This window comes from Dryobates pubescens, chromosome 2, assembly GCF_014839835.1.
Source record: "Dryobates pubescens isolate bDryPub1 chromosome 2, bDryPub1.pri, whole genome shotgun sequence".
Classification (NCBI taxonomy): Eukaryota; Metazoa; Chordata; class Aves; order Piciformes; family Picidae; genus Dryobates; species Dryobates pubescens.
In genome coordinates this window covers 3,206,743-3,348,170 of record NC_071613.1, presented here as the reverse complement: position 1 = coordinate 3,348,170, position 141,428 = coordinate 3,206,743, and the positions used below count along the sequence as shown (strand labels likewise).

Sequence of the window (141,428 nt, the reverse complement as noted above, 5' to 3'; positions counted from 1 at the left end):
GTTGGGGCTGTTCAGTCTGGAAATGAGAAGGCTCTGAGGTGACCTAATTGTGGCCTTCCAGTATCTGAAGGGGGCTACAAGAAGGCTGGGGAGGGACTTGTCAGGCTCTCAGGTAGTGATAGGACTAGGGGGAATGGAATGAAGCTGGAGGTGGGGAGATTCAGGCTGGAGGTGAGGAGGAAGTTCTTCCCCATGAGAGTGGTGAAGCCCTGGACTGGGTTGTCCAGGGAGGTGGTTGAGGCCCCATCCCTGGAGGTGTTTAAGCCCAGGCTGGATGAGGCTGTGGCCAGCCTGATCTAATGTGGGGTGTCCCTGCCCATGGCAGGGGGGTTGGAACTAGATGATCCTTGTGGTCCCTTCCAACCCTGACTGATACTATGTTACTATGAAATCGAGGTGAGCTCTTGCCATACAGACATCACCATTTAGAAGTTCTTCATTTTACACTGAACTCTTCCCTAGTATCTGAGACTCCAAAGCAAATGGAGTCTAAAGAAAAACAAACAAACCAACCCAGATTTCAAATGCCTACTGTTCTTTACTTTTCATAGAGGCTTATTAGGACAGGATTTTAAATGTAGTTAGGCCTGAATGATTGAATCATTCATTAATTAGTAATAATCAGTCATTAAATATTTAAGTTAAAAAAATATTAATTCTTTTGAGATAATTGGTAAGGCAAGAAGGTTTTCAATTTATTCTCTGGTATTTGTCTAACTAATGATACAGTTATGTGGATATTGATAATGTACCATGATCTATAATATGAGACGACATGTGATAATAAGTAATTGTATCATTGCAGCAATGAAACTGAACAGCTCTTCTAATAGAAGAAGATTCATAGGCATTTTTCTGCACTCTTCCCTAGGAATAAGGCTGGTCTCTTCCCCCAGGCAACCAGCACCAGAACAAGAGGACACAGTCTCAAGCTGTGCCAGGGGAGGTTTAGGCTGGAGGTTAGGAAGCAATTCTACACAGAGAGAGTGATTGCCCATTGGAATGTGCTGCCCAGGGAGGTGGTGGAGTTGCCATCATTGAAGGTGTTTAGGAGGGGACTTGATAGGGTGCTTGGTTGCATGGTTTAGTTGATTAGATGATGTTGGATGATAGGTTGGACTTGATGATCTCAAAGGTCTCTTCCAACCTGGTTTATTCCATTCTATTCCATTCCATTCCATTCTATTCTATTCTATTCTATTCTATTCTATTCTATTCTATTCTATTCTATTCTATTCTATTCTATTCTATTCTATTCCATTCCATTCCATTCCATTCCATTCCATTCTATTCTATTCCATTCCATTCCATTCCATTCCATTCCATTCCATTCCATTCTATTCCATTCCATTCCATTCCATTCCATTCCATTCTATTCTATTCTATTCTATTCTATTCTATTCTATTCTATTCTATTCCATTCCATTCCATTCCATTCCATTCCATTCTATTCCATTCCATTCCATTCCATTCCATTCCATTCCATTCCATTCTATTCTATTCCATTCCATTCCATTCCATTCCATTCCATTCTATTCTATTCCATTCCATTCCATTCCATTCCATTCCATTCCATTCCATTCCATTCTATTCTATTCCATTCCATTCCATTCCATTCCATTCCATTCTATTCTATTCCATTCCATTCCATTCCATTCCATTCCATTCCATTCCATTCCATTCTATTCTATTCTATTCTATGCTATGCTATGCTATGCTATGCTATGCTATAGAAAAAAAATAGAAGTTCCTAAGCAATGAAGTGTCACCTCCAGCCAGTGTCACTTTTTGTCCCCTAAATGGAGCAGTAATCTGAGGGACTGTAGACCTCAACAGTACAGCAGTTAGGTAAGGCTTAATTATTTTCCTCAGCCCAGCCCAGACTGATGAAAAGGTGTCTCCCTCTGGTTCTACCTCTGTTTTCAGAGGTCACTGTTCAGGACTTGGCAGGTGGACAAAGCCTTAGCTTAGGTTATTTGAGAGAGGCAACTGGACAGTTAATTTAGCATTGATAAAAGCTAATTTGAGGGGTGGCAGATGTGTGCTAGATGGGCTGGGGCTCAATGTGCTATGAAGTATTGCTATAAAGGCCTCAGGGTAGGATTTGCTGTGGAAGAAACAGCTGTAATCTAAGGTCTACTCTCTGTCAGACAAGCCACATTCTTCTGTGCCTGTGTCCTGTTCATTTGTGTGGATAGTTTTGTGTGTAGTAGCTTTCTGACATACAGGTTTTTAAGACACTGAAGTGCTGGCTAGACTTCAATACATGTATGGTTCACCACTCGTGTGCTTCACCACAACACGAGGACCTGGACTTCGCTAACAACATTCGTTCAACTCAGTATTGCTCCCTAAACTGGTCAAGGAGTGTGGCTTACTGACAACTGACTTAGCTACTGCTAACAATGCATGAGATGAAGCTGTCTGTCACAGGTCCATGCTATGGACATCCACCTGCATAAATCATAGAATCATGGAATCAATAAGATTGGAAAAGACTTCAGAGATCAAGACCAGCCTGTCACCCAGCACCTCATGACTAACTAAACCATGGTGCCAAGTGCCACATCCATCCCCTCTTGAACACCTCCAGGGATGGTGACTTCACCACCTCGCTGGGCAGCACATTCCAATAGCTAACAACTCTCTCTGTGAAGAACTTTCTCCTCACCTCCAGCCTAAACCTCCCCTGGTGCAGCTTGAGACTGTGTCCTCTTGTTCTGGTGCTGGTTGCCTGGGAGAACAGACCAACCCCCACCTGGCTACAACCTCCCTCAGGCAGTTTTAGACAGCAATAGGTTCTCCCCTGAGAACTTACTAGCCTTCCTGGCCACCTGGGCACACTGCTAGCTCATGTTCAGCCAACTGTCAACCAGTACCCTCAGGTCCCTTTCTGCCTGGCTGCTCTCTAGCCACTCTGACCCCATGAATGAATTATGGATGATGTTCTCCAATAGCTGTTACTGTGTAGTCACTTACAAAGACAGGACATGATATTGAAACCAAATAGCCCTCATGTACGTAGTCAGCAGGGAGAATACAAGCTCCTCAGTGAGATATTCTCAGTTGCCTGGGAGAGGGGGATATTGCTGATTAGGAGTATATCACATGAATACCAAGATACATCCCTAATGTGAGACAACATGAACAACTCAGCTTAACAAGTTTGAGATACCTTTAAAAAGAGATTTCAAACTAAAAATTAGGTCTACTTTGTGCCTAATAATTCTCCAGATATCATCTACTGTGCCTTGCCAAGATACCTCCTTTAAAAACACAAGAGCAGCAATGTTTAGCTAGTGGAGTCCACCAGGGACCGGTGTTGGGCCCAATCCTAATCAATGTCTTTATTGATGATCTGCATGAGGGGATTGAGTGTATCATTAGTAAGTTTGCAGATGACACCAAGTTGGGAGCAGCAGACATTGAGACTCTTGAACATGTCCAGAGAGTGGCAATGAGGCTGGGGGCAGGCCTCAAGCACAGCCCTGTGAGGAGAGACTGAGGGAGCTGGGGTTGTTTAGCCTGGAGAAGAGGAGGCTCAGGGGTGACCTTCTTGCTGTCTACAACTACCTGAAGGGAGGTTGTAGCCAGGTGGGGATTGGTCTCTTCTCCCAGGCAACCAACACCAGAACAAGAAGACACAGTCTCCAGCTGTACCAAAGGAAGTTTAGGCTGGAGGTGAGGAGAAAGTTCTTCCCAGAAAGAGTAATTTGCCATTGGAACATGCTGCCCAGGGAGGTGGTGGAGTCACCATCCCTGGAGGTGTTTAGGAAGAGCCTGAATGAGGCACTTGGTGCCGTGGTTTAATTGATTAGATGGTGTTGGGTGATAGGTTGGACTTGATGACCTCAAAGTTCTTTTCCAACCCGGTTAATTCTATTCTATTCTATTCTATTCTATTCTATTCTATTCTATTCTATTCTATTCTATTCTATTCCATTCTATTCTACTCTATTCTATTCTACTCTATTCTATTCTTGAATTTGCTCACAGAAATTAGTATTTTCTCCTCCTCCCTGCTCTTACTCAAAGATCAAGCCACTTAATACCAGGATTTACCACTGTTTCTCTGGTATTTTCTATCAGTAATGGCCAGGAAGTCTATTTACTGTACAGATAAATGTAAGTAGTGCCAACAGAGTTAAGATTAGAGAAAATATTTACATAGAATACATAGAATAAACCAGGTTGGAAGAGACCTTCAAGATCATCGCGTCCAACCCATCAACCAATCCAACACCACCCAAACAACTAACCCATGGCACCAAGCACCCCATCAAGTCTTCTCCTGAAAACCTCCAATAATGGTGACTCCACCACCTCCCCAGGCAGCCCATTCCAATGGGCAATCACTCTCTCTGTATAGAACTTTTTCCTAACCTCCAGCCTGAACCTCCCCTGACGCAGCCTGAGACTGTGTCCTCTTGTTCTGGTACTGCTTGCCTGGGAGAAGAGACCAACATCCATCTGTCTACAACCTCCCTTGAACAGAACCTCCCTTGAATAGAAGATAGTAGATGTGAAGAGTGCATGTCTGAATAGCAAATAATTAGAATGAGATGTTGGGTTAGCACAAACCATTATAGCTCCATGGAAGTTAATACACCTACACCAATTTGCATGAGCTGAGAATCACAATAAGTTAAGCAAAATCAAGTTAAGCTTAAATGAGGAAAAGGGAGAACTACAGATGGCACTTGAAGAATGGAGAGAGGGGGTCCATAGATTTCAGGGCAAATACACGGCAGAGATGACAGTAGTGCTTCAGCCACTGCAATTCTTTTTTTCCTGGTTCTGTATGTCTGGTAGCAGGCTCGTCAATGGTTTCTTGTGTCCTCCCTACTCTAGTCATGAGATCTGTGGTGACAGGTTGGACTCGATGATCTTTGAGGTCTCTTTCAACCTCAGTGATACTGAATATTGACTACTGAATATTTTACATGCACAGGAGTAAGGACTGGGTAAGAACAGTGAGGTTAAAAAAAATACACTTAAATGGTCTGGCCACTGGATGGCTCTCTTGTCCTGCTTATATGAATGAGGGCTGGGGAGTGGAACGCATGCCTCTCAGGAAGAGAAATGGGTCAGCGTGAAAAAAAACCAGCTGTCCAGTGCTGCCCAGATGATTGAAATCACATGACACCAGCCCAGCTCTCAACATGGCAAACTGAAAGTGCAAGATATAAGCAATATTAGCAGTTAACAAATGCATTTTTCTTCCCAAACCACTTATTCCAAGGCCCTTTCTTCTCAGGTCTGTTCTGCCAATAACTGAATAGTATTATAGAATAGAATAGAATAGAATAGAATAGAATAGAATAGAATAGAATAGAATAGAATAGAGTAGAGTAGAGTAGAGTAGAGTAGAGTAGAGTAGAATAGAATAGAATAGAATAGAATAGAATAGAATAGAATAGAATTAACCAGGTTGGAAAAGACCTTCGAGATCATCAAGTTCAACCTATCACCCAACACCATCTAATCAACTAATCCATGGCACCAAGTGCCTCATCCAGTCTCTTCCTAAACACTTCCAGTAATGATGACTCCACCACCTCCCTGGGCAGCACATTCCAATGGCCAATCTCTCTTTCTGGGAAGAACTTCTTCCTAACCTCCAGCCTAAACCTCCCCTGGTGCAGCTTGAGACTGTGTCCTCTTGTTCTGGTGCTGGCCACTCGGGAGAAGAGACCAACCCCTATCTGGCTACAACCTCCCTTCAGGGAGTTGCAGACAGCAAGAAGGTCTCCCCTGAGCTTCCTCTTCTCCAGGCTAAGCAACCCCAGCTCCCTCAGCCTCTCCTCACAGGGCTGTGCTCCAGACCCCTCCCCAGCTTTGTTGCCCTTCTCTGGACACCTTCCAGCAACTCAACATCTTTCCTAAACTGAGGGGCCCAGAACTGGACACAGGACTCAAGGTGTGGACTAACCAGTGCTGAGTACAGGGCACAATGACTTCCCTGCTCCTGCTGGCCACACTATTCCTGATACAGACCAGGATGCCATTGGCCTTCTTGGCTGCCTGGGCACACTGCTGGCTCATGTTCAGCCTACCATCAACCAGTACCCCCAGGTCCCTTTCTGCCTGGCCTGGTGTTCTACATGATGGCTCCTTTTGTTCTAACTCTAACAAGAATAGCTTGTGACCTACTGTGTCAGGGGAAGTTTAGGCTCAATGTGATGAGAAAGTTCTTCCCAGAGAGAGTTGTTAGCCATTGGAATGTGCTGCCCAGGGAGGTGGTGGAGTCCCCATCCCTGGAGGTGTTCAAAAAGGGATTGGACGTGGCACTTGAAGCCATGGTTTAGTTAGTCATGAGGTGTTGGGTGATAGGTTGGACTTGATGATCTCTGAGGTCTTTTCCAGCCTCAGTGATTCTATGATTCTGTGATTCTAATTCCAGTGTATTTTTAGTCAAAAGCAAACATCTAGCTCAAGAATTCTGGAAGAAACATGAATCTGCTATTGTGCTCCTCATTAGAGATGTTCTCTTTTTTGGTGTTTAATCAAAAGAATGTAAAATATGCAAGTTTCTGAGAACCACAGAAAACATCAACACTCTGACAAACTAGGAGTTTATTGTGGTTCAGAGTGAGGAGGGAGGACTGGCTTCTATAATAATGAACACCAGCATAGCCTAATTGGTGCACTTTATTGATGTACACTGGTTGAAAATTGGTTTATGACTTTGAGCTGCATAGGAACAAAGTAAACCAAAGAAGCTATTATGAAAGCACCCATCTGAAAGGAAACACTGGGGGGGGGGGGATGTAGAAAAATACAATGAGAACAGAACTCTTTCTAAATTAAATTTACTATTACATTTAATAAAGATTTGTAGTGGGGAGTTCCTGGAAAATGTGGGCTGAAATGTGAAGCCAATGTTGGTGATAGAATAGAATAAAATAGAATAGAATAGAACAGGATAGAATAGAATAGAATAGAATAGAATAGAATAGAATAGAATAGAATAGAATAGAATAGAATAGAATAGAATTAACCAGGTTGGAAGAGACCTTCAAGATCATCATGTCCAACCCCTCAACCAATCCAACACCACCTAATCAACTAAACCATGGCACCAAGAACCCCATCAAGTCTCCTCCTGAACACTTCCAGTGATGGTGACTCTACCACCTCTCTGGGCAGCACATTCCAATGGGCAATCACTTTCTCTGTGTAGAACTTCTTCCTAACATCCAGCCTAAACCTCCCCTGGCACAGCCTGAAACTGTGTCCTCTTGTTCTGGTGCTGGTTGCCTAGGAGAAGAGACCAACATCCATCTGTCTACAACCTCCCTTCAGGTAGTTGTAGACAGCAATAAGGACACCCCTGAGCCTCTTCTTCTCCAGGCTAAGCAACCTCAGCTCCCTCAGTCTCTCCTCACAGGGCTGTGTTCCAAACCCCTCACCAACTTCGTTGCCCTTCTCTGGACTCGTTCCAGCAAGTCAACATCCTTCCTAAACTGAGGAGCCCAGAACTGGACACAGTACTCAAGGTGTGGACTAACCAGTGCTGGGCACGGGGGCAGAATGACCTCCTTGCCCCTGCTGGCCACGCTGTTCCTGATGCAGGCCAGGATGCCATTTGCCCTCTTGGCTGCCTGGGCACACTGCAGGCTCATGTTCAGCCTACCATCAACCAGCACCCCCAGGTCCCACTCTGCCTGGCTGCTCTCCAGCCACTCTGACCCCAGCCTGTAGCTCTGCATGGGGTTGCTGTGGCCAATGTGCAGAACCTGGCACTTAGATGTGTTCAATCTCCTGCCCTTGGACTCTGCCCATCTGTCCAGCCTGTCGAGGTCCCTCTGCAGAGCCTCTCTCCCCTCCAGCAGATATTTACCAGAATGGGGTTGGGGGGGGGGGTTCTTTGTTTGTGTTGGGGGGTTGATTTTTTTGGGGGGGGGGGAGATGTGGGGGTGTTGTTTTGAGGCTTTTTGATGCATGTGTTCATTACTTCTAAAGAAGCTTTCCAGAGACAAACAAGCCATGCTTCATAACCGCCATGAGCAGCATTTGCCATGGCTGCTTCCAAAAGAACAGCTTCATGTTTTCATAAATATCCAAGTTAATAAGATCCTAAAACCAAGGAAAATTGCCTGTAGCTGATTTCTGCTTATATAGAAATAGCTAGTCTCTGAAGTGAAACTTTCTCCAAACTTTCTCTCTAAGGGCTGTTTCTTATTACTGCATACTTTGCTGTCCTGTTCCTGCTTCTTTAGCTGGTTTGAATCAGCTAGTGGGCAGAGTAACACTTAAGTGAAATGTACTTGAGGGTAAACATGATCTGAAAAATTAGAGAAAAGAAACAATATTAAGCACAGTTTGTGACTATAAAGAGATCAGAATCAGTCCAATGGGGACACGGGGTGGGGGGTTAAATACCATTAGCAATGCCACATCATTATAAAGCTGTACTTATAGCTGGCTTTTGGAGAGAATATCAAATCTTTCCATAAGTGTCTTCTGGAGAGGAGTCTGAGAAACCTTTTTTTGTTTCCCTTTTCTTATATTGAGTTGCTACTTGAGTTGCAGTAGGAGCTTCCCCTTTGTTGTTGCTGCCTTCTTCTTTTTTCTCTTTGATTTTATGTTACAGAATACAGAATTAACCAGGTAGGAAAAGACCTTTGAGATCGTCAAGTCCAACCTATCACCCAACACCATCTAATCAACTAACCCATGGCACCAAGTGCCTCAGCCAGTGTCTTTTTAAATACTTCCAGTGATGGTGACCCCACCACCTCCCTGGGCAGCACATTCCAATGGCCAATCTCTCTTTCTATTAAGAATTTCTTCCTAACATCCAGCCTAAACCTCCCCTGGCACAGCTTGAGACTGTGTCCCCTTGTTCTGGTGCTGGTTGCCTGGGAGAAGAGACCAACCCCCACCTGGCTACAACCTCCCTTCAGGTAGTTGTAGAGAGCAATGAGGTCTCCCCTGAGCCTCCTCTTCTCCAGGCTAAGCAACCCCAGCTCCCTCAGCCTCTCCTCACAGGGCTGTGCTCAAGGCCTCTCCCCAGCCTCATTGCCCTTTTCTGGACACATTCAAGTGTCTCAATGTCCTTCATAAATTGAGGGGCCCAGAATTCATGGTGTGGCCTAACCAGTCCTAATAAGTAGCTAACCAGTCTTGATAAGTAGCTTTTACTAAAAATATAGTATATATTATAGTATATATATCCCAGGCAGCCAGTACCAGAACAAGAGGACACAGTCTCAGGCTGCACCAGGGGAGGTTCAGGCTGGAGGTTAGGAAAAAGTTCTACACAGAGAGAGTAATTGCACATTGGAATGGGCTGCCTGGGGAGGTGGTGGGGTCACCATCATTGGAGGTTTTCAGGAGAAGACTTGATGGGGTGCTTGGTGCCATGGGTTAGTTGTTTGGGTGGTGTTGGATTGGTTGATGGGTTGGACGCGATGATCTTGAAGGTCTCTTCCAACCTGGTTTATTCTATGTATGTATTCTATGTATTCTATAAAATCATTACATTCTCTACAGACTCAGTCATGTGCATAAGCCTTGTAATGGTCATACTTAGAGAAAACAAGTCCTCTCTCCTCCCCCTGGAGATGCAGGAAAGCCCAGGTGCTGGCAAATTTGCTTATCTTGTGCTTTGCTCTTCTTCCATTGAGGTTTTCAGCTGTAATAGGGGTGGCTTGCCATAATTAGCACACAGAAAGGGCATGCAAAATATGACAAAAGATGGTAGAAAATTGGGTCTTCCTGTTAGGATTTCATAACAGGCTTTCAGTTTGGGTGGACTCTGCTGCTAGAGCCAGTCTGAGTCAGCAAGAGACTGAAAATGCTTTGAACAGTGTTGCCTTATGGCATTTGAACAATCCGGTGAAAGCTGCTGGTGGTGGAGTCCCCATCCCTGGAGGTGTTCAAGAGGGGATTGGATGTGGCACTTGGTGCCATGGTTTAGCAGTCATGAGGTCTTGGGTGGACTTGATGATCTTTGAGGTCTTTTCCAACCTTATTGATTCTATGATACCCTCTCCATCACAATGGAGCTGGTTCCACCCCAAGGTGCAGGTGAGCTGTGATCAAGTTCAGGGCCTCTGCATCCCCATCTGTGCTGCCCATTAGAATAGAAATCATGAGGTTCCTTCCTTGCTCTTCTTAGCTGTTCCTGGGTTTGGTAATTTTGTTTTATGTGCAGACAGCTGTTCATTGTAGTAGGTATTTATATTTTACATTCCTCAAGTCTCCTAAATTCTGTCACTGGGGATGAAACCTTCATAAAGTTGTTTATTCACTGGCAAGTTTTAGAAATGTGATCTCTAAGGACTGGTTCCCTCTAGAAACTGTATCCCTCCTCAGAAAGGGTGATGAGATGCTTTAGTCTTAAAACTGAGCTCTTAATTCCCTCAAACTGCTGTTTTCTGACAAATCTACCCCAGATGTTCCATTGCAGGTTGCAGTGTGCTATAAGGAAAACCATTTTCCCTCCCTTAGGCAGCAAGCATGCCTCTCCTCCAGCCTCCATCCAACTGCTGTTGATTAAAAAAAACATCATAGAAACTGAGAGGGAGAAATAGAATTCAGCAAATATTTATTCTAATCAGAAGGTATTATATGAATAGAACTTAATTCTCAGCACTTCTCCCTTTAAAATGTCTGTATCAGAAGGTATTACATGAATAGAACTTAATTCTCAGCACTTCTCCCTTTAAAATGTCTGTATCATCTTTCCCTACTGCACTTAGTCTGAAATAATGAGGCAGGAGCCAACCATGCATTTAGGCTGGCTGTGGTCTTACCCTGCTGTGGCTGTCAGCATCAACATTTCTATTACCTCTCTCTTAATTTTGAGGACCCTTCTCTACTCTTATCCTCCTTCATCCACTGATCACTCTCTCCTTAGGTTGCTCTTTCCTTGATTCTCAGAGAGCTTTTCAGTTGGCAGAACTGGGCCTACTGTCTGTTCTGTTCAGTTTGCTAGAGGAGGCTGAAACTCGTGTGTGCTGTGGATTTATGTGGGTGTTCTGTCATTGAATTGTCTAGATTGTTGGTCACAATTTGATTATTTTTACCTTCTTCATGAAAAAAAAAATATGTAGGCTAAAATAATAATGTAATCACAGAATTTGCTTTTAGCATGAATCTGTTTTCAGTGACATTGACATTTTGTAGTACTGCCAATATTTATGTATTAATTGGACAGGCATGCAGTGGGCTAGGAGCAATTTTAAGCTGGCACAGTTTACTCCATGCAGCTTAAAAGCAAGGATTCCTCCCTCCCCTTTTCATAGTATCATAGTATCAGTCAGGGTTGGAAGGGACCACAAGGATCATCTAGTTCCAACCCCCCTGCCATGGGCAGGGACACCCCACGCTACATCAGCCTGGCCAGAGCCTCATCCAGCCTGGGCTTAAACACCTCCAGGGATGGGGCCTCAACCACCTCCCTGGACAACCCAGTCCAGGGCTTCACCACTCTCATGGGGAAGAACTTCCTCCTCACCTCCAGCCTCAATCTCCCCACCTCCAGCTTCATTCCATTCCCCTTAGTCCTATCACTACCTGACATCCTGACAAGTCCCTCCCCAGCCTTCTTGTAGCCCCCTTCAGATACTGGAAGGCCACAATGAGGTCACCTCAGAGCCTTCTCTTCTCCAGACTGAACAGCCCCAACTCCTTCAGTCTGTCCTCATAGCAGAGCAGCTCCAGCCCTCTGCTCATCCTTATGGCCCTTCTCTGGACACCTTCCAGCACCTCCAGATCCCTCTTGTAATAGGGGCTCCAGACCTGGAGTCAGTACTCCAGGTGGGGTCTCAGCAGAGCTGAGCAGAGGGGGAGAATCACCTCCCTTGCCCTGCTGGCCACACTTCTCTTGCTGCAGCCCAGGATCTGATTGGCTTTCTGGGCTGCAAGTGCACACTGAGAGCTCCTGTTGAGCTTCTCCTCCCTCAGCACCCCCAAGTCTCTCTCCTCAGGGCTGCTTTCCAGCCAGTCCCTGCCCAGCCTGGATTTGTGCCTGGGATTGCCTCGACCCAGCAGCAGGACCCTGCCCTTGGTCTTGTTGAACCTCATGAGGTTGGCTTGTGCCCACCTCTCCAGCCTGCCACCCTTTTGCCCCATCATATTTTATGGTTAATGGACACATCTGAATTGTCAGCTTCCCCAAAGCCTTGGTGTAGGAGCTGGAAGGAATAGAATAGAATAGAATAGAATAGAATAGAATAGAATAGAATAGAATAGAATAGAATAGAATAGACCAGACCAGGTTGGAAGAGACCTTCAAGATCATCACATCCAACCTATCATCCAACACCACCTAATCAACTAAACCATGCAACCAAGCATCCTATCAAGTCTCCTTCTGAACAGTTCCAATGATGGTGACTCTACCACCTCCCCGGGCAGCCCATTCCATTCTGCCTGTACCCACAGGCAGAAGCAGCACTGCTCCCTGGGTTAGGTTCATTTAGTTGCTTAACTATGTGGCTGCTGACTAGAAGAACTGAACACCATCTTGTTCTTGCTTCATCTTCTCCCTAGCATTGCTTTGGTTGGGTTTTCTTTGGGGTGGTTTGGTTTTTTTTGCTTCATCCTGTTAGTTTAAACACCAAAATTCCAAACTAAAATAGCCTGGAATGTGGAAGTGTAGGCTTGCAGGAGTTGTGTAGGCTAGAAATAAACCTTTGACTTCATCTGGAGGCAGGATGCTAAGATGGCTCAGCTGGCAGGCTAATGAAGATTGTCATGAATATTAAATGATAGAACCCAAACAAAGCTCCCAGAGAGACACTTATGCACAAATCTTACACAGCAACATGACCAGCTCAGACAGCTGGCTCTCTGTGGACTTGATTGAAAGAAAACAGTGCTGAGGCTGATTGGGATGGTTTCTGCAAGCCGGATGACCGACCTGTGAAGCACTGTTTGGAAGTCAGAGGTCTTAAGGATTTATAGCTTGAAGGGGAAGGCTGTTTTCTGAAGCAGATAAGTAACAGGTAAATTGTGTCTGTGCTGTTCTCATTTGTATTGTGTGCTTGAGAGTATCTTTGAGCTTTGGGCTTGCTAAGAAGCTGTAACCTTACTGTTCAAGTTCATGCTGGCTCTCTGGTGTGCAGCTATGGTATCACAGTATCACAGTATAACTAAGGTTGGCAGAGACCCCAAGGATCATCAAGTCCAACCTGTCCCAACAGACCTCACGACTATACCATGGCACCAAGTGCCACGTCCAATCTCCTCTTGAACACCTCCAGGGATGGTGACTCCACCACCTCCCTGGGCAGCACAATGACGAACGACTCGCTCAGTGAAGAACTTTCTCCTCACCTCGAGTCTAAACCTCCCCTGGCACAGCTTGAGACTGTGTCCCCTTGTTCTGGTGCTGGTTGCCTGGGAGAAGAGACCAACCCCTTCCTGGCTACAACCACCTTTCAGGTAGTTGTAGAGGGCAATGAGGTCACCCCTGATCCTTCTCTTCTCCAGGCTACAACCCCAGCTCCCTCAGCCTCTTCTCATAGGGCTAGCCTCTCCTCATAGGGTCCCACTTTGAAATGGCTCAAATCCCTGGTTTGTTTTGTTGTTGTTTTTTATTTATGTGTGTGTGTGTGTGTGTTGGGTTTGTGTTTGTGGGGGGTGTTTTTGTTTGTGTTGGTTTTATTGTGATTTTGTTGGGGTTCCTTTCCTCTCTTAAAAGCCTACATTGCAGGGCAGAGAATAATAAATACAGTCGGGTTTGTTTCTTTCATAGAATCATAGAATCAATCAGGTTGGAAAAGACCTCAAAGCTCATCAAGTCCAACCTGTCACCCAACACCTCATGACTAACTAAACCACTGAGAGAGTAATTTGCCATTGAAATGTGCTGCCCAGGGAGGTGGTGGAGTCACCATTCCTGGAGGTGTTCGAGAGGGGACTGGATGTGGCACTTGGTGCCATGGTTTAGTCATGAGGTCTGTGGTGACAGGTTGGACTTGATGATCTTTGAGGTCTCTTCCAACCTTGGTGATACTGTGATACTGTGGTAATTCCTTTCCTCTTCTCTCTCTCTTCCTCTTTATTTTCTCCCTCTCTTCCTCTCTATTTTCTCTCTCTCTCCTTCTGATCCACCCACTTCATTTGTGTAATAAATAGCCTCACTGTTGATATTTTGGCCTCATTTGTGCCTCCAATTTCATAACACAGGAATATCCAAAAGAACTGAGGCTCTTTCCCTCTCTGGGCCGAGACAAGGTGAGACATTCTCTGTAACCTAGGCAATAATCTTTGTTGCACTTGCTAAACTGGGGTCAGATTCTTGCAAATGGCTTCCTTGACTTTGATGGCTTTGTAAATTTATGCCACTTCAGGATGTGGTTCAGTAATTTTCAGACACCAAAAGGAATGAGCTGAAATAACAGGAGTAGGTTTTCTGGGATAACTGCATGTAGACACGATCCATTCTGTGGTGTTATGCTGAGCATAAGAAGAGAAAATAAATCTAAGCTATTTTAAAGTGCAATGAGTCAGTCTGAATGAGTTGATGGAAAAAGATATAAATGAAAGGAAAATCCAGGGAGAGGAAGTTGTGGAGACTAATGCTTTTCTATAAACATTCTGCAGAATTCATTTGGCTTTCCAAACCTTGTTTGTAAACCAAGAAGTGCTCACAGAGACCTCCCTGGTCATATGGTGCTGGCTGGTTTTGACTTCAGTTCAACTGCATCAACAACAGCATAGGTATTTTTTAAGCCATTTTTTTTACAAATTATCATAGAATCAATCAGGTTGGAAAAGACCTCAAAGATCATCAAGTCCAACCTGTCACCCAACATCTCATGACTAACTAAACCACACCTTCAAGTGCCACTTCCAATCCCCTCTTGAACACCTCCAGGGATGGTGACTCTACCACCTCCCTGGGCAGCACGTTCCAATGGCTAACAACTCTCTCAGTGAAGAACTTTCTCCTCACCTCCAGCCTAAACTTCCCCTGGCACAGCCTGAGACTGTGTCCTCTTGTTCTGGTGCTGGTTGCCTGGGAGAAGAGACCAAGCCCCACCTGGCTACAACCTCCCTTCAGGGAGTTGTAGACAGCAAGAAGGTCTCCCCTGAGCCTCCTCTTCTCCATGCTAAGCAACCCCAGCTCCCTCAGCCTCTCCTCACAGAGCTGTGCTTGAGACCTCTCCCCATCCTCATTGCCCTTCTCTGGACACATTCGGGTTTCTCAATGTCCTTCTTAAATTGAGGGGCCCAAAACTGGACACTGGACACAGTGTCATAGTCTGCAAAGGCCACATGGTTTAGTTGATTAGGTGGTGTTGGATGATAGGTTGGACATGATGATGTTGAAGGTCTCTTCCAACCTGGTTTATTCTATCCTATCCTATCCTATCCTATCCTATCCTATCCTATCCTATCCTATTCAAACAGTTGCTTTGGGATTAAAGGCTCATTGCTTACTTGAAATGGCTATTTTAGCATGAAGTGGCTAAGCTCATTGGATGAAGTTTAACTCTGGCTTTCAGCTGCACTTTCATTTTGTGCATTTTGAATGTGCCACTAAAACTCTTGACCACCATTTTCACAACATCTGAGCCAGAAATACTGTTGGAGTCATGGTTTCTCCCTGTATTTCACCAAACAAAAGACCAATGGGCAGAAGCAAATTCCAAGTGATGACAGACACAGATGAACATGGGTAAAATACACTCACTTCAGATGAAAGGAGAAGCAGCACAAGCTGATAGTGCTTGGGATTGAGAAAATTAAAGCCAGACCTGCAGAAAGCAGCATTCTTGATATCACAGCCATCTTAGGATCCCACCAGCCCAAATGTCCAACCATATTACCTTCAGATACTTGAAAGTCCCAATAGGGATAAAAAATAAAGGGAATTCAAGAGGAGCATCAGCTGATTTTAGCAGCCAGGAGAACTGGCATTAAGGATTGCAAAGTTGTAAGGAAGCTGAGCATTGCACCTTCATCTCTGTGTCCCTGGGCACCTCTTCAGCATCATTACCTGAAGGATGGCCAAGGGCTCAGGCCCAGCCAACATGGATTTAGGAAGGGCAGGTTCTGCCTCTCCAACCTGATCTCCTTCTATGATCAGGTGACTGCCTGGTGGATGTGGGGAGGCCTGTGGATGTGGTCTACCTGGACTTCAGCAAGGCCTTTGACACCGTCCCCCACAGTAAACTGCTGGCCAAGCTGTCAGCTCGTGGCTTGGACAGCAGCACTCTGTGCTGGGTTAGGAACTGGCTGGAGGCTGAGCCCAGAGAGTGGTGGTGAATGGTGCCACACCCAGCTGGCAGCCAGGCACCAGTGGTGTGCCCCAGGGATCAGTGCTGGGCCCCATCCTCTTTAACATCTTCATTGATGATCTGGATGAGGGGGTTGAGTCAGTCATCAGCAAGTTTGCAGATGACACCAAGTTGGGAACAGATGTTAGTCAGTTGGAGGGTTGAAAGCCTCTGCAGAGGGACCTTGACCGACTGGACAGATGAGCAGAGTCTAATGGCATGGCATTTAACAAGTCCAAGTGCTGGGTGCTGCACTTTGGCCACAGCAACTCCATGCAGAGCTACAGGCTGGGGTCAGAGTGGCTGGAGAGCTGCCAAACAGAGAGGGGCCTGGGGGTGCTGATTGACAGCCACCTAAACATGAGCCAGCAGTGTGCCCAGGTAGCCAAGAAGGCCAATGGCATCCTGGCCTGTATTAGGAATAGTGTGGCCAGCAGGAGCAGGGAGGTCATTGTGCCCCTGGACTCTGCATTGGTTTAGGCCACACCTTGAGTACTGTGGCCTCTCAGTTTAGTTCTGGGCCTCTCAGTTTAGGAAGGACATCGAGACACTTGAAGGTGTCCAGAGAAGGGCAACAAGGCTGGGGAGAGGCCTTGAGCACAGCCCTATGAGGAGAGGCTGAGGGAGCTGGGGTTGTTTAGCCTGGAGAAGAGAAGGATCAGGGGAGACCTGATTGCCCTCTACAACTACCTGAAAGGTGGTTGTAGACAGGAAGGGGTTGGTCTCTTCTCCCAGGCAACCAGCACCAGAACAAGAGGACACAGTCTCAAGCTGTGCCAGGGGAGGTTTAGACTCGAGGTGAGGAGAAAGTTCTTCACTGAGCGAGTCGTTCGTCATTGGAATGTGCTGCCCAGGGAGGTGGTGGAGTCGCCGTCCCTGGAGGTGTTCAAGGGGAGATTGGACGTGGCACTTGGTGCCATGGTCTAGTTGTGAGGTCTGTTGGGACAGGTTGGACTTGATGATCCTTGGGGTCTCTTCCAACCCTAGTTATACTGTGATACTGTGATTCTGTGAAAACTCCAGCTTTCTATTTTAAACTAGAATGGCCATTATTTACAGGCAAAAGGAGACAAATGTGTACGTTATGGATGTAACGGCAGCAGCATATTTTCTGTGAACCCAGGCACCTGCAAGGTATCAAAGACACAGGCATCAGCATTTCTGGAAAATGAGGCTGTCAAGCCAGGAGCCAACAGTCACAAACTGTTTAATTCATGCTGATTTTCCCAGAACAGTATCCAAGGAGGATGTCACACTTTTCCGCTCTCAAGTTCAACCTTATCTCTGAGTGCATCACCAAGTTTCACCTCCCCTGAAACTGTACTCTCCTGTGAGTTATTTATAATCTCCTGCTGCAGCTTCTAAGTAGAATTTCACTTCTCTTCCTACTCTCTGCTTTAGGTTGTTATATTCCACTGATATGCTGCTGCTTTGCATATAAACCTTCCAGCAGCCCATCTTCTTCCATGAGGTACTAAACTCAAAGGAGACTGTTCAGAGAAAAGGGAAGTTTCTCTACCCTTGGCAACATAAATTTAGGGATATAAACAATGTTTAATGTGTGCAATTATAGAGGCTCAGCACAGGGAGATGGACCTCGACTGACTGGACAGATGGGCAGAGTCCAACAGGATGGCATTCAACAAATCCAAGTGCTGGGTGCTCCACTTTGGCCACAACAACCCCATGCAGAGCTACAGGCTGGGGGCAGAGTGGCTGGAGAGCTGCCAAACAGAGAGGGACCTGGGGGTGCTGATTGACAGCTGCCTAAACATGAGCCAGCAGTGTGCCCAGGTGGCCAAGAAGGCCAATGGCATCCTGGCCTGTATTAGGAATAGTGTGGCCAGCAGGAGCAGGGAAGTCATTGTGCCCCTGGACTCTGCACTGGTTAGGCCACACCTTGAGTCCTGTGTCCAGTTCTGGGGCCCTCAGTTTAGGAAAGATGTTGAGTTGCTGGAAGGTGTCCAGAGAAGGACAACAAAGCTGGGGAGGGGTCTGGAGCACAGCCCTGTGAGGAGAGGCTGAGGGAGCTGGGGTTGCTTAGCCTGGAGAGAGAAGGCTCAGGGGAGACCTTATTGCTGTCTGCAACTCCCTGAAGGGAGGTTGTAGCCAGGTGGGGGTTGGTCTCTTCTCCCAGGCAACCAGCACCAGAACAAGAGGACACAGTCTCAAGCTGTGCCAGGGGAAGTTTAGGCTGGATGTTAGGAAGAAATTCTTCCCAGAAAGAGAGATTGGCCATCGGAATGTGCTGCCCAGGGAGGTGGTGAAGTCACCATCCCTGGAGGTGTTCAAGAGGGGATTGGAAGTGGCACTTGGTGCCATGGTTTAGTCATGAGGTCTGTGGTGACAGGTTGGACTTGATGATCTTTGAGGTCTCTTCCAACCTTGGTGATTCTGTGATACTGTGATACTGTGATACATACTCAAATATCACTACTAAGTCTGTGTCCATAAAATCCTTCCAACTTCACTAAAATGGACAGCTTGGCCTCTTGCATGCTAATACTGAGAGCTTTTCAGATCTCCCCATCTAGCTGCCATCATTCCATTTCCATCTACCATTTTTATCATGTCAGAGATCAAAACTGCAGGGCATTATTTCAGACCTGATAAGTGTAAGAATTACATAGAATAAATCAATCTTTAGAGACTGTCAGGCAGTTGCCTTTGTCTGAATTGCTAAGTCTGCTTGTTGTGTATCTCAGTGTTACCATTTGAAAGGGGAACTTTAGCCTAGGCCCTGACTGCAAAGACTAGAAGTAAAATACAATCACCATTGGACACAAAAGAAAAAGAATCATAGAATCATAGAATCAATAAGGTTGGAAGAGACCTCAAAGATCATCAAGTCCAACCTGTCACCCAACACCTCAGGACTAACTAAACCATGGCAAGTGCCACATCCAATCCCCTCTTGAACACCTCCAGGGATGGTGACTCCACCACCTCCCTGGGCAGCACATTCCAATGGCTAACAACTCTCTCTGGGAAGAACTTTCTCCTCACCTCCAGCCTAAACTTCCCCTGGTGCAGCTTGAGACTGTGTATGATAAGGTCTACATAATTCTTTGGCTTGCAAATGGGGATATAGAGTAGTGGCATAAAGAGTTCTCTCTTTTCTTCTTCCGTGGCTTCTGCTTGCAATTTCTCTCTCTCTTCTGTGACCTTGCCACAGTATCTCTGTTTTGGCTACTGTGAAGTAACAGGAAGGAGGGGAGGGAGTAGGGGAGGAGGTGAGCAGTCCCCCTGGATCCACCCAGGGGGGTCTGAGGAATTTCTATGTTGTTTATAAATTGTAAATAGCATAGCATAGCATAGCATAGCATAGCATAGCATAGCATAGCATAGCATAGAATTAACCAGGTTGGAAGAGACCTTTGAGATCATCAAGTCCAACCTATCACCCAACACCATCTAATCAACTAAACCATGGCATCCAGTGTGTTCTTAAACACCTCCAGTGATGGTGACTCCACCACCTCCCTGGGCAGCACATTCCAATGGCCAATCACTCTTTCTATGAAGAACTTGCTCCTAACCTCCAGCCTAAACCTCCCCTGGTAGAGCTTGAGACTGTGTCCTCTTGTTTTGTTGGTGGTTGCCTGGGAGAAGAGACCAACCCCCACCTGGCTACAACCTCCCTTCAGGGAGTTGTAGACAGCAAGAAGGTCTCCCCTGAGCCTCCTCTTCTCCAGGCTAAGCAACCCCAGCTCCCTCAGCCTCTCCTCACAGGGTCTGTGCTCCAAACCCCTCACAAGCTTTGTTGTCCTTCTCTGGACACGTTATATGCATATATATATATATGTGTGTGTGTGTATATATAGTACAAATGTTGTATATTTTGTACACATCCATTGAATTTGTTTGCTTGTCAGTACAGCTTCATTTGCTTCCATCCCCAAGTGAGCTAGTCTGGCAATTTTATTTTGGGGGTAGCTTTCTCCAGATTAGTTGGGGGTTAATTTCAACCCACCACCCTCAGACATCTATGTCTATGGGGGTTTGTCTTTTTAACAGGAAAATACATCACAAATGCCTTGAAGGTCCTGCTGTCCTATTCTTAGAAAGCTTTGCATAACTGTTTTAAATACAGACCGGGGTTAAACAATAAGTCATGAAAAAGCTGTGATATTCTTGAGACATTTCCAAGCATAATATCAGACACAGACATGTTACCTAGAATATAATCCCAATTTAAACATGTAATCCCTTCCATTAACACTTTTGCTGTGAGCATACTTAGATGTGAAGCGTGGCTGCACAGTTCTGCCATCCAGAAAGAACACTTTGCTTCTTGTGGAGCAATATTTATTCTTTTAAATGAGACTGGGTTTAGGAGCTTTGCTCAAGCACAGAAATTCATAGTGTTGAATGTAATGCATATTTGAGTTATGTGGACTTTGTGACCTTTACCAAAACAGTGCTTTGATGTAAAAGAAAAAAGTATGTAGCCATACCCTCCAATGAGGCAAGTAGCCTCCTAAGATACTCTTGATAGAACAGAACAGAGCAGAACAGAACAGAACAGAACAGAACAGAACAGAACAGAACAGAATAGAATAGAATAGAATAGAATAGATTTAACCAGGTTGGAAAAGACCTGTGAGATCAAGTCCAACCTATCACCCAACACCATCTCTAAACCATGGCACAAAGCACCCCATCCACTCTCCTCCTAAACACCTTCCAGGGATGGTGACTCTACCACATCGCTGGGCAGCACATTCCAATGGCTAACAACTCTCTCTGGGAAGAACTTTCTCCTCACTGCCAGCCTAAAGCTCCCCTGGTGCAGCTTGAGACTGTGTCCTCTTGTTCTGGCGCTGGTTGCCTGGGAGAAGAGACCAACCCCCACCTTGCTACAACCTCCCTTTAAGTGGATGTAGACAGCAATAAGGTCTCCTCTGATCCTCCTCTTCTCCAGGCTAAGCAACCCCAGTTCCCTCAGCCTCTCCTCACAGGGCTGTGCTCCAAACCTTGCCACAGTTTTTTTGAACCACTTATCAGTTTAATCTATAAAGTTCTCCTCCAGGCAATTAATTGCTTGGCAACTAAGCTCTGCTTATCAAACACAACTGCTAAGGAACAGAGAATTCAGCACAGGGAAGTTTTCACATCAGTTGTCATCTATCTGCCCAGACTGACTGAAACAAATGCTACCTGTAAGGGTGGGGGGTTTTTCATTCAAAGATTCTGTTGTCTAAAACAGAAGGGTGCAAGGCTTTCAATTCAGCTCTGCTTTCAAGCCTTCCCACAAGTTTAAGCCTGTTTGGATTTAGTTCAGGTGTTTGACTCTTTGTAACCAGCCTACTATATATATCATCTCTAAAGCCCAAGGTATGCCAAGAAGGGGACTCAAATTTTCACAGTGCAAGGGTTAGATCCAGGTCCCTGTTTTACCTGCTGCCTTTGCACAACGTGAGAAAAACTTCCAACAAAATCTGAAAGACAAAATCTAGACTTTGGGACAGGAATTTCTTTTCCTTTTTCAGAGAGGTTTCTTAAGGTTCAGGGAAAATACCATCACATTTTGATGTTCTTTCTTGAATGGCTTATCCCCCAGGTGGCTAGCACCCAGGTTTTGCTAAACTCTTCAGCTCTCAGAAGGCTCATGTCTCACATCAGAAGGGTGAAGGCTCATGTCAAGAAGTACTGCAGAGCACAGCAATCTGAGCATTAATTGACAGTGCAGAATTTCTGATGGCAACAGTTACAAATAACCTAGGGGAAACAGTAAAGGGAAGTGTTTATTCCAGAGCGCTTCCTGTGGCTCTGCAGTTCATCCAGGTGCACAAGCTTTGTTTTCCACAGAAGGTTAATCTCCATTTGTTATTTGGGATTCCTTGTCAACCGGTAACCCAAGCCCAGAGGATCTAAATCTAAGTTTGGTAAACAAGCAAATCAAGACTCTCAGCTTCCATGGAACAGGAAGAAAAAAGACCAAAGAGAAGGTGTTATGGAAAGACCACCAGATGGGCAAGGATACAAGTTTACATTCTTATCATTGACCAGATTTGACAGAAGCAAAAATAGGAACCACTGTCTGTTATCAGTTGCTGCACATTACTGCTGCATGCTGAGTGTTACAGCTCTGCCAAACCTACCTTACGCTGTGGACAACTGTCATACAATCATAGAATCATAGAATCAGTGAGGTTGGAAAAGACCTCAGAGATCATCAAGTCCAACCTGTCACCCAACACCTCATGACTAACTAAACCATGGCACCAAGTGCCTCATCCAGTCTCCTCCTAAACACCTCCAGTGACGGCGACTCCACCACCTCCCTGGGCAGCACATTCCAATGGCCAATCTCTCTTTCTGGGAAGAACTTTCTCCTCACCTCCAGCCTAAACCTCCCCTGGCACAGCTTGAGACTGTGACCTCTTGTTCTGGTGCTGGTTGCCTGGGAGAAGAGACCAACCCCCACCTGGCTACTACCTCCCTTCAAGTAGTTGTAGAGAGCAATAAGGTCACCCCTGAGCCTCCTCTTCTCCAGGCTAAGCAACCCCAGCTCCCTCAGCCTTTCCTCACAGGGCTGTGCTCCAAACCCCTCCCCAGCTTTGTTGCCCTTCTCTGGACACTTTCCAGCAACTCAACATCTTTCCTAAACTGACGGGCCCAGAACTGGACACAGGACTCAAGGTGTGGCCTAACCAATGCAGAGTACAGGGCAGAATGACCTCCCTGCTCCTGCTGGCCACACTGTTCCTGATGCAGGCCAGGATGCCATTGGCCTTATTAATATAGAATTGGGAGCAGCTGCTTAGTTTTTTTCCCCCATGTTATTCAGCCTGTCACAGTAGCAGATAAATTCACATGCATGCCAATTTACATTCTGCTTAAGTGGCTGAAAGTCAGTGGTTAGCAGCAAATTATGTAACACATGATTTTACAGCCCTCTTGTTGCTGAATGACTGCAAATCAAGGACCTGCAGTTTCATATGAGGTTAAAAGGAAAAGGAATGTGTGTATGCACACTTCACTGCACCAGTAATGATGAAGGCAGAATGAGGGGTAACAAACAGAGCCTCACAAACTAAAAATGAGAGCTGAAATTGCCAATATAACGATGCTAACTTTAGGATCCGCGGGATACTGAGCTACTATAATGAACTTGTGCTGAGTGGGTGGTGAGAGTATGTGGTAAACAGCAGGCTAGCCTTTCCTTTTATTGAGAAAGAGTGGAGGAAGCTGGAAGGACATCTTCATGATCTGATACACTATTTAAAAAACTTCAAAGTGTCATTTATTTAGAGCTAATATAATAGCAGTCTTACTTACATGTCACAGTAGTTCTTACAGGGAAAAATGATTTCTTTCTCTTGGCTTACAGCTGCAGGCTTTGCATAGAAATTCCACAGTGACTGCATTTAAACAGACTGAGTGGTTTTGTAGCCAGTGTTCTCAAACCTGTCAAATACTAACCCCCCACAATGCTTTTGATAAGCCTTCATTACACCTGTCTGTACCTGCGCTACCTCAATGTGACAGTTTAGGCTGTGCCTTTAAGGAAAGGACAGCTGCAGAATTCTCTGGCTGAATGTTTGGGTGTGAAAAGGAAAACAAAGATTAATTCTAAATGAATGAGATAGCACATATCTCTCACCTTATTTTCTCTCACTCCAGCTTCATTCTGTCTTTTGTTTCTTGGCCAGAGTGCATGCTGCTGACCCTGGACTGGAACTGGTAAGATAAGCATACCAGTTTTTCTCTAACAAAGCTTTCAGCTAACAAATTTCCCTTAATATCCTTTTCTCTCTCTTTCTCCTTTTTCATCTAATTAACTGGAGGGGAAAGGGAAGAACCCAAGGTGGAATCCTCCTGCAAGGGGGATTTTTTCCTGTGTTGTGTTATTTCCTGTGAATTCTTGTATAATATAGCAAATACTGTATCTTCTGTACATATCCATTATGCATTTCACTATTGCTTGTAAAATGCAGCCTTTCATTCGCTTCTCCAGCTGAGTTTAGCTGTGTGTGATGGTTTGAGCCTTAACTGGGAGTTAAGAGCTCAGATGGGGGCAAGGCTGAAAATGTGCTGCCCAGGGAGGTGGTGGAGTCGCCGTCCCTGGAGGTGTTCAAGGGGAGATTGGATGTGGTGCTTGGTGCCATGGTCTAGTTGTGAGGTCTGTTGGGACAGGTTGGACTTGTTGATCCTTGGGGTCTCTTCCAACCTTGGTTATACTGTGATACTGTGATATCTCCCCTGCTCCCCCCTCCTCCCTCCCAACAGAGAGGGAAAAAGAAGGAGCAAATCCACCAAACAATAATTTGGAGTCGGCTTGGAAGTAGAGAGGTAAAGGTTTACAAGGGCAAGGAACAAGGATGGATGGGAGACAAAAGAAGAAGAATACAAAACCAGTCTCTCGCTGAAGAGGCGCAGAGGCAGCAGGGAGGAGGATCAGCCCCAACAATGTGGCAGAGGAGCAGGAAAGCAGCTGCAGTAGCTCTCATCCAGGGGAGGCAGGAGCCAAAAGGACAGCTAATAGCTGCAATGCCCTGCTTTTTATACCCTAGCTGGGCAGGGAGGGGGGAGTGGAACAGTCTCAGCTTGCCAGGGGGAAAACGCCCTGCAGGGAGGGCAAAGTACCTGCAAGCCCTCCCCCCACCACACTGCGCTTTATGTGGGTGCAGGTGGGTTAAACCATCTAAACCACTACACTCAACTCACTTGGAGCAGAGAATTGGTGTTTGCTCATGGAGATAACGTAGGCACCCTTTTCCAAGGAGTGGGAAACAATTTGGGACTCACAAAAAGACCAGTCATGTTTCAACTATTAAAAACTTCCTTATCTCTTCTAAGGAATGTAATTTTACATTACACACTTGTACAACAAATCCAAGTGCCAGGTGCTGCACTTTGGCCACAGCAACCCCATGCAGAGCTACAGGCTGGGGTCAGAGTGGCTGGAGAGCTGCCAAACAGAGAGGGACCTGGGGGTGCTGATTGACAGACGCCTAAACATGAGCCAGCAGTGTGCCCAGGTAGCCAAGAAGGCCAATGGCATCCTGGCCTGCATTAGGAATAGTGTGGCCAGCAGGAGCAGGGAAGTCAGTGTGCCCCTGAACTCTGCACTGGTTAGGCCACACCTTGAGTCCTGTGTCCAGTTCTGGGCCCCTCAGTTTAGGAAGGACATTGAGACACTTGAATGTGTCCAGAGAAGGGCAACGAGGCTGGGGAGAGGCCTTGAGCACAGCCCTGTGAGGAGAGGCTGAGGGAGCTGGGGTTGTTTAGCCTGGAGAAAAGGAGGCTCGGGGGAGACCTCATTGCCCTCTACAACTACCTGAAGTTTGGTTGTAGCCAGGAAGGGGTTGGTGTCTTCTCTCTAGCAACCTGCACCAGAACAAGAGGACACAGTCTCAAGCTGCACCAGGGGAAATTTAGGCTCAAGGTGAGGAGAAAGTTCTTCACTGAGCGAGTCGTTCGTCATTGGAATGTGCTGCCCAGGGAGGTGGTGGAGTCGCCGTCCCTGGAGGTGTTCAAAAAGGGATTGGATGTGGCACTTGGTGCCATGGTCTTGTCATGAGGTCTGTGGTGACAGGTTGGGCTTGGTGATACTGTGATACTGTAAACAGAGAAATCCAGGCAGAAAGAACTTTCTTATTAAGTAATTCCCACAATTCAGAGCAGACAACCCAGGTGTGTGACACTAATACACATCAGTTGGTTTCCTCTAAACCACCTGTGTACACACACATGTATGTTTTCTAAACAGAAAACTGATTCATGACAGCTAATTGCTGTAATGAACTCCAGAAAAGGTCATGCTTCTTCCCCAGGCACTCTCTAGGTACAAAAATGGTCCTCAGAATTCATCTTTGATGTTGAAATGTGGCTGATCTTCAGGTTTAAAGTCTAGATTGGGGCTGCCATCCTCGTTCAGAATTCGTCGTGAGGTATAGCCAACAATTGGATATTTGGCCTTATAAACATTATTGAAGGTATCATCCAGGGACTTCAGCTCCTCTTCTGTGAGTCCTGTCTAAATGAAACACGGAAATTAAAGTTCTGTGTCAAAGAAATAAAAATACAGACCTGCCTTTCTATTTTTTCTTAAATCACCACAGACCCCAGAGTTAGCTTTCGAGTTCACACTGCAGAACATGAGCAACAAAATTGATAGTATACCCTTTCCATTCAAACTCAGCCCTGACAAAGTCATAGATTAAAACAAACCATTAATCTTCCTTCCTTCCTTCTCCCTGCATAAATAAATCACACCTCAAGCAAGCAACAACCCACTGCCAGAGTCAGCATTCACTGCCAGAAACAGCATTCACTGCCAGCACACAGGATACACACACACAAAAGGTTATTTACTGTCTTTGGAAGCAGCTTTTCAGACAGCAAGTAATTTTGCCTTTATACATAGAATACATATATAGAATAAACCAGGTTGGAAGAGACCTTCAAGATCATCACGTCCAAACCATCAACCAATCCAACACCGCCCAAGCAACTAACCCACGGCACCAAGCACCCCGTCAAGTCTTCCAGGCTCGAGGTGAGGAGAAAGTTCTTCACCAAGAGAGTTGTTCACCATTGGAATGTGCTGCCCAGGGAGGTGGTGGAGTCACCATCCCTGGAGGTGTTCGAGAGGGGATTGGACGTGGCACTTGGTGCCATGGTTTAGTCATGAGGTCTGTGGTGACAGGTTGGACTTGATGATCTTTGAGGTCTCTTCCAACCTTAGTGATTCTGTGATACTGTGAACTGTACTGATTCCACAGAGGAAACCTTTCCTCTTCAAGGCTGTGAGCACTGCACCTTTTATGGGCAGTAAATATGTATCCATTTTATGTATTTAAAGACTATTCATGCATTTTGGCTTAAAATATGTGAACCAAATCAGGACAAGCAATTGAATATTATCATTCATCATCTTGCAGAAGAATGAAACTTTGCAAAACAGAATTAAACAAACAGTCCATCTTCTTACTATGTCATGGGTGAGATCTGCTGGATCCAGGGACATCTTTGCAACTCCCCTTGTTGAGTCCTTTCCAACCAAAGCATTGTATGGGGCTCCTTTTCCATAAAATTCTGTCACATTAAGAAAAAAAATAAATCCAGTGATGATATAGGATAGGATAGGATAGGATAGGATAGGGTAGGGTAGGGTAGGGTAGGGTAGGGTAGGGTAGGGTAGGGTAGAATAGAATAGACCAGGTTGGAAGAGACCTTCAAGATCATCGTGTCCAACCTATCATCCAACACCACCTAATCAACTAAACCATGGCACCAAGCACCCTATCAAGTCTCCTCCTGAACACCTCCAGGGATGGTGACTCCACCACCTCCCTGGGCAGCCCATTCCAATGGGCAATCACTCTCTCTGTGTAAAACTTCCTCCTAACCTCCAGCCTAAACCTCCCCTGGTGCAGCCTGAGACTGTGTCCTCTTGTTCTGGTGCTGGTTACCTGGGAGAAGAGACCAACCTCTGCCTGTCTACAACCTCTTGACAATGTACAGGGTATGTCCAGCCTTTACTCTTCACCAGCCTGCTACACTTGCCAGTGACCTAAAAGCAACAACTCAAGTCTAAGACTAACCAAAACTGACTTTTGATTCACTGCTTTTTTAGAATATATCCCAGTCCTTAAAAACAAACTCAAAACAAAACCAGTAAGCAGAGGGTGGGGTTATACAACACAACTGTTGAACACCTAAACTGCAGTCTCAAATTTTACCTATCATGTAGGGAGATGTGCTTTTACACTCTTATGAGAAGATTGGGATTGTTTAGCCTGGAGAAGAGGAGGCTCAGGGGAGACCTCATTGCTGTCGACAACTCCCTGAAGGGAGGTTGTAGCCAGGTGGGGGTTGGTCTCTTCTCCCAGGCAACCAGCACCAGAACAAGAGGACACAGTCTCAAGCTGTGCCAGGGGAAGTTTAGGCTGGAGGTGAGGAGAAAGTTCTTCACAGAGAGAGTAGTTAACCATTGGAATGTGCTGCCCAGGGAGGTAGTGGAGTCACCATCCCTGGAGGTGTTCAAGAGGGGATTGGACGTGGCACTTGGTGCCATGGTCTAGTAGTCATGAGGTGTTGGGTGACAGGTTGGACTTGATGATCTTTGAGGTCTTTTCCAACCTTGTTGATTCTATGATTCTATAATCATAGACTCCAGAATTTGCAGTGGCAAGGATCTGAAGATCAGCCACTCTGCAAATACAGCAATAAATGGTTTGGCTGTAAATGATGAAACAAGCTTCATGAAATAAGAAAAATTCCAAAGGAGAAAACCAAAATTTACTTAGTTCCCTGCCCTCCTTTCAAAATCACAGCCCAAGAGTTTTGACCATGCCACTGACAGCACGGCTAGGCAAACACCAGCACACAAGGACAAGATGAAACTGCAGCAATGCTGATGTACAGTACAGGTACATCCAAGTTAAGCTTTAATCTAGGCAGCTCAGTACCCAGTGCAATTAACTGCTGTAGCACTGACTTCTGCATGGCCTGGCCTTACATCAGGGTGGACTTGGGTCTCACCTGGTATCTTCAGCATTTCAATCAGCTCCCCAGCTAACTGGACTACATTGTCTTCTTTGTCTGTGTGTACTGTAATATCAAACCAGCAGAAGTCCCAGACAAAACCTTAGTGGGTGAGATACCACAGGAGGAAAATGGAGGTTTTCAAAAAGGGGAAAAAAATATATTCTCTTCATTGCAATTTTCTGCAGGTTTGTAATACATGGGAAGTATTTAGAAACAAGTGACTGAACACCACCACGAAAACAAAGCAGGTAACAAAGGAAGAAGCAAACTCACCTTTTCCAGAAGTGACATCAAATACTACTCCCTTCACTGCCAGGTAAATGGGCTGTCCTTCCTGGAAAGGAAGCCATCAGTGTATCCTCAACATTTCAGTGCAGGTAAAAGGCAATTAGCTCTCACTATGGAGCCCAGGGCACAAAGAAGAGAATCAAATTCTCTGTTGTGTTTGCTCTTGCTTGTGTATATCATAGTATCATAGTATCAGTCAGGGTTGGAAGGGACCACAAGGATCATCTAATTCCAACCCCCCTGCCATGGGCAGGGACACCCCACACTAGATCAGGCTGGCCAGAGCCTCGTCCAGCCTGGGCTTAAACACCTCCAGGGATGGGGCCTCAACCACCTCCCTGGACAACCCAGTCCAGGGCTTCACCACTCTCATGGGGAAGAACTTCCTCCTCACCTCCAGCCTGAATCTCCCCACCTCCAGCTTCATTCCATTCCCCCTAGTCCTATCACTACCTGATATATCTAAGCATATATCTTACCTCTTGTGGAATTTCTTGTCTGTGCTTTAAACTGAGATTTTTGTGGGTTTTTTTTAAATAGGATTTCAGCTTTTACAATCTAAACATCACAATCTTTGCAGACATGGCCCTCTTGCAAGTCACTGTGTCTGCACACTTGTAGGCTTGAAGGTGATCAGCTGCATCTGTTTCTAATGCAGATGGATATTGCTGAAGATCAAAAGCTTTATGGCCATCAGCATTCTTTATTTGCTTAAGAGAACACAAAAAATACATAAACCCACACAAATCTGATTTGCTGGCATCTGTTTTACTTAGTAAGACAGGGCCTTTGCCTTTTTTTATGTGTAAGATATATTTTCTAGTCAGATGCTGGTTAGCTTCTTGAAAGTATCTAGAGAGGACCCTGAGAAGGGCAGCCAAGCTTTTCAAAGGAGAAGGAAGGCATCTATCAACACAGGGCTATAAAAATTTGAATGTGACTCTCTGATGGTATTTCTCCCTTACAGAAAGCTAAAAACTCTTTTAAGTTGAAATTGCTAAGCTATTTCCATAATCTTGTTCAAGTAAATAACTAATTAAATAAATCTAAATCGGTTTGGTGTTTTTTTTCATCAATTATTGGGAGAAAACTCCTTTGGCTGTGGTTTATGGTAATGTGAAATTCACTGGCATGAGTACGTTGTCAAGCAGGGAACAACTAAACTAGGAAGGTGCCAGCGAGTTGTAAGCAACCTCAGCGGCCACGATCAGCAGCTGCAAGCAGGACAAGCGACGGCAGGCAACGCACAAAGGCCAACAAACCTCTCAGGGGTGCCTACAGAGCAGGTTACCCCACAACAGAAACAGATGAGCAGCAGGAACATTAGTTCTGAAAGCGGTTGCCGGGAAAGCGGCTAGGCTAGGGGGGCGCTCCCCACCCCGGCCCTGGTCTCGACTCCACGCCAGTATCAGGCTCGGCCCGGCCTGAGAGGCTGGGGGGCCTGAGGCCCCGCCGCGGGGCTGCTTCGCCCTCCTTGGCCCTCCTTCCGTCCGCTCCTACCTTCTGCCCATCGTATCTGGCGAGCTCGGGCTCGGTGAAGAGCCGCACGGGGGCCTCGGCCGGCGGCCTGAGGCGGGGCTCCCGCTCGGTCGCGGCCAGCGGGACGGCCAGGAGGGCGGCTAGCAGCAGCAGCAGCAGCAGCAGCAGCCGGGCCCGGCCGCCCGCCATGCCGCGGCTGACGGGACCGGACGGGACGGGACGGGGCCCGGCCCCGCCTCCAGCCCCCGCCCGAGCCGGCCTCGGGCTGCGCTGCTGCCTCGGGCTGGCGGAGGGGGGATGTGGGTTCCGGCCCTGACGCCCCGGGGGTTTGGTTACGTGAAAGTACATGGGAAGAGCTAAAGCTAGTGCCCACACGCACTAAACTCAGCTGGAACAATTACCGGCGCTGCTCCCAGGAGTGTCCGAGCGGCTCAGGGAAGCAGCTGGAGAGCGCTCTCCCAGGCGGGCTGCGCGGACGGCACCCGGACTAGCGAGAGAGTCCTTCCTTCCCAGCCCTTTCCACGCCCGGCGGTTTCTCTGCTTGGTGTTTTAAATGTCTGTGCGCAAAATCGGCACATATAGGACGGGCTTCGTCTTTATGACTAGGAAAAAACCATACACCCCAAACCAACCACAAATAAACCCCAACAGCAACCAACCAACCAAACGTTGACATTTTTAGTCTCAGGAAGGGTAAACAGGAAATTTTCAAGTGATGTATTTCCCCCTGCTACAAATATAGCACAGGGAAGCAGTCTACTGTCTCAAGAACAAGCTGTTTGATGGTGTAGTTACACACTGAATTAAGAGAAGCTTTTTACAACTTAGATACATGTGTCACGTCCCCCTCATTGTGGTGCTGGCAGGTGAAGACTAGAAGGATTTACAGCCTGGGTACTGCAGCATCCAGTCTTCCTGACTGCTGTGATTCAAATGTGTTTGGTATCACTGCTCCTTGTACTGTGTGTTGTGAGAGATTAATGATTTGGAGAAGAATCCAGGCAGTAAATGGGAGCTAGAATAGAATTGGAACGGAACGGAACGGAACGGAACAGAACAGAACAGAACAGAACAGAACAGAACAGAATAGAATAGAATAGAATAGAATAAACCAGGTTGGAAAAGACCTTTGAGATCACCAAGTCCAACCTATCATCCAACACCATCTAATCAACTAAACCATGGGTCCAAGCGCCCCATCCAGTCTCTTCCTAAACACCTCCAGTGATGGTGACTAAAGGAGCTGAATTAGCTAGTCCAAAGCAACATCTCCATAGTTTTCTTATGGAGGAAAGCAGCAAAATGCCATCACAAGGCCAGAAACAGAGGAATGAGGGCATGCCACCACAGTATGAGGGTGACAACCAAAGGACCACATCCCCATGTGATGGATTGGGCTAAGCCTGCCTGAGGCAGATTGTGCAGAAGCTGTGTTTCTGTGACCATTTGGGAGCTGAGAGGTGACCTCATTGCCCTCTACAACTACCTGAAAGGTGGTTGTAGACAGGAGGGGGTTGGTCTCTTCTCCCAGGCAACCAGCACCAGAACAAGGGGACACAGTCTCAAGTTGTGCCAGGGGAGGTTTGGACTCGAGGTGAGGAAAAAGTTCTTCACTGAGCGAGTCGTTCGTCATTGGAATGGGCTGCCCAGGGAGGTGGTGGAGTCGCCGTCCCTGGAGGTGTTCAAGGGGAGATTGGATGTGGCACTTGGTGCCATGATCTAGTTGTGAGGTCTGTTGGAACAGGTTGGACTTGATGATCCTTGGGGTCTCTTCCAACCTTAGTTACTGTGATACTGTGATACTGTGATACTGACTGCTTGCTACAGGTTGCTATCTGGCACAGCAAGCTCAAGTATTTGTCCTGTTAGGGACTAACACAGTTGTTGCTGGGCCAGAACAGTCCTCGCTGTCAATACAGACTGGGGGATGAGGTGTAAGAAAGCAGCCCTGTGGAAAAGATTGTGGTGCTGATGGATGAGAAGCTGGACATGAGCAGGCAGTGTGTGCTTGCAGCCCAGAAGGCAAATCACATCCTGGGCTGCATCAAAAAATGCCTTGCCAGCAGATCCAGAGAGGTGGTTCTGCCACTTTGCTCTGGTGAGACCTCACCAGAAGTACTGTGTACAGGTCTGGAGCCCTCAATATAGGAAGGACATGGACCTGATGGAGAGGGTCCAGAGGAGTGCCATGAAAATGATCAGAGGGTTAGAGTATCTCTGTTATGTGGATAGGCAGAGGGAGTTGGAGTTGTTCGGCCTGGAGAAGAGGAGGCTCTGGGGAGACCTAATAGCAGCCTTTCAGTACCTGAAGGGGGCCTACAGGAAGGATGGAGAGTGACTGTTTACAAAGGCCTGCAGTGACAGGGCAATGGCTTCAAACTAGAGAAGGGCAGATTTAGATTGGATATTAGGAACAAGTTCTTTACTATGAGGGTGGTAGAACAGGTTGCCCAGGGAGGTGGTTGAGGCTCCTTCCCTGGAGATATTCAAAGTAAGGCTCAACAAGGCCCTGGGCAACCTGGTCTAATTGAGGATGTCCCTGCTGACAGAGGGGAGGTCAGGCTAGATGACCTTTGGAGGTCTATTCTATGCTTCTCCTTAAGCAGTGAAGTTTGCCTACACTGCCTAAACAATAGCTAGGCTTCCTATCCTAACCATCCATCACATCCATTTGCTGACTACAGAAGCCACAAGTGAAATGTCAAGCAGAAAAAGAGACCTTTACTAAGCCTCTGGACAAAATAGCTTCTGAATGCTCCCACTGCATGCGAGTAAAGGCTCTGGCATTTGCCTGGTCTCTCTGCCTGCAAATGCCTCACGTGGCAGAGACCCATGTCACTTGGAAACATGCAGAAGTCTAATTTGTCAGTTTGGTTCAATCACCTTATAGATTTACCTATTGTCTCCCCAAGGGAGGGCTGCAAGTGCTGAATACTAGCCAACATCTGTCTGAAGCCTCACCAATTTGAGGGTTAGAGCTCACCTTTGAAACCCTGACATCTGGAAAATTGCATAACAAGAATAAAATGCTTTCTTTATGTAAGGAGAAGCTGTATATTAGGAATGTTGTCAAAGGACTTAAAACCTTGGTTATAAACCTATTAGCAACTGGTCTTAGGCAGGGACCTCGCTAGAGCACTGTGTCTCAATGCAAGAAATGTTGTGCATGCTTTTTCTTGATGATGAAACATTAACGATTACTTCCAGGCTGGGGAAGAGAAATAGGTGTGGATGGATGACTCATAAGCCAGCTCTTACGTGGTTTTCGCTTATATCTTCTCGGAGTGCCCCAGTACCGCGGCTGCCGGCACAGCGTGGGAGGGTCTATCATAGGAGCCCTGCAGAAATGCTGTCTGCTTGCCAAGGCCGCCTGTTTTGGTGTCCTGCTGGCAGCCTTGGGCAACAAACAATACAACTCTTTGTCAACAGTAGCATTGTACTAGTGGGAGAGCTGGCAAAATTGTTTTAAAGTGCTTTTCGAATCTAGTTCAGCCTTGCTTAAGGGAGTTTGTGTTGTGGAGTGCGCGGTGTAGAAAAGACTCAAGTCCCCGTCGCTACACGATGCATTCACAGCAGAGAAGAACGTTCCGTACCAAAAAAAAAAAACCCTTATGCGCGCAACGACCAACCGTGCGGCACTGGCCGAGAGCAGGAGAGCTCGGGAGAATTACTGAGCGGGCTCTGGATGCTGAAATAAGAGCCTCCATGGCGTTGTGAGCCTTCTAGTACATCGTGCGTGTCACAGCTTCGTGCCCTGCAGCCTGGACGTGGAAAACGACGGTGGTTACTGCCGGGGCGGCTGCCAGTGACACCCAGCTCGCCATAAGCTTCCTCGTTGTCTGGCGGTGAGGTGAGCTCGGAGCTCAGCCGCTCTTCGTTACTAGCTGCCTTCCGCCCCACGCAAACGGCCGCCGCCTACCGCCGGACTACGTCTCCCAGCCGCCCCCGCGCTGCATGGCGAGAACGCGGCGCGGGGGCGGGGAGCTCCCGCGGGCGGGTGGGGGGTCCCGGCGCCTGCGTGGCCCTGCGCGGGCAGGGAGGCTGGGCTGGGGTTCTGTGTCACTGTGCTGTGCGGTGCGGCTGGGCTGTTTCCCGGCCCCCGCGGTGACCGCTCCCCGCTGCAGATGCTATGCTAAGACCAGAGGTGTCCGCATCCTACCAAGAGGTACAGGCAGGGAGGGATGGGGGAGGCTGGGGCAGGGCTGGTGAGTGGCGGGCCCCAGCTCGCCGGGAGGGGCCGGAACAGTCCCCCGAGCGGCAATGCCGGACGCGGGGCGTGCTAAGCGTTCATACCTAACGCTGTCGCCTTGAGCTCGGTTGAGCTCCGGACCCTGGCTCTGAGGCTCGGCAGGGGTGGGCGAGTCGCTGCCGGGGGCGGGGAGCCCTGGCGAAGCAGGTCGGCTGCGGCGCGAAGCCCTCCGTACCGCGACTTGCCCCCGTGGCCCCTCTGCAGCTGTTGAAACGCAGCCAAACCGAGTGGGTCTGACCATGTGGCCGTGTGCCTTCACCTGTCTGGTGCTGCCCCAGGCCCTCCTTACTGGCATGTCAGATTGCATCCTCTCACCAGAAAGAAATGGGTGTTTTGGGTGCACTTAGTTTCAGGATTTACCTCTCAGCGTGGGTGAAATAATCTGCAGCGGATGAAGTGTATGAGCTAGGTACAGCTGGCGGGTGAGCTCTGTAACTGTGGCTTTCCTAACAAGGAGATGGTCTGTCGGGCGTGAGAAGGGACTCTGGTACCAGAGCTCTCGGGTATGGAACTGAAGGCCGCGTTATCATTCTGCCAAGAACGCCTAGTTTGCATATCAATGTACAGGCTGGAGCAACCGGAATTCTTCGCCCGTTCCTATCTCTCCACAAGCTATTTGTGCCAAGTTCAGCAACAGTATAGCCTTGCAGTCGGGCACTTTTGTATCTTGCAGGGGAAAGGAATGCAGATATTTGCCTTCCTTTGCATGTGATGGGTAGTTCGGGGCTTTGTTTTAATACTTTCTAATTTAGTGCAGTGCTGTCTGTTTAGTTTCAACTTCTGTTTTTGGGTTTCGTGTGTATGTGCTGGGCTAGAAGGTGTTGGAAGGTGATAAATCAGTGGACCAGCAAAAGGCCTTTGTGGACAACTTCTCCTTGTATTTAAGAGTGTTTTATCCCGTAGGAAGATTTTATCCTGTGATTACCAAGATGAAATTAATTCATGTGAAAGCTTGTATGTAGGGGAAGTATTTGAGAGAGTTAATGAGGTTTCATTGATGCCTGAAGTATGGACTGGGCTATGCATGCCATGTTTCCACCTTGTATATCACACACTGCTGGCACTACTCTGTATGTTTGGGATTGTCCCAAACTCTGTGTTGTAAGTCTAGATGGTGTGAAGCGCAGCAGCTGTGTTTCCTTCCCTTCTCTGGCACCTGGGGCAGTCTGTGATGCTCTTGCCCCTAGCAGGGATGCTTAGATATCTGGAGTTTCCTTTTCTGAGTTTCTTTTTGTCCAGTGCTTTTCTGTGTGCAGCTGGGTCGCAGGCACGCTCCTACAGCTGTTTCTCACTGTGCTGAGAAACATGTGCTGAGCCCAGAGGATACTGAAAAAAGGTCTGTTTTGTGCCCTTCCTGCTCTTGATATCCTATCCTATCTCTGCATTGTATTGCAAGCTTAACTGCCCAGCAAGTTCATGTTCCTTCCCTGCTAGCACCATTGTTCACTCTTCATAAGAAATATGTTGTAGGAAGAGCTGGCCTACGAGGGTGAACACTGCTGGCATATGTCAGATTCACTGTTGCCATTTGCCTTGATTTGGGGATCCTGTCAAGCTCAAGAAAACTATAACTGTCTGCTGTGCAGTAATGCTGTGCTGATTTCCCAGTCCTTAGGAGACTGTAGCTCAGTATAGCTGTGTGTTGTTAGGTTTGTAGGTCTGTGCTGCTGCGCTTTGTAGAGGCAGTGTGCTGTACACTCAGGATGTGGAGGCTGAGCCGTGAACAGCTCTTGGTAGCTTTAGTGGGTTTCTTCAGCTTCACCTCTTACGTCAGGAGTTCAGGATTTGCAGTAAAATTAGTTGGGTTTAGGGGGTCTTAACCCATCAGCTCAACCTGCTTACTGCACCTGAGGCAATATTGGCTCTCCTGCTTTTGACTACCATGTCCTTCACTGGTTTTATGTGTGGAAAGCTAATGAAACTCTTGTTAGCAGGGATAAGGAAGAGTAGCTGCATATTAGGGTTTGGTTTTGTTTTGTTTCTGAGGAATGGTGAAAGGTTACATTTTCTCAGGTTTTTCTTGTATGTGTTGAAGAGTCACTGTAGGTCCTCTTGAGAGGGTAAAAGATGTTGCATGCTGTGTTTTTGTTTAAAATTGTGTTGGGATCTCCTTGCTGTCAGGAGCAGAACTTGGTTATTCTCTGCATAACCTCAGTCAGTGTGGTGCCTGTACTTGGGGAACCGTGGTTGAACCAGAGGGAGGGTGAGGGTCAGCTGAGAAACTTCAGTGATTTTGTAACTTCCATTACATTTTTTGGATCAGCTCTAGAATAAGGAATTTGTATGGGTATGATTTAAACTGTCTTCTTAGATGATTTAGCTTAACATCTGTAAGACTTTCAGTGAATGGCTAGAATAGAATAGAATTAACCAGGTTGGAAAAGACCTTTGAGATCATCGAGTCCAACCTATCATCCAACACCATCTGATCAACTAAACCATGGCACCAAGTACCTCATCCAGTCTCTTCTGAAACACCTGCAGTGATGGTGACTCCACCACCTCCCTGGGCAGCCCATTCCAAGGGCCAGTCTCTCTTTCCATGAAGAACTTCTCTTCCTGTGTTAGTATAGCTTATTTTGGGTCAGGTAAACTAATAGAACTGGTGTGTTTCTATTATCTTCATAAAATAAAACTATCTTCAGTTGTGCCCTGGTAAGCCTCCTGCATGTGAGCTGAGTTTTTCCTCTTAGTTACCTGTTTGTTCCATGTTTCACACCATGGAAAATCATGCTTTATTTATGTGGAAAGCATTGAAAAACAACTGGGTAACTGCCTTTAACTTGCTTTGCATGGTGGAATGAAATACAGAAGTACAGGAGGAAGTGATGGAGACTTTAGGTCAGACTTTGAAGATGTAAAATGAGTGGACTCTTTCCTAATAAGTGCAAATGATGATCTATTAGTGGTATAATCATTATTTCAATACTGAATTAAAGTTGAGTGAAATAGAAGCACTTCCTTATGGATACATGCACATTATTGTTGAGTAAGCTGGAGGTGTAAAGTTCAATAGCATTCAGTATGGCTGCTGCATGAACTGTGCTCCTGTTCTGCTTGAAATAGGAACAAAGTTAATCTCCCTTACCTGGTTAGGTAGGTGGTGCTGTGTTCAGCTTGGAGAGTTACTGTGCAACCTGTGATGTGCTACAAACTTATGTTCCAGTTTGCCTTGCTGTGATTTGTATGCCAGTCATATACCTACCACACAAGACGTTTGGAAAACATACAGGAGATGCTTGTGTGTGTGTATATATATATGTGTGTAAGGCTAATGCTTTACAGTCTTCATGAGGCTTACCTGATGAGACAAGCCTCTGACTTTGACCAAAGTGTTTTTGGCAGCTTAGGCCCCAGAGCTCTGTCCAGAAAAAGAAGAAAACATCTGGTCTCTGTTGCTTCTTTTAGAAACAGTGGAAGACTAACGTGTACAGTGAGCTCAAATAAGTACCAGAAATGTACAGGTGTTTGATTGTTGTCTTCTAATGACCCACCTACCTACGTGTCTGAGGCTGCATTTGGGTTACTTGCCCTAGTGCCTCTCAAAATGCAACACCCTCTTTGTGCACCTCTTTATTAAGAAGGGCTCATGCTCAGTTTGATGGTGTGTGCTATGGTTTGTTTGTGCCAAAGCATACATTCTTGAGCGAAGGAACTAAGTTCCTGCTTATTTCTGAGGGCATTGTCCTAATTGGGGGTTTAAAGTGAGCTGGAGCTGCCAGGGAAACAATTACTTTGATCTTGAAATAAAAGGTGATGTTACTGTTGCAGCAGTAGGATAGAAGTGGGTTAAATTTAATGTGCCCTCTTTCTCATTTTGCAGCGTGCAAGTCAGTCTTTTAGATGTGGGTCTGCATAAGTGTGGCTCTTGTCCTGGGAACAAGTGGAAGAGGTGTTGGTTGCTCTTGGACTGGGGGCATGTTTTCGTATGTTTGGTTAGTTGGAGCCTCTTTTATTTGTACCATTCCAGCAATTGCAAGTTGAAAGCATATTTGGACATTGAACCACTGTTTTAACTACACAGCTGAGTGAAGATGTGGAGCGAGTATCTGAAAACCCAACAGACCAGAGAGGAGGAGAGATGGAAGTTCATGAAGATGCCAGCTCTGTTATTTTACCAGGTGAGAACTATTGACCCAGAAATTCCCAATGTTAAGTACCTGATAAGATGCTTCTGTGGGGGGGTTAGGTTGTTTCTAGTCTTTTTAACTGCAATCCTGAGAACAAACAAAACACTGAATTACTTATCTTGGGGAATAAGTGCTGTTGGAAAGCCAAGGAGCTGTTTCCATGAATTGAGATAGGAACACTTCTTTGTCATGAACCCTGATCAATCAATGACAATTAAACAGATCTGGTTCTGAGATCTGTCATCTTCCATTATGTTGTGTCTTCCCTGAGTTCCAGTGTGTGTAATGGCAGTGGGTTGCAAGCAAAGTTTGTATCAGAGGTACACAAGCAAGGTGCAGTATTGAACAGATGTGCTTTTAAACAGGTTGTAGTTAGTTCAGGCCTGTTTTTGGAGGGTGCAGGGCAGTGTTAGCTGGCCTTATTGAAGCTCAGGTGTAGGTATCAAGGTGATCCAACCCAAAATGAGTACTAAATGCTCTACAGCTGTTCAAACCATATTAATTTAGAATAGAATTAATCAGGTTGGAAAAGACCTTTGAGATTGAGTCCAACCTATCACCCAACACCATCTAATCAACTCAACCATGGCACCAAGTGCCTCATCCAGTCTCTTCTTAAACACCTCCAGTGATGGTGACTCCACCACCTCCCTGGGCAGCACATTCCAAAGGCCAATCTCTCTTTCTGTGAAGAACTTCTTCCTAACATCCAGCCTAAACCTCCCCTGGTGTAGCTTGAGGCTGTGTCCTCTTGTGCTGGTGCTGGTTGCCTGGGAGAAGAGACCGACCCCCACCTGGCTACAACCTCCCTTGTAGAGAGCTATAAGGTTTCCCCTGAGCCTTCTCTTTTCCAGGCTAAGCAACCCCAGCTCCCTCAGCCTCTCTTCACAGGGCTGTGCTCCAGACCCCTCCCCAGCTTTTTTGCCCTTCTCTGGACACCTTCCAGCAACTCAGTTTCAGTAGTGTCCTAATTTCCTTGGCTGCCACCTCCTGGTGCATAACCTGGGAACAGGTGTGTGACCATGGACTTTTGTAAGAGGTTGTATTCAGTGGGATTTACTAATAGGCTAGTGTTTGCTGTGGCAGGGAACAAACACCACACCACACTATTAGGGTTGAAGGGCAGAGTGTGGCACGGCCTGGGAAGGTCTGACTCATTAAGTTACACTACCTAGCGAAGTCATTGTGAAAGTGCCCACTTATCTCCTTTCCTATGCTGGATTTTAATGCCCCTTTTGTGTGTTCAGCTCTGTGTTGCTTACAATCAAAACATGACCTGTAACTCACCTGCCTCAGTACATGAACTTTTTCCTTAAAGTGTTGCCCAAAAAGCTTGGCAAATGCAAGGAGTGTGGCTGTGCACAAGCTAGCGTAAAAAACTTCAGAGAATAAGCTTTGAAGACAAGAGGGCTATGAGAGAATGGTGTTGGTCTTTTTCTAGCTGTAGTTGGAAGCAGATTTGTTTTGTGTGTGTGAAACCTTGCATATTATGCACAATGACTTGCAAACTGGAGTCCAAAAATGAGAGGGAAGCCCTGTGGCTGCTCCCAGGGTGGAGGTGCAATGCAAATAGCTGGTTTAGAGCATTAGAATATTGAATCTCTCTGCTGCTGAATATGCTGAGTGGGAGTAGGCCAGGGGGGGAAAGCAGTTGTTTTTTTTCCTGGAGGAAAGAATGACTGTCAGCCAACTTTTTTTTTCCCTGTGAACTTTGAACTTAGTTTCTGAGTTGTCCTCCTTGAAAATAAACCTTGTTTCCTGCCTGCTGTGCCCTTAAGCAGAGTGCCAAGTTCAGCAAGTGAACAAGGGGCACAACCTTTGGATGCTTAGACCTCACGCTTGACAACAACGTATCAAAACCAGCAATGGTTGGGGGGTTTTAAGTCTCAGACTGAGCTTGGTTTGGCTTTCCTCTCGAGTGATTGATCATTAAATGAATACCTAAATTCAGCCCAAATACCTGTATTTTAAAGTCCTAATCCGTATTCTGTTTGGTTCCAGAGGGTGAACTGGGGACCACTGCCCCTTCTTTGCGTTTCAGCAAGACTTGCCTAAAGAATGTTTTTTCAGTAATTCTCCTGTTTATTTATCTGCTGCTCATGGCTGTAGCTGTGTTCCTTGTCTACCAAACCATCAGTGACTTCAGGGAGAAGCTTAACCACCCAGTGATGTCTGTCTCTTACAAGGAAGTGTCCTTGTATGATGCACCCGGTAAGAGTGGTAACAAACAAAGTGGGTTAAGTTGTTGTTCACATTTGTCTTCAGGTTTAAAGTTTTAGTGTTGATTCTTGGGGGCTCAGGTGAATAAAATGCTTTGACTCAGATTTTTCACTTCCTCTTTCTTTTAATCTATGTTGTGTTGACTTTGCACAGAAGTGTTCATATTGTGTGAGGGATTTGGGAGCTTTCATGCCACTAACATGAATGACAGTAGCTGTGGAAGGTTATGCCACAGTTGATAAACAAGAAGTGTTTTCAGACTCTAGAATGAGTTCCCTTTTAGGACAAGAAGATAGTTCCATATGGAAATGTTCCCCAAACAGTATCATTTGAACAGGGTACCACACAGAATGTACAGCATTACCTCAGCCCCACACTGGGCAGTAAGATGGTGTTCACAGAATCACCAAGGTTGGAAGAGACCTCAAAGATCATCGAGTCCAACCTGTCACCACAGACCTCATGACTAAACCATGGCACCAAGTGCCACATCCAATCCCCTCTTGAACACCTCCAGGGATGGTGACTCCACCACCTCCCTGGGCAGCACATTCCAATGGCGAATGAAGAATTCGCCATTGTGAAGAACTTTCTCTTCACCTCGAGCCTAAACTTCCCCTGGCACAGCTTGAGACTGTGTCCTCTTGTTCTGGTGCTGGGTGCCTTGGAAAAGAAACCAACCCTCTCCTGGCCACAACCACCCTTCAGGTAGTTGTAGACAACAATTAGGTCTCCCCTGAGCCTCTTCTTCTTCAAGCTAAAGAACCCCAGCTCCCTCAGCCTCTCCTCATAGGGCTTGTGGTTGAGACCTCTCCCCAGCCTCGCTGCCCTTCTCTGGACATGTTCAAGTGTCTCAATGTCCTTCTTAAACTGAGGGGCCCAGAACTGGACACAGGACTCAAGGTGTGGCCTAACCAGTGCTGAGTACAGGGGCACAATGACTTCCCTGCTCCTGCTGGTGACACTATTCTTGGTGCAGGCCAGGATGCCATTGGCCTTCTTGGCTACCTGGGCACACTGCTGGCTCATGTTCAGCTGGCTGTCAATCAGCACCCTCAGGTCCTTTTCTGTTTGGCAGCTCTCCAGCCACTCTGACCCCAGCCCGTAGCTCTGCATGGGGTTGACAGTAGAGAAGGTGAATTTCTCAAACTAACCACAAACTAAGCATGCCCCTTTCTGCTCCTGTGCTGCATTGTTTACAGCTTGGTGTTACATCAGTAGGTGACAAAACTGTGGTGTGACTGCAGGGAGTAATGTTGGCATAAAAATGCAAAGAAAACCCTGTTGCAGTTTGCTGGAGGGATTATGCTGCAGAAGCATTTATGAATGATGGGTTCTAGCTCTTTATTTAGGAATGATTACTGAATAATTAAAAACCCAGAGCTGGGGCAGCAAACACAGCTCAATCTTAAGTCAGTTTCCCACTTCCCACTTCAAGCAAGTATTATTTTTACCACATTTCAGAAATAACCACTCCAGCAGTTATGGCTGAAAGGTGTTTCAAGTTGTTGCCATACTCGTGTAGCTGCCCTTCTGTATGGTCAGTTAGAATAGAATAGAATAAACCAGGTTGGAAGAGACCTTAGAGATCATCATGTCCAACCTATCATCCAATACCACCCAATCAACTAAACCATGGCACCAAGCATCCTGTCAAGCCTCTCCCTGAACACCCCCAGCGACGGTGACCCCACCACCTCCTCAGGCAGCCCATTCCAATGGGCAATCACTCTCTCTGTGTAAAACTTCCTCCTAACCTCCAGCCTAAACCTCCCCTGACACAGCCTGAGACTGTGCCCTCTTGTTCTGATACTGGTTGCCTGGGAGAAGAGACCAACCTCTGCCTCACTACAATCCCCCTTCAGGTAGTTGTAGAGAGCAATAAGGTCACCCCTGAGTCTCCTCCTCTCCAGACTAAGCAACCCCAGCTCCCTCAATCTCCCCTCATAGGGCTGTGCTCCAAGCCCCTCACCAACCTTCTTGCCCTTTTCTGGACACGCTCCAGCAAGTCAACCTCTTTCCTAAGCTGAGGGGCCCAGAACTGAACACAGGACTCAAGGTGTGGCCTAACCAGTGCAGTGTACAGGGGCAGAATGACCTCCCTGCTCCTGCTGGCCACACTGTTCCTGATGCAGGCCAGGATGCCATTGGCCTTCCTGGCTGCCTGGGCACACTGCAGGCTCATGTTCAGCCTACCATCAACCAGTACCCCTAGGTCCCTCTCTGCCTGACTGCTCTCCAGCCACTCTGTCCCCAGCTTGTAGCGCTGCATGGGGTTGTTGTGGCCAATGTGCAGAACCTGGCACTTGGATGTGTTCAATCTCATGCCCTTGGACTCTGCCCATCTCTCCAGCCTGTTGAGGTCCCTCTGCAGAGCCTCTCTACCCTCCAGCAGATCAACTCCTGCTCTCAGCTTGGTGTCATCAGCAAATTTACTGATGATGGACTCAATGCCCTCATCAGATCATCAATAAAGATGTTAAAGAGCATGGGGCCCAGCACTGATCCCTGGGGCACTCTGCTTTGTTGGTAGCTCCTTATGTAGGACCATACGGATCTTTTTTATTTCATGTGAACTTTCCGTACAGCAGCAGGAGTGAAAACGCCATTGAAAGAAGCAGAGCAATATGCATGTGAATCCAAAAGCATAGTCAGGGATCCCTGCCAGGTCAGACAACCTGAATTCACACAGCCCTTCACTTCATTGCACTATTGAAGTGATGAGATGGCAAGCTGCAAGCACGGAGCACCGCAAGAAAAGGATAAAGCGTTTTTAGCTTGATGCATGCTGACTGCTTTGACATTGCGTGCTTTGGTGGACAGGTCACCTCAGCTGTGCAAGTTAATCATATCTACTAAATCATAAATTTTGTTGGGTAGTTGGTCTAGATTATCTTCAGGCAAGCTTGTTTCCAATAATTAAATGTGGCATGTGTGGCTTTGTAAGATTTTGGGGTTTGGGCCTAGCCTTCTGTGGTAGGTTGAGAGAGGGCTTAGCTCTCCCTCCTCCACAGAGTAAGAAACCACAGCTAACCCAGTCGAGGGAGCAAAGCTATATATTTACAAGCATATATGGAAAGCAGGTTATATATAACACAATATATACAGGTATTTACAATATGTACACAGAAATATACAGCAAAGAGAAATAACACAACAAAAATCCCTCCCCGAGGAGGGATCCCTTCCCTGCAACCCCCTCCCTCCCCCCCTACCTCCCTTTTTTCCCAAAAAGGGGGTAGAGAGAAAGAGAGGCAAGTTATTAAGGGAAAGAGTTGTTAGTAAGCTTCAAAAGCCCATGCAGGATTAGTGTTTGCTTATCTGAAGGCCAACTCCAGCAGTTCGTGAAGAAGCAGGCAGGGAGAACAGGCTGAAACCCACACTCCCCCAACTCCCAAACCAAACTGAACTGAGGATAAAAAAATTCCAACTGCTCCACAATCTAAAGTTGCATTTTATCCATCCACCAATGAAATTCATTTAGAATATCAGAATGTTTTTGCTCTAGTACCAAAAACATTTAGCCAGTGTGTCCCAGCACTGCTTGTTCTTAAAGGCACAGCCTCAAACGATCACAGTCCACCCCTTTCTAAACAATTTCATTGGTGCCCGCGTTGGGCACCAAAAAAGGAGTGTGGTGGGTTGAAAGGAAAGGCTCTGCTTTCCCTCCCCCACTGAGAAAGAGACCGTGGCTAAAACTCAGTCGGAGAAATGAGAGTATATTTTACAAGGAAACAGATTCTATGTAACACAACAAATACAGGGATTTTACAATATATACAGGAATATACAGCAAATAAACACAGTCAGAAACCAGACCCCCAACAGAGGGGGCTTCCCCCTGTGCCCCCTTTACCCCCCTACCTCCCTACTCCCCCAAAGAGGTAGAAGAAGAGAAAAGAGGGGAGTTAGCACAGCAGAGGCCTAAGCACAGGGAGTTAGTTAGTTCTTATCTCTTGGCAGGAAGCCCAGAAGCAGTCTAGTGTGGAAGGGACAGCGAAGAACGGAAGACTGAGAGAAAGTTCCCAGCTCCCCTGGGTCCAATCTCACCTCCCACAATCCTACCAATGAAATTTGTTTAGAATACCAAAATATTTTCTAAATATTTAGCCAGTGTGCCCCTTCCTTAAAGGCACAGCCTCAAACGGCCACATTGGTCTAGATTATCTTCAGGCAAGCTTGTTTCCAATAATTAAATGTGGCATGTGTGGCTTGGTAAGATTTTTGGGGTTTGGGCCTAGCCTTCCACAGCTGAGGTTCTTCCAGCGCTCGTTACAGGCCTGAAATGCTGGGTTTATGGTATATATGAATTTCCATACAGGTAAAGTATCAGCAACAGTTAGCACTTGGTTGATGACTTTGGGTTTTGTCACTACATTGTGTTCAGTGAGCAGAAAATGCTCCATGTTCTGAATAGCATCTTTTTCACTTTTATTAATCACCCTGTGGTCTTTGAACTGTTGTGTATTGTACATGCATTACCTCCAATTATAATTAGACATGTTAAGTGATAGTATCTGAGGATGTGTACATGCTGAAGCACTCTATGTCCCCTTTGACTTCAGTCATCTCCTAACTTAATTTACATCTGCTTTTTGTTTGGGGTGGGAGGGACTGATGTATTAAGCTGCTGGCTTGTGAGGAGACCAGGGAAAGTTAGTTTCTGTGAACCTTGAATTGTAGCAAAATACAATCCCTGGCTGTTTCCAGTGCATCCTGGGGCTTTTGTCCTTCTCAGGACAAGCTGGCACTTTTGCCCTGCCTCAGAAAAATGTTGGAGCACATGGTTTCATTTGATGGTTTTGCTGGATCTTGAGGATAGCTCAGTATCCTGTGGGATTCAATGACAAAAATCTATGTACTTGGGATAGAAATTGGTTCTCTTCCATGTTTTGTCTCCCCAAACAGGTATTGCCTTTTACCCAGGCAAGGCTCGGCTCCTTAGCTGCAAGCATCATTACTATGATCACATTCCACCTCTGGTAAATCCAGGTCAGCCAGGAGACATTGAGTGCACCACTCAGAGCATCAACTACACAGATCCTTTTACAAACCAAACTATGGTAATAATAGTAATAGCACAAAGCTTTTCTGTTCATATGGTGTTTGAAAGTAAAAATGTTTAATGAGTGCTGTGAAAAATCCTTGCTGCTAGCTTTTCCCAAGCCATCTGTCCTTTTGTCTTCAGCAATGTGAGAGAGCTCAGGCTGTATGTGTGTATGTTATGGAAGATCAGCTGTCATGTGGGGGTGTGCAGCAGGAAAACCTGAATGGGACACATGATTCACAATGAAATTCTCACTCCATTCTGCTCTGAGATGAACTGGCAAGCATATTCCTTGCCATGGTAAATCTGTGCTTTGATTGAAAGCAGTAGAAGTGATTCCATTAAAACAGGAGAGCTTATCTTTTTTTATGTGTTTGCTGGGAATTACATACTGGTTTTTGTCACACTTGGAAAAATCTTAACTGGGCACCAAGCATTTCATTACACTGAAATGCTCTAAGGCTATGAGGTGGGTACAATAGAAAGAATTAACCAGGTTGGAAGAGACCTTTGAGATCATCGAGTCCAACCTATCACCCAACACCGTCTTATCAACTAAACCATGGCACCAAGTGCCCCATCCAGTTTCATCTTAAAACACCTGCAGTGATGGTGACTCCACCACCTCCCTGGGCAGCACATTCCAATGGCCAATCACTCTTTCTATGAAGAACTTCTTCCTCACCTCCAGCCTAGACTTTCCCTGGTGCAGCTTGAGACTGTGTCCTCTTGTTCTGGTGCTGGCTGCCTGGGAGAAGAGACCAACCCCCACCTGGCTACAACCTCCCTTCAGGTAGTTGTAGACAGCAAAAAGGTCTCCCCTGAGTCTCCTCTTCTCCAGGCTAAGCAACCCCAGCTCCCTCAGCCTCTCCTCACAAGGCTTGTGCTCCAAACCCCTCACCAATGAGTGCCAGTGTCTTAAACTGCCCTTTAAAATGCAAGGAATCTGAGTAAATTAATTATTTAATACCTTTTTTTTTTTTTTTTAATATATGATCACCTGTCTCTAAAATGATTGCTTTTATTGTTTTTAAGGAAACTTAGAATAAACAAACTTTCTAGGGTACCTGTTTGGTGAGCTCTTTTTCCCCTCTTCCTGCTTTGCCTTTTGACTCGTCAGCATTTCCTCCTGGGAAGCAGCTCCTTAGTATATCTGAAAGTAATCTCTGAGTGCAAGACTAATGTAATTTCTGCCACTAGCATGCTCTTTTTGCATGCTTTAACAGAGAGCCTCCATTTTATGCTGTATGGTAGATTTGTGTAGAAGCTTGCTGTTTCAATGGGTCATGGTCTTGCAACAGAATGGAGAGAGCCATGGAGAGAGCCCTCTTCGAATTGGCTGAGTCCTTTTGCAGGCTGCAGCTTGCTGTGAGATACTGTGCTTGCACTACTTGAACTCGTGTTCCAGCTGCTAACACTTTCTGTGGTGCCTTTTTTGTTGTGTTTTGTTGGTTGGGTTTTTTTTGTTTGCTTTTTTTTCTTTTTCTTTCAGCAACTCACTTGAGGTGCTGGGGGCTGTTCCTGTTTCTCAAGGATGTTCTCCACAGCACACTCCACATTATCTTGTTGCATATGAAGGGCTGAAAGTTCCTAGACGTATCACAGTATCACCAAGGTTGGAAGAGACCTCAAAGATCATTGAGTCCAGCCTGTCACCACAGACCTCATGACTAAACCATGGCACCAAGTGCCACATCCAGTCCCCTCCTGAACACCTCCAGGGATGGTGACTCCACCACCTCCCTGGCCAGCACATTCCAATGATGAATGACTCTTTCGGTGAAGAACTTTCTCCTCACCTCCAGCCTAAACCTCCCCTGGCACAGCTTGAGACTGTGTCCTCTTGTTCTGGTGCAGGTTGCTAGAGAGAAGAGACCAACCCCTTCCTGGCCACAACCTCCCTTCAGGTAGTTGTAGAGAGCAATGAGGTCTCCCCTGAGCCTCCTCCAGGCTAAGCAACCCCAGCTCCCTCAGCCTCTTCTCACAGGGCTGTGCTCCAAACTCCTCCCCAGCCTCATTGCCCTTCTCTGGACACCTTCCAGCAACTCAACATCTTTCCTAAACTGAGAGGCCCAGAACTGGACACAGGACTCAAGGTGTGGCCTAACCAGTGCTGAGTGCAGGGGCACACTGACTTCTCTGCTCCTGCTGGCCACACTATTCCTGATGCAGGCCAGGATGCCATTGGCCTTCTTGGCTACCTGGGCAAACTCCTGGCTCATGTTCAACCGACTGTCAATCTGCACCCCCAGTTCCCTTTCTTTTTGGCAGCTCTCCAGCCACTCTGGCCCCAGCCTGTAGCTCTGCATGGGGTTGCTGTGGCCAAAGTGCAGCACCTGGCACTTGGATTTGTTGAATGCCATCCTGTTGGACTCTGCCCATCTGTCCAGTGGGTCGAGGTCCCTCTGCAGAGCCCTTCTGCCCTCTAACTGACCAACATCTGTTCCCAACTTGGTGTCATCTGCAAACTCGCTGATGACTGACTCAATCCCCTCATCCAGATCATCAATGAAGATATTAAAGAGGATGGGGCCCAGCACTGATCCCTGGGGGACGCCACTGGTGCCTGGCTGCCAGCTGGCTGTGGCACCATTCACCACCACTCTCTGGGCTCAGCCCCCAGCCAGTTCCTAACCCAGCACAGAGTGTTGCGGTCCAAACCAGGAGCTGACAGCTTGGCCAGCAGTTTACTGTGGGGGACGGTGTCAAAGGCCTTGCTGAAGTCCAGGTAGACCACATCCACAGCCTGCCCCACATCCACCAGGCAGTCACCTGGGCACAGAAGGAGATCAGGTTGGAGAGGCAGGACCTGCCCTTCCTAAATCCATGCTGGCTGGACCTGAGCCCTTGGCCATCCTTCAGGTGTGCAGTGATTGCCGCCAGGATAATCCGCTCCATCATTTTCTTAGTAGAACAGTAAATTTGGGTGTTAAGACTTGATTTTTAAACTACAAGGAGGGATTCAATTTGCATTCTTGTTAGATACTTTAATAGATGTAAGCTTAAAGGAAATCTTGGTGTATATGAGATTTCTGGAGAGTGTTGGTGAGAGATGGCAAATTCATGAGCAGCAAATGAGGATTCCTTTGCTTCTCTCACTACCTCTGTGCTTGCTTGCAGAAGTATGCTTTGGTTGTCCAAGGCCCTCGTGATGTGAAGAAAAAGGAACTAGTGTTTCTGCAGTTTCATCTAAATGGAACAGACCAAGATTTTAGTGCCATTGACTATCTCCTGTTTTCTTCTTTCCAAGACTTCATCAATAGGTATGTAAAGGGATGAGCCTGGGACTGCATTGACCTCGCTGCAGCAATGCAAGGGAAAGCATGGTGGGGTTCTAGAAAAGAATTCAGCCAGGTTTATATTCTCTTTCCTTATTTTTCTTTTCTTTTCTTGAGATGTGTTACTTTGATGCTCTTTCATGTGATTTTGTTGAAAGATGAACTGCATTTCTCTGTGCTGCTGCCTTCATGTGAGTTTCCACAGGCTGCTGTAATTTCGCAGATGGGCTTTTTCGCCATGGCTTTGTGTTAGTTTGATGTTGGTGCCACTGGGCTGCTCAATCACCTTCTGACTTACAGGAATGAAATCAATCCTGTCTTGAACTTTCTCAAAAGCCCCACTCTTTTTTCCCCCCTACCTTGTGAGAACTCAAGTTCTGTTCTTCCCTTCGTGCTCCAGATTAAAAGCTAGGCAAGATATATTAGTCACAGTGAGACCTAATGGAAGGCCTTAAGCTGGTAACCATTAGATGCTCGGTGAAAAAGGGACAGGGGCTAAAGGCTCTATGCAGAAGAAAACTAGGAGTGAGGCAGGGGAAGAGAGATAACAGTTTATTGTAACAAAGCATTCTTGGAGGCTTGCACAGGCTCATACTGGTGCTTTTCAGGTGGGGTGAAGACTAGAAATGTTCAGTCGCAGTACCTCAGGGTGGCTAAAGACCAATTGTTTGCTTTCACAAAGCATTTCTGCTTCAGTGAAGGAAAACTCCTGAAGTCATTAAGTACTTTCTCTACTGTTCCAGGTGTTTTAGGCATTGATATTTTATGGTGAGAAGATAAGAGTAGTGATGTAGAAGGTTGCTATTTGTTCCTTCTGTGTTGGTTGTTGTTGGGTTTTGTAGCTTGTGCCATAGTTAGTGGTGCATACAGTGGGGGTAATCCAGCAAGGTGCATGGCTGTTTCTGTACTGTAGGAGACAAGCACTGTCTGAGGCCACCACCTGTGAAACACAGAGCAGAGGGCATGGTTGTGGTGCATCTAGTTCCTGGCTCTTTGTAGAATGAGCCAACTTAGCCAGACACAACTGGGTCCATGTATACTCCAGTCTTGGAAGCCACAAGTCATTTAAAGAGCTGTTTCTCCCCAAGTTAAAACCTGTATGTTCTACTTAAATTGGCAATATTTCTGCAAGCAAGCTGCAAGTCTGCTTGCTGCCACCCCAAGCACTTGTGCCACATATTGTGCAAAGGCAGATTAGATATCCAAAAGAGCAGTAAGTAGTATTGCAGAGGTCCTGGTTTCAATGCTGTGGTTCTGCCAGTGAGGGTGAATCAGTTAGAATAATTTCATGCTGCTTGGGAAAAACCTGGGTTACAATCTCCTGCTTCTGGGTTTGCCAAGTCAAACTGGTTAGATGACAGAATCAATCCCAGAAGAGATGGGCAAGTCTTGCTTTGTTCATGGAGAAGCTGCCTTGTCTTATTGTTGGAAGGCACTGGAATTGAACATGAGCTGGCTGAACGTGAGCCAGCAGTGTGCCCAGGTGGCCAAGAAGGCCAATGGCATCCTGGCCTGCATCAAGAATAGTGTGGCCAGCAGGAGCAGGGAAGTCATTGTGCCCTGTGCTCAGCACTGGTTAGGCCACACCTTGAGTCCTGTGTCCAGTTCTGGGCCCCTCAGTTTAAGAAAGATGTTGAGTTGCTGGAAGGTGTCCAGAGAAGGGCAACAAAGCTGGGGAGGGGTCTGGAGCACAGCCCTGTGAGGAGAGGCTGAGGGAGCTGGGGTTGCTTAGCCTGGAGAAGAGGAGGCTCAGGGGAGACCTTCTTGCTCTCTACAGCTCCCTGAAGGGAGCTTGTAGCCAGGAGGGGGTTGGTCTCTTCTCCCAGGCAAGCAGCACCAGAACAAGAGGCCACAGTCTCAAACTGTGCCAGGGGAAGTTTAGGCTCCATGTGAGGAGAAGGTTCTTCACAGAGAGAGTTGTTAGCCATTGGAATGTGCTGCCCAGGGAGGTGGTGGAGTCACTACCCCTGGAGGTGTTCAGGAGGGGACTGGACGTGGCACTTGGTGCCATGGTTTAGTAGTCATGAGGTGTTGGGTGACAGGTTGGACTTGATGATCTTTGAGGTCTTTTCCAACCTTATGATTGAGGCTGGGAGAGTGAAGGCTGAGCTTCTCTGAAGCAAAGTGAAAAGGTGGGGAATGGTGGCATCTGTTGGGGGATGCATCTTCTGTGCCTGTTTGCAGGAGGCAGTTGAAGTGCAAATTGAAACTGGTTTTGCACTAATCTGGATAATGACAAAATTGACAAAAGCCTTGAATCTTAGCAGTGCATGATCCACATGGCTAGGGAAGATGCAGTGAGAGAGCTGGGTGTGCACAGGAGGCCAGTAATGTCTCTTCTATAGCATCCTCCCAAGCTTGCATGGCTTCTTTTTCTCCGTGCCGTGGATTGCTCTCCTGGCACACAGGGCACAAACTGGAGAGGCTCAGGGCAGGTTGAAAGTTTATGTTTTTTCCTGAGTGCCTGTGTGGAAAGCTCTTTTGCTGCCCAGTTTCCAGCAGAAGAGGAAATAACTTTTGTTTTTCTTTTCTGGTTCATCAGCAGATGCTAAATTTAGCTGCTGGGAAATGTGCACCAAGATATCTGCAGGCACTGCTGTGTGTCCTTCCGGACAGCCTCTAGAACTAATGGCTCCAGTTAGCTACTTCTCCTCACTGAGTTATGAAAGCATATTGTTACACTGTGCCCAGCAGTTCATGTTGAGTGTTATCAGAGATGCTGAGGTACATGCTAGAACTCATGAGATATCAAACTCTTGCTTTTTATTTTGCATGGCTGCAAATAGTTTAGATTGAGCTGGTGTGGTAGTGAAAAGTTCACTTCTCCCCCCACACACAAGCCACAGCTGGTCAGAAGGACTCTGTAAAGTGTATGTGTAGGTTATTCCCTCATCATAAATCACAATCCAACCCCCCTTGAAACTGGTGAGAGACCTGCTGTACCCATAGCAGTTTCTCTGTAGACAGAAGAATAGAATAGAATAGAATAGAATAGAATAGAATAGAATAGAATAGAATAGAATAGAATAGAATAGAATAGAATAGAATAGAATAGACCAGGTTGGAAAAGACCTTTGAGATCATAGAGTCCAGCCTATCACCCAACACCATCTAATCAACTAAACCATGGCACCAAGTGCCTTATCCAGTGCCCTCTTAAACACCTCCAGTGATGGTGACTCCACCACCTCCCTGGGCAGCACATTCCAATGGCCAATCTCTCTTTCTGGGAAGAATTTGTGAAGAATTTCTTCCTAACATCCAGCCTAAACCTCCCCTGGCACAACTTGAGACTGTGTCCTCTTGTTCTGGTGCTGGTTGCCTGGGAGAAGAGACCAACCCCCACCTGGCTACGACCTCCCTTCAGGGAGCTGTAGACAGCAAGAAGGTCTCCCCTGAGTCTCCTCTTCTCCAGGCTAAGCAACCCCAGCTCCCTCAGCCTCTCCTCACAGGGCTGTGCTCCAGACCCCTCCCCAGCTTTGTTGCCCTTCTCTGGACACCTTCCAGCAGCTCAACATCTTTCCTGAACTGAGGAGCCCAGAACTGGACACAGGACTCAAAGTGTGGCCTAACCAGTGGTGAGTACAGGGCAGAATGACCTCCCTGCTCCTGCTGGCCACACTGTTCCTGATGCAGGCCAGGATGCCACTGGCCTTCTTGGCCACCTGGACATACTGCTGGCTCATGTTCAGCCTACCATCAACCAGCACCCCCAGGTCCCTTTCTGCCTGACTGCTCTCCAGCCACTCTGACCCCAGCCTGTCGCACTGCATGGGGTTGTTGTGGCCAATGTGCAGAACCTGGCACTTGGATGTGTTCAATCTCCTGCCCTTGGACTCTGCCCATCTGTCCAGCCTGTCGAGGTCCCTCTGCAGAGCTCTCCAATCCTCTTAACAGATCAACTCCTGCCCCCAGCTTGGTGTCATCTGCAAACTTGCTGCTGATGGACTCAGTGCCCTCCTCCAGATCATCAATAAAGATATTGAACAGGAAATGTACAGCTGTATGTTGTAACTTGAGAATTGTATCTTGAAATGGTTTTTTATGAGGCCTAGCAAGCAGTGAGGATTCAAGTGAGGTTCAGTTGCTTTTGTGAAGGGCTTTATTCTCTGCAGCTTTTCTATTAATCTTGGATTGAGAGACTATATGCAACTGGCACTGCTTGCTGGTTTTGTTCTGGCCTTCACAGAGCACTGCAAACTTGTGTGCTGTTGCTGGCCAGTGAATTGGAGGGTTTCTGCCACTGGCTTTTTCTTCTTCTTTCTTTTTTCTTTCAGACAGTGGCCACTGCTGTCTGTACTAACATTAATTGGAGGGAAGGAAGGAAGGAAGGAAATAATGAAACCCTTGAAAATTACAACAAAAGTGTAGCTAAAAATGGCATCTCCTTTCCTGGACTGTCACTAGCACAGTATGTGGGTTTATAAAGAGCATGCTCTGGACATATCACTGTGTTGGTGTGCCATGTAAAATCACTTACAGTTGTGGGAAATTGTGAACACCAGTCTGAACAGATCAGCAAATATTTAAGGGTCTAAACAGAGCTCCAAGTTTACGTCTCTGCTCTGGATTGCTGAGTGCCTAAGATGGAAGGGTTGAGATTTTTGGTACCACACCCCCCAGGGATCATTGCTGGGCCCCGTGCTCTTTAGCATCTTTATTGATGATGTGGATGAGGGCATTGAGTCCATCATCAGTAAATTTGCAGGTGACACCAAGCTGGGGGCAGGAGTTGATCTGCTGGAGGATAGAGAGGCTCTGTAGAGGGACCTCAACAGGCTGGAGAGATGGGCAGAGTCCAAGGGCATGAGATTGAACACATCCAAGTGCCAGGTTCTGCACATTGGCCACAACAACCCCAGGCAGTGCTACAGGCTGGGGTCAGAGTGGGTGGAGAACAGCCAGGTAGAGAGGGACCTGTGGGTGCTGGTCGATGGTAGGCTGAACATGAGCCTGCAGTGTGCCCAGGCAGCTAGGAGGGCCGATGGCATCCTGGCCTGCATCAGGAACAGTGTGGCCAGCAGGAGCAGGGAGGTCATTCTGCCCCTGTACACTGCACTGGTTAGGTCACACCTTGAGTCCTGTGTCCAGTTCTGGGCTCCTCAGTTTAGGAAGGAGGTTGACTTGCTGGAAAGTGTCCAGAGAAGGGCAACAAAGCTGGGGAGGGGTCTGGAGCACAGCCCTGTGAGGAGAGGCTGAGGGAGCTGGGGTTGCTTAGCCTGGAGAAGAGGAGGCTCAGGGGAGATCTTCTCACTGTCTACAACTCCCTGAAGGGAGGTTGTAGCCAGGTGGGGGTTGGTCTCTTCTCCCAGGCAAGCAGCACCAGAACAAGAGGACACAGTCTCAGGCTGCACTAGGGGAGGTTTAGGCTGGAGGTTAGGAGGAAGCTCTACACAGAGAAAGTGATTGGCCATTGGAATGGGCTATCCAGGGAGGTGGTGGAGTCACCATCACTGGAGGTGTTCAGGAGGAGACTTGATAGGGTGCTTGGTGCCATGGTTCAGTTGATTAGGTGGTGTTGGATGATAGGTTGGTCTCGATGATCTTGAAGGTCTCTTCCAACCTGGTCTGGTCTGGTCTGGTCTATTCTATTCTATTCTATCTTGTCCTATCCTGTCCTATCCTATCCTATCCTATCCTATCCTATCCTATCCTATCCTATCCTATCCTATCCTATCCTATCCTATCCTATCCTATCTTATCCTATCCTATCCTATCCTATCCTATCCTATCCTATCCTATCCTATCCTATCCTATCCTTTCCTATCCTATCCTATCCCATGGCTAGCTGAGAGTCCTAGTCTAGGGAAGAGCTAAAGTAATAAGCATAAATTGGTTCTGACCCATGTGTTGTTTTGGCTCTTACTGTTGTGTTGGAATCAGCTGGTGGGATGTCATGAGCTCCCTCTGGCTCTTAAGGGTTGGTCCATAGAGATTGGTGTTAGAAGGATCCACTGCAGTGCTACAGCCCAGTCTGGAATTAGATGAACAACTTCCACAGTTGGGACAAACACAATCTCGTGGTCTGATGTTGATCAGTCTGTATTAAGGCAGTGGGGTCCGTTGTTAGGAGTTTGAACTGTTGATGGTTACCACAGAGCATTGCCTAAGGGGAGATCAGGGCTTTGTAGTTCACCTCTTGCACCTCTTTTTCTCTCCTGGGATGCAGGAATTTTTGCATGCTCTTGAGGTGCCATTAATATCCTGGGAGAGCCTGGTGCAAGGTATTCCAGGAATCTTACCCTATACCTAATGGGCAATGTAATAGGTAGAATAAAATAGAATTAACCAGGTTGGAAAAGACCTTTGAGATCAGCAAGTCCAACCTATCACCCAGCACCATCTAATCAACTGAACCATGGCACCAAGTGCCCCATCCAGTCTCTTCCTAAAATACCTCCAGGGATGGTGACTCCACCACCTCCCTGGGCAGCACATTCCAATGGCCAATCTCTCTTTCTGGGAAGAACTTCTTCCTAACATCCACCCTGAACCTCCCACAGCTTGAGACTGTGTCCTCCTGTTCTGTTGGTGGTTGCCTGGGAGAAGAGACCAACCCCCACCTGGCTACAACCTCCCTTCAGGGAGTTGCAGACAGCAATAAGGTCTCCTCTGAGAACACACCAAACTGCAAAACCCAACCAACTGTAAAAATTAAATGTGCAGCTTTTGGAGGTTGTCTTTTGGGGCACTTGCCTGGAGAATGGCTCTTCAGGGTAAAACCCCTTGCCCATCTTGTCTTCACTTAGTTGTGTGTGGTTTTCAAGCTGCATTATTTGTCCATTGCTATCATTTGTGTAAAGCTTGTTCCCTCCTGCTCTGCTCCCCCCACCTCTACCCCCTTCTTTTTTTCCCTGACTCTGTAGCAGTGGTTTGGATTATGGGCACAGGCAAGGAGATGTCTTCTCAGATCACTTCTCCACAGTTTATCCTAAGTTACTATTAGTCTTTCTTTTTCAAGCCTACAATTACTGTTGAATACAAAGTAGCCTACTGCCGCCCGCTCGCTGTGTGAGTTGTGGCTGTAACGTTCAGCTCTGTGTCATGACTTCCTGCCTCAATTTTCCATGTTGGCTGGAAAGCTTTTCTGGGATGCTGTATATAGTCAGGCATTAGGCATGTGACTGACTGGCAGAGTGCTAATTATGTGTCTTCCTCTGAGTGGCAAAGCACTGTGCTCTTCTGTACCGTCCCATCAGCTGCTGCTGTCCCTGCACACCGAAGGGAAGAAGCCATTGTCAGTTTAGGTCCCCCTGTGCCATTGCCTTGTGCAGTGAGGAGCAGTCAGACCATGGGCTTGGCTCCTAGGCTTTGCCCATGTTTTCCTTGTGGAGGTTAGGAAGCTGCACTCCCGTTCTGTTGGGGTCACTGAACAAGCACCTGATGGTACCAGCAGGGAACTTGCTGAAGCACTCTTGGAGCATCTTCAGTCATGTTGGGTGGCCAAGCATGTTAGTTTTTCATTCTGGAAATGTTTCTCCTCTCTGTTTGCATGCACCATGGGGTGTACCAGAACAAGAGGACACAGTCTCAGGCTGCGCCAGGGGAGGTTCAGGCTGGATGTTAGGAAAAAGTTCTATACAGAAAGAGTGATTGCACATTGGAATGGGCTGCCTGGGGAGGTGGTGGAGTCGCCATCACTGGAGGTGTTCAGGAGGAGACTTGATGGGGTGCTTGGTGCCGTGGGTTAGTTGTTTGGGCGGTGTTGGATTGGTTGATGGGTTGGATGCGATGATCTTGAAGGTCTCTTCCAACCTGGTTTATTCTATGTATTCTATGTGTTGTGTTTGAACTCACTGCCTGAAGCTCTGACTTGAGAGCAATGGCTTTGCTAGGTTTAGCCTTCTCACAAACACGTGCACACTAAGCCTGAGCAGGCAGTGTAGTACAGAGTGGCTGTCAGTATAGAATAGACTAGAATGGAATAAACCAGGTTGGAAAAGATCTTTGAGATCATCAAGTCCAACCTATCACCCAACACCTCATGACTAACTAAACCATGGCACCAAGCACCCCATCCAGTCTTATTATAAACACCTCCAGCGGTGGTGACTCCACCACCTCCCTGGGCAGCACATTCCAATGGCCAATCTCTCTTTCTGGGAAGAATTTCTTTGTAACATCCAGCCTAAACCTCCCCTGGTGCAACTTGAGACTGTGTCTTCTTGTTCTGGTGCTGCTTGCCTTGCAGAAGAGACCAACCCCCACCTGGCTGCAGCCACCCTTCAGGTAGTAGTAGACTGCAATATGGTCTCCCCTGAGCCTCCTCTTCTCCAGGCTAAGCAACCCCAGCTCCCTCAGCCTCTCCTCACAGGGCTGTGCTCCAGACCCCTCCCCAGCTTTGTTGTCCTTCTCTGGACACCTTCCAGCAACTCAACATCTTTCCTAAACTGAGGGCCCCAGAACTTGGACACAGGACTCCAGGTGTGGCCTAACCAGTGCTGAGTATACAGGGGCAGAATGACCTCCTTGCTCCTGCTGGCCACACTATTCCTGATGCAAGCCAGGATGCCGTTGGCCTTCTTGGCCACCTGGGCACTCTGCTGGCTCATGTTCAGCCTACTATGATGCTCCTTTTATCAGTGCCAGCTTTTTGCTGCCACACCTTGGTTTGTAAGGAGAGAAGCCCTGATTCAGAAAATTAGGAGGACAGGAAAAATACAAATTCAGTTCATGCTGACACAGGACAAATCTTCCTGATTGCTTTGTTCCCTGGGACAAGAGCTTGCTTCAGCTCTGTTTTCTTCTTCACATCTTTCTCTTGAAAGACCAAAATACTTTAACCTCCCAACAGACCTAGTCATGTGTAGCCTCTGCCATACAAAGTATATTAATTTCCTTTCCCTAGGAAAATGAATGTAGTCCAAATCAAAACCCTTTTCCCTTGTCTGATGGTCCAGCATGCCCTGACATCTCTCTGCAACCTGAAGGCTATCTTTAGTGAAAATCAGCAGCCTGTGCTTCAGTGATTCATGACTCATCACAGTGGCTTGCTCCATTTCCTTGTTGAGAAAGCAGCTGCAGAGCCAGGCTTATTTCATAGAGATGACATGAAAGTGGCTAATATCACAGTGCTGAGGAACTTCAGATAAATAGCACAGTAAATTCCCTGTATCCTGGTGCAGTTGGCAGAGAAAAGTTGCTTAGAGCTACCTCTTCTCTGTTTCACACAATCACAGCAACATTCAGGTTGGAAAAGACCCTGGGGATCGTCACGCCCAAGCGATAATCCTGTTCTGCAAAGCTCATCCCCAGGCACCACACCTAAACAACTTTCAAACACATCCAGGGTTGGTGACTCAAAGCACTGCCCTGGGCAGCCCATTCCAATGCTTGACCACTCTTTCTGTGGAAAAAAAAATTCCTAAGATGCAGTCTAAACCTACACAGTTGCAGCTCTTCCCTCTTGTTCTGTTGCTAATTACCTGGTAGTTGTAGAGAGTGATGAGCTCTCCCCTCAGCCTCCTCTTTTTCCAACTAAACAGCCCCAGCTCCTTCAGCTGCTCTTCATCAACATTTATTCTCCAGGCCCTTCACCAGCTTCATTGCTGGGTACAAGGGGACAATCACCTCCCAACTCCTGCAAGCATGAGGGATGTTGCAAACCTCTGGTCGTGAGATCAAAAGACAAAGCAGTCCTCTTCTTCTGGGGCTGCAAATACCTGTGATAGGGTTCCAAAATAATAGGGAATACACTGAAGGGACATTTCAAACCATTTAGAGCATTGCAACCAGTGTATCTGCATCCCAGAAACTGGGCAAAGCAGGCTGTGCCGCCTCAAGGCTGCTCCTTCCATCTCTTGCTTCCTAGCACAGTGAACAGTTCCCTGGGTTCCTGGCTCTGCTCCATGACAGATGAGCAGAACAAAGCTCCCCTGTAAGGCAGAGCAGTCCCAAGGGCAGGCAGAACACCAGGGAAGTCTTCAGCACTTTAGAAGACACGAGTGCAAGTGCTGCCATTAATCAAGTCATCACTGCACACAGTGTTTTAGGTACACTGAATTTTAGAGGTTGAAACAGCAAAGGAATTGCGAACGTATTTTGCAGTGCCTGTAGGTCTGACTCCCTCTGACCTGCAGTGCTTGGATACCACTCTGAGTTTGGTGAGTAATGGTGTTTTTCCTTTAGTCCAGAAAAAGCAGAATTCATGAAGGACTGTGAGAGTTCCTACTCCAGCTGGAAGTTTTCTGGAGGTTTTCGTACTTGGGTCAAGATGTCCTTGGTGAAAACCAAAGAAGAAGATGGTAGTGAGACCGTTGAGTTCAAACAAGAGGTAAATAAAACCCCAACAAAACCCAGCGAAAAAGGTACTCAGGAAGAGTGTTTGGGTACCTCTTAGTTTATTTAGAACTAGTTAATGCCATGGTTGTAATAACCACCAACAGAATCAGTTCTTGGGGCAAACAGCAGCAGGAGCTGGACGAAGGGTAAGCGGGTGGGTTGGTTAAGTGAAACATCAGGAGCTTGGGTTTGTTCGTGCTGCTTGCACTGAGGCTTTCCAAATGGCTTTCCAAACCCATCTGGGCATGTTCCTGGGCAACCTAATCTGGCTGTCTCTGCTTCAGCAGGGGGGCAGTTGGACCAGAGCATCTCCAGAAGTTGTTTCCCACCCCCATCATTCTCTGATTCTATTACTCTTTGTGCCCCTCGGAGGCTAAGGCTCTGTAGCCCCTCTGAGGCTAAGGCTCTGTGGCCCCTCTGAGGCTAAGGCCCTGTGACCCTCTGAGGCTAAGGCTCTGTGACCCTCTGAGGCTAAGGCCCTGTGACCCTCTGAGGCTAAGGCTCTGTAGCCCCTCTGAGGCTAAGGCTCTGTAGCCCCTCTGAGGCTAAGGCTCTGTGGCCCCTCTGAGGCTAAGGCCCTGTGACCCTCTGAGGCTAAGGCTCTGTGACCCTCTGAGGCTAAGGCCCTGTGACCCTCTGAAGCTAAGGCTCTGTGGCCCCTCTGAGGCTAAGGCTCTGTGACCCTCTGAGGCTAAGGCCCTGTGACCCTCTGAGGCTAAGGCTCTGTAGCCCCTCTGAGGCTAAGGCTCTGTAGCCCCTCTGAGGCTAAGGCCCTGTGACCCTCTGAGGCTAAGGCTCTGTGGCCCCTCTGAGGCTAAGGCCCTGTGACCCTCTGAAGCTAAGGCTCTGTGGCCCCTCTGAGGCTAAGGCTCTGTGACCCTCTGAGGCTAAGGCCCTGTGACCCTCTGAGGCTAAGGCCCTGTAGCCCCTCTGAAGCTAAGGCCCTGTAGCCCCTCTGAAGCTAAGGCTCTATGACCCTCTGAGGCTAAGGCCCTGTGACCCTCTGAAGCTAAGGCTCTGTGACCCTCTGAGGCTAAGGCCCTGTGACCCTCTGAGGCTAAGGCCCTGTGACCCTCTGAGGCTAAGGCTCTGTAGCCCCTCTGAGGCTAAGGCTCTGTGGCCCCTCTGAGGCTAAGGCCCTGTGGCCCCTCTGAGGCTAAGGCCCTGTGACCCTCTGAGGCTAAGGCCCTGTAGCCCCTCTGAAGCTAAGGCCCTGTAGCCCCTCTGAAGCTAAGGCTCTATGACCCTCTGAGGCTAAGGCCCTGTGACCCTCTGAAGCTAAGGCTCTGTGACCCTCTGAAGCTTTGGCTGTACAGCTACTTGCCTTCTTTCTTAATCTGGAGAGATTCTGTCACAGCATAAATGTCTTGTTGGTGCTTAGCTGTTGGTATGGCCTCGTGGCACATCTCAGGGAAACACCTCCCAAGAGGAGGATCAGAAAATCCAGACCTTGAATGTGTTGTAGGTGCCAGCTGTAGTCAGAGGTAAGGCTCTGAAGAGAGCACCATAGAATAGTAACAGAGCTACCTTTAGTTCAGGCTGGGCAACAGCTGTCAAAGGAACTGTCAGAATAACAGCTGGTATTGGAAAGAGGTCTGGTTTAGGTTACCACAAGGGCTGAGGTTAGGATGAAGAGGTAAATACAAGCCTTGCATCCTTTGTAGCGTTCTCATGTCTGCTTTTTGTTTAGGACTGGGATTTTCAGCTGCTGAGTATCCTTAGAAACACGGAGTAACTGCCTGCATCATTTAAGACTAGAAAATAAGCAGGTGGAAGATGCAAGCTTTGCACTAACAGAGAGGAAGATTTTTTTTGAGTTGATTCTCTTGCTCCCAGTGCTGGCTGAAGTGTCTCATCAGTGGTGAGAAGTGAACACGTTGAGAGTGTTTTTCAGAGACTATGCTTTCTCTAAGTCCAATCTCTGGAGAGCAAAATGAAGCAGAATCTTAATTTCTCCTATCTCTAGCTCTCACAGTTAGGGCATTATGTGGCAAAGCCTTAACAGAGCTGTGACTGTGAGGTGGGTAGCCTTACTGCTCCACTGGAGGAGGAAGAGGACAGGAGGTGAATCTGAGTCCTGCAAGCCCCAAATGAATGCTTTAGTGTGGAGGAAAGAATGCATCAGGCAGCTGCTGCCACCTAAAGTGCTAACAGCAGCTGTCTGTCTGTCTGTCCTTCATCACCTACAGCCCTGTGTCACTTGCCCTTTGGTACTTACCAAGTGCAGGATTCTTTAAAATCCTCCTCTGTGTGCCAAAGTCTAACAATGTGTCAAAGTGGGAACAAAAGGCTGACTCAAACTCACAGAAAGCTGAGCTTTTTGTGAGCATAAACATAGTAGTATCATAGTATCAGTCAGGGTTGGAAGGGACCACAAGGATCATCTAGTTCCAACCCCCCTGCCATGGGCAGGGACACCCCACACTAGATCAGGCTGGCCAGAGCCTCATCCAGCCTAGGCTTAAACACCTCCAGGGATGGGGCCCCAACCACCTCCCTGGACAACCCATTCCAGGGCTTCACCACTCTCATGGGGAAGAACTTCCTCCCCACCTCCAGCTTCATTCCATTCCCCCTAGTCCTATCACTACCTGACATCCTGACAAGTCCCTCCCCAGCCTTCTTGTAGGCCCCCTTCAGATACTGGAAGGCCACAATGAGGTCACCTCAGAGCCTTCTCTTCTCCAGACTGAACAGCCCCAACTCCCTCAGTCTGTCCTCACAGGAGAGGTGCTCCAGCCCTCTGCTCATCCTCGTGGCCCTTCTCTGGACACCTTCCAGCACCTCCAGATCCCTCTTGTAACAGGGGCTCCAGACCTGGAGGCAGTACTGCAGGTGGGGTCTCAGCAGAGCTGAGGAAAGGGGGAGAATCACCTCCCTTGCCCTGCTGGCCACACTTCTCTTGATGCAGCCCAGGATCTGATTGGCTTTCTGGGCTGCAAGTGCACACTGAGAGCTCCTGTTGAGCTTCTCGTCCCCCAGCACCCCCAAGTCTCTCTCCTCAGGGCTGCTTTCCAGCCAGTCCCTGCCCAGCCTGGATTTGTGCCTGGGATTGCCTCGAGCCAGCTGCAGGACCCTGCCCTTGGTCTTGTTGAACCTCATGAGGTTGGCTTGTGCCCACCTCTCCAGCCTGTCCAGGTCCCTCTGGATGGCATCCCTTCCCTCCAGCTGTCTGCTGCACCACACATCTTTTTAGTCCATCAGTTATGGACTCTCTCATCATCTAGGGAGGTAAACACTGTGGGAGTTCCTTTTCTTTTTGTGTGTGTGTGGGGGGTTGGTTCTGTTTTGGGGGTGGGGTTTTTCTGTTTGTTTGTTTTGTGGGTTGGTTTGTTGGTTTAAGGAAACAGGAATCAGTAAAAATGTGAATGTTGGGGTTCAGACCCCTGTCAGTAATATAGTAGAAGCTGAATAGCTCAGACATAACCAGCACTTGCTTTATTTGACATCAGCTGCTCAGATGGCTTAAGGGAAGGCCAGTAGCTTTTCAGGTCTAAAATCAGGAGGGGAATAAATCAGAGAGGTGAATACAAATATTAGGTCAGATAGTAGAGTCTGTTAGTCTGCTGAATAGCCCTGTGGTCATGACTGTGTCTGTTCTTCCTTTCCCCATGCCTTCATTCAGCTGTGCACAGTTTGTTTCCTGGTGGTCAGTTTTCTTGAGTGAGCATAGCTGGGGTGATGGTACACTGCAAGCAGTGAGCAAGCTGGAGAAACAGAGAGTAGGTCTGCAGCAGAGGTGCTTGATCAGAAGACAGGAGGTGGTAGAGCTCTCATATGGTCTGAGTAGGCTTACCTAGTGTTTGAGCTTCTGCTGCTGTGTGTTTGCAACCTCAGAGCTGGCCAGGGCAGGGTGTGTGGCTTTATGATAGGAATCTGGAAGTATTTGTAAAGAAATGAAGTCATGCTTGGTGGGAGGGGGTTGTGGCAGGTCACCCCTCGTGTGGTGAAAAGGCTTGTGAGAAGGTGAAAACTGCAGACTGCTCAGGGACTGCCAGTTTGGCTCTACCTGGAACAGGCTCCTAACATACACAAAGCACAGTTCCATCCATCTGCCTTGTTCCTGTCACAATCCTGAAATGAAGTTACAGTGCTGCTGGAGTCATTCAGTACAGCCTTAAACTTGTGTAGGAAGAGCAGCAGTACAGGAAGAGCAGGTTGGACTTGATGATCCTTGGGGTCTCTTCCAACCTTAGTGATACTGTGATACACCCTTATGCACACACCAAGACCCAAGTACCCCTCTGGGGGTTGGGGCAGGGAGAAGTCTGTCACAGTATCACCAAGGTTGGAAGAGACCTCAAAGATCATCAAGTCCAACCTGTCACCACAGACCTCGTGACTAGACCATGGCACCAAGTGCCACATCCAATCCCCTCTTGAACACCTCCAGGGATGGGGACTCCACCACCTCCCTGGGCAGCACATTCCAATGGCTAACAACTCTCTCTGGGAAGAACTTTCTCCTCACCTCCAGCCTAAACTTCCCCTGGTGCAGCTTGAGACTGTGTCCTCTTGTTCTGGTGCTGGTTGCTAGAGAGAAGAGACTGACTCCCTCCTGGCTACAACCACCTTTCAGGTAGTTGTAGAGAGCAATGAGGTCTCCCCTGAGCCTTCTCCTCTCCAGGCTAAACAACCCCAGCTCCCTCAGCCTCTCCTCACAGGGCTGTGCTCAAGGCCTCTCCCCAGCCTTGTTGCCCTTCTCTGGACACCTTCAAGTGTCTCAATGTCCTTCTGAAACTGAGGGGCCCAGAACTGGACACAGGACTCAAGGTGTGGCCTAAGCAATGCAGAGTACAGTCCATCCCCTGTTCAGCTGTACCTTGTGTGCTGTCCTGCTATGGAAGTGTCAGGTTCCTGAGGCGTTGACATTGTCTCCTAGCAGCAGGGGAGGCAACTGTGATGTTGCTGTGCAGCAGCCTGCTGTAGTTCCGCTGGGAGCTTTGTGTCACAAAACAACCTAATTGTTTTCCTGAGGCCTGATTGTGGTTCACAGTATCACAGTATCACTAAGGTTGGAAGAGACCCCAAGGATCATCAAGTCCAACCTGTCCCAACAGACCTTAGTGGTTCTTAGGCCTGGTTTCATGTGGCTGTTAACACGGATCTGGTATCCAACCCCGCACCCTGGTGGTATTGTGCTAAAGCTCCCTGCCAGTCAGTGCTGGTTTCAAATGGTAACCTAATCAATGAGCAGTGCTGGGAAGCATGGTTTCAACTGTCAACATCTGGGCCTCTTTCCCTTCCATTTTCATTCTGCACTTGCTGGCACATTGGAGTTGCATTCACAACTGATGCTTAAAAAAAGGATACAAAGTTCTTCCTGCCACCATTGGGTAGCTCTCTGGTGAACAAAAGCAGCTTAGCATTCGTCCATGAGAGCTTTCCAAATGGTTTATTACTCCAGAGAAATGGCTTTTTACAAACTAAATTTCCTTTCTTGGAAGGGAAAAAACCCAGAATAAGAATTATTTTAATTCTACTTCAGTGAGACATTATATTCATTGTATTTTTATTTCTAGTTATGTATACTTATAAATTATCTATTCTGTTGAGACACAGTAATAAAATAAAGGCCCTGGCTCCTGGTGTAAAAATGGTACTGCGGTGTTTTACTGGGTGAGAAACAGGAAAAGGGTATGAGCATGAGACAGGTGGAGGGAACTGCTCCTTCATAGAATCAATAAGGTTGGAAAAGACCTTTGAGATCATCGAGGCCAACCTATCACCCAACACCTCATGACTAACTAAACCATGGCTTCAAGTGCCACATCCAATCCTTTTTTGAACACCTCCAGGGATGGTGACTCCACCACCCCCCTGGGCAGCACATTCCAATGGCTAACAACTCTCTGTGAAGAACTTTCTCCTCACTTCCAGCCTAAACTTCCCCTGGCACAGTTTGAGACTGTGCCCTCTTGTTCTGGTGCTGGCTGCCTGGGAGAAGAGACCAACCCCCCCTGGCTACAACCTCCCTTCAGGTAGTTGTAGAGAGCAAGAAGGTCTGCCCTGAGCCTCCTCTTCTCCAGGCTAAGCAACCCCAGCTCCCTCAGCCTCTCCTCACAGGCCCTAACCTCTCCCCAGCCTCATTGCCCTTCTCTGGACACATTCAAGTGTCTGAAAGTCCTCCTTAAATTGAGGGGCCCAGAACTGGACACAGGACTCAAGGTGTGGAGCCTGTTGTTCCAGCTAGAGGAAGGCTGTTGGAAGTCCTCACCTGTCTGCTGTTTTCACCATCTGCTAAGCCTCTTGGATGCATGCAAGTCTCATTACACCAAAGAAAATAACCTGCACTTGTGGTTGTTTCCCCTTCTCCCCAGACTAGCGTGGTGAACTACATTGACCAGAGAACCAAAACAAGCAGTGACCAGCTGTTTTTTGTGGTGTTTGAATGGAAAGATCCTTTCATCCAGACTGTTCAAGACGTGAGTGACACACTTGTCCCTTTTTGCCTCGTGTTCTGACTTCACATGCTTGTGATGTGTTCCAGCAAGTGTAGCTTCAGCTCAGGTCAGAACTTCTTGCTTAAATGACTGTGCTTAGATAAACTGATTTCATGATTTTTATGAGCTGGCAAGAAAGCTAGGCTTAAATCAGAACAGTAACAAGAGCCCAGTGGATTTGTTAATCTGTTATCAGAACAGAATTTGGTGCTGCACTCAAATGCACTAAACCCAGTTTAAAACTTAGCTCACCCTGCTGCAGCTAGAGGGGTATGGTGTGCCAGAGAAGCCCATGATCAGTCCCAGGAGTGCTTACAAGGTGTGCACTGCAGGTGTGTGTGCCTTACAATCATAGAACCAATAAGGTTGGAAAAGACCTCAAAGATCAAGTCCAACCTGTCACCCAACACCTCATGACTAACTAAACCATGGCACCAAGTGCCACGTCCGATCCCTTTTTGAGCACCTCCAGGGATGGTGACTCCACCACCTCCCTGGGCAGCGCATTCCAATGGCTCACAACTCTCTGTGAAGAATTTTCTCCTCACTTCAAGCCTAAACCTCCCCTGGCACAGTTTGAGACTGTGTTCTCTTGTTCTGGTGCTGGCTGTTTGGGAGAAGAGACCAACCCCCACCTGGCTACAACCTCCCTTCAGGTAGTTGTAGAGAGCAAGAAGGTCTCCCCTGAGCCTCCTCTTCTCCAGGCTAGGCAACCCCAGCTCCCCCAGCCTCTCCTCCTTGAGCAGGTGAGCTTGTTTTCCTAGGGTTCTAGGGCAGCTGCCTTTGTCCTTCCCAGAAAAATGAAGGCTGGCAAAGCATGCAGAGAGCCCCTGTTTAAATTCCTGCATTTAACATGGCCCTACCCACCCAAGTGCATCATCAGCACAATCTCCACAGTTCTTGTTTTCTCACCCAAAACCAGGGCAGGGCAGGACAGGGTCCTGCTGTCCTGTCTATGCTGGGGCCAGAGGCCCTCTTTCAAGTGCAGGCACCTCCTTGATGCCTCAAAAGCCCAGTCCTGTGCCTTGCACCTCTGGCTTCCCTCTGTCAGATAGGGTTCACACCCTGGTCCCATAGATTGGGGTTTGTTTCCACTTGCTGAAGAGGCCATAGGTCATGGGCACTGTCAAAGCAGCACTGCTGCTTTCAGGAGGCTGAAAAAGTAGGGAAAGCCAAGCTTGAGTTGGTGACCAAGTGAGGCTGCACTCGTGCTGTCAGAGCTGCAGCCTTCATGGCAAAGCCCAAAGCTCTGTGCTGCTTTTGCTGCCTAAGCCTAGCTGTGCTTGCTTCATTTGAGAGCCCAGCAGTCATCCCTGTGCCTAGAGGTGCAAGGAGAATTGCCAACGACAAATAAATGTCACTGCTCTTAAACCAAAGGTAGTTAAAAATAGAAACAAAATACTTCTTGAGGAGATCTGCAGAAGCAGTTGCTGCTGTCAAAGTGTGGTTATGCATTCCCAACCTGTCCTGTTAATGCTTTCCAGTAGTATCCTAGTATCAGTCAGGGTTGGAAGGGACCACAAGGATCATCTAGTTCCAACCCCCCTGCCATGGGCAGGGACACCCCACACTAGATCAGCCTGGCCAGAGCCTCATCCAGCCTGGGCTTAAACACCTCCAGGGACAGGGCCTCAACCACCTCCCTGGACAACCCAGTCCAGGGCTTTACCACTCTCATGGGGAAGAACTTCCTCCTCACCTCCAGCCTGAATCTCCCCACCTCCAGCTTCATTCCATTCCCCCTAGTCCTATCACTACCTGAGAGCCTGACAAGTCCCTCCCCAGCCTTCTTGTAGGCCCCCTTCAGATACTGGAAGGCCACAATTAGGTCACCTCGGAGCCTTCTCTTCTCCAGACTGAACAGCCCCAACTCCTTCAGTCTGTCCTCACAGGAGAGGTGCTCCAGCCCTCTGCTCATCCTCGTGGCCCTTCTCTGGACACCTTCCAGCACCTCCAGATCCCTCTTGTAATAGGGGCTCCAGACCTGGAGGCAGTACTCCAGGTGGGGTCTCACCAGAGCTGAGCAGAGGGGGAGAATCACCTCCCTTGCCCTGCTGGCCACACTTCTCTTGCTGCAGCCCAGGATCTGATTGGCTTTCTGGGCTGCAAGTGCACACTGAGAGCTCCTGTTGAGCTTCTCGTCCCCCAGCACCCCCAAGTCTCTCTCCTCAGGGCTGCTTTCCAGACAGTCACTGCCCAGCCTGGATTTGTGCCTGGGATTGCCTCGACCCAGCTGCAGGACCCTGCCCTTGGTCTTGTTGAACCTCATGAGGTTGGCTTGTGCCCACCTCTCCAGCCTGTCCAGGTCCCTCTGGCTGGCATCCCTTCCCTCCAGCTGTCTGCTGCACCACACAGCTTGGTGCCATCAGCAAACTTGTAGCAGGTGCTTTGAACTTTGGCTTCTTGAAGCTCTTTAACGTGACTGCTGGGGTTTGTGAATCTTTGTAGATTACATTTACTCTATTATTTCATCTTAAAATAATTTAACTGTTATCTCTAAAGGCTTAAAAAAAGAGTAGTCTAAAATGAATTGAGCAGCTGCTGCAGTGTGTTTTCTTTCTAATGGAAGCCATCAGCAACCCCCCAGTGCGAGGCAGCTGTGTGAAGTCACTCCAGGCCACCTTTGCAGAGCAAAGGACCATGCTGCAAAAAACAACTGAGTCTGAAAAACGGGAGTTGGTGTCGAATGGGAGATTATTGCCCTCACCCCATTCAGCATCTGCCATCTTTCCTCTCTTTCAGATAATCACAGCAAACCCCTGGAACATGATCGCTCTTCTTTGTGGCATCTTTCTGGCTCTCTTTAAGGCAGCAGACTTTGCCAAGTTGAGTGTGAAGTGGATGATCAAAATCCGCAAGAGACATCTGAAGAGGAGAAGTCAAGCCATGAACCACGTCAGCTGAGACTGCCTCTGAACTGTTCCTAGCAGGAGGGATAGAGAATAACTGGAGTAAACTCCCCTCAGGCATTAGTGATGCAAACCAGGGCTGTTTTCTTCAGGAAAAAAGGACAGCTGCAGGAACAGCCTCGTGAACTTCTGGCCTTTGACCTTCAGAAAGCAGCTAACTCTAGGACAACAGACTCTCAAACAAACTCGTGGTTCAGCTAACAAACTCATGCTTTCCTATTCCAAATTTAACAAGCTTACCTCAGTTTTGGGGGGCACCAAGGGAGGAGGAGAAAATTCACTCATGCTCAGAAAATCACCACCATAGTGGTCGAGTTCTCCACCAATGACCAGCAGTTGAATGCTTCTTGGAACAGGTGAGCAAGTAACTTCTGCTTGAGCAGTGTGCTGCATCTGCTGCTGCAATGAAGTTACTTCCTTGGCAGGCTTAGTGGGAGGTAAAGCACTCAACAAAACTAACTGGCCTCCCCTCTCCACAGCATGTGTTAAAACAGGATACACTGGAATTCCATTAGGTGTCATTTTTGACTTAAAGTATATTGACTTTAACATTAAAAAATCCTTCTATGAAGATGCTGTGTACATTGTTTGGCTATGAGAGCAGGGGGGGGCAGCTGAAGCTTTGCAGGAGGTAAAACAAGACTAAGTTAGCAAAAGTCTGTTCTTGATCAATCCAACTGCAAGTGAACTCAAGCAACTCAATACTTGAGCATCTCAGCTGAGTTCTGTCTCGGCCTGTTGCCCTTCCCTCCAGCCTTGGCTAAGGAAGTGAAAAGGTCTTTCTTCAGCCTGGCATTTCAGTATGATTCTGTGTTACAGACTGTCTGCCCAGTCACTGTGCTGTGGTGGTGCAGTCTTTTTCTTCCTTATAAGTCCTTTATGAGTCCAGCTGCCACAACCCACTGCTGAGGCATCTACAGGGCAGCAGTGCACTGCTGCGTGTTTGCTCTGAAGGCTCTGTGGCAAGGGAAGGAACGTGCCAAGTCATAGTTTGCTTCTACCATCCTCTGCTAGTGAAGTGTTAATACAGTAGTAAACACAACTGAAGTACCTCCTCATTCTTTGACCTTCTGAGGAGGCCTTTTTTGAATAAAATTGACCACTTTCAGCTGCTTTCCAGAGGAAATTGAGGCACTGCACTGACCAAGGGCAGCCTTGAACAGAATAGAATAGAACAGAACAGAATAAACCAGGTTGGAAGAGACCTTCGAGATCAGGGGAGTGTTGACTCCATGGAATAAGGAAAACAAACCAGTCCCACCAAGTGCAGGCATGGAGGCAGCCCACAGGTTCTCCTGTGTCCAGACAGGAGGAGGTTACAGCTTACCCCTCACTTCCAGTTAGTGCTCTTACCTCTTCCCCAGGTCCTGTGTTGGGGCTTCAAAAACTTGTCATTTGATTGCTACAGTAAGAGACAACTTGATCACATCCTTCTGGGAAAGAAAAGGTTTGGGTGCATGACGAGGTGGTGTTCAGTCAACACTTCATGCTCAGTATCTTGCAGTGATGGCTCTTCAGTAGGCCCAGCAGGGCCAGTATTGTCCCTGCCTCAGGTGAGTGAGCTGGCACACTGCATAGCAGGTAAACAAGGTTAAACTAAAGGGGACAAGCCAAGACCAAATGCTGCAGTGTGGCAGGAACTGAGCATTGTTCCATCCCTTGGTGCTGGTGTGGTGAGGAATGGGACAAACTCAGGCAGGGCACAGGAGTGGGGAAAACAAAACTACCATACCTAGACAATCTCTCACCAAGAACCCTGCTGCTTTTGCTGTGTAACAGCCTAAGCTGGTAGTAAAGCATTACACTGACATCCCATGTCAACTTGCAGCCCTTTGCCTCCCCAAGTACACTGCTGAGGGGCTGCACTACAGGTAAGACAGAGACAGCTCAGCTGTGACTACTCACTGTCAGAGCACCCCTCCCCAGCCAAGTGGTCCTTAATAAATGGAATTACATCAGCTGGTCACTGAATCTTACCAAAACACAGTTCAGCAACAGCAATTTGCTCAGGTACTGCTACAGCCTACTGCATTTGTTGTTCATGAGGTCAGGGAAGCTAAATTGAAGACAACTTAGCCCCAGCTGTGGGGTAAGAGGTATGATCTGCCCACCTATAAAGGATGCACTCCTTTGGCAGTATTGAATGTATTCTTTTTCAGAGCAGTCAGTGCAGTCACCACATCTCAGCTACCTGGAGCTTTGCTTTTGTTTTCCACTAGAGCAGGCCAGCAAATTCCAGCCAAGAAAGCTTTCTTTTCTATCCACCTTTATAGGAGTGATTCTCACAGCAAGAGTTGCATGTTTTGCGTTGGAATGGCTCCTTACGGCTCCTGGGCTGCTGCCTCCAGCCCAAGAGGTCCCAGGGGATGTTCCCCCAGCTAAAGATGGCATCACTCAGGGGTTTTAATACTGTTCCTGCTTCCTTCGTTGTAGTTCCACCTGGCCCACAGCCTTGCCACATTACACTGCATATGTGACTTCCAGATGCCTCCCAGTGGGCTTTCAGGGGTCAGCACCCAGTGACTTCTGCCTCTCCTAGCCCTCTGCCACAGCCCCTGGACAAGTGCCACCTTGGTGGGCAGAGCTGACACGTCGGGCAGGTCATGCACGACCGTCTTTATCTTTGTTGAGACACTTCACTTTCCTTCACATAATCATCACGTTCACAAGGTGGTTTTCATCTTCAGGAGAGGACTCCCACACAGCAGCACAGCTGACAATGGTTGCTCTCAAGTTGGGGGTTTATTTTTCTATGGGGGTGGGGGGGGGGGTGGGGGGAAGGCAGACTAGCTGCATGATGGCCATCTGCCCCTGAGCTGCCCAAGCACACCCTTGCAGTCCCCAGTGTTTGCTGTGCAAGAAGCACCATGACAAGTAATGAATTTCCCTCCCCAGATTTGGGCAGCCACATACCAGGGCAGAGTTTCTTTGGTCAGCTGATGATGGGAGTCGTCTTACAAAACCTGCACACAGTTAGTAGCAACAAAGTGGTTGTGATCAGCTGGCACTACTGGAAATGTAAGCTACTTACTTCAGGCACCATCATTCATAGAATGTGAAGAGATTGGAAGGGAGCTCCAGGCATCATCAGCTCCCACTCCCTCCTGCTAAAAGCAGGATCACCCAGGATAGTGCACACAGGAAAGCATCCAGGCAGGTTTTGAAAGTTCCCAGAGAAGGAGACTCCTCAGCCTCTGTGGGGAGCCTGTTCCAGTGCTTCATCACCCTCACTGTAAAGAAGTTTCTCCTCATGTCAAGGTGAAACCTCCTGTGTTCAAGTTTGTACCTGTTGTTCCTTGTCTTATTACTGCACACCACTGAAAAGAGAGTGGCCCCATCCACTTGTCACCCACCCCACTTCCTCTGGCTTAGAAACAAATGAAGTTAATAATAATGAAATTGTACTAACAGACTCAAAGTCTGTAGTAGAAACTTTCCTCCTGGAAACTGCTTGAATGATGTCAGTGAACCAGCCAAATAGGTAAGGAAAACCCAGGCCACCTGCCTCAGCTGTTCTGATCACCACAGAGCAGAACAAAGCCTTCCATCCTACTCACCAAAAGTGAAATCCCAGTGGCCTGCATCTGCTCACAATTCTGCTGCTCCATGGAAAGCTACAGGTTATTAGAGATGCATGCAGTTGTCTGTAAAAGCCATCCTAGCCCTCCTGGTCCTTACAAAGACAAAGATGTGATATCCAGCACTAAATACAAACATAAAGACTTTATTGAATGCTGCTCAATTCCCCAAAGATTTCATTACAAAAGGTTTTTTTCCACACAACTGCAATTTAAGAGATTGGAATGGTACTCTGATAAAAGATGTGAGAAATACTTGATCAAGCAAACAGACAAGACTTCTATTGTCAGCTTGCTGCCTTGAACAAGCAGGCTGCATTTGCCTTAAATAAACCAAGGAAGGATTTACCGACGGCCTTCCCTCCTCACAAAGCCGAAACACAACCCAGTCTTGGTCTCATTCTCCACTCCGTGAGATGCTGTACCTAATGCAGAATCATCCAAGAGTCTCTCAGAGACCTGCACTGCTCTGCAGGGAGTCCTTGGGCTGATGAGGAGCATCATTGATGGGCTCTCTAGGGGAAGCTCCATCATCAGCTGCAGCAGGAGGAAATCTCCACGCAGCCCAGGACCGAGAGACAGCAAGAAAGGGGTAGAGGCGCTCACCACGTGGCGAGCCAGACCCATGGACCACCCCAACCTGTTCAAGCTGACTTCTTTCCCTACTTAGCCTCATTCTAATGTGCACATTACATACATCTAAATCTGAATGCAATCAGGAATTCAAGGACAGCACCAGCCCCAAGTTCCTTTCAGTGCTGGCAGGGGCACATTGCTGAGTATCTCAAGTTCCTGGTAACTTACCTTGGTTTTATTTGAGAGAACACAGCACAACTCGAAGCCTTTTCTATCACCTCAACCCAAGTCTGCAACAATGTGAAGAGCACATATAAAACAAGCTAAAAAAAAACCCCAACAATGTACATAGCAAACTCTGTGCCACCTGTGTGCAACACAATCAAAGATTCAAGTCAGGATTCTCACCACTCCCCTAATTCTTTCGCTGACGAAGGAGGATAACTCAGCCCTATGAAACGCTGGAGGTGACAGGACATCAACAATCAGACACATTTACAAGCTGCTGTGGTGATGACATCACTTAACTGCTGTATTGAAACTCAAACCTTTATACATGTGCCAGAGGTGGGGGGGGGAGGGAAAAAAAAAAGAGTGGCTGTTTCTGTTGTGAGACTTCTTGTGCAGATCCTTACAATATTTCAAAAGGGTACAAAAAAGCCAAGAAGTATGCCTGCCCCCTGGAGGGGGCTCATTCCTTTATTTGGCACTTGGGTTGTGTGCATTCAGCACACTGTGAGTGCTGTTCTGCTTCTCTGCCATGGCCTTCTTAAGCTTTAGCTCCTCCAGCTTTCGCCACAGCTCTTCACGTTCAAGTTCTTTCTTTTTCTCTCTGTAGAAAAAAAGGAGTGAAGGATCAGTTGGAGATCTCTCTCCTGTGCAGTGTGGAGATGCAGTTACTTAACCACTGTGGTTTGCATCTATAGAATCAGAGAATCAACAAGGTTGGAAAAGACCTCAAAGATCATCAAGTCCAACCTGTCACCCAGCACCTCATGACTAACTAAACCATGGCTCCAAGTGCCACATCCAATCCCCTCTTGAACACCTCCAGCGATGATGACTCCACCACCTCCCTGGGCAGCACATTCCACCAGCTAACTACTCTCTCTGGGAAGAACTTTCTCCTCACCTCCAGCCTAAAGCTCCCCTGGCACAGCTTGAGACTGTGTCCTCTTGTTCTGGTGCTGTCTGCTTGGGAGAGAAGACCAACCCCCACCTGGCTACAACCTCCCTTCAGGGAGTTGTAGACAGCAATAAGGTCTCCTCCTCTCCAGGCCAAGCAACCCCAGCTCCCTCAGCCTCTCCTCACAGGGCTGTGCTCCAGACCCCTCCCCAGCCTCTAGTAATGATCTTGGATGTTTTTTTTCCTCCAAAGTATTTTTAGTTTACAGTTTCCTCTATTGAAAAGAGCAAGCACCCAAACTGGTAACAGTTGGTGGTGAGACTAATGTTGCTCCAGCAAACTTGGACAATCGCTGTAGTGTGGTTTTGCGCAGATGACCGCAGTGCTAATGAGGTTCTTTATCACAGGCAAACAAATGAAGGGACTAAGCATTCTTGGGGGAGAAAAGCACAACTACTGAAAGGAGCCAGAATGCAGTCTCAGCTGGCCTACCTCCTTTACTCCAGCAGTACTGGCTAGCAGGATAGGGAGAGGGGTTATAGCTACTAAGTATTGCCCAGCTCAGCTTTTTTTCAGGCACCACCACCTGAAATAGCAGATGCAGCACCAGCAGATCCAGCACCAGCAGCCCCTCAGAGCAGCAGCTAAGCCCACTTTTCCTACCCCAGAGCAGCCTCTCCCTGCCCAGGCAGGACAGGGAGCTAGGGCCTTCCTGTCAGTGCCTTGGGCGCTACTGACACACCTGCGTGGTGCTTCACCCCAGGGACTGCCTGCAGCAAATGCTTGAGAAGCAGTTCCACTACAGAATTCCACAGCCACAAGAGTTCAGCTGTTTCTCTCCAGCTAGTACAAGGCAGGCATGTGTTCATCAATGCACGTGTGGAAGAAGAATCAGTACCTTTGCCTTTCTGCTTTGTATGAGCTTGTGAGCTCATCAAAAAGCTTGCCATTCATTTCCATCAGAGTTTTCAGCACGTTATACACCAGTGCCACTATAGTTCTAGGGGGGGGAAAAAAAAATGAACACAGGCATTAGAATTACTCAGCACAAAGCCAACCTCACTGAAGTGCTCAATGTCTTTTCTGGGGCTCTAAGCTTTTTTATTTAAGCTGCTGCTGCAGGGTCAGTGAGTTTCTGAAGCAAAAAGTTTCCCCTGTAAATCAGTGAAATGCCTAGTCAGACATTTCTTTGCAATGGCTTTGGTAACCTCAGCTTCCTGACCCCTTGTCACTGCACAGCATATAATTATTAGTACTGTGGTGTGCTTTAAAAGCCATTCAGTTATGCTTAATAACTAACCATGGTTTTGTGATACTTGAGCAGTTCTGGGCAGCAGATAGCTTTGCTGCATGTGCCTCATTAGGGAGCCAAATTGAGAACATCAGATCACTGGTTTCCAGGGCCTTGATTTCTTTAAGAAACTGAAGAGCCTGAGCAGTACTGGCTGTCTCTTATGTGGCTGTCCACATCTCTGTGTTGGGTTGGGAAAGCATTCATATTTCCCTACATTATCTGAAATACTGTGGTATTGAGCTCCTTTACACCCACTCTTCATTATTCAGAGAAATGCAAAACCAGCAATACAATTAAACATTCATAAGACACCTAATCATTAAGCTTGTCACTAACGGCAAAAGCAGCCAGGCTGTCTTCCCCCATCACTCCTGTTCATCCCTGCACAGCAGTGTTGACTGGGAGGTTGTGGAACAGGGGTGCTGTGTGGCCTCAAAAAAGCAAGTGAGATAAAAATCTAAGGAAGTAACCAAAGGACCAGGTTTGCCCTTCGGGTTCACTCTGTTCCGTGGAGCACTAGGGAATCTCCCAGCTATTCAGAGGCCTCACACACATTCCAAGTGCACAGGACAGAGCACTTGGGGTGTGGTGGTTTTGTTGGTTTGAACCCTGCCTTTCACACATGGTTGGAAGGCAAAAGCTTATTCACAGTTTTGGTTTCCTAAGAGGAAAAGTTTGATTCTGAACAAGCAGTTAAGTCCACACTGGACAGCTAGCTAGCTAGAAGCATGTTTCTCATTGTGACACTTTTAGGCTGTGCCTTTATGTGATGGGATGATTAAACCTTCACACCACCACACTCTGCCCTTCAGAACAGAATGAAACCAGAGAGACTTTCTTCCCCAAACTTCCTGGTCCTCTTTCACTTCTTTCATGACTTCTGTCTGCAGCCAAGGAATGGGAGATCCTTCAAATTTGCTGAGGTCCCAAGTAGTGCTAATGCTTCAAGAACTGCCTCTCCAAAATTTGCACTTGCAACTAGACAACATCTACACCCATTCAGAGCCTCCAAGAGCTTAGAAGAGGACACCTCATTTAATGCAAGATAAGCTCCTGCCCAGGCTGGTTTTTGCCTGTACAAGCCTTGCATTGTGCAAATTGACTTGAAGCTCAACTCAGGGTGCTGGATGCATGCACACTTTGCTTTTCAGTATTTCAATATGATTACTGCTTCTTTCAAATCTAATATATAAACATTAGCATTTAACTTGTGGTACTAAAAAGCAGTAGGCACTCATTCATAGTGGTAGGCATTGCTCTTCTCTGGTGGTATCTTTTCCCCTTCACTGAGCAGTAACTGCTTCTGAAGCCACTGACACTGTTTTGTTCATCTGAAGTAGTAAAGGACCGAAAAGCATAAATATAGCAGAAGCATCCCATGGGAATTGCTTTGGTCTAGAGGGAATTCAGCTGCACTTTTAACTAACACACAAAATCAAATATGGTTACAGTGTGAATCATGGAATGTTAGGGGTTGGAAGGGACCTCTAGAGGTTATCAAGTCCAACCCCTCACCAACGCAGGATCACCTAGAGCAGGCAGCACAGGAATGCACCCAGGGGGTTTTAAAGGACTCCAGAGGAGACTCCAGGACCACTCTGGGTTGCCTGTTGCAGTGCTCTGTCACCCTCACTATAAAGGAGTGTCTCCTTGTGTTGAGGTGGAACCTCCTGTGTTCTGGCTTGTACCCAAAGATCACCTGATTTCACAGTATCACAGTTCAAGCTTCAAGCTTGTTCAATGAAGTCCAAGCCTCCACTGTCACAATGCAGAACAGCGAAAAGCGTGGCATTGCTGAAGGTGACATCCCTCTTACCACCTGTAATCTCACTGACCTAACCTGCCAAGTGAAAAGGAACACCTACAAAGCTTATGAGCCAAACCTGACAGAGAGGAGCAGAGGGGGCACAACGAAGTGAAGCGTTACGTACGGGTTCCAGTGCTCTTTGGAGATCTTGTAGAGACTGCCAAACATAATTGGCAGGATTTTATCAATGTTCTCCTCAATCAGGCTAAGGATATATTCATTATTCCAGAAGTACAAAGCTCTTTCTGCAACCTGCAAGAAAATGGAGGGGGTCAACCACCACAAAATAAATTACTTCAATCAAGGAATCAACCAATAGCCACACACACAAAAAAATAACACTTTGGTTTTTACCTGAAAATGTGAACTTGACACACACTTGGAGATTTGCTTAAATAAAGGCTCTTCTATTTTTCTGAACTGTGTGGGCTCTATTACATCTAAGATTTCTTCAATTTCACCTAAAAACATGACCTGTTTGGACAAAAGAAATGGAATCAAAAAGTCTGAGAATGCTTTGAAACACCACTGTGAACAGAAAAGCAAGACAGCTTACAGCTAGTCATGCTGGGCCCCTCGCTTCAAGAAGGGCATGGAGACTCTGGAAGGTGTCCAGAGAAGGGCAACAAAGCTGGGGAGGGGTCTGGAGCACAGCCCTGTGAGGAGAGGCTGAGGGAGCTGGGGTTGCTTAGCCTGGAGAAGAGGAGGCTCAGAGGAGACCTTCTTGCTCTCTACAACTCCCTGAAGGGAGGTTGTAGCCAGGAGGGGTTGGTCTCTTCTCCCAGGCAAGCAGCACCAGAAAAAGAGGACAGAGTCTCAAGCTGTGCCAGGGGAGGTTTAGGCTGGATGTTAGGAAGTTCTTCACAGAAAGAGAGATTGCCCATTGGAATGAGCTGCCCAGGGAGGTGGTGGAGTCACCATCACTGGAGGTGTTTAAGAAGAGCCTGGATGAGGCACTTGGTGCCATGGTTTAGTTGCTTAGATGGTGTTGGGTGATAGGTTGGACTCGATCTCTGAGGTCTTTTCCAACCTGGATTAATTCTATTCTATTCATATTACTTCATAGGAGACACCAGAAACAAGAGACAAAACCAACCTCTTTCTGACTGCAAGTTTTTGGCCAAAATTTGAGCAGTCCTCTGATTACCTGTATTAAAACCACAAAACAAGTTAAAGCAGAACATGTTTCTATTAAAAACATAATCATCTTGCCAAATGTGTATTCAGTTTCCTTATCTATAGGTTCAGTGAAAGTTGAATACAGTGAAATACAGTTCCACTGAAAATAAATACTGTACTGTCTCATTTAAGTATTTCTCTCATTGAGGTTATCAGAATAATTCAGCCTCCTATCACTCCACCAACTTTGATTATCTGCTCACCCTCCACTCCTGTCCCATTTCCCAGCACATACATTGCTAGGATGCTGTTAACATCAAGGCATCACCAAGTGAAGTTCTCTCCCCTGTAGCAAGATTCCCTGTAATACTTTTTGTCTTCCACTCATCCATACTTTGAGGAGCACTTGTCTTGGCAAGGCTTGAAGCCCAAGAGCTAGGGGCATGTGCTGACTGCACAAGCAGGGCTCTGCAGAGGAGAGCCACATGGCCTCCAACCTTTTCTCTTCTGGAGTTTGCAACATTGAAGGCTAAAACACAAAATAGCTCTGTGCTTACAGACTGAATAGATTCCAGGATCTACACTGGAAACTATCTGACACAAGACTGGAAAAAGCCCTTTGGGAAACTGAATTAGAAAATACAGTCCCCAGAAGGAAATGGGGTTGGGGGAGAACCAAACATAGGCTGGAGGCCTCTTTCCTAAAACAAACCTCTGGTATGGCATCTGCACTACTAAACTAATGCAGGGGGTGGGGGCTGTGAATTGCTCTATGTTTCAGAAGGAGAAGTCTGCTCAGAACCTTATAAACTTTCCTTCTGAGGAAAGGAGCTCTATTTTTGTGATACAAAAGAGCTGCCAAACAGAGAGGGACCTGGGGGTGCTGATTGACAGCTGCCTAAACATGAGCCAGCAGTGTGCCCAGGTGGCCAAGAAGGCCAATGGCATCCTGGCCTCCATTAGGAATAGTGTGGCCAGCAGGAGCAGGGAGGTCATTGTGCCCTGTACTCTGCATTGGTTAGGCCACACCTTGAGTCCTGTGTCCAGTTCTGAGCCCCTCAGTTTAAGAAGGACATTGAGACACTTGAATGTGTCCAGAGAAGGGCAACAAGGCTGGGGAGAGGCCTTGAGCACAGCCCTGTGAGGAGAGGCTGAAGGAGCTGGGGTTGCTTAGCCTGGAGAAGAGGAGGCTCAGGGGAGACCTTACTGCTCTCTACAACTACCTGAAGGGAGGTTGTAGCCAGGAAGGGGTTGGTCTCTTCTCTCCAGCACCCAGCACCAGAACAAGAGGACACAGTCTCAAGCTGCACCAGGGGAAGTTTAGGCTGGAGGTGAGGAGAAAGTTCTTCACTGAGAGAGTTTTTAGCCATTGGAATGTGCTGCCCAGGGAGGTGGTGGAGTCACCAATCCCTGGAGATGTTCAAGAGGGGATTGGATGTGGCACTTGGTGCCATGGTTTAGTCATGAGGTCTGTGGTGACAGGTTGGAGTCAATGATCTTTGAGGTCTCTTCCAGCCTTGGTGACACTGTGATACAATAGTATCTAATTGATCATATCCAACTGTAAAACTTACTCAGCTGAGTAACTTCCACATTTGGCTTTGCCATGTTGAGGAGCTCTCCCACCTTCCCCTTTTATTCCACAACTATGTGGACTATCAAAAGTGACTTTCCAGAGGAAAAAACATTGCCACTTTAAGTGGCCACAAGTCTTTATCTGAGGATTCCCCTATATCCTAACACTACAAAACTGAATGTCACTTCAAGTGACACTAAGCAAACGCAGAAACCTCAGGCAACAGCTAAAGTCCAAGGCTCACATCCACAGAACAAAGCAAGCTACAAGGAAAGAACAGATTCCCTACAGAGCCCTGACCATACAAGTTCTACCTTGCTGGCTGAAAGATGCAGACTACTGCAATACCAAGGCCAGCACCTGACACCTAATGAAGGATCAGAAGGCCTGGGTCAGCCCACACACGTAACACTGCACTGGGCCCACAGAGCTCCCTCCCTGAACAGCTCAGCTGGTTCTGACCTGGCATCCTTGCTGCCTCCATGGTCAGCATAGAAGAGCCAGGGCAGAGAGCAGAGCAAGTGGGGGAGGCTCCCCCATTTCACTGCATTTACCCATCTGGCAGTCCTTCACTCAGTCACTTCTCCACTCTCAAGCAGTCAGATTTGCATGAATTACTTGTTTCCCCTGATTCATAATTTAGTCTCTGTAAATACACTTCAAGTCTAGGAACCCTTCCAGTTGCTTAGCTCTAACTGAATGACTCTGTGATATACAATTGAGGTTTTGTATTTGTAGAGAACAAACCTCAACATTTACACCTAGGAAAGCTCATTCTCTCAGCAGCTTCCCTTCCCCCAGAGCAATGCAAGTAAGCCAAAGAACTTCAGACAAGCCAAAGATAAGCTACCTACCATAAACCCCCAACTGGAGCATGAATTTACTCATCTTGAAAGCATAAAACTGGAGGAGCTGGAAGAGCTCATTCCTCAGCACTTGTTATTGGAAGTGTGGGGAATATGCTTCACTAAGCAGACTGACATTATCAACTGGAGAGCTGCCAAACAGAAAGGGACCTGGGGGTGCTGATTGACAGCTGGCTGAACATGAGCCAGCAGTGTGCCCAGGTGGCCAAGAAGGCCAATGGCATCCTGGCATGCATCAGGAATAGTGTGGTCAGCAGGCAGGGAGGTCACTGTGCCCCTGTACTCAGCACTGGTTAGGCCACACCTTGAGTCCTGTGTCCAGTTCTGGGCCCCTCAGTTTAAGAAGGACATTGAGACACTTGAACGTGTCCAGAGAAGGGCAACAAACCTGAGGAGGGGTCCTGAGCACAGCCCTGTGAGGCAAGGCTGAGGGAGCTGGGGTTGTTTAGCCTAGAGAAAAGGAGGCTCAGGAGAGACCTTCTTACTGTCTACAACTACCTGAAGGGGGGTTGTAACCAGGAAGGAGTTGGTCTCTTCTCTCTAGCAACCAGCACCAGAACAAGAGGACACAGTCTCAAGCTGCACCAGGGGAAGTTTAGGCTCAAGGTGAGGAGAAAGTTCTTCACTGAGAGAGTTTTTAGGCATTGGAATGTGCTGCCCAGGGAGGTGGTGGAGTCACCATCCCTGGAGATGTTCAAGAGGGGATTGGATGTGGCACTTGGTGCCATGGTCTAGTCATGAGGTCTGTGGTGACAGGTTGGACTTGATGATCTTTGAGGTCTCTTCCAACCTTGGTGATTCTGTGATGTTCTGAGTATAACAGTGCAGACCTCCCCACAGGATGCCCAGTCCTTGCTCCCCGGAGAGAATATCAGTTTCCACCTTGCCTACACAACTCCAGAAGCTGAGAGATGCACATTTATGTTCAAAGATTTTATCCAAAGAAATACAGGCTGGGCAGATGGGCAGAGTCCAAGGGCAGGAGATTGAACACATCCAAGTGCCAGGTTCTGCACATTGACCACAAGAACCCCATGCAGTGCTACAGGCTGGGGTCAGAGTGGCTGGAGAGCAGCCAGGCAGAGAGGGACCTGTGGGTGCTGGTGGATGGTAGGCTGAACATGAGCCTGCAGTGTGCCCAGGCAGCCAGGAGGGCCAATGGCATCCTGGCCTGCATCAGGAACAGTGTGGCCAGCAGGAGCAGGGAGGTCATTCTGCCCCTGTACACTGCACTGGTTAGGCCACACCTCGAGTCCTGTGTCCAGTTCTGGGCCCCTCAGTTTAGGAAGGAGGTTGACTTGCTGGAGCGTGTCCAGAAAAGGGCAACAAGGTTGGTGAGGGGCTTGGAGCACAGCCCTGTGAGGAGAGACTGAGGGAGCTGGGGTTGCTTAGTCTGGAGAGGAGGAGACTCAGGGGTGACCTTATTGCTCTCTACAACTCCCTGAAGGGAGGTTGTAGTGAGGCAGAGGTTGGTCTCTTCTCCCAGGCAACCAGCACCAGAACAAGAGGGCACAGTCTCAGGCTGTGCCAGGGGAGGTTTAGGCTGGAGGTTAGGAGGAAGTTCTACACAGAGAGAGTGATTGCCCACTGGAATGGGCTGCCTGAGGAGGTGGTGGGGTCGCCGTCGCTGGGGGTGTTCAGGGCAAGGCTTGACAGGATGCTTGGTTCCATGGTTTAGTTGGTTGGGTGGTGTTGGATGATAGGTTGGACATGATGATCTCGAAGGTCTCTTCCAACCTGGTTTATTCTATTCTATTCTACTCTGCAGATATGAAATCTTGCTGCTCTTCCTACACAAAACTCTTACTATTAAGTATCCCCAGAGCTACAAATTGGCATACAGTGACTTGCAACAGCAGGCACCTGCTAGGAAACTTATCCTGTGTACAAGAGCTGCTTGTTTAGCCCCATTTCCTCAATGTAAAGGCCACTGCACTTAGCAGGGTTAGGTAACAAACTGTTCTTGTCAGCTCTGCAAACATCAGGACTGACCTTAGGCAGGCTACCACAGTTCCAAAAGCTCAGATTGAATGTCCTCTAAATTGACCCTGAGTGACAACTCCTGCCAGAAAAATAACAGTAAGATACTGGTGAAGACAGCCTTCTGATGGAGTTCTGAAAATATTACTTGACCTAAAGCCAAAGAAAATTTTCAAATGCCATCTCATCAGTTCTCCCAAAATTTAATACTGACTTTTCAAGCACTTCAGAAAGTTTCTTAAAGCTTCAGCTCTTGTCTTGCTGACTTTCACTCCTTTGCAAAGCCAACTTCGCTATACCCTCAGAGTAACAACCAAAGCAAGCACAGGCAGCTCTTGTCTGTTCTCCATTCTGTGTTCATCTGGACTGATGAAGAGGTACCCAGAATTCTGTATGCTACAGTCCAGATGAAGTCTCAGTGTTACTCTGTGACACTCCTTCCAAAGCCCTGCCACCTTCACTTCAAAGTTTGGGCTGGGATCCTGCATCCCAGATCTGCAAACCCCTATCAGGAAGTTCTGACTGTCACATTGTTGCTTCATTCAACCCCCTAGGTTTGTAAGTAATGCTACACATAATCTGCTCAGGTCTCAGCTTTAACTGCCAAAACACCAGGGCTGTTTGATCACTTAGTTTAGGGATTAAGACACAATTCCTTGCTCCTCACCCTACCCAAACCCAGAAGCTTACTGGCCACTGTAGCTGGCAACAGTACAGTACAGGGGAAAAGATGCCTCAAGCAGACAAGGCCAATTTACACACAGCCAGGGCAACCATCTTCTACCACGTACAGTAGAACCTGTCTGCTGAAGAAGAACAGCAGTATTTGCCCCAGGGATCAGTGCTGGGCCCCATGCTCTTTAACATCTTTATTGATGATCTGGATGAGGACATTGAGTCCATCATCAGTAAATTTGCTGATGACACCAAGCTGGGGGCAGGAATTGATCTGCTGGAGGGTAGAGAGGCTCTGCAGAGGGACCTCGACAGGCTGGGCAGATGGGCAGAGTCCAGGGGCATGAGATTGAACACATCCAAGTGCTGGGTTCTGCACACTGGCCACAACAACCCCAGGCAGTGCTACAGGCTGGGGTCAGAGTGGCTGGAGAGCAGTCAGGCTGAGAGGGACCTGGGGGTGCTGGTTGATGGTAGACTGAACATGAGCCTGCAGTGTGCCCAGGCAGCCAAGAGGGCCAATGGCATCCTGGCCTGCATCAGGAACAGTGTGGCCAGCAGGAGCAGGGAGGTCATTCTGCCCCCTGTACACTGCACTGGTTAGGCCACACCTTGAGTCCTGTGTCCAGTTCTGGGCCCCTCAGTTTAGGAAGGAGGTTGACTTGCAGGAACGAGTCCAGAGAAGAGCAACAAAGTTGGTGAGGGGTTTGGAACATAAGCCCTACGAGGAGAGGCTGAGGGAGCTGGGGTTGCTTAGCCTGGAGAAGAAGAGGCTCAGGGGTGACCTTATTACTCTCTACAACTACCTGAAGGGAGGTTGCAGACAGACGGATGTTGGTCTCTTCTCCCAGGCAACCAGCACCAGAACAAGAGGACACAGTCTCAGGCTGCGCCAGGGGAGGTTCAGGCTGGATGTTAGGAAAAAGTTCTACACAGAGAGAGTGATTGCCCACTGGAATGGGCTGCCTGGGGAGGTGGTGGAGTCGCCACCATTGGAGGTGTTCAGGAGAAGACTTGATGGGGTGCTTGATGCCGTGGGTTAGTTGCTTGGGTGGTGTTGGATTGGTTGATGGGTTGGACGCAATGATCTTGAAGGTCTCTTCCAACCTGGTTTATTCTATGTATTCTATGTATTCTATATGTATTTAAGTGGCTGTGCAGAAAACAAGCTTCCACTGCAAGATCAGTGAAGATTTACATTGTTTCCCCAAAGCTGTTTATCTTTTTCCCTTCATAGACAAAAAAAATCAGGTTTTGCATAAGCTCTTCACTTTTCTGTCACAAAAGGGATACATATTTCAATAGTAATGTGCTCCTGACTGAAAGATTTTGGATTGTCCAACTGAAACCAGCTTCTGTTCTAGCTGGCCTGACATGAGTCTGTGTCCTCATGAACTGCTGCACCGCCCTGAGCCTCCATTCTTCTTTACAGGCATTGCCAGAGCCCTTGCATGAAGCACTGCAAGCCCCTTTTCTACCTGTCAATATCCATCATGGGAGATGGTCTGGCAAAAGCCACTGATGCCTGAAGCACCTGCATGAGAGCTGAGCAGTGGCACTTCAGTTAACTGAGGAGACAGAACAAACATTGTACTTGCAACTTCATAGTTCTGACTACATGAAGGATTGTTCTTCTTTCCAACTTTCACTTTGAGATTGTTCATTCCCTAAAACATTTCAGCTTTAGGCAGTGGCTGGGCACAAGCTATCTATCAGCACCAAAACCACTGACATTTTAGTTCTTACCAGGAGGGAACACAGTTGTTACAAGCTTTCTCAGAAACATAGTGGTTAGGAGGCTGGAGGTTAGGAGGAAGTTTTACACAGGGAGAGTGAATGCCCATTGGAATGGGCTGTCCAAGGAGGTGGTGGGGTCACCATCACTGGAGGTGTTCAGGAGGAGACTTAATAGGGTGCTTGGTGCTATGGTTTAGTTGATTAGGTGGTGTTGGATGATAGGTTGGACACAGTGACCTGGTTTATTCTAGTTTAAGTATTTTAGTGGTATCAGTGGTTGAAGCTGTTAAAGTTTCTGCTCTGTTTTGGTCACAGGTTAACTGCCCTATCAAGTCCAGAATGTTCTTAACAACTGTTCTGTATTTTAAAACTGTTTCTCTCTTAAAAACCAACTAATCAACCAAAATCCCTGAAGCAAAAGAACCCCAAAACCCCACAAACTCACCCCACACAACCACCCCCCCCCAGCACAGCATCAAGGCTGCAGAGAAGGCACTGCTATACAAGCCTAGCAAAGTCACGCTAGAATATTGAGTTGAAATGGAAACCAGGCAAAGATTCAACTGAAACCCACTTACAGGCTCTGTTAAAGTTGTATCTTTCTCCAGGAACTGTACAACACAATAGGCAAGCTGGAACACAAGTCAGATGATTATTAAACAGACACTGTTTAGAATTGCAGCATCACAAAGTAACACAAATTACAGAAGCACTTCAGACTGGGGGAGGGGAGGGGAGGGGGGATGTAACCCAACCTAAAGCACCTCTACAGAGTCACTTTTAATTCTTCCAAACTAAGCCAAGCAGCAATTAAAGCAGCAAGATATACAGGCCTGCTCCATACTACACAAACTTCCTGCATACCAAAAACCAAAAACCTTCATTTTCTTTTCCTCCTAGAAGAAAATTACTTTGAAGCTTGACAGATGTTTCCCTAGCTCAGCTCCAGTATCCAAGCAGATTTTTCCCAGTATCAATTGCTGTATTAGCATCAGAAAAGTATCATTTTCAAACATCTATAATGAGATTAAACCAAAAAAAAAAACCTCCACCAAAAAAAGTGATGCTTTCAACCAGTCACAAAAAAAACAGCTGTCTCAAGCTGCACCAAGGGAAGTTTAGGCTGGAGGTGAGGAGAAAGTTCTTCCCAGGGAGAGTTGTTAGCCATTGGAATGTGCTGCCCAGGGAGGTGGTGGAGTCACCATCCCTGGAGATGTTCAACAAGGGATTGGACGTGGCACTTGGTGCCATGGTTTAGTTAGTCATGAGGTGTTGGGTGACAGGTTGGACTTGATGATCTCTGAGGTCTTTCCCAACCTTATTGATTCTATAAGTGGGAGAAGGTACAATGAGATTAAGTCAGCAGCATGCTCTCCCAGCCTCTAGTGATGTATGTCCAGTGGTCTTCTGAGGCCAAGACATGATATTACATGTTCTAGAGTTATTATTCAGTGACCTAGTATCCAGGTAAGTAACTACACAGCTGCACTTCTGCCTAGTACAGGGACCTGCTGCTGAAATGGTTACAATCCTAGATTCCATCAAGACTGATTTCAAGTCCCAGTATTTTTCATCTCACAATATAAAGCAAAGACAAAAATTACTGGCAGGCATTACGTGTATCCTGCCCGTTCAACATGCTGGAATTCAAGCATTATCTTTCCTTTCAAATAAACAAACCAACCCCACACAAATGAAACAAAACACACCCCAAAAAACCCCCCACCCCACCACAACTTTCTTTGAATCCCAAAGCAGGCAATTGCAATGCTGTAATGACAACAGGTCTAATTAATTTCTCTCACCCTTAGGCTAAGGATCTGTGTCTGTAGACTCAAAAAAACAATACAGGTCACACATAAATCTCATAAAATCCCTTATTCATGGTTGTACAGTAATGCTCCATTGTTCAAAGACAAAGGCTCACACTTAATTCAGGCTTAAGGCCTTAACTTTTAAGGGTAGGCTAAAGTTGTACTGTAGCAACAAAGCAACCAGGCCACTCCTGACTGTAAAGCTGATTTAATGCTGGTTTACACCTTCAGGATAACACAAACCCCAGAAACACACAGTGCTGAAATCTCACACAGCACTGGTAGTTTGTGGAGGAACAGAGGAGCTGCCTGGGCAGCAAACTGAATGCTACTTTCAGGTATGGAGTACAGCTGAATTAACAGGGCCCTTTGAGGCACTGATGAACTGGATTAAACACACCACAGGAAAAAGGAGAGCTTGCTGTACTCATCTGTCAGCAGGAATACCTTTGGCAAGCCACTGGTCCCTTGCACATTCCATAGAGCAGTCCTACTGCACAGCAATAAGCCACAAAGGCAAGTTAATTTTAATTAACACTCCATAGGAGAATTAGGAATTAACTGAGCTATTGAGTTGATGCTGTTTGTAGGCTACAGACTCATAATGATTTCACTTTAATTAGAAACTAATTTCCTTTTGTCTTTAGGCTGTAAGGGGCTGTATTAGAGAGCTAAATTAACAAGGCAAGTTTTTAATTAGCCACAGCAGAATTACTTCCAAGTTTGCATCAACTATATTGAATACCCAAGTGCAGTATGTCTGGAAAAGATACACAACACTCTTCAAGGAAAATGCTGACTGACTGTGTGAGGTGTAAGAGTAGCAGTCAAACCAAGAGCTGCAGCATTCTGATAGTGGCAGGGATCTACATAATTTCCAGCTGATCCACAGAGCTTCTGTACATTTCTGTCATTTATACCCAGCCATCTCCCCACCCCCCCCATCACTGGTATGGTTTTAGAAATGAAACAGTACTTCTGCCCAGGGAGGTGGTGGAGTCACCATCCCTGGAGCTGTTCAAGAGGGGACTGGACGTGGCACTTGGTGCCATGGTTTAGTCATGGGGTTTGTGGTGACAGGTTGGACTTGATCTACTATTACAAGAGGGATCTGGAGGTGCTGGAAGGTGTCCAGAGAAGGGCCACGAGGATGAGCAGAGGGCTGGAGCACCTCTCCTGTGAGGACAGACTGAAGGAGTTGGGGCTGTTCAGTCTGGAGAAGAGAAGGCTCCGAGGTGACCTAATTGTGGCCTTCCAGTATCTGAAGTGGGCTACAAGAAGGCTGGGGAGGGACTTGTCAGGCTCTCAGGTAGGGATAGGACTAGGGGGAATGGAATGAAGCTGGAGGTGGGGAGATTAAGGCTGGAGGTGAGGAGGAAGTTCTTCCCCATGAGAGTGGTGAAGCCCTGGACTGGGTTGTCCAGGGAGGTGGTTGAGGCCCCATCCCTGGAGGTGTTTAAGCCCAGGCTGGATGAGGCTCTGAGCAGCCTGATCTAGTGTGAGGTGTCCCTGCCCATGGCAGCGGGGTTGGAGCTAGGTGATCCTTGTGGTGCCTTCCAACCCTGACTGATGCTATGATACTTTGAGGTCTCTTCCAACCTTGGTAATTCTGTGATTCTGAAGTACCTAGCCCTACTCAAGGTTCCTTTATACACAGCATTTAGGTTACATAAAAGAAGTGTTACCAGCACAAGGTCCTGGGATTAAATGATGCTTAAAGACTGACAAGACTAGCAAGCAAAAAAGCCCTTCCTGCTTCAGCTGAGATGACTTTGACTCATTGCTATACTATTTAACTTTTTATATATGCTAAATATCTAAAAATTAACATTCAGACATAGGATTTTTATTACCTTTAAGAAAAACCAGTGACTGAATCTGCAAATCTTTTTGCACACTGGTATTATAACACAAACTACTTCAGATTTCATTAGTGCCAAATGCAAGCAAAAAACCACCCCCAACCAGCCTTAAGAATAGGCAAAAAAGCTTACCTGTGCATGAAACAAAGCTAATCCCTTTGCAGTATGCATGGGAATCAGAACTTTCATAAGGAACTGCTTGTGTTCTGCTTTCAGGGGCAGTGCAAAACCATTGATAATACTGGAAACATGAATAAGCAGGATTTATGTTTGTTAAAAAACAGCTTGTTCCTAGCAAGTCAAGAATTTCTGCAAAGTCAAGAGACACTCCATTTCTGATTCAATTTCCACAGCTGAGTATTTTTAGGCCACAGAATAGCTTTACATATACACAACCTTTTAATTGGTGGTATCATGCAAGTTTAGAGTCTTGGTAGGAATAGCAGAGAACAGCAGCAGAAGTCAAATAAACCTCAATTAGATGGGCTGAAACATTTTGGTTGCAACCTCCATCAAAAGTAAAATCATCTACAGTAACTCTTCCTATCTAACTGTAAAGCACAGAAAGATGCATCAGGAAGCTTATCCATTTCACCCAAAAATCACTGGCAACTTGCAGAGGAAGCAAACAGATGGCATTCAATCTTCAACTGTTTTAACAGCCCATTTGCTTTTGAGATTGTTTGAACCACCTCTTCTTCCAAAAGCAAATCAAAAAGTGGTTTCACAGATTCACTGCTCTCACTTTTTAAGAGCTGAGTTGTGCAACAGACAAAAGTCCTTCAGGAAGAGCCTGAGGTTCCCTTCCCCTCATATTTTAGATACATCTGAGAAAACAGTGGTATCTTGCATTGCATTCACATGGAAAGTTGTTTCACAACAGTTCCATAGTGTTTGTATTTCCAATTAGACCAGTAATACTTACAAAGGCTTCTACTGCTAAATGTGTGAGGTTTTGGAAAAACCCTAAAACACTCCCACAAGAAGTCAAAAATTCAATTAGAGGTTAAAAATTATATTAGTGAAATCATATCAAGAAAAGAGGACTTCAAAAAGCCCCAGCACTTGAAGGCTTCCTCTAGCAGAATGGAATGAAAATCAGCCCGCTGTAGATGAAAACATTTCATTCAGCATGAGGGCAAAAGTTAACATTCATTTTCTGGCCAAAGAACAACTCACCAGATGTCAGATAAGCAAGAAGAGCTATTCCTGAAAAAAATGTTGCCAGCCATTTTTAAAACTGGCACCTAAAGAGTAATTTGTAGCCTGTATCCTCATTTGATATTCACCTGGTAAACCACCCAGTACAAGGTTGTATCAGTGACTGCCTTTCATCACTCATTACTGTAAAAATTCTCTTCCCCCTTCCACTGCTAAAGCAGGAAAGCTGAAGCAAACACCCTCAACATTTTGTTGCTTCCGTGTCAGCTCAAACTTACCTTCCTAGTATCTCAAGAAGTTCAGCAACACCATTGAAGTGCTCTGTTTCATATATAAACCTGTTATGAAAAGGACAACCACCAAACATCAGAACAGAGAATCAAAGATTCCAAAAAAGTAACATTCAGTAAGCTTGAAAAGTTGAAACCCAGATTACAGACCAAACCCAGGCTTTCATTTCAAGAACAATGCCCTATGAGGAGAGGCTGAGGGAGCTGGGACGGTTTAGCCTGGAGAAGAGAAGGATCAGGGGTGACCTCATTGCCCTCTACAACTACCTGAAGGGTGGTTGTAGACAGGAAGGGGTTGGTCTCTTCTCCCAGGCAACCAGCACCAGAACAAGAGGACACAGTCTCAAGCTGTGCCAGGGGAGGTTTAGACTCGAGGTGAGGAGAAAGTTCTTCACTGAGCGAGTCGTTCGTCATTGGAATGTGCTGCCCAGGGAGGTGGTGGAGTCACCGCCCCTGGAGGTGTTCAAGAGGAGATTGGATGTGGCACTTGGTGCCATGGTCTAGTCGTGAGGTCTGTTGGGACAGGTTGGACTTGATGATCCTTGGGGTCTCTTCCAACCTTGGTTATATTGTGATACTGTAACAAAATTGCTGCAGAAGCATGCCATGAGAGCTAAATGAAATGGGCAGAGGCCAACATGATGGCATCGAACAAGTCCACGTGACAGGTGCTGCACATTAGCCACCACAACCCCATGCAGTGCTACAGGCTGGGGACAGAGTGGCTGAAAGGGATCTGGGGGTACTGGTTGACAGCCAGCTGAATATGAGCCAGCAGTGTGCCCAGGTGGCCAAGAAGGCCAATGGCATCCTGGCCTGCATCAGGAATAGTGTGGCCAGCAGGAGCAGGGAAGTCATTGTGCCCTGGACTCAGCACTGGTTAGGCCACACCTTGAGTCCTGTGTCCAGTTGTGGGCCCCTCAATTTAAGGATGTTGAGACACTTGAACATGTCCAGAGAAGGGCAACAAAGCTGAGGGGGGGGTTGGAACATGAGCCCTATGAGGAGGCTGAGGGAGCTGGGGTTGCTTAGCCTGGGGAAGAGGAGGCTCAAGGGGAGACCTTTTTGCTGTCTACAACTCCCTGAAGGGAGGTTGTAGCCAGGTGGGGGTTGGTCTCTTCTCCCAGGCAACCAGCACTAGAACAAGAGGACACAGTCTCAAATTGTGCCAGGGGAAATTTAGGCTGGAGGTGAAGAGGAATTTCTTGACAGAATGCAGCCATTGGAATGTGCTGCCCAGGGAGGTGGTGGAGTCACTGTCCCTGGCGGTGCTCAAGAGGGGACTGGACGTGGCACTTGGAGCCATGGTTTTGTTAGTCATGAGGTGTTGGGCGATAGGTTGGACTTGCTGATCTCTGAGGTCTTTTTCAACCTTATTGATTCTATGACTCTACTCACACACAGAGGATACCTGAGGAAAATGTTGTTAATCTGTTTCCTGATGAATGCTCTTAAGCCAAGGAACTTCCCATAGATTCGATGAAGAACTGTCTTTAGGAAATCACGTTCCCGTGGGTCTTCACTGTCAAACAGCTCCAACAGCTACCAAAGGGGCAGTGAAACATGTTAGTTTGAAGAGGTATTATTGTTATGGAAGTTTGACCTTTTATTTACACACTTACCTTAGAAAAAAAGAGAACTGAAATAGAAAAAAATCAAATTGGAAGAGTAAGATTATCAAACCTGAGTTTAGTGGTTTACAAATGGTCTTTAAGAAATCAGATCGAATCTAAGTCAGGTATTTCCAGTTTCTTGCTGAAGCCTCTGCACTGTTCATCTCAACAAGCTACTTCTGACTTGAAGGTCAAGCAAAAGCATTCTTACATCAGAAATTTCACAATTTATGATTAAATGTGGAGAGGAACTGGCTGGAGGGCCAAACCCAGAGAGTGGTGGTGAATGGTGCCACAGCCAGCTGGCAGCCAGTCACCAGTGGTGTCCTCCAGGGATCAGTGCTGGGACCCATCCTGTTCAGTATCTTTACTGATGATCTGGAGGAGGGCATCGAGTCCATCATCAGTAAATTTGCAGATGACACCAAGCTGGGGGCAGGAGTTGACCTGTCAGAGGGTAGGAGAGCTCTGCAGAGGGACCTTGCCAGGCTGGGCAGATGGGCAGAGTCCAAGGGCAGGAGACTGAACACATCCAAAGTGCCAGGTTCTGCACATTGGCCACAACCCCATGCAGAGCTACAGGCTGGGGTCAGAGTGGCTGGAGAGCAGCCACGCAGAGAGGGACCTGGGGGTGCTGGTCGATGGTAGGCTGAACACGAGCCAGCAGTGTGCCCAGGTGGCCAAGAAGGCCAATGGCATCCTGGCCTGCATCAGGAATAGTGTAGCCAGCAGGAGCAGGGAGGTTATTGTGCCCTGTACTCAGCACTGGTTAGGCCACACCTTGAGTCCTGTGTCCAGTCTGGGCCCCTCAATTTAAGGACATTGAGACACTTGAATGTGTCCAGAGAAGGGCAACAAAGCTGAGGAGGGGTTTGGAGCATTAGCCCTGTGAGGAGAGGCTGAGGGAGCTGGGGTTGCTTAGCCTGGAGAAGAGGAGGCTCAGGAGAGACCTTCTTGCTCTCTACAACTACCTAAAGGCAGGTTGTAGCCAGGTGGGGGTTGGTCACTTGTCCCAGGCAACCAGCCCCAGAACAAGAGGACACAGTCTCAAGCTGCGCCAGGGGAAGTCTAGGCTGGATGTTAGGAAGAAGTTCTTCCCAGAAAGAGAGATTGGCCATTGGAATGTGCTGCCCAGGGAGGTGGTGGAGTCACCATCACTGGAGGTGTTCAGGAGGAGACTTGATAGGGTGCTTGGTGCCATGGTTTAGTTGATTAGATGGTGCTGGGTGATAGGCTGGACTTGATAATCTCAAAGGCCTTTTCCAACCTGGTTTATTCTATTCTCTTCAGTAAAACAAGCACAAGATATGTAATTATTAACTGACAGAATAAATGCTGCAACAATCTAGCAAGGTATTCCATACATTTTTTCTCTTGTATAATGTTTTCCAAGGATACAGAAAAGACCATACCCACTTGAAGACATCAAGATACCCCAGTCCCATTATTTTAGCTGTTTGGGGTTTTTTTTTGTCCCCTGCATGTGCAAGTAAGAGCATATTCAGAAACACTACCTGCACTAAATAAGTTAGTAACTTAGCTCAAGCAGTCACTACAGCCTCATGTTCAGTCTAAGTCTGTGAGCTTAGGTATGTCTATGGCAAGTAGCATAAAGGAAATGGAAACAGCTCTTCAGGAACTTTATCCAGGCTCATTTCATTTTTATATTTAGAAGGAATTTCTCAGGTTCTCTCCTCCACTTTTTTCCCCCATCTACAGCTAGCTGTTCATTGCATTGTCTTTCCTGCACTCTGGGAAAGACTGAATGAAAGCTGGGGAGGGGTCTGGAGCACAGCCCTGTGAGGAGAGGCTGAGGGAGCTGGGGTTGCTTAGCCTGGAGAAGAGGACACTCAGGGGAGACCTTGCTGTCTACAACTCCCTGAAGGGAGGTTGTAGCCAGGTGGGGGTTGGTCTCTTCTCCCAGGCAGCCAGCACCAGAACAAGAGGACACAGTCTCAAACTGCACCAGGGAAAGTCTAGGCTGGAGGTCAGGAAGAAGTTCTTCATAGAAAGAGTCATTGGCCATTGGAATGTGCTGCCCAGGGAGGTGGTGGAGTCACCATCACTGGAGGTGTTTAGGAAGAGACTGGATGAGGCACTTGGTGCCATGGTTTAGTTGATCAGATGGTGTTGGGTGATAGGTTGGACTTGATGATCTCCAAGGTCTCTTCCAACCTTGTTAATTCTATTCCAAATGTCAGGAACTGAAACTCCACATCATGGCTCTTAAGAGCCACAGATCAATTGGTACACTGGACACCTATGACCAACAGCTCAGCAGCAGCTTCTGACCTTAATTTTGTGGGGGAAGTTGAAGAAACCAGAGAAGGAGGAAACACCCGTAAACAAGAACCGCAAAACCAAACGAGTGGGAATTAAATGCAGTCACTGAATGTAGGGAGGGAAAGTGTCCTTCTAGGTTTTTACTTATCATTGCCAGGCTGAGTGTGCCAGCACTCAAGACACTGAGCACTTCCTTGGCAAACAACTATTTTAATGTGCTTTAACAGCAACAACAACAACCACCACCAAACACAAACCTTGGACAAAAAGTGTTTCAGTATTCTACAGCCTAATTTGCTGAGCAGTTACATTTCATATGAACTCTCACTTCACTTTCTTGCTCATAGTTACTTTGCATAGTAAAGCATGACATTTCCAGGTATGTACTTGATCTTCATTTTGTGGTTAATATATTAATGGATAATGAGAATGTCACTATCTGGTCACAAGGCATCAGATGCTGAAACACTATGAGGAGACAGATAGCTGGTGTTGCTTAGCCTGGAGAAGAGGAGGCTCAGGGGCAGACCTTCTTGCACTGTACAACTACCTAAAGGGAGGTTGTAGCCAGGTGGGGGTTGGTCTCTTCTCCCAGGCAACCAGCACCAGAACAAGAGGACACAGTCTCAAGCTGTGGCAGGGGAAGTTTAGGCTGGATGTTACAAAGAAATTCTTCACAGAGAGATTTGCCATTGGAATGTGCTGCCCAGGGAGGTAGTGGAGTCCTCATCATAGGAGGTGTTTAGGAAGAAACTGGATGAGGCACTTGGTGCCATGGTTTAGTTGATTAGATGGTGTTGGGTGACAGGTTGGACTTGATGATCTTGAAGGTCTTTTCCAACCTGGTTAATTCTATTCTATTCTAAATGTTTACTGTACATGGACTTTTTACAGGAAAAAGAAGCTTGCTGTAAGTTTTTCCATGACAAAGCTATGGAAAACAAATGTAAAAGCACCATAAAAATCTAACCAGCATGTTATTGATTCAACTAGAAGTTACAAATCATTAAAAACATGGCTTGTATTTACAGATCTTGGCATTGCAAAGTACTGAGGCTTGTATCTGAAAACAAAGTGTTTCTGAACTTACTAACTACACATAGTGTGTGTGTGGTATGCTGTACTTGCTGTTCATTTCATGTTTGGCAGAAATCACTGTTGGAACTGCTGAAATTTAACCCTGTGTCAAGATGGCCTTCCAGTATCTGAAGGGGGCCTACAAGAAGGCTGGGGAGGGACTTGTCAGGATCTCAGGTAGTGATAGGACTAGGGGGAATGGAATGAAGCTGGAGGTGGGGAGATTCAGGCTGGAGGTGAGGAGGAAGTTCTTCCCCATGAGAGTGGTGAAGCCCTGGAATGGGTTGTCCAGGGAGGTGGTTGAGGCCCCATCCCTGGAGGTGTTTAAGCCCAGGCTGGATGAGGCTCTGGGCAGCCTGATGTAGTGTGGGGTGTCCCTGCCCATGGCAGGGGGGTTGGAACTAGATGATCCTTGTGGTCCCTTCCAACCCTGACTGACACTATGAAAGCTTCAATGTTCTCCTTAGCTGTGTACTCATCTGTTAAGTTAAGCTTGAGAGGTCATCTTTAACTCTGGGAGGGGGAGAACTCTCTACTTACCTGTTGTACAAATTTCTGGTCAATATATCGCTTTGCAATGCTAGGCTGAAAATCTGGGCTCTCCAAAAACCTCAGGAAAAACTCATACACCAACTGCAAACATTGAAATGAAAATGTTCAAGTTACAAAGTACACCACAAGTAAAAATCTCAGCCCCACCACAACCAGAGAGTCAGAAGTTCTATTCACGTGCTTAAAAAGTACAAAAGGAAACAGACACCTAATGTATCACCCCTTAATCACAGCCTCCACTGCTATCTGTTGATAGAATTACAGCATCCCAGAATCACCAAGGCTGGAAGAGACCTCAAAGATCATCAAGTCCAACCTGTCACCACAGACCTCATGACTAGACCATGGCACCAAGTGCCACATCCAATCCCCTCTTGAACACCTCCAGGGATGGTGACTCCACCACCTCCCTGGGCAGCACATTCCAATGGCCAATCTCTCTTTCTATGAAGAACTTCTTCCTAACATCCAGCCTAAACCTCCCCTGGCACAGCTTGAGACTGTGTCCTCTTGTGCTGCTGCTGGTTGCCTGGCAGAAGAGACCAACCCCCACCTGGCTACAACCTCCCTTCAGGGAGTTGTAGAGAGCAAGAAGGTCTCCCCTGAGCCTCCTCTTCTCCAGGCTAAGCAACCCCAGCTCCCTCAGCCTCTCCTCACAGGGCTGTGCTCCAGACCCCTCCCCAGCTTTGTTGCCCTTCTCTGGACACCTTCCAGCAACTCAACATCTTTCCTAAACTGAGGGGCCCAGAACTGGACACAGGACTCAAGGTCAGGGAGTAATAAATGATCTACTGAAAATATCACTACTGCACAAAAAAAGGGAAGGAATTCTAAGTATTAAATGTATTCCCATTTCCTGCTATATTAAGAATGTATTATATAGAAATGTTACCCAACACTCATCAACACCGAGAGTAAAATTAAGTGCTCTGACAACCATCATTCCAAAAACGAACCAAGAAAATTGTTAAGTGCCCCTGTGCTCAGCACTGCTCAGGCCACACCTTGAGTCCTGTGTCCAGTTCTGGGCCCCTCAGTTTAGGAAAGATGTTGAGTTGCTGGAAGGTGTCCAGAGAAGGGCAACAAAGCTGGGGAGGGGCTTGTAGCATAAGCCCTACGAGGAGAGGCTGAGGGAGCTGGGGTTGCTTAGCCTGGAGAAGAGGAAGCTCAGAGGAGACCTTACTGCTGTCTACAACTACCTGAAGGGAGGTTGTAGCCAGGTGGGGGTTGGTCTCTTCTCCCAGGCAACCAGCACCAGAACAAGAGGACACAGTCTCGAGCTGTGCCAGGGGAGGTTTAGGCTGGATGTTAGGAAGACATTCTTCATGGAAAGAGAGATTGGCCATTGGAATGTGCTGCCCAGGGAGGTGGTGGAGTCACCATCACTGAAAGCATTTAAGAAGAGTCTGGATGAGACACTTGGTGCCATGGTTTAGTTGATTAGATGGTGTTGGTGATAGGTTGGACTCGATGACCTCAAAGGGCTTTTCCAACCTGGTCAATTCTGTATTCTGAACTTAAGTTTCAGCTGTGAACTCCAAAGTCATATTGAAAAGTTAAATGAATATGCAGAAATGTAAAAGCCTGGCTTAACATAGGTTTCTACAACCTGGGCACTCAATCCCAACAAGACCCTCTGCAGGTTTATCTTCAACATCCTTTCTATTTTGTAGCATATTTCTAATGAGCTCAAGTGCCCATTTGCTATGATGGGGACCACAATGCCCACAGAACTAAAACCAGACAGCAGATAGAGCTAGTGAGGGCTTGAGGTAGCAGAGAGGTCTAATAAAAAGTCAGAACAAAGTCCATATTCTGGGTTTCATCAGAAGTCCAAGACACAAAGTACTGCACTTGCACAACAATGCCAGGCTTATATAATACACACAAGGCATCTCAACTGAGACAAGAGTGGAGAGAAAAGATGTCTTACATTTAATCATACAACACAGGGCTGCTTATGCTATCAACACCTATTTCTTAATTCCACATTAGTTAAACAGCTCATTAGTAATAACATTAAAGTACAGTTTAGGTACATGAAGACATCACTGACTGCACTTCCAAACAAAACCCACAGAGAGCTGTGGCCATACTCACAGGCATGTATTTCAACTATTATCACTCTGAGTACTTATTAAACTGAGAGTCAAGACTGGAGTAACCCATAATTATAATTAGGGCATTCACTTGGGAGAAGTGCTTGACAATAAGTGCTTTATTGAGAAGATGTGAGGTGACAGTTACTTAATGCATAGCCTCAAGAAGGGCATGCTCTATCTGCAAAGCAGCACAGAAACACAAGCTCCCCTTTGCTCCTTCTTCCCCTCTGACAGGCTACAAGAGCTTCTCTTATCAGCAGTTTAAATGCATATAAATTTCACCTAACAGAGCTGTATTAAAACCCAAGCCTCCCTGTGGCGTCTTCTTGTGCACAAACACAACACAGCTGCACAACAGACAATAGAAGACAAAATTAGCTTGGTAATCTGCAATCTAGTTGTAATGCTACCATACTCCATCCTGTGCCTCAGAGACCAACCATGGCCATTTAGGATCTCCACTAAAGATACTAGCAGTAGGATTGAGTGAACCCTCAGCAAGTTTGCAGATGACTGGTGCAGGATGACTGACACACTTGAGCAACAGGATGCCGTCCACAGGGACTTGGACAAGCTTGAGAAGTGGATCCATGTGAACCTCATGGGGTTCAACGAGATCAAGTGCAAGGTCCTGCACCTGGGTCAGGGCAATCACCAGGCTGAGGGATGAAGGGGTTGAGAGCAGCCTTGTGGAGAAGGACTTAGCAACACTGGTGGATGAAAAAGTGGACATGAGCTGGCAACGTGTGCTCACAGCCCAGAAGGCTAACAATATCCTGGGCTGAATCAAAAGACATGTAGCCAGAAGGTCAAGGGAAGCTATTCTGACCCTCAACTCTCCTCTGGTGAGATCCCATCTGGAGTCCTGTATTCAGCTCTGGAGTCCTCAGGACAGACATGTTAGAACAAGTCCAGAGGAGGGCCATAAAAATGATCAGCAGACTGGAACATTTCTCCTATGAAGAAAGGTTGAGAGAGTTGGGGCTGTTCAGCCTAGAGAAGAAAAGACTTCAGGGAGAATTTTTTGCAGCATTTCAGTACCTATGGGGGGTGGGGGTGTAAAGAACAAAAGGAGTAATGGCTTTAAACTCCAAGAGGGTAGATTTAGACTAGGTATCAGGAAGATAGTTTTTACAGTAAGGGTGGTGAAACACAAACAGGTTGCCCAAGAGGTAAAAGTCCCATCCCTGATCAAGATCAGGTTGCTCAGGGCAATATCATCTAGTTAAAGACATCCCTGCTCATTGCAAGGGGGTTGGACTAGGTGATCTTTAAAGGTTCTTTCCAAACCAAACCATTCTATGAATCTAATGGTGTTTTCCACACTAAGGGGAAACTTTGGGTGGTTTGTATTGAAAGGGGAAGCACAAGGCTGAAGGGAGGTTAGCAGCACACCTTCACAGGGATTTGTTTTAGAAATAAATTTCATTAGATATTTCTGTAATAAATTCCTATTCCCCTGTGCTCAGCACTGGTTAGGCCACACCTCGAGTCCTGTGTCCAGTTCTGGCCACAGAACTGGACAGAAGGAGAGGACACAGTCTCAAGCTGTGCCAGGGGAGGTTTAGGCTCAAGATGAGGAGAAAGTTCTTCCCAGAGAGAGTAATTGGCCATTGGAATGTGCTGTCCAGGGAGGTGGTGGAGTCACCATCACTGGAGGTGTTCAAACAGGGACTGGATGTGGCACTTGAAGCCATGATTTAGTTAGTCATGAGGTGTTGGGTGATAGGTTGGACTTGCTGATCTCTGAGGTCTTTTCCAACCTTATTAATTCTATGAGTCCAGGTTGACACTGACAGTGTAAGTAGAGATGCCCAGTCCTACTCATGCTTGAGGAAATTCAGTCAAACCTGAAAAGATACAGTGGAGGAGTGGCTAGAACTGTCATGGGATAGAGCACCTTTGACAAGTGAAGACTCCATTGGCATGTTTTCTTTTCCCTGACAAATGCAGGCAGGAATCACAGAATGTTAGGGGCTGGAAGGGATCAAGTCCAACCCCCCTGCCAACATAGGAGCAGGCCACACAGGAATGCATCCAGGTGGCTTTGGAAAGTCTAGAGGAGGAGACTCCACAACCTCTCTGGGCAGCCTGGTCCTGTGCTCTGTCACCCTCACCATAAAGAATTGTCATGGTGGAAATTTTCTCCTCATGTTGAGGTGGAAGCTCCTGTGTTCCAGCTTGTACCCACTCTTCCTTGTCCTATCACTGGCCACCACCAAAAAGGCACTGGCACCTTCATCTTGATAGCTACCCCTCAGACATTTGTAGCCATTAATAAGATTCTCTCTCAGCCTTCTCTTCTCAAGACTGAACAGCCCCAGGAAGCACAACTATTGCTTTCCATAAATAGATATGGGGACCATGATAAACATGAACCAGAACAACTAAGTTAAAGCAAAAGGGTGCAACATCTTGGTACAGACCGTCCAAGATTAAGTCAATGGTATCAGGATCAGCACCAAGGTAACAACTCATACATAAAATAGAACAAGTCAGTATTGGTCTAAGAGTCTCAATAGATGATGACCAATTAATCAGTCACATCTCATTTCTAGCCTATGGAGAGTGTGCAGTAGTAACCACTTGAATGCTTCACATCAACTCACATGCACTTCCAGAACCAGGAGTCTTGCTATTGTTCTCTAGAGCTCAAAAATCCAGTTTGAGCTGTATCACAGGGATGTTTTGTGCACTGAAGGAGAATTTATGCAGTTCTGAAGCTTAGAGAATCATCTTGCTTCCTGGTAATTAGTACCAGTGCTCCCAGAGCCTGTGTAGCTGATAAAAGGTATGAAATAACTTTGGAAATTCTGGGCAGCCCCAGGAAATCCATGAAGCTTTATCCAAGGCATTTCAGGAAGCAAGCTGCAATGGCCATTTCTGGACAGTTAAACTTTCCCTTCTCCTGTATGCAAGTGTTTGCAAACTTAAGAGGCACAACAACTATCAACTAGGATGGATTCTACCCAGAACAGTTACTGTCTGCTACTCAAAGAGAGACAAGTATGATCAACTTTAACTGAAGCATTACCACTGGAAATACTACATCAGGGGAGAGCCACTGGATTTAGTCTGTTTCTCAACAATGATCACAGAATGTTAGTGGTTGGAAGGGACCTCAAAAGAACACCAAGTCCAACCCTCCTGCTAGAGCAGGACCACCTAGGGTAGGCCACAGAGGAATGCATCCAGGTGGGTTTTGAATGCCTCCAGTGAAGGAGACTCCACAACCTCTCTGGGCAGCGTATTCCACTCACTGTCATTTTGCAGGGTCTAGTGAGCACTTTGGGGCAGCAGGCACAGCTCTTCCACGGAAGGAAGAGTCTGTGGTGGATCAGAAATGATCCACCCATTCAATAAATGACAGTGGTGGGATCTGCAGGGACTTTGTCCAGTTACTCTCAACTGGCAAGATTTGCTTAGGGAGTGGTGAGGAGGCTCAAGTAGAGGATTTTTTTATAGCAAAGAGTGGCTCACCCTCAAAAAATAGTGATGAGCAGGTGAGAAGCTTTTGTATTGAGGACCATCTCATTTCAACTAGATTATTACCTGGAAAGGTTGGACCAGATGCTCCTCGAGGTCCCTTCCAGCCTGGCACTCTGTGATCATACCTAGGTGCACTCCCCAGTTTCCTGTGAAGTATGACTCCTATTACTTCAGTGGTCTGAACTTCCTTCATGCAGAAACCACTAGAATGTTACTGCTGTAGCTACCAATGCCACCAACTCTGTAAATCCCCTGAGCTTCAAAATGCACAGTGGCTTTAATACCAACTGTTCAACCTAGTCTGGCTGTTACAAACCACATTAAGTATTGCTTTGAAGCAGTACCTTTGAAGTGGTGCTCCTTGTACTGAAGTCTTGTTGGGACTACACACAGTGGTAACTTTCTAAGCCATTTTCTATTATATTATTTTATAGAGAAATGCCAACAGATACAACTGGAGAAGAGCAGATTCAGGTGGCTGGGGTTTTTTAGTCCTCCCAGAAGGCTAGCTACCTGATTGCCAGTTCAGGATAGAATTCTGAATTTGTTTCTAACTGAGTGATCACAAACCTTAACCAGCAAAGAATCCCCAAGTACATCTTTAGACTATGTAACAAGAGAAACAATGATGAGGGGGGAGGGAATCAGTGTGCACATCACCTTCCTCCATACACAAAATGGGAGCCAGCAGTGTGCCCAGGTAGCCAAGAAGGCCAATGGCATCCTGGCCTGCATTAGGAATAGTGTGGCCAGCAGGAGCAGGGAAGTCATTGTGCCCTGTACTCTGCACTGGTTAGGCCACACCTTGAGTCCTGTGTCCAGTTCTGGGTCCCTCAGTTTAAGGACATTGAGACACCCAGGGAGGTGGTGGAGTCGCCGTCCCTGGAGGTGTTCAAGGGGAGATTGGACGTGGCACTTGGTGCCATGGTCTAGTCATGAGGTCTGTTGGGACAGGTTGGACTTGATGATCCTTGGGGTCTCTTCCAACCTTAGTGATATTGTGATACTTGAACATGTCCAGAGACATGGGGAGAGGCCTTGAGCACAGCCCTGTGAGGAGAGGCTGAGGGAGCTGGGGTTGCTTAGCCTGGAGAAGAGGAGGCTCAGGGGAGACCTCATTGCCCTCTACAACTACCTGAAGGGAGGTTGTAGCCAGGAAGGGGTTGGTCTCTTCTCCCAGGCAACCAGCACCAGAACAAGAGGACTCAGTCTCAAGTTGTGCCAGGGGAGGTTTAGACTCGAGGTGAGGAGAAAGTTCTTCACTGAGAGAGTTTTTAGGCATTGGAATGTGCTGCCCAGGGAGGTGGAGGAGTCACCATCCCTGGAGGTGTTCAAGAGGGGATTGGATGTGGCACTTGGTGCCATGGTTTAGTCATGAGGTCTGTGGTGACAGGTTGGACTTGATGATCTTTGAGGTCTCTTCCAACTTTGGTGTTACTGTGATACTGTGAAATCTCAGTTTTTTCCCCCTCCCAAGTATAGAAACCTCAAAAGTCTTATAAAAGCAGTTTTGATGCTCTTACCAAAGACACAGAATGATCCATTCACAATTCTTGCTTTACAAGAAGGCTTGAAACGAAAGGAATCCCATACCTGTATGTGGGGCCATGAGGCTTCAAGAGTTGGTTCATCTTCTTCTGGATCAAAATCTGGGTTATCACTAGGTGGAAGTGTTCTGAAAATATTAGCACTAATCTGCAAGAGAGAAAAATATTGAATTCCATCATTTTTTTATGCTTCCACAGATCACACAGAGTAAGATACCGCTTTTATCCCAGAATTACAAGAAACAGAACCATCTTAAAGAAAAAAGGTCAAACAATAAATCACTTTTATTCTTTATTTCTCCAAAACCTGCTAAATCCAAACAGCCAAATGTCTGAAACAGGCCAATGAAAATAAGAAAGTAACTTGTCTCAGCTGTTTTGCAAGTTTAGAGCTCAACATGGTCATACTTAAAAAACTTTTCTCTGAAGCCATGAAAGTTAAAAGAAAAAGTCAGCTTCCCCTTAAAAAGGCAAGATTTTAATCAGATGGGATGGGCTGAGGCTGACCCCCTCCCCACCACAGGCAAAAATAACAACTCAGACAAAGGGATTGCAAAAGTGGTGGAAAGTTTAAATGGGAAGTGGTGAGTGTGTACAGAGAGCCAGAAGCACAGTGACAAAGAAAATCCCAAGGCATACCCAGAAACATCCCATCCCCACCTGAGGGTACACCCAAGACCCCCAGGGCTCCTTCTTCCCCCTCCCACTCCACTGCTAGGCTAGTCTCAGCTGGCCAGATCTGAGACTGCCTATCCCCCCAGCCTTGGGCCTAGCCAGGCCCAAGGCCAGGAGACATCTTCCCCAAGTTACCAGGTGGCAGCAAGGGAAGAAAGAGAAAGTGCCAGACCCCACGCTGGGATCTTGTAGTGGCACAGGGAATGTGTCCACCCACTGGGCTGGACTTCTGAACACAGGAAGCACCCCTAGTATGAACACAGCAGAGGACATCCAGCCCAAACTGCTACATCATGGGACACCAAGAGCTGGGGTTTTGTATGGGGCTACTGTGCTGGGTTACAGCCATCTGGGGGAGGGCTGCGAGAGCCCTGCTTCCCTAGGGGACAAAAGAAACCTGATCCAGGGGAACAGAGAGGGATTTGATTTCCCCCTCCCAGGAGGAGGGGTCCCCCAGGTCGAAGGTGGTCTATTCCACTCCCCCTTCCTGTCCAGCAAGCCTAGAAAAAGGAAGACCCTGCAGCCACTTTCCCTCCTTGCCCCTGCCGCCACTTTCCCTCCTTGCCCCTGCCGCCCCCTTTCCCTCCTTGCCCCTGCAGCCCCTTTCCCTCCTTGCCCCTGCCTCGCCCTGCTGCCAGCCTGCTGGTTCTGCCACGGGGTCAGGCCTCATCCTCTCCCTGCTGCATCCAGGCTTCCCTAAAGGACTGAAATCCACACACATCCAGGGAGATAACAAGGCCATCCACTGTTGGCTTTGTGTATTTTCCTCTTCATCCTTATTCCTTATTCCTTGTAAACCCTTCCTCTTACTGCTAAAGATACGTTTTGTTAAGACATAGAAGAGAATACATAGAATAAACCAGGTTGGAAGAGACCTTCAAGTTCATCACGTCCAACCCATCAACCAATCCAACACCACCCAAACAACTAACCCATGGCACCAAGCACCCCATCAAGTCTTCTCCTGAAAACCTCCAGTGATGGTGACTCCACCACCTCCCCAGGCAGCCCATTCCAATGGGCAATCACTCTTTCTGTATAGAACTTTTTCCTAACATCTAGCCTGAACCTCCCCTGGCGCAGCCTGAGACTGTGTCCTCTTGTTCTGGTACTGCTTGCCTGGGAGAAGAGACCAACATCCATCTGTCTACAACCTCCCTTCAGGTAGTTGTAGAGAGTAATAAGGTCACCCCTGAGTCTCCTCCAGGCTAAGCAACCCCAGCTCCCTCAGCCTCTCCTCGTAGGGCTTATGTTCCAAACCCCTCACCAACTTTGTTGCTCTTCTCTGGACTCGTTCCAGCAAGTCAACCTCCTTCCTAAACTGAGGGGCCCAGAACTGGACACAGGACTCCAGGTGCGGCCTAACCAGTGCAGTGTACAGGGGCAGAATGACCTCCCTGCTCCTGCTGGCCACACTGTTCCTGATGCAGGCCAGGATGCCATTGGCCCTCTTAGCTGCCTGGGCACACTGCTGGCTCATGTTCAGCCTACCATCAACCAGCACCCCCAGGTCCCTCTCAGCCTGACTGCTCTCCAGCCACTCTGACCCCAGCCTGTAGCACTGCATGGGGTTGTTGTGGCCAATGTGCAGAACCTGGCACTTGGATGTGTTCAGTCTCCTGCCCTTGGACTCTGCCCATCTGCCCAGCCTGTCGAGGTCCCTCTGCAGAGCCTCTCTACCCTCCAGCAGATCAACTCCTGCCCCCAGCTTGGTGTCGTCAGCAAATTTACTGATGATGGACTCGATGCCCTTGTCCAGATCATCAATAAAGATGTTAAAGAGCACAGGGCCCAGCACTGATCCCTGGGGCACACCACTGGTGCCTGGCTGCCAGCTGGCTGTGGCACCATTCACCACCACTCTCTGGGCTCAGCCTCCAGCCAGTTCCTAACCCATCGCAGTGTGCTCCCATCCAAGACATTTACTTCTCCTACTTCCAAACCGACTCCAGATTATTTTTTGGTAGATTTACCTCCAGTCTCTTTAGGGGCAAGGGGAAGAATTCTCTGGGTTGTTGTTTTTTTTTTGCTACCATCTGAGCTCTTAAACTCCACTTAAGGCTCAAACCACTGCAACTACAAACTGTGATTAACCAAGTAGGATTTAAACAGAGCTCTCTTCACATATAAACCAGAAAATCCCCCCCAAAATACCTCTAATTTTCAAGTTCTTCATTTAATTTCAAGATATTGCTCACTTTAGACTGAGAGCTGAAGGACTGCTTACAGTTTTTCACCTTTCATAATTTCAAGACATGTCAAGGTTTTGGGAAGTCAGAAATAATAACGGTAGCTGGTTAGCTTAACAGAGCAACGATGGGAAACAAGCCAATTAAAATAGCTACCAAGTCACTTAAGTGTGGCATAGTCATATGAAATCCATTGCAAAAGGGCAAGTTGAAAATGTTTCTTAAGGGATTTTGGAAGTAGATTATAGCCTGGATAAAAGACCAATCTTTCAGATGTCAAAAGAAATGCCATCTTTTAAGCCAGATACAACATACTGGATTTAAACTCTCACACAAATTAAAAACAACATGAAATTTAGCTTTTGCATCTTCTACTCTTCTTTTCAGAAGCATTTAGCCCAACTTTTCCAATCATTTCTCAAACCTTTCAGTCCTTTTGACTAAATCTGTTGCAAATAGCTGCTAACCACCCAAGGCTACTAAATACAAAAGAAAATGTTTGACAGCTTCTGCACAGCTTCCATGGAGTCTCCAAGATAGAATCATAGACTCAATAAGGTTAGAAGAGACCTCAGAGATCATCAAGTCCAACCTATCACCCAACACCTCATGACTAACTAAACCATGGCTTCAAGTGCCATCTCTTTGAACACCTCCAGGGACAGTGACTCCACCACCTCCCTGGGCAGCACATTCCAATAGCCAATTACTCTCTCTTTGAAGAACTTTGTCCTCACCTCCAGCCTGAACCTCCCCTGGCACAGCTTGAGACTGTGTCCTCTTGTTCTGGTGCTGCTTGCCTGGGAGAAGAAACCAACCCCCACCTGGCTACAACCCCCCTTCAGGTAGCTGTGGAGAGCAATGAGGTCTCCCATGAGCTTCCTCTTCTCCAGGCAAGCAATCCCAGCTCCCTCAGCCTCTCCTCACAGGGCTGTGCTCAAGGCCTCTCCCCAGCCTCATTGCCCTTCTCTGGACACGTTCAAGCATCTCAATATCCTTCTTAAACTGAGGGGCCCAGAACTGGACACAGGACTCAAGGTGTACTCTAACCAGTAGATGTTTGATGAATCCTTGCACAAGGACTTCAAAAGATCCCAAGGTCACCCAGCTGGGTCTACCTCAATAAACAACAAACAAAGCTACTGCATAGACTGACTTCTGAATTTCCTCCTATGTGCTTCATTCTACATGCTGTCACTGTCTCCTATTGGCACACAGTACAGCTGCAATCACTGCTGCTCTGGAGTAGAGGGGAAATGATGTTCTGTATGGACAGGCACTAGAGCAGTCTCCTAGTTTACTGTGCAGCAGGAAAAAACAAAAACAACCAACCAACCCAGTACAATTGTCCTTTAATGCTGTAAACACAAGGGACCTGGGATTCTGGAGCACAAGAGAAACTGGCTAGGGGGAGGGGAAGTGAAATACAAGTCAGATAATGTGAAGTTTTAATCAAGACCAAAGCCCCTGACTGTAATCCTGGTTTTGTAACTTGGTATTGCCTGCTCTTATTAGGTATCAAATATGAAAACCAGTCCCTTACATGGATTTCCCTAACCTCTGCTTACAAGTATTCTGGTAAAAACCTATGGGAAATGCATAATTTTTTTCTAGATGCATCTTGCTCAACTGAATCATCAGCCCTTGAACACAAGCCCTCAGAATACAGAGGGCAAAGGTTTCAAGCCCAAAACAAGGGTACTAACTACTTAACATACTTCTGTAGCAGACACATACCAAGCTGCTTAGCCAGATCTTAAAAAAAACAGAACCCAACTAATTTTCAGAGTATTTAGTACTTCTAGTAGCATTATGGTCTCCTGAGAACATCTGAAACTCCAAATGAACAGTGCACCATTTTTATGTACTAGGCTGCCTTCCTGAAGAACTATCATAGAATCAGTCAGGGTTGGAAGGGACCACAAGGATCATCTAGTTCCAACCCCCCTGCCATCGAACCCCACACAAGATCAGCCTGGCCAGAGCCTCATCCAGCCTGGGCTTAAACACCTCCAGGGATGGGGCCTCAACCACCTCCCTGCACAACCCATTCCAGGGCTTCACCACTCTCATGGGGAAGAACTTCCTCCTCACCTCCAGCCTGAATCTCCCCACCTCCAGCTTCATTCCATTCCCCCTAGTCCTATCACTACCTGAGATCCTGACAAGTCCCTCCCCAGCCTTCTTGTAGCCCCCTTCAGATACTGGAAGGCCACAATTCGGTCACCTCAGAGCCTTCTCTTCTCCAGACTGAACAGCCCCAACTCCTTCAGTCTGTCCTCACAGGAGAGGAGCTCCAGCCCTCTGCTCATCCTCCTGGCCCTTCTCTGGACACCTTCCAGCACCTCCAGATCCCTCTTGTAATAGGGGCTCCAGAACTGGAGGCAGTACTCCAGGTGGGGTCTCACCAGAGCTGAGCAGAGGGGGACAATCACCTCCCTTGCCCTGCTGGCCACACTTCTCTTGCTGCAGCCCAGGATCTGATTGGCTTTCTGGGCTGCAAGTGCACACTGAGAGCTCCTGTTGAGCTTCTTGTCCCCCAGCACCCCCAAGTCTCTCTCCTCAGGGCTGCTTTCCAGCCAGTCCCTGCCCAGCCTGGATTTGTGCCTGGGATTGCCTCGACCCAGCTGCAGGACCCTGCCCTTGGTCTTGTTGAACCTCATGATGTATCCAGGCTGTCAAGGTCCCTCTGGATGGATCCCTTCCCTCCAGCTGTCTGCTGCACCACACAGCTTGGTGTCATCAGCAAACCTGCTGAGGGTGCACTCAGTGCCACTGTCCATGGCACCCACAAAGATGTTAAACAAGCCTGGTCCCAGGACTGATCCCTGAGGGACTCTGCTTGTCCCTGGCCTCCACTGGGACATGGACCCATTGACAGCCACTCTTTGGGTATGGCCATCAAGCCAGCTCTTTATCCATCTAGTGGTCACCCATCCAACCCATGTGTCACCAGCTTGGAGACCAGGACTGGGTGCGGGGCAGTGTCGAAGGCTTTGCTCAGCTCCAGGTAAACAATATCAGTTGCTCCCCCCTCAGTTATTAATGTTGTCACCTGTTCAGAGAAGGCCACCAGGTTGGTCAGGCAGGATTTGCCCTTGGTGAAGCCATGCTGACTGTTCCCAATCTCTTCTTTGCTATTCTTCTGAGTCAGCAGTGCCTCCAGGAGGATCTGCTCCATCATCTTTCCAGGCACAGAGGTGAGACTGACTGGCCTGGAGTTCCCTGGTTCCTCCTTCTTACCCTTTTTGAAGATGGGAGTAATGTTTCCCCTTTTCTATTACTTCATTATGTTTGACACATTTTTGCTTCCTGTCTCGTTTGCTTCTTTGTAATATTTTGCTAACATTGATTAAATAATATTGATCTTGCTAGTATTGATCAAAAGAGTTGTTAAAACCTCTGTTGTTTTTCTATGGGCTAATTCTTCTCTACATCCTCTTAAACTATTTAAAGCATCACTTTTCCTTCATAAGTGGGGTCCTCTCACAAGACTGATTTGAGAAATACAAATCACAAAAGGCTTTTACAGCTGGATAGGTGTAGGAGAAGGACTGGGTTTGGATAGCTTTAGAAGACTATAGGGAAGATTTGCCTTTGCTCGAATTAGAGAAAGCTGTTCTGTCTTTGACTCTGAGAGCAATGTAAACACCTTGTAACTGAAGGAGAGAAGCTGGGCAGAATTTGGTTGGATGTGTTAAAAAATTGTTTGGTTATTTAGACCTATTGTATGCCTTAATTACACATATGCCAGTAGAGAATGACCAGTTGAGATGTGACACGTGTGTCCTCTGATAAGACTATAGAACTTTGCTGTATAATATAATGAACGTCCTGGCCTGCTTGCATCTGCTCCAGAAAGCATTGCTCTGGGCAATTAAAACATCTATACTACAACAGGTAGGTTTGCAGAGAAATCCAGTGTTGCTGTTCTAAATTAAATCTCAGCAAGTTTAGTAAAGGTGACATCTGAAAATGCCTCAGTTAACATGTTAAGGTATAGCAATTGGATGTTGTTAAAACAAACCAACCACCCCTTATTGCCTGTAGATTCCCAAGAAGCTAAGCACTTGGAGAGAACTAGACTCAGTGCAATTCTAGTTTCTGAGCATGCAGATAGGGATACCTGATGGCTTTTCATGTTCTGAAGTCACAGCTTGCACAAGCTTCTAAGACAAATTGAATTTACACTGGGTGTTTATATGCTGTCCAGGGAGGTGGTTGAGGCCCCATCCCTGGAGGTGTTTAAGCCCAGGCTGGATGAGGCTCCGGCCAGCCTGATCTAGAGTGGGGTGTCCCTGCCCATGGCAGGGGGGTTGGAACTGGATGATCCTTGTGGTCCCTTCCAACCCTGACTGATACTATGATACTGTACTGGTGGGGAAGGGGAGAAGGTTGGCAAACACAAGAAAATGGACAAGTGATGTGCACTGGAGGGACATGACTGTTAGGCTCCCAAATCTGTACAAGGCTAGAGCTTTCTAAATTTCCCAGGAAGTTTTAGAACTTAAAACACTCATAATGCTACACCTTAACTTGCTGTTAGCTTCACAGTACTTTCTACTGACAACTTCCAAACAGAGAATACATAGAATAAACCAGGTTGGAAGAGACCTTCAAGATCATCGTGTCCAACCCATCAACCAATCCAACACCACCCAAACAACTAACCCACGGCACCAAGCACCCCATCAAGTCTCCTCCTGAACACCTCCAATGATGGCGACTCCACCACCTCCCCAGGCAGCCCATTCCAATGTGCAATCACTCTCTCTGTGTAGAACTTTTTCCTAACATCTAGCCTGAACCTCCCCTGGCACAGCCTGAGACTGTGTCCTCTTGTTCTGGTGCTGGCTGCCTGGGAGAAGAGACCAACATCCATCTGTCTACAACCTCCCTTCAGGTAGTTGTAGAGAGCAATAAGGTCACCCCTGAGTCTCCTCTTCTCCAGGCTAAGCAACCCCAGCTCCCTCAGCCTCTCCTCGTAGGGCTTATGTTCCAAACCCCTCACCAACTTTGTTGCTCTTCTCTGGACTCGTTCCAGCAAGTCAACCTCCTTCCTAAACTGAGGGGCCCAGAACTGGACACAGGACTCAAGGTGCAGCCTAACCAGTGCAGTGTACAGGGGCAGTATGACCTCCCTGCTCCTGCTGGCCACACTCTTCCTGATCCAGGCCAGGATGCCATTGGCCTTCTTGGCTGCCTGGGCACACTGCTGGCTGGCTCATGTTCAGTCTACCGTCAACCAGCACCCCCACGTCCCTCTCAGCCTGACTGCTCTCAGCCACTCTGACCCCAGCCTGTAGCACTGCATGGGGTTGTTGTGGCCAATGTGCAGAACCTGGCACTTGGATGTGTTCAATCTCCTGCCCTTGGACTCTGCCCATCTGCCCAGCCTGTCGAGGTCCCTCTGCAGAGCCTCTCCACCCTCCAGCAGATCAACTCCTGCCCCCAGCTTGGTGTCGTCAGCAAATTTACTGATGATGACATTAGTTTTAGATGAAGGAGGCACAAAGACCACTGTACTAGCCCTTCAGAACTTTTTGTATGCAAAGCTCTTCTCAGTTCTTAATTCAAAGGCTTTGGCAAAGAAATGATAGGAAAAACAGGTTACCTAGCACTAAAAAAAGGATGACCTACAGTGTATGTCCCATGCATCTGACTAAAAGATTTGTTTTTTTCCAACAGTGCTCCCTACCTCAGGATGCAAGCAGACCAAGGACAACTACATGAGATTAGACTGGATGTGAGGAAGAAGTTCTTCCCAGAAAGAGAGACTGGCCATTGGAATGTGCTGCCCAGGGAGGTGGTGGAGTCACCATCCCTGGAGGTGTTTAGGAGGAGACTGGATGGGGTGCTTGGTGCCATGGTTTAGTTGATTAGGGGGCATTGAATGATGGATTGGACATGATGATCTCGAAGTTCTCTTCCAACCTGGTCTATTCTATTATGTGGCACTAGCCCAGAGCTATCATGGTAACAGAGACCATGTGAAGGAAGGAATGCTAGGAGACTTCCTCACCTGCACAGACTTTGCCTATGCACTGGTCAGGAACAACTTTATTTCCTCTTGGTATCTGTAAGGGATTGTTGGTTGTGCCTCCCCAAGACTCGGACAACTCCAAAGAAACTGGGCTGCTTCCTCTGCAAGCTGGAGGAAAGGTGTCCCAGGCCTAGGGAGAGACAAGGAGCTTTGGAAAGAAACTGGCTCCACTTCTCCCACTGGTGTTTTGTTTTTACAGGGAATTTTTGTAGTCTGTTCATCCTTTACCACCAGTTGGATGACAGCTGGGTTTTAAGCAAGGCTAATTTCTACTGTTTTTTGTCCCCAAACACTGTCCTACAAATTCTGCAAGAAAATTCACATGGTTTTTCTTTTACTGTAGTAACACTCAACAGCCTAAAATTGGGGGGTGGGGGTGGGGGGGAAAGGAAAGAAAAAAAGCACTTCTAAACCTCCTAGAAGTTTTGCTACAAAGAAAGGCCTCAAGCCTGACTCATGTGTTGTTTGGAGGGAGAGACCCTTCCAGAGTTCTCTCTGAAAGCCTGGTACTTGGTCCTAATTCACAGGGCAGACCTGTTCTGCTGCCAGTTGCCAGGGAGACCAGAAGTACTATTCAGGCTTGGAAGGATCTTTTGTCTCAATCTCTGAAAAAGCTCTTACTGAGCATTTAAGCCCTCCTTCATTTTCGGGGAGAAAAGTAGATGGAAATTTGTCATGGAAGGGAAAACAAGCATCCAGTCGGCCAGATCATTTGCACAACAACCACCACCTCAAAAGAATAGCTCAACAACACCTTAGAGCCAAGAAAACAACTCCAATATAGAAGAAAATCTCCCTTCATAAAGCATGACAGGCTAGTTAGTATACTCTTTCTTCTAACAAAAGGCCATGGAGGGCACACAGAATAAGAAAATACTGCAAGGGCTCAAGTTTGTTACCATCAGAAGAAGGAAGGGGGGGAAAAAAAAAGACAAACCAGCCAAAAAAGCCAGAGAAAAGGTGGGCATATTCTGGCCTTTTTTTCCTTTCATGTGTTATAAACCATTTAGGACAGAAACACAGGTCCATTCAAAAACATAACTACACAAACCCCCCAGTTTCCAGACCTTTTGTAAATCTTAATAAGCACCTGGTGACACAGCCAAAATAATTAAAAGGGTTTCACCAATCCTAGCCCTGCAGTACAATGCACAAGTTGCTACACTTACTTTTATTAAAGATCTGGTTAACCACCACAGTAGCACAGTAACACCAAGGTTGGAAGAGACCCCAAAGAACATCAAGTCCAACCTGTCACCAGAGACCTCATGACTAAACCATGGCATCAAGTGCCATGTCCAATCCCCTCTTGAACACCTCCAGGGATGGGGACTCCACCACCTCCCTGGGCAGCACATTCCAATGGCTAACAACTCTCTCTGTGAAGAGCTTTCTCCTCACCTCCAGCCTAAACTTCCCCTGGCACAGCTTGAGACTGTGTCCTCTTGTTCTGGTGCTGGTTGCCTGGGAGAAGACACCAACCCCCACCTGGCTACAACCTCCCTTCAGGTAGTTGTAGAGAGCAAGGTGGTCTCCCCTGAGCCTCCTCTTCTCCAGGCTAAACAACCCCAGCTCCCTCAGCCTCTCCTCAAAGGGCTGTGCTCAAGTCCTCTCCCCAGCTTCATTGCCCTTCTCTGGACACCTTCAAGTGTCTCAATGTCCTTCTTCAACTGAGGGGCCCAAAACTGGACACAGGACTCAAGGTGTGGCCTAATCAGTGCAGAATGACTTCCCTGCTCCTGCTGGCCACACTACTCTTGATGCTGACCAGGATGCCATTGGCCTTCTTGGCCACCTGGGCACACTGCTGGCTCATGTTTAGGAGGCATATCAGCTACTCCCAGAAAAAGAAAGAAAACAAAATCCACCAAACCAAAATCTTAATCTTGCACTGTACAGAAACCCACAAAAGTCATGGTCTGTATGCTGGAACTGCTCTGCTTACATTCCTGAGAGCTACTTTGAAAGTGATCATTGTGCCTGCATAGATTTTCTTGAAGTTGAAAGAACCATCACCCTAAATGCATGGGCAGTAAGCATTTCATTTCCTTTTACTTCTCAAATTTCTAGGGGAAAAAAAATAAATTACAAATATTTCCAATTGCTGTCTGATGTCTTTCAACTGTGTTACCTGTACATGGAGTATAGGCAGAGACAGGCCAAACATCCCTTCTGTGGCATTTGAAAATGTGTATTAAAAAAAGGGAAAGTCAGCAGACAATGACCACAAATATTTTGCTGCTTATCCAACAAGCCATTCATAGCCATTTCACAGTACAAGTCATCCTGTGGTTTACAACTCAAGCAAATCACTGAGGCTGCTCTAGTACAGCCCTCCTAGGCCAGAATGGCACCAACCAACTCCATGGAGTACTTAAAGCAATGTTGCTTTCCTAACCAATGAACCTTTCTGTTGACACTAAGCCTAGCAAGCAGCTTTTCCAGAAACCTTTGGTCTGTCACTCCACTGCCGCTCTTGAAGACAGGCAGCTCCAAGATATTATCATTTTCTGAGAAAGAGCAACTTCAAAGCTTACCCAGACTGCAAGCATCTGCAATATACCAGTTCTTGCATCTCAATTAACCTGAATGCATTGTACTCCAGCTACTAATTAAAAAGCTGTTTGTTTTTACAAGCCTTTCTAAACAATCCTGCGAGCCAAGTCACCATTAACAAATTACATTGTGTTGTCTAAGCAGAATCATCAGCAATTCTGAGATGCCATCAGAGTCACAACCTGATTCAAATGTTTTATTCAAATCCAAAATATAGCAGGAGCATTTTACTCACCATTTTCACTATGTCAGCATAAGCTGATTCAACAATCACGCCACGATTCGTTGAAACATATTCAACCAGTTCATTCAGTGTTGCTCTCTTGATTTCCTTGCTTTTCAGATCTGAAACTGAGTCCATGAAGTCAAAGAGCACGCAACACTGCTGCAGCTTCTGACAGAAAAGATCTTGCTGTTCATTGAAAGTGGCATCTAGAAAAGAACACAAAACAAAACCATGGCTATCAGGTTTTTGCTATAGGGAATTGTATGCTTCATAGCCAGCAAATTAATAGAATAGAATAAACCAAGTTGGAAGAGACCTTCAAGAGCATCGCGTCCAACCCATCATCCAACACCACCAAATCAACTGAACCATGACACCAAGCACCCCATCAAATCTCCTTCTGAACACCTCCAGTGATGGTGACTCCACCACCTCCCCAAGCACCACATTCCAATGGGCAATCACTGTGTAGAACTTCTTCCAGAGTGTGGTGGTTTGAAAGGAAAGGCTCTGCTTTCCCTCCCCCACTGAGAAAGAGACCGCGGCTAAACCCAGGCAGAGAAATGAGATTGTATTTTACAAGGAAACAGATTCTGTGTAACACAACAAATACAGGGATTTTACACTATATACAGGAATATACAGCAAATGAACTCAACCAGAAACCAGACTCCCCACAGAGGGGGTTCCCCCTGTGCCCCCTTCACCCCCTACTTCCCTTCTTCCCCAAAGAGGTAGAAGAAGAGACGAGGATGGTTAGCAGGACAGGGGAAGAAGCGGACAGGCCTGTTACAGGGAGTGAGTTAGTTCTTATCTCTTGGCAAGAAGCCCAGAAGCAGATCCAGCCGAGAGGGACAGCGAAGGAAGGAAGACTGAGAGAAAGTTCCCAGCTCCCCTGGGTCCAATCTCACCTCCCCCCTATACTTGGCCAATGAAATTCGTTTAGAATACCAAAATATTTTACAAACATTTAGCCAGTGTGCCCCTTTCTTAAAGGCACAGCGTCAAACGGCCACAGTAACATCCAGCCTAAACCGCCCCTGGCACAACTTGAGACTGTGTCCTCTTGTTCTAGTGCTGGTTGCCTGGGAGAAGAGACCAACCCCCACCCTGGCTACAACCTCCCTTCAGGTAGTTGTACAGAGCAGTAAGGTCACCCCTGAGCCTCTTCTCCAGGCTGAGCAACCCCAGCTCCCTCAGCCTCTCCTCATGGGCCTTGTGTTCCAAGCCCCTCACCAACTTTGTTGCCCTTCTCTGGACACCTTCCAGCAACTCAATATCTTTCCTACAATGAGGGGCCCAGAACTGGACACAGGACTCCAGGTGCAGCCTAACCAGTGCAGTGTACAGGGGCAGAATGACCTCCCTGCTCCTGCTGGCCACACTGTTCCTGATCCAGGCCAGGATGCCACTGGCCCTCTTGGCTGCCTGGGCACACTGCTGGCTCATGTTCGGCCTACTATCTACCAGTACCCCCAGGTCCCTCTCTGCCTGGCAGCTCTCCAGCCACTCTGACCCCAGCCTGTAGCACTGCCTGGGGTTGCTGTGGCCAATGTGTAGAACCTGGCACTTGGATGTGTTCAATCTCCTGCCCTTGGACTCTGCCCATCTGCCCAGCCTGTCGAGGTCCCTCTGCAGAGCCTCGCTACCCTCCAGCAGATCAACTCCTGCCCCCAGCTTGGTGTCGTCAGCAAATTTACTGCTGATGGACTCAATATGCAATATTAATGTGAAAAAATATTAACTAAATATCATTATTATTATAACATATTAAAATATTAATATTAATGTGAAAAAATATGTTTAAGCATATTAGAATGAAAGACCTGCCATTCACAACTTGTGTTTCAGACAAGAAATAAATGGATAAACATACAACAGAAAATATATTTACAGAAAATGAGTTTCTGAATTAACTTTACTTGAAGTGTAGACATGAAAAAAAGTACCAACTCTCCCTCACCTAAGAGTCAGATACACAAGCAGTGCATGATACTAACCTTCCATTCATCCAATTTGTCTCATTCTGTTCCCTAATCCCTTATTATGTAACCTGCTTAAAAGCTGTAAAATCTACTTTGAGGGAACCTTGTCTTTTTACCCCAGTGCAAAATACTTCACATACTTTTGACATCATGTGATGAGTGTTTCTCCTGAGAATCAATCCCAATATTTCAAAAGGATTAATCCTGAGTTTTTAAGCTTCAGTCTAACAAAGTTGTTACAGTCTTAGTCATGTATGGTTCCCTGGGGTTTTTGGCTTATTAAGACCATGTGTTTGGATGACTCCACATTTTCATTTTAGACTGAGTTTCTTTACCAGCTGATATGCAAAACTACTCCACTGGTATTGTTACACACCGAAAATTTAATACATCCTTAAAAGGGAAGTCATTGTGCCCCTGTACTCAGCACTGGTTAGGCCACACCTTGAGTCCTGTGTCCACTTCTGGGCCCCCTCAATTTAAGAAGGACATTGAGACACTTGAACGTATCCAGAGAAGGGCAATAAGGCTGGGGAGAGACCTTCAGCACAGCCCTGTGAGGAGAGCCTTGAGGGAGCTGAGGTTGCTTAAGCTGGAGAAGAGGAGGCTCAGGGGAGACCTTATTGCTCTCTACAACTACCTGAAGGGAGGTTGTAGCCAGGTGGGGGTTGGTCTCTTCTCTCAAGCAACCAGCACCAGAACAAGAGGACACAGTTTCAAGCTGTGTCAGGGGAAGTTTAGGCTGGAGGTGAGGAGAAAGCTCTTCACTGAGAGAATTGTTAGCCATTGGAATGTGCTGCCCAGGGAGGTGGTGGAGTCCCCATCCCTGGAGGTGTTCAAAAAGGGATTGGATGTGGCACGTGGTGCCATGGTTTAGTGGTCATGAGGTTGGGTGATAGGTTGGACTTGATGATCTCTGAGGTCTTTTCCAACCTTGTTGTTCTGAAGTTACATGATCACAACCAAAGCAGTCACACTTTTAACTGAAAAACTGCTTTAATGTGCCTTGCATTCTTGTTTTCAATTGTTTCTTGAGGTTCTAAGCCACTCCAGTAACATAGCATCACATCATCTATCAGTCAGTTGGGATTTCTCTTGTTCTGTTAAAAAAACCTCAATAATTCCAGTTTTATCTACAAATCTCCTCCCCTGCAGAGTTTTCAAGACACCTCTACAGCCAGACTGCTACTCCCTTAGCTACATTCATTCACTGCAGTATTGATATTAGCACTGCTGCTTCATCATAAGGAAAACACCAAGATAAGAAAAAGGCAGCTACCTGTTAACATCAAGTACTGAAAATCTGAAGTCTCATTTTAAATTGTGACCAAATCACACAGAGATCTCATGCTTCTTTTAATTGTTTTAGGATTGCTCTTGTTAAACAACCTTAAGTCTGTGAAAGTTTAACATCTCAAACACTGACAATGCCAGTCCCTCAAGTTTCTTACCAAAACACCTTCCACTTAGAATAGAATAAACCAGGTTGGAAGAGACCTTCAAGATCATCAAGTCCAACCTATCATTCAACACCACCTTATCAACTAAACTATGGCACCAAGCACCCTATCAAGTCTCCTCCTGAACACCTCCATTGATAGTGACTCCACCACCTCCCCAGGCAGCCCATTCCAATGGGCAATCTCTCTCTGTGTAAAACTTCCTCCTAAGCTCCAGCCTAAACCTCCCCTGGCACAGTGACTGCAACAACAACAGTGGCTTTAATCTTCAGTAGTTACCTGACAGAACTATTTCATTTCCATAACCAAACAGTAAAATGCTAAAATGGAATGAAGCTCCTCACTGCAATCCCAACCACTCACTCTGCCCTGGAAGTTCAAAGACCAGGATCTTGTCTTGTATTCCCTTTCCCCAGCAGACAGTTACCCTATTAACTGAGCATAACTTCAGTGAGCTTTTTAAAAAGCTAGCAATTACTGCTCTCCCAAAGAGCAAATCAAGAGTTTTGAACCTCAGGTTTGGCAATTTTAACTGTTCTTCTTTTGAGTAAAAACCTTGCAAGGTGCTTACCTGGTGCAGATAACTACAGAGACACGAATTGTTACACTCTGCCAAACAATGAACATCAGCTGTGAAAACATTTGTAAGTTACATAAGGCTTCAGCTCAGATCTTGTAATATTCTACAGCAGATTGCATGAGTAAGGGTTGTATCATAGCAACAAAGCAATAACAGTGACATGCTGAGGATAGAATCCAAACCCCCTAATTTAAGGAACCGACACAGAGGACGGCTTTTTTTGACATTAGCCCCAAGCTGATAGCCAGATTCAAGCAGAAGTCAAACCTACTCTTGTTTTAACTCACTCTAAACTTAACTATAGTCCATGTTACAACAGCCCAGCAGGGAGGCAGGGCTAATGAAATGTGTTTAGTCCATGCTCAATAAAATGAAGTATCATTAACCAAAAATTACACAGAAGCTGCAAAAACCAGCAGGCAGCATCTTAATAGTAACAGTGGTTAAAACAGGCTCAAGACCTAAGGTTAAAAGCAAATAACAGGAACTAGTCAGACAAAACAATCAAATCAATTGTGACTTTCCTTAGAATATCAAAGAAATCCCTGCATTAGCCAATTTTAGCTAGACATTAGGGTGAGAACATCTCTCTCCTGCCAAGCACCACCAGTCCATTTAATTAGCAGCCTGATCCATCTCAATCAAACATGCTTTCTTAACTGGAAAACCTACCAAGTAATCTGTTCTGTTACTCTCACTCAGGAAAAAAGGCAAATGAAGTATTCTGCTATGTGTACCCCCATTTTCCATCCTCATCAGGGTAATTATGAAAGAGACATCTGCAAGAGATGTAAATTATGTACAGAGAAAAGAATAAGGCAGTAAGAAAACCTGCTATGCTTTACCAGCACTACCTGTCTTCATGGGCTCAAATCCCTGCTTGACACATAGCAGATTTCTTCCAGGAGTGAGAGCTGCTATAGGAACCACCAAGTGATTTGGCAAAGTCTTGTGTCTTGGATAGCACTGTTCCTTGTCTTCAACTATCTGTAAGTATGCCAGCACAAGAGAAGCTAGACAACTCTACACCACAATAAAAATCATAATGCAATAGTTTATTACAGTTCTAGGAATAAAATGAACTGTGCCACCACAATTGCATCAACACTAGAACTTCCAGCTTTGGCAATTTAACAATCTGAGGAATGATTTTAAAACCAGTTTCAATTCAGTATCTATCAAGATATGCAGCACCCACAGAACAGAATAAACCAGATTGGAAAAGACCTCAGAGGTCATCAAATCAAACCTATCACCCAACACCATCTGATCAACTAAACCATGGCACCAAGTGCCTCATCCAGGCTCTTCCTGAACACCTCCAGTGATGGTGAGTCCACCACCTCCCCAGGCAGCACATTCCAATGGCCAATTCAGTTCTGGGCCCCTCAGGTTAAGAAGGACATCGAGACACTTGAACATATCCAGAGAAGGGCAACAAGGCTGGGGAGAGGCCTTGAGCCTTGAGGGTGGTTGTAGCCAGGAAGGGGTTGGTCTCTTGTCCCAGGCAACCAGCACCAGAACAAGAGGACACAGTCTCAAGCTGCACCAGGGGAGGTTTAGGCTGGAGGTTAGGAAGAAGTTCTTCCCAGAAAGAGAGACTGGCCATTGGAATGTGCTGCCCAGGGAGGTGGTGGAGTCACCATCCCTGAAAGTCTTCAGGAGGAGACTTGATAGGGTGCTTGGTGCCATGGTCTAGTCGTGAGGTCTGTGGAGACAGGTTGGACTTGATGATCCTTGGGGTCTCTTCCAACCTTAGTTATACTGTGATACTGTGATCTCTCTGTGAAGAATTTCTTCCTCACCTCCAGCCTAAACCTCCCCTGGCACAGCTTGAGACTGTGTCCTCTTGTTCTGGTGCTGCTTGCCTGAGAGAAGAGACCAACCCCCACCTGGCTGCAACCTCCCTTCAGGGAGTTTTAGACAGCAGTAAGGTCTCCCCTGACTCTCCTCTTCTCCAGACTAAACAACCCCAGCTCCCTCAGCCTCTCCTCACAGGGCTGTGCTCCAGACCCCTCCCCAGCTTTGTTGCCCTTCTCTGGACACTTTCCAGCAACTCAACATCCTTCCTAAACTGAGGGGCCCAGAACTGGACACAGGACTCAAGGTGTGGCCTAACCAGTGCTGAGCACAGGGCACAATCCCTGGCAGCTCTCCAGCCACTCTGACCCCAGCCTGCAGCACTGCATGGGGTTGTTGTGGCCAGTGTGTAGAACCTGGCACACATCTCACATTCAAGAGAACTGCTTTTCTTCAAATACCCTAAATACCACAGAAGATAATGAAGGTTCAAAGTAGACAACAGATGCATCAAGAAAATAATCCTGACGACAGGATGAATTTTGAAAGGAAGGGGAAGAAAAAAAGGGGGGAAAAAAAATAAGAAGCCTGAATTCTATTAACAGCCTGTACCTGCACTGTGGTGTGTCCTGGTGAAAGAGACTTTAGAGGGAGAGAGGAAAAAAAAAGGAAAAAGGAAAGGAGGGAGCCTAAAGCAGGAATAAAAGGAACAAAGGCATTCAATCCTTTTTAGAAGAGTAAATAAAATGAACCTCAGATCAGAAAATGGTCTCTATACCATCTGATCCCTGTGATCCAAATGCAGTTGCCTCAACTGTATTTTCTAAAGGCTATTCAACATAAGCAAGGTTTAGGAAATTCTTCAAGTCTACAGTTACATTAATCGAAAGGTTGGTTGTACATAGAATCAGTCAGGGTTGGAAGGGACCACAAGGATCATCCAGTTCCAACCCCCCTGCCATGGGCAGGGACACCCCACACGAGATCAGCCTGGCCAGAGCCTCATCCAGCCTGGGCTTAAACACCTCCAGAGATGGGGCCTCAACCACCTCCCTGGACAACCCAGTCCAGGGCTTCACTTCTCTCATGGGGAAGAACTTCCTCCCCACCTCCAGCTTCATTCCATTCCCCCTAGTCCTATCACTACCTGACATCCTGACAAGTCCCTCCCCAGCCTTCTTGTAGCCCCCTTCAGCTACTGGAAGGCCACAATTAGGTCACCTCAGAGCCTTCTCTTCTCCAGACTGAACAGCCCCAACTCCTTCAGTCTGTCCTCACAGGAGAGGTGCTCCAGCCCTCTGCTCATCCTCGTGGCCCTTCTCTGGACACCTTCCAGCACCTCCAGATCCCTCTTGTAATAGGGGCTCCAGAACTGGAGGCAGTACTGCAGGTGGGGTCTCAGCAGAGCTGAGCAGAGGGGGAGAATCACCTCCCTTGACCTGCTGGCCACACTTCTCTTGATGCAGCCCATCAATCTGATGTTCTTGGGAAGGTAGCAAAGGGATTTTAGGCAACCAAAGAAAGCCAGTTCTTAATAGGGTATGATGGGAAAAAAAACCCTGAAGACAAAAAATTTCCATCCAACACCAGAAGCATTATTGTAAATTATGATCCACATTAACTGTGACTCTGAGGATATTTATTACCTCTGGCCATTTCTACGAGAGATGGCAAAAATGGTTGTAGCTGGTGAAAATACTTCATTTGATCACTGCACTTCCATAATACTGAAATCCTCAAGCCATTTCTACCTTTTATAGAAACCTGATAGGTACAGATAGTAGCTACAATATCAAAGGACAAAAAGTCACAAACAAGTGACTTGGAAGTTCCTCCTGAGCCAAAGTTCACAGTATAACCAAGGTTGGAAGAGACCTCAAAGATCACATCAAGGCCAACCTGTCACCACAGACCTCATGACTAGACCATGGCACCAAGTGCCACGTCCAATTCCCCCTTGAATACCTCCAAGGATGGCGACTCCACCACCTCCCTGGGCAGCACATTCCAATGACGAATGACTCTCTCTGGGAAGAACTTTCTCCTCACCTCCAACCTAATCTTCCCCTGGCACAGCTTGAGACTGTGTCCCCTTGTTCTGGTGCTGCTTGCCTGGGAGAAGAGACCAACCCCTTCCTGGCTACAGCCACCTTTCAGGTAGAGAGCAGTTATATAGCTGTTATACAGTAGAGTTGTTATATAGTAGAACTGTAGGATTGTCCACTCTAAGTCAAATGCTTTCAAATGTATAGGGCAATCAACCAAAGATTAAGCTTAGAATATAGAGTTAAAAGATTATTTTTTTTTCCAGAGGACTCAAACAAAATACAGTCAGGGGAAGAGATTTCACAACCACCAAGCTGGCACCTAACTAATATGCAACTGCAGAGAAACACCACCATATCACTAGGCCAGGGGACTACGATGGCATCTTCCCACAGGATGTTTCTCTCTCATTTACAGGCCTTTCTCCTGGATGGAAAAGATAGATATAGCTCCTTTCTTTTCTGTTTCTGAGCAAAGAGTATTGTTTACCAAAGATCTTGCATACAGAGAACCTAACATAATCCTTGCTTCAGTAGCAGGAACCAGAATCTTACATCCACAGAAACTCCTCTCCCAAGTACAGAAAACTATAAATAAATAATTTTAAAAGATACCACACAAAAAAAAAAGCCCCACTGCACACAAAGAACACCCCCAATGATGGTGACTCCACCACCTCCCCAGGCAGCACATTCCAATTGCAATTCCAGTGTAGAACTTCTTCCTAACATCCAACCTAAACCTCCCCTGGTGCAGCTTGAGACTGTGTCCTCTTGTTCTGGTGCTGGGTGCCTGGGAGAAGAGACCAACCCCCTCCTGGCTACAACCTCCCTTCAGGGAGTTGTAGACAGCAAGAAGGTCTCCTCTGAGCCTCCTCTTCTCCAGGCTGAGCAACCCCAGCTCCCTCAGCCTCTCCTCATAGGGCTTATGTTCCAAACCCCTCCCCAGCTTTGCTGCTCTTCTCTGGACATGTTCCAGAACTCAACATCTTTCCTAAACCGAGATCAGAATGAAGCCCTAACACTGACATGGAGAGAGAAGCACATGTACATGATGATTCACCAAGCATTTTGAGTTTGTTTGCTTTCTTGTTTCTTCACATCAGTGAATTATCAACAGCGTTGTAGAGCCTGCTCCTTGCAGAGACATCATTACTCTGGAAAGGAGTCAGTCTGGTAAACTCCATCCTAGCCTACACAATTCAAGCACAGGGAGTCCTGTTTCAAACAAATTTAAGAACTTCTGTCCTGGGAAGCTTTAATATGCATTGTTGGGATCTCCTCATAGTATCTGGGAGTCAGTGCTGATGTTGAAGACACTGTAAAAGCATTGCTAAGTCATGGAGCTCTGATGCAATGATTTTACAAGATGGGAGAGAGTATGCTTCCAGGCTCTCAGAAGCCTACCTCTGCAGCTTGACAGGCAGCAAAACAGTTGGCTGCCAATGAAAATGGAGAGGTCTCTCTTCCTGCTACCCCCTTGCCATTTTTTTTCCTCTCTTCTCCTCTGTTCCCAGTCACATTCACCTCTCAACACTGGCTCTGGAACTTGTCAGGCTCTTCTGTGAGCTGCTTTAACTCAATAACATGGCCATATTAATGAGGTTAAATGGTTTCTGCAAGGGCCTGGTGTGTATCCAGCACAAGATTAGCAATGGGAACAGAAACTCCTTTCAACTGCAGTGAGCTGCTAGGTTAGTCCATCTCCTTTTGAACCACATCATCCAACTACAGAGTTATGAGATAACTGAAAAATTCTACCTACACATGTAGCTACTTCTTTGAAGAATACATTCTGTTGGAGTGGTTTTTGGAGGGGGTGGGTGGGCTGGGGTTTTGTCTGTCTGTTTTGAAAAGCCATTTCAAGCTCCTTCTTAAAGAAAAATGTAGTGCCTGTATAAAATCCCACGGTATACTTGGCTATATTGGTAGCACCTAACATTCTTCAGTACACCTGCAAAGTAGGTTCCCACAGTTGGAGCTTTTGGTAGCTCAACATCCCAACTGACACTGGAGAGGTTACTCAGACAAGCACCCAAGGAATCTTGTCATCAGTATTTTCAGGTTTTCCACACAGAAAAACTTTGCCACCCTAAGGAATAAAGCCTATTTCTTATCAGACTAGGGCTGTAGGTTCACACACACACCTCTGCCCTCTCAGAGTTTCACTGCATGTATTTTCAAATTACCTGCCCAGAGAAGGGCAACAAAGCTGGGGAGGGGTTTGGAGCACAGCCCTGTAAGGAGAGGCTGAGGGAGCTGGGGTTGCTTAGCCTGGAGAAGAGGAGGCTCAGGGGAGACCTTCTTGCTGTCTACAACTACCTGAAAGGAGGTTGTAGCCAGGTGGGGGTTGGTCTCTTCTCCCAGGCATCCAGCACCAGAACAACAGGACACAGTCTTAAGGTGTGCAGGGGGATGTTTAAGCTTGATCTAAGAAGCTCTTCACAGAGAGATTGGCCATTGCAATAGGCTGCCCAGGGAGGTGGTGGAGTCACCATCACTGGAGGTGTTTAAGAGGGCACTGGATGAGGCACTTGGTGCTGGGTGATAGGTTAGACTTGATGATCTTGAAGTTCTTTTCCAACCTGTATGATTCAGTGCTTCTGTGTTACCAGCAAGTCTACAGCTGTAGCCAGAACTCTGAAGGGGTTGAACTATTTGCATGTTCTCAGTGAGCAGATCTCTGACTTTCCAGGTCAGCTAAGGTAATCAGAACAACATACCTGAGAAGCCAACCAGCTCCCTATACAGTAATAGGTTTGCTTACTAGAGGGGAAGGTTTGGAAGATGACAAAGTAGAATGGTGTTCTCAAATAATACGTCACAAGGAAATTCACACCACATACAGGAGATAACCAAAACACATGCTTGGGACAGAATCAAAGGTACAGAAGGCACATTGGTCAATCCTGTCTAGGACTTGTGCTCATACTAAGCTCTTCATTTCAGAAATCAAAAGGACTGCGAAGTAGCAATCAAGACAGCTAGCTGAACTTCCACTGCACTTGTAGGTAAGCTATTCTGCAGGTGATCATCAGGGAAGACTTGCATTAAGAATTCTGCATCAACAACACTGCAAAGAAATACACTGTGACTTGCTCAACTGTCCTTACAGCACATTTTATTCACACATTAGAAGCAGAACTAGATGAGGATGATAATCAACAATGACTTCCATTCACACACCGTGCTTTACAAAGTCAGTTAAAAGGCCTTGGGTACAGGTAATTTTAAAGTCATTTACTAAAAGCAATCCTGGAAAGTTATCTTTCACCCAATAACATATATTGTTTGTTCAGATAGTCTTATCTGCCCCTTCATGTGGCCAGCAGTTGACCTTAACAAATCAGTTCAGAAGATCTAAAAAGCCTGTGCTGATCTAACAACATCTGTCACCAATTCTGTGTGATGATTCCTTGCTGGTAAACTGTGTCTTGTCCAGATTGAAGAAACAATCTTCCAAGCTTTCTTATAATCTAATATAGTTAAGAGCCTTTAGCTACTAGCACATTAAATCCCTTGACTTTAATGAAGATTTGAGTCAGCCAAGACACTTCCAACAGTCCCCTGCTGAACTCCTTTCATATTAATAGCCCCATCTCTCTGTCCTGGTCCTCGAAAAGTTAGAATAGTAACACTGTAATAACCAAGTCTGCCCCAATTCACCTCATTTCTACCACACTTTCTCCAAAAGGAGAATTACAGCACCACTGATTCCTTAAATAAAATACTCAAAAACATACCAGCCACTGGAACATGAAACACCCTCATGTCACCCACAACAAAGTGCACAGCTTGAACAATACAAGTGTTTCCTCAAAAGCACATCCCTCAGCTCAGAATCTACACAGAAATGTGGCTCCAAGGAGTAACAGCAACAAAACAAAGGGCAAAAAAAAACCCCCATGACCTGACACAACTGCATCAATGGTGCCTTTGAAAACACTGAGAAGTCAAATTGTGTACAGCCAACAGTATGCAAATTTTGTTCTGAGTGATACTATATTTATTACAAAAGGCAATGAAGCTTCAGTTCTTACACAGCTCAAGTGTGTGCTTTCAAAAACACAATGCTGCTACTCCTCTTGTATTTGAAACAAGCTTTCTTCCAACAGCAAGCCAACCATTAAGTTAATTTATGTTTTTCTGGCACACACCACTACTGTACTTGCTGCCTTCATTTAATACTCAACGACTGATCACGTCAGGATCAGTCTATTCTGAGTATAAGCAGAGGTGCTAAGAGCTTGGCATTCCCTCCTGTATGCAAAACAACCAACTGAAACAGTGTGACTGGCTCAAAGGTCTTGATTATTAAGTATTAGTGATCTTAAAATGGGAACCCTGCCTCTTCAATGAAGACAGTGATATATTCAAGGGTGTTAAATCCTATCACAGAATTAATGTGCACAGCCAGGTGATTAAACTGGGGGGAAAGGGGAAAATAGGTCATCTGTGGAATGAGAAACTGTTCCTCCAGGGATGCAAATATGACAACCTTTAACTTAAAAACTACAGAAGTTTATGCAAAGCCCTGAGAATTAGAACTGCTTTCCCAAAGCAGAAAATACAACTTCTAAATAGCTCTTGTTATATTGAAATGCAAAAAGGTTTGTTATGGTAAACCATACATGCTTTCACAATGTCCCCAAATGAATGGGTAAATAAAGGTCAAGGTAAAGTCCTGGGTATATAAACAGGTCCTCTCTTGAAAGCTTAACTCAGGTCACATCGTATTAGCCTCAAGCCCAAAGCACTCACAGAAAGGCTGCCTCCCAACTGGTTACTCTGCAGAGGGACCTCGACCACCTGGACAGATGGGCAGAGTCCAACAGAATGGCATTTAACAAGTCCAAGAGCCGGGTGCTGCACTTTGGCCACGGCAACCCCATGCAGAGCTACAGGCTGGGGTCAGAGTGGCTGGAGAGCAGCCAGGCAGAGAGGGACCTGGGGGTGCTGATTGACAGCCACCTAAACATGAGCCAGCAGTGTGCCCAGGTGGCCAAGAGGGCCAACGGCATCCTGGCCTGTATTAGGAATAGTGTGGCCAGCAGGAGCAGGGAGGTCATTGTGCCCCTGGACTCTGCATTGGTTAGGCCACACCTTGAGTCCTGTATCCAGTTCTGGGCCCCTCAGTGTAAGAAGGACATTGAGACACTTGAAGATGTCCAGAGAAGGGCAAAAAGGCTGGGGAGAGGCCTTGAGCACAGCCCTGTGAGGAGAGGCTGAGAGAGCTGGGGTTGCTTAGCCTGGAGAAGAGGAGGATCAGGGGTGACCTCATTGCCCTCTACAACTACCTGAAGGGAGGTTGTAGCCAGGAAGGGGTTGGTCTCTTCACCCAGGCAACCAGCCCCAGAACAAGAGGACACAGTCTCAAGCTGCACCAGGGGAGGTTTAGGCTGGAGGTGAGGAGAAAGTTCTTCACTGAGCGAGTCGTTCGTCATTGGAATGTGCTGCCCAGGGAGGTGGTGGAGTCACCGTCCCTGGAGGTGTTCAAGAGGGGACTGGATGTGGCACTTGGCGCCATGGTCTAGTTGTGAGGTCTACCGAGACAGGTTGGACTTGATGATCCTTGGGGTCTCTTCCAACCTTAGTTATACTGTGATACTCCAGGCAACTCACTCATGTGCCAGGAAAATTAACCACCACCACCATGACCCAAGAGACTCCACAGAAAGAGACTACAGAACCATTTTCAGAGACTGTTGAATCAGAAGAAGATCAGAGGGGTCAAAAGCTCCCTGTTGCTTGTTCCTGACACATGAACTGTTAGTTATACTTTTGCCCTTAAAGACACACTACTCATTGAAGTGTGAGAGTCAAATAACCATTTTTGGACTTTCCCATGCAATTGTGAACATGTGAAACAACTCTTGAGGTGGTGACACAACAGATATGCCTACCGTAAGAAGTAGAAGAATCATCTGAACTAATATGCTCCCTACCTTACCCTCTAAACAGCTGTAGTATTCTGTACATACATTACCAGGGGATGCAGACAGCTGAGAAGTGTACCACAGACTCAGTCAAAATATACACTCAATATCCATAGAAAGACAAACATTGTTCTTGACCAGAAGACAAAAGTAAATTGAACTGAACTTTAAGCTTGAAAGGAGAGAAACTGTATTTACAATTTGAGCAAGTTCTTTTTCTACTAAGTCAACTGCAAAACTCATGAGTGAAGTTATGGTATTTGATCATTACTGAGCACTGACAAATTATGCCAGAAGTGGATCTGGCATGGGACTGACTTTTTCAGTTTGTTAACTTGTGTTTTTCTCTAGTCATTTTCACACCTTATAGAATAAACCAGGCTGAAAGATTCCTTCAAGATCGAGTCCAACCTATCATCCAACACCACCTAATCAACTAAACCATGGCACCAAGCACCCTATCAAGTCTCCTCCTGAACACCTCCAGGGATGGTGACTCCACCACCTCCTCAGGCAGCCCACTCCAATGGGCAATCACTCTCTCTGTGTAGAACTTCCTCCTAACCTCCAGCCTAAACCTCCCCTGCCACAGCTTGAGACTGTGTCCTCTTGTTCTAGTGCTGGTTGCCTGGGAGAAGAGACCAACCTCTGCCTGCCTACAACCTCCCTTAAGGTAGTTGTACAGAGCAATAAGGTCTCCCCTAAGCCTCTTCTCCAGGCTAAGCAACCCCAGCTCCCTCAGTCTCTCCTCATAGAGCTTGTGTTCCAAGCCCTTCCCAGCTTCGTTGCCCTTCTCTGGACACCTTCCAGCAACTCAACATCTTTCCTAAACTGAGGGGCCCAGAACTGGACACAGGACTCAAGGTGTGGCCTAACCAGTGCAGTGTACAGGGGCAGAATGACCTCCCTGCTCCTGCTGGCCATACTGTTCCTGATGCAGGCCAGGATGCCATTGGCCCTCCTGGCTGCCTGGGCACACTGCAGGCTCATGTTCAGCCTACCATCAACCAGCACCCCCAGGTCCCTCTCTGCCTGGCTGCTCTCCAGCCACTCTGACTCCAGCCTGCAGCACTGCATGGGGTTGTTGTGGCCAATGCGCAGAACCCAGCACTTGGATGTGTTAAGTATAAAATTAATTTTGAGTAAGATGCTGAAGTTGCTCCAGCTTGACACCAGAGCAGATTAGTGCTGAATGCCATATAAAAATACCCTCTTTGAAACCAAGGGGTAGCTGTTAAACACTACTTCACAGACGTACAGAAACTCATCTTGCAGTTAACTTAGCACTTGGCTGTTTCGAACGTGTGAAGAGGATATACAGGGGAGTAATTCAGTAGGAAATCTGTGCCAGAGGAAACATGCAATCTAGCTTCTCAACAGCCCAGGAAAAACCTCCTCTTCCCCTGAATCCCTGTGTAAATCTGAGTGGAAGATATGGGTATTAAATGAATTCCTTAAATAAATATATACTCTACAAACGGGATAAACCAGTGTTTATTAATTCTCAACGTTTTCCCAGACAAGATAATGACTTTACAATGGTGTTGCAGTAAGAAGAGCTAAGATTAGTTAAACTGAAAACACAGGTGAAATCCTGGTTCAACTTCATTCAGTGCCCTAACTCCCACTATCCTCAATGGGGACACATCATCCTGTGCAGATGAATATTCAACAACTTGCAGGATCTCTTTACACATTTAATTTAAATAAAGCATTTAACCTCATAAATAAAAGATTGAGCTTTTCCCCTTCTTTCCTTTTCAGCAATTTCAACCATACTCTTTAACAGCTGCATCTTTCTATCAGAAACTGTAAGCTAGTGTTCAGTAATGAGGGATCCTTACCACATCCAAGGGCCAGGTTCTGCACATTGACCACAACAACCCCATGCAGTGCTGCAGGCTGGAGTCAGAGCGGCTGGAGAGCAGCCAGGCAGAGAGGGACCTGGGGGTGCTGCTTGATGGTAGGCTGAACATGAGCCTGCAGTGTGCCCAGGCAGCCAACAGGGCCAATGGCATCCTGGCCTGCATCAGGAACAGTGTGGCCAGCAGGAGCAGGGAGGTCATTCTGCCCCTGTACACTGCACTGGTTAGGCTGCACCTTGAGTCCTGTATCCAGTTCTGGGCCCCTCAGTTTAGGAAGGAGGTTGACTTGCTGGAACGAGTCCAGAGAAGAGCAACAAAGTTGTTGAGGGGTTTGGAACATAAGCCCTATGAGGAGAGGCTGAGGGAGCTGGGGTTGCTTAGCCTGGAGAAGAGGAGACTCAGGGGTGACCTTACTGCTCTGTACAACTACCTGAAGGGAGGTTGTAGACAGGCAGAGGTTGGTCTCTTCTCCCAGGCAACCAGCACCAGAACAAGAGGACACAGTCTCAAGCTGTGGCAGGGGAGGTTTAGGCTGGAGGTTAGGAGGAAGTTCATAGAGAGAGTGATTGCCGATTGGAATGGGCTGCCTGAGGAGGTGGTGGAGTCACCATCACTGGAGGTGTTCAGGAGGAGACTTGATAGGGTGCTTGGTGCCATGGTTTAGTTGATTAGGTGGTGTTGGATGATAGGTTGGACACGATCTCTAAAGTCTCTTCCAACCTGGTTTATTCTATTCTAAATACATTCCCACTTGGCAAAATCTCTTGCCTACTTTTAAATGTAACTTACATAATTTGGAATGTACTATTTTGCTCCTGCTTTTAGGAAAAAATACACAGAAATATCAATTATCAAACCCTATCCTTTCCCACTGTACTGTGAGACCCAGTCTGGGACTCTGCAGGGAGCTCTGACATTTGCCATCTGAATTTTAAAACAGGGAGTCTTTTCCTGCAGCATGCAACAATGTTGAATTGCACAAATTCGTTTCACATATATAATTCAAACCCTAAATCCAATTCTCATCACTTGCTGCCATTACCTGCATGTGGAACCAACACTTCTGCTGCTTACCGAGACTTCAGTCTTACACAAATGCCATATTTTAAGTAAGCACAGAATTTTCTGTGGAGAAACATCACACACACTTCAAAAGCTTTAACCAATTACAGTAAATTGGAACTTTTTCTTTGTAAGCCCATTTTATTCCCCTATAGTTTCCCATAGGATTTTACTTGGGGGGGGGGGAAATCAGTAATGCAAAAGCTGTGCTTTTTTTTTTTAAGGACTAACCATCTACAGAAAACAAAGTAATACATTAAATCACTACTAAAAGTTCCCTTGTTTATGCAGTGATGCAACTTGCTAAAATACAGCAATAGTATAAATAAAGCCATTTCCCCCTTCATGTTCAGACAAATTGCTGTAACTATTTTCCCTGCTCTTCCTCAGATTAGCCTTCCAGTTCCATGATGCACTGTCCTTTTCCTCTACACTCATCCCACCTCCTCTTCCAGTCCTTCTGACATCTACCATGCTGCTTTCACCTGCTATCCACAGCTTGTCAACTCTTCAAGTGTGTGACAGTCTCAGATATAGTCTTTAAATCAGTAATTTGCAGAGTAAGCTTGTATAACATGTTGAAAGTTTTCCTGCTACAGGATGGGGGGTAGCCTTCATGAATTCAGTCCTTAAGGGCTTCAAAGATTTTTTTCCAATTCTAAAAAGTGATGTTTTTGTTTGCAGCAATGTTCTTGAATATGTACATGAAAAAAATGCAGTTTGTGTTGTTGCTTGAACCTTGCCCCCCCCCGCTCCACAGCACAACTTGCAATTCCCTTCTGAATCCTACCATAGCAGCAAAGCTAACAAAAACTACCAGTTTCACCAAAGCTTGGTAAGATGGGGGGGGAAACAATGACAGAGAGGACAACTGAGATGAGAGCAAGAGAAATCTTTTCCTAGTAGCAGGTGGGCAACAAACACCACAACCTTTTTTTTTTTCCTTTAATAAATCTATAGTATTTTTCTTTCACCTTATTCACAGAATAGAAGGTCTCTTCCAACCTGGTTTATTCAAGATCGAGTCCAACCTATCATCCACCAACTAACCCATGGCACGAAGCACCCTATCAAGTCTCCTCCTGAACACCTCCAGTGATGGTGACTCCACCACCTCCCCAGGCAGCCAACTCCAATGGGCAATCACTCTCTCTGTGTAAAACTTCCTCCTAACCTCCAGCCTAAACCTCCCCTGGTGCAGCCTGAGACTGTGTCCTCTTGTTCTGGTGCTGGTTGCCTGGGAGAAGAGACCAACCTCTGCCTGTCTACAACCTCCCTTAAGGTAGTTGTACAGAGCAGTAAGGTCACCCCTGAGTCTCCTCTTCTCCAGGCTAAGCAACCCCAGCTCCCTCAGCCTCTCCTCATAGGGCTTGTGTTCCAAACCCCTCACCAACTTCGTCACTCTTCTCTGGACAGGCTCCAGCAAGTCAATATCTTTCCTAAACTGAGGGGCCCAGAACTGGACACAGGACTCAAGGTGTGGCTTAACCAATGCAGAGTACAGGGGCAGAATGACCTCCCTGCTCCTGCTGGCCACGCTCTTCCTGATGCAGACCAGGATGCCATTGGCCCTCCTGGCTGCCTGGGCACACTGCAGGCTCACCATTCAGCTTGCCATTGATCAGTACCCCCAGGTCCCTCTCTGCCTGGCTGCTCTCTGCCACTCTGACCCCAGCCTGTAGCTCTGCATGGGGTTGTTGTGGCCAATGTGCAGAACGTGGCACTTGGATGTGTTCAATCTCATGCCCTTGGACTCTGCCCATCTGTCCAGCCTGGCAAGGTCCCTCTGCAGAGCCTCTCTACCCTCTAACAGATCAACTCCTGCCCCCAGCTTGGTGTCATATGCAAATTTACTGATGATGGGCAGCACAGCAGCAATATATGCTATTACTTCAGCATTCTACAGGCCATCTACAATTCTGATCAGACTGCTCTCTTCCCATAGCCTCCACACCCTTAAAATACTAAGGCCTAGTATCCTGCATCTACATTTTATCAGCCTTTCTTAGCTTCACTTCCCACAGACCTCCAAACATATAGTAGCCAGAAACAGTACTGCTAAACACAACTGAAAGTGAATTTAATGGTCACTACAGTTAAGTTCTCATCTTTAGGTCTCTTCCAACCTGGTCTATTCTATTTTTACATTCTAAAGACACTCATTTTATGAAACAACTCAGGTGCAGTCAGTTCCTGATGTACAGAACAAAAGCCCTTAAGCTCCTGAAGTTTCAAGATCATGGGAAGTTATGGTTGCAGTGAAAAACCATGAAGAAATCAGAGTATGACAAGAAACATTTCCAGAGTTTCACAGCCAACAGGAGCACTGAGACTAAATAGTGAGCTTACTGCAGCTCCCAGAAATGAACAAGCCTCTTCTCTCTTCCCAGTAATTCTCTAACCACCCGTAATGCACTCTGGGTTCTTGCTTGTAGGGGGAAAAAAAGAAAACAAACCACAACCCAACACACAAAAAGAACCCCAAAACAACCAAACAAAAACCGCACTAAGTTTTCCACACACTTGGTTGCCATGCCTAGCAGTACTAGACAAGAAAACCAAAGCAAAGCCATGCATAGCAGCCCCACAGAGCAGAATAAGTTCTGAAGAATCTATGCAGTGTATCAGACAAAATTGTCACTCTTGCTACTGAGCTACAGTAGCTACTGAACATGCCTTAGAATTTGGTCCCAATTCTATCTGTCTTCATTAAGGACTATGTAGTAGGCTCCAAAGCACAACAAACATTAAACCTCAAGGCACAGTTTTGTTCTGGTTTTACTATTGACACCATACAATTTATTTTCCTTCTAGTCTTAAAAGCAGTTTGAACTGTTTTTTGCTGAAACTAAGAAAATTAGCCTGAGGAATAGTTCCAAATAAAACTGTCCATACTTGGCATGGAAAACTTCAGTCCAAACAGTTCAGCAATGCACTAAGCAGCTGAGGGTAAGGTCTTGTGAAGGAACATTGTAGGTGACCTTAACTATGATCAGCTCTTCCTTCAAAGTCAAAAATGCAATGTCAAACAGGCATCTTGTGGACAACATACTTCATTGGCCACAGACTCAGCAAAACTTAATAGAAACTACTTTAATGACTCTGAGAAAAATCAGTGATTCAGACATTGAAAAGTAGCTGTCACTGTCAGTCCAGTTTCTGGTACAGCATTTTGCCAAGGGAGTCTTCTAAAACAGATGTTATTTACTACCTATTCATCTAGTCTGGCTATGGTTTCCTGCCTTCAAAATCCACATGCTGTGATGAGAGTACAAACTTTAGCCTGCTAGATTAAAACAGGCATCTGAACTACAATAGGATAGGAAACTGAATTTCATACCCTTCCCTAGGGAAGTGTCTTTTTTTCTTCCCCCAGAGGAACACAACAAGTATTCCTTCTATGGTTAAACAGAATATTAATCTGCCCAGAACTGTTGGCATCACATCTTTCCAGAAGCTCTGAATGACTTTAAGATATTTATGTATTTATTAAATATCTAAGTAAATCTGTAGACTTAAATAATCTTTTGACCAGACAGCCTGCAACAATATGCAATCCCCAGTTTATTTTCTACAGCAACCAACATTTAATCCAGCACTTGCAAAACTAATATCTGACTGAACTTGAAAGCAGTGAATATGGAAAAAGAAATCTGATACTAAGCTGGCACACAGAAGATGTTAAAGATTTAAATAGAAAAGGTTCATGTGAAGACTGTCAATAGGCTCTATATTTAGGAGCTGCTCTTGATGGAAGTATATTCTAAGCCCAAAAATTCATATCTAAGGATAAAAAAAGGGCAATTTGCTAAGAATTGAAGACTAAATGTTCCACACCATAAACTAGGAACAGTTCCTTAATACAGAAAAAAACCTGAACAGTCCATTTTTCAGGGAACTATATTAGAATATTAAACTCTTAAAGCTTTTTGAGCTTCCTACTTCAAAACTAACTTCACACACGCAAAAAAAAGAGACTACTTTCTAGTACATCCTGCTGAGATCATACCTAAGAGTCAAGCAAATTCCTCACAGAGCATCTTAATTTTTTCATCTGAAATACAATTATCTCTCTTCAGAAAAACACTCACCCAAGCAGTTTGTAGTTGTAAGGGATGTTGAATACAAAAGCTCAAGGATCAGGGTACTACAGAAGAGGAAACAACAATGAATCGTGATGGACACAGAAAAAAGTGCAAACATGAGACAGAAAACTGTCATTTCACTTACAAATATTTATTAAGGCTGGAGTAAAAGTAAACCATTCTAAAACCTGGAAGGATGTTTTCTTTTGGGGAGCAAAGGCAACCTAATACTAGAAGATAACTCCCCTCAGCTCTTTTTAACTCCACTTATTTTTGTTACTGTGAAGCACATACTGTATGACTACATACATGACTGTTATGTCCCTGCTTGAGGCAAAGGGCTTGGAACTAGATGAGCTTTAAAGGTCCCTTCCAACAGAAGCTTTCCTATAATTCAAAGCATTCAAAAGTTTAAGGTTTGAACTCACCATGATAGATATAACAATGCTAAAATTTTACCCATATGCAAAAGGCTATCTTGAACACAGCATCTAGTTCTCAAACCCAAGCTCTCTCTCAAGGGTTCAAGGAAAGAAAACAGTACCATTAACACCGGTTTTGGACCCACATTTGAATGCTTAAACTACACACTGGAAGGTCTGCTTTAAAAATATGTTATTGCAGTATACATCACCACTGTAACTCTAAGCCTCACACAGATCATTATAACTATCACTAGCCTATATTGGAAAGGTTGTTGGACCACTCTCCTGTTCTGCTGTAAGGGTCAGAGTTTTCTCTGTGGGGAGAGAGTTTAATTTGAAGTGAACACTACGAATTTTCTTTTCATGCATTTGTGCTCTAAGCATGATATAGGAAATAAGACTGTCATGAAACACATCCTCCCCAGATGGATATTCACTATCGAGAAGCTCACAGAAAGGCAGCAGCTTATTTGTTCCAGCTGCACTTGACATGTTTGGTACACGGCAAGGGGGGTGAGGGGGGGGGGGGGGAAGGGTATATTTGTTTTATTAGCTGACAGACCACACTGACTGTGCTAAATACAAGCAACAAGTTGTGGTTTATATTCACCATTTCCCATCTGTAGTTATTACACGTTTCTTCCATCAAAAAAAAAAAAGACAGAAAGAAGTTTGTGTAGTTTTACTACAGCGAGATCAGGTTCCAAGATCAAGTTGCACCACTTTTTTTTCCCCCCAAAATTAAAATAACTCTATGTGCTACTGCAGTCTTCTAAAAGGACTTGCTATTCGGACAGAAGGACTTGCTATTCAGACAGAAGGACCACTTCTTAAGACGTTAAAAATAACACTTCCTTTCCCGGCTTTCTTTAAACTCGACACCCTCGGAATTGTCCATGAAGTGACAATATCCTGCTGTTAACCAGCAGGATATTGTGGCTGCAGATTTTCCAAAGGGTTTGTATTATGTAAACTACAAAGAAACAAAACGAAAAGGAGAGGGGAGGTAAGATACTCCAGCTTTTAACGGGTTTAACAAGACCTTTGTTTTTTTTAACTACATTCGCTGGGTCTTCAGTTACTAGCTTTTACATCCAGTAAAATTGACACCCTCCTGAATCACACTCTGAGCAAACCTGCTAACACAGAATAAATTAGTAGTTCTCCTCACTTGTGTATCCTGACACCCATCACGTTTTGCTGAGCTTGTACAGAAAAATGGTAGGTATCATCATACGCAAAGATAAACCAAACGTTAATGATGACACAATCTTGCTGCCCCTCCTCTCACTCTCACTCCCCCAGCAACACCTGAAATAGCAGGGAAAAGCACCTGCTATTTGGGAGTGACACAGATACATTTCTTCTCCTAGCAGTGAGACAACATGCAGCCAAGGTAAGGAGCTTGAATAATACATGGCAGCAGCACAATTTAACTCCAGTGCTTTTGAGAATACTTGTCTATAAGCTTTCAAGCAACACAACTATGAACACACTTGTGTTATACAGTCTGACCTGGCCATTTCAGTGGCAACCAACAGTCTCTAGATAAATGGAGAAAAAAACAACACAAACAAACAAACAAGCCAACACCAAAACACCACACAACCCCTAAAGCACTATCTGCCCAGGAAGGTACTTTAAGTGGATGGGCATCTTCTATTTTTCTTCCAGAACATCTCTCCTTTCACTAGAATAGATGCAAGTATTTTAGTCCAGTTTGACAGAGAAACCTACTGGTAAGTTTTAGAACACTGTTTATACTTATAGTATTTTTTTCTTAGAATTGATAAAACAAGACAGTAAACTATAAATAAGATTACTTTACAGTAGCATAATACCCAACTGCTTTTTAATCTACAAAACACTGGTTTTCTCCCAATACAGGCTTCAAACAATTTCAGGTTTAACAATTTTCTTTTAAAGGTATCTGGAAAAGCAAAAAAAGCCTTGATCTAATTTTGTAAAGGTTATGCTGAGCACCTTTAGGTAGGCATCAGTAAAATGATTATAGTTTCCTTTTTCAGCCCCTTCCTGGGAACAGCAGCTCCTACTCTACGTGTGATAGTACACACTGGCAGCATCACAACTAAACTCCATATTGACTTTAAAGAATAAAGCAAAAGTACATCTCCTCAAGACATATGTGGCTATAACAAGAAGTTATATAAAATGATGTATTTATAGAAAGAGCAAACACTTTCTAGAAGTTTTTTTGCTTTAGGGGGCAGGCAAGGTTCAAGAGAGGAAGGCCTCACTTAAGGAAGCCTCAAGTAAGTTTAAGAGAAATCATCCTGTGCCCAGTGCTACACTCAGGACAAATCTAACATGACAAACCCAAGAGGGAAAGTGCACAGAAGAGTGCTACCCAACTCCCTGCTAACTGGCTACTGGGGATACTGTAACTCCTAGATGAAGACAGATGTTACCTTCAAACAGCTATAAAACTGCACGACTGCAGAAATTCCTCTAACAGTTTATGGCCTCAAATGTCCAAACATCTGGGCTGCTGATACCACACATAAATTCTGTGTTGCAAGTAAAAACCTGTAAACATCACGCTCACAAAACTAAGACTTAACCACACAAAGTTGAAAACTTAATATTGAAGTCCCAACTCAGCAAAGAATGTAAACTTGGACATTTTGCTGATTCAATCAGGAATTGGTCCCTTCATAAAGGTTTGCAGATTTAACTGTTTGCTGAATCAGGACTCAAACTTTCTGAAGTCTGCCACCTATGTGCCAGATTTACCAAGTACTTTTACAAAGCTTCTTCAAGCGTTGCTCTACAAAAATTATCATCAAGGAAAATATACTGTCTGAGCAGCACATCAATAGCAGGAACTAAACCTTGGTATCAAACCAATCACTCTCGTTGCAAGTTCAAACCAAACTACTGTATCAAGACAGGACACAGCTTCACGAAGAAAGGCCAAACCAAGCAGCAAGAACATCCCTGCTGCTGTTAAAATTAACACTCACAAGCCATGCAAAAAAAATACACCCCACCTTGTCACTCTTCTGCCCAACCATTTCTTTAATAACATTTCTGCTAATAGCCAGTTTTTGTGGTTCATGTTCATCTCCACTCAAAAGTGTGTGTGTGGGGGAAGCCTTTAAGTATTAAAAGCCATAAAATCACTCAGAAAAAAAAATGTTATTCCCATATATGAAGTCCTCTGTATTTAATTTAGATTTTTAATATTAGCTGCAAAACAGAGTTTTGTTTCACCATCATATGCTGCAGCTTCAAAAACCCTTAGATTTTAACACCACTAGTGGAAGGGAAATTAATATGCTGGGTCACTTTGAGGTTATCTCTCTCCCTTATGATCAAAAATATTTTAGAGGGAACTGACAAAGAAGTTTACACTCTCTGCCTAGTAACTTTTTTCATTATCGTTTTTGAAGGAACAAATATACAGAAACACTGATGTTTAAAAGGTGTGGAAGGCTGCAATCAACTTTTTTTGTTGTTGTTGTTTTTTGGTTGGGGTTTTTTTGAGTCTTTTCAGGTTTCAGCTCAAGGACTAAAACCTTCGCTATCTATTTTAATGTCAGCCATACCAGCATCTACAATTTTCATTCTCTTGTGAGCTATTGCATACAGCACTATGCAGAGGATGTCTTGGCCAACTCCTGACCATTAAAATAAGACAGGCAAAACGTCATTCAAACACTGTCCAAAAATAACGAGAAGGAAACAATAAGCCAAACGCAAACTCTGTCCCATAACTCAGGATACTATGCCACAGAGTTCCTCTTCGCAAAACTGGCCCATGGGAGGAGCCACCAGTGGCTCCGAGGTTTTCGTGCTCTCTTATCTGCACTCCTAATCTCAACTGACCGTCTACGTTCTGTGTGGTAAGTCCTCAAAAAGTATAGCTGCCCTTACTCTGAATTGCCCTGAAAAGCGAGGTAGCGAGTTAATCCCCAGGGCAGTAAACATGAACCAATCCGCACAACACTATCAGCAGAGGAAGCGAGCCCATCCGCACAGGGAATTTGTCCTGCAGGGTCCCTCCCTGGAAAGCACCAGGAGCACAGGAGGTCACGGCTAAAGGGCAGAGTGTGCGGGGGCACGGGACAAGCCAGGACAGGCGGCGACAGGGCAGCGCACGGCAGGCAAGTGGTGTCAAGAAGAGGCAGCCCCGGGCGGCCAAGGGCACCGGCACCTGTAGCCGGAGGGTTGGGGCGTGCAAGAGAGAAGGGGGAAGCACAGAGGAGTACCTTTGAGCTGGGGCAGCGGCGAGAGCTCCACCTGGCTGCTCTGGCTGCGGAACTGCGAGGATCCCTGCGAGCGCTTCTGCCTCTGAGCCTTGCGCACCGATTTCCGTGTGAAGCCATCCACTTTCTCCGCGGCAGAGATGGCCGCCGACATGGCTGGGCGGTGAGGCGGCGCAGGGGGACGTCGCTCTCCAGAAGCATATATTAAAGCGGAGGGAAAGCGGGCGGGCAAAAAAAAAGGGCTTTTCTTTTAAAAAACAACCAAATAATCCAAAACTAAGTCCTCCCTGCCCTCACGCCCGCCCGCCCGCACACACAAACACACCGACGGGGAAAGGGGGGAGAGCCGGCGTGCGAGCGGAGCGGCGGCGGTGCCGGCGAGGGCTGCTGGGCGCTGAAGAAGCTCCTGGCTACGGGCCGCCGCCTCGCTCCTCAGTTCCTGCTTCCCTCGCCGTTTCCTCTCCGCGTGGAGCCGGCTGCCGGGAAGGAGGGGGAGAGCGGCGGCCGGAGGGGGAGCGGAAGAAGGGTAGGAAGAAAGGGGAAAACAAACAAACCCGACGTCAACTTTGCCCGGCAGGGCGGGCGCCAAACTTTCCGCAGGAACGGGACTCCTGCTTTCCTCAGGGCAGGCGCGATGCGAGGCGACCCGAGCCGCCACGGGCCGGGCTCCGCAGAACCGCTGCCCTGCTCCCGCCTCGTTCGCTCCGCGTGCCCCTCAGCCGGGCTCCCCTACGCCAGCCCGCGCCGAGCCTGCTGTCATCGGCCGGGCTCGCCCCTGGGCCGAGCTCGTCGGGGAGGCGGTTTCCACTCTCCGCTCCCCAGTCGCTTGCTTGCACACACGCCCCTTCTCCGCCTTCAACCACCGCCGGGTGCTCCCCGCGCCTCCGCCGTCATCCTGTCCCCTCCCGCTCCACCGGGAGCCGCCACGAGTGTCTCCGCCCGCCGCAGCCCCACCACCAAAACCCCAAAGGCGGGTGGTGAGTGGCCGTACAACTTGGCGAACCCAGTGGAGTTGAAGGAAAAGAGGAGGGGAAAGGGGCGGGGCCGCAGCAAAGGCGATAAGAGCGAGAGGAGCGG

At 46.8% G+C, this 141,428-nt stretch overlaps 3 protein-coding genes across 5 annotated transcripts; 1 reads left to right on the top strand and 2 right to left on the bottom strand.

Moving 5' to 3' along the window:
* Positions 1 to 25,813: 25,813 nt before the first annotated feature.
* On the bottom strand, positions 25,814 to 30,698 carry NENF (neudesin neurotrophic factor). Its single transcript, XM_009897533.2, has 4 exons — positions 30,531 to 30,698; positions 29,016 to 29,076; positions 27,184 to 27,287; positions 25,814 to 26,226 (listed from the first exon to the last, which is right to left on the bottom strand). Exons 1-4 carry the CDS (start codon positions 30,696 to 30,698, stop codon positions 26,050 to 26,052), a joined length of 510 nt encoding a protein of 169 aa, XP_009895835.2. The 3' UTR covers positions 25,814 to 26,049.
* Positions 30,699 to 34,516: 3,818 nt separating this feature from the next.
* PACC1 (proton activated chloride channel 1) lies at positions 34,517 to 69,626 on the top strand. Of its 3 annotated transcripts, none has more exons than XM_054169301.1 (8): positions 34,517 to 34,674; positions 38,783 to 38,879; positions 40,998 to 41,099; positions 46,017 to 46,171; positions 49,276 to 49,418; positions 59,562 to 59,706; positions 66,035 to 66,139; positions 68,900 to 69,626. In XM_054169301.1, exons 1-8 carry the CDS (start codon positions 34,639 to 34,641, stop codon positions 69,059 to 69,061), a joined length of 945 nt encoding a protein of 314 aa, XP_054025276.1. In that variant the 5' UTR covers positions 34,517 to 34,638; the 3' UTR covers positions 69,062 to 69,626. The 3 variants fall into 3 exon arrangements, with proteins under 3 accessions (XP_054025276.1, XP_054025289.1, XP_054025286.1); XM_054169314.1 differs by having other exon boundaries at positions 40,890 to 41,099; XM_054169311.1 differs by having other exon boundaries at positions 38,729 to 38,879.
* A 4,196-nt stretch (positions 69,627 to 73,822) lies between these two features.
* Positions 73,823 to 140,662, bottom strand: PPP2R5A (protein phosphatase 2 regulatory subunit B'alpha). The gene is made up of 13 exons (XM_009897521.2): positions 140,355 to 140,662; positions 114,889 to 115,085; positions 103,237 to 103,338; positions 96,041 to 96,133; positions 91,939 to 92,069; positions 90,516 to 90,575; positions 89,209 to 89,317; positions 85,979 to 86,032; positions 78,544 to 78,594; positions 77,802 to 77,921; positions 77,572 to 77,699; positions 75,245 to 75,346; positions 73,823 to 74,052 (listed from the first exon to the last, which is right to left on the bottom strand). The coding sequence occupies exons 1-13, from the start codon at positions 140,503 to 140,505 to the stop codon at positions 73,920 to 73,922; spliced, it is 1,431 nt and encodes a 476-aa protein (XP_009895823.2). The 5' UTR covers positions 140,506 to 140,662; the 3' UTR covers positions 73,823 to 73,919.
* Between the last annotated feature and the right edge of the window lie 766 nt (positions 140,663 to 141,428).

Bases quoted from the DNA above. Each gene is read 5' to 3' on its own strand.
- PPP2R5A (XM_009897521.2), bottom strand. From the start codon at position 140,505: ATGTCGGCGGCCATCTCTGCCGCGGAGAAAGTGGATGGCTTCACACGG. The intron at 92,070-96,040 runs GTAAGTAGAGAG...CCCCTTTGGTAG, and splicing joins ACCAGAAATTTGTACAACAG to CTGTTGGAGCTGTTTGACAG. The intron at 77,922-78,543 runs GTTGGTTTTGTC...TTGTCCAAACAG, and splicing joins AAACTTGCAGTCAGAAAGAG to GTCATGTTTTTAGGTGAAAT.
- NENF (XM_009897533.2), bottom strand. From the start codon at position 30,698: ATGGCGGGCGGCCGGGCCCGGCTGCTGCTGCTGCTGCTGCTGCTGCTA. The intron at 27,288-29,015 runs GTGAGTTTGCTT...TTAATGTGACAG, and splicing joins TGATGTCACTTCTGGAAAAG to AATTTTATGGAAAAGGAGCC. The intron at 26,227-27,183 runs GTAAGAAGATGG...TGTTTCATTTAG, and splicing joins CAGATCTCACCCATGACATA to ACAGGACTCACAGAAGAGGA.
- PACC1 (XM_054169314.1), top strand. From the start codon at position 34,639: ATGCTAAGACCAGAGGTGTCCGCATCCTACCAAGAG. The intron at 41,100-46,016 runs GTAAGAGTGGTA...CTCCCCAAACAG, and splicing joins GTCCTTGTATGATGCACCCG to GTATTGCCTTTTACCCAGGC. The intron at 66,140-68,899 runs GTGAGTGACACA...CCTCTCTTTCAG, and splicing joins TCATCCAGACTGTTCAAGAC to ATAATCACAGCAAACCCCTG.